Source organism: Podarcis gaigeae, assembly GCF_964106915.1.
Source record: "Podarcis gaigeae genome assembly, chromosome: 13".
Taxonomy (NCBI): domain Eukaryota; kingdom Metazoa; phylum Chordata; class Lepidosauria; order Squamata; family Lacertidae; genus Podarcis; species Podarcis gaigeae.
In genome coordinates, this window is record NC_139689.1 from 31,013,365 (window position 1) to 31,151,263 (window position 137,899).

The window sequence follows — 137,899 nt, forward strand, 5'->3', positions numbered from 1 at the left end:
AATAATAATTATTATTATTCTTGGGGAAAGATTCCCATCCTAGAATGTACAAATGAGCTTTATGCATTTCATGATAAGCGCATACCTGATTCATTTGTGGCATGCTAAAATTGGTAGGTGTTTGCCATAAACGGAAATGACTAAAGGCTGGCTTTAGTATGATTTGAGCGATAAAAGCAATTTGGGATCCTTATGTTCTGTCCCAGCTAGTGCTCCTCCTCTGAGTTTCTTAACATAAAATTAAATTAAATGAGACATTGCAAAAGAACCGTGGCTACTGACAAAGTTAGCAGGCCTGGGTCTCTTCTTTAGCAAGGGCCAAACTAGATGCAACTCGAATTGCATTAATTGAATTTACATGCATTTCTTATTAAATAAATAACAGTGTGGTGGTGGGTGAAACCGAGCAGCCTCGGGACGGGAGGTGGAGGAGGAGAGGGAGTTCGCATCTTTCTGCCGCTGCCCCAATCCCAATAAAAACCCCTCTCCAGAGCAGGGATGGGATTAACTCATTGCTCATTTAAAGCAAGCTTGCACCATCGGCACTTTCTAAAACAAGACAGGGAATCCATTGAGCACATGGATTGATAATATGGACAGATTAGCTACATACTAACAAATTGCATGTCGACGCAAAATAAGAATGGATAAATATGAAGAAATCTGGAACAAATATTTAAGCAGTAAGGCGGATAGTGGTGAGAAGTAGGGGAAGGAGAGAGAGGTGGGAAAATTTTGTTTAAAAAGGTGTAGTCATAGGTATATCAGTGTATTCAAATCTGAATTGTCAAATTGTGTTGTGTTATTATTGTTATTATGGTTTTTGTTGTATGTGTTTTTTGCAGTTGTTGTTTGTATCAAAAATGATTAAATAAATTTTTTAAAAAACAAGACAGGGATTGGAACACAGTGGCCCTTCAAAATTTGTACATTCAGAAGCAATACATGAACCAAAACACAGCCAGTTACAGATAGGTAGCCGTGTTGGTCTGCCATAGTCAAAACAAAACAAAAAAAAGAAATTCCTTCCAGTAGCACTTTAAAGACCAACTAAGTCAGTTCTTGGTATGAGCTTTCGTGTGCATGCACACTTCTTCAGATACACTGAAACAGAAGTTTCCAGACCCTTCTATATAGTGAGAAGGTGGGGAGGGGTATTACTCAGAAGGCTGGTGGGAATGGGTGATTGGCAGATAGCTGTGATGAGCCTGTTGACGACTCTTAACGACTGCAATAGGTCTTACAGGAAGAAGCAAGGGGTGAAAAGGTGAAAAATGGCTTTGTCATGTATAATGAGATAAGAATCCAAGGTCTTTGTTCAGGCCAGGTTTCTCCATGGTTTTAAGTTTGGTGATAAGTTGTAATTCAGCAGCTTCTCTTTCCAGTCTATTTCTGAAATTCCTTTGTAGTAAAACAGCTACTTTGAGATCTTGTATAGAATGTCCTGGGAGATTGAAGTGTTCTCCTACTGGTTTCTCTGTCTTGTGATTCCTGATGTCCGATTTACGGAGGTTGTACAAAAATGCATGTGACAGGGTAAAGTGTTCACAGCAGTACATAAATTAGTGTGAGGTCTATAGTCTTAGAGACATCTGCACACCTCCCCTGTTTATGTACCCATTCCAGCCGTCTTCCCCAACCTAATATGAATTTAACAGTGACACAAAGATTTCAGGCTCAAAAGGCAAGAGACGTTCAGAGCGATGCATAACTCACTTGTGCTTCATGTCTTCAACGTTCAGGTGATTGTTGTCAATCTTGATAATTATGCTGTTGTTCTCCACCGTTGTACATACAATCTGGGGTGGGATGGGAGAAAGAAATGGAATCTGTTAATTTCTCCTGATCTATACAAAGACCAAAGAATGAAGCCCAGAGCTGAATGATGAAAAAGCTGGTTTGGGTAGATGGCTTTCTTTGCCTACAACACAAAAACTACAATGCACACACTGGCCTGGTTCACACAACGGGGTAAGCCCAACAATGGCTCACCGGGATAGCAAGAAGGGGTGGGCTCCCCCAGAGCAGCTAACAACCATTTTGTTCCTCCCCAGTCCTTTTTGCTCTCATGCCATACTGGGCTAAGCCATGGTTTGGCTTAGCCTTCAATCTGGACCAGTATTCATGGTTAAGAACTGTCCTCACCAACCACAAGCTATAGCTAAGAATAAATCTTTGGGGCAGCAAGTTGATTAGGTTGCCTTTTTAAGCCAAGGCTACCTCATTTCCGCTTTCTGAAACAACACAAGAACCCAAGCACAGCCGTCCTTCAAAATTCGCAGCTCTCTGAACTTTACAGTGCAGTTTTCCAGCCAAGTGATGGGTCTTAAAATGCATACACTGGGGTGAAGTGTCCACAGAAATGCATATATTGCTAGAAACAACATACTGAAAAGCATTGTTTTCAGAGAAATTGCTTTACAAAAATGTGTGTATTTGACAGAATAACACACACAAACGTGTATATTGGGAGAAATTCACATTAAAATGCTGCTCGGTTTTCACAAGGGCGTCTTATGTATTTATTTAAATCACAGACCAATATGGAAATGTGAAGAACTGAGATTAAGACTGGGAAAATGAGCAACAGAGAGAAACTGAATTGGACAGAACTTTGGCCATCCCTGGTGAGGATGGAGCTTAGCCACAAGTCCCTGTTTGTACCACATTCTAAGTCAGGCATAGGCAAACTCCAGCCTTCCGGATGTTTGGGACTACAATTCTCATCATCCCTAGCTAACAGGACCAGTGGTCAGGGATGATGGGAATTGTAGTCCCAAACATCTGGAAGGCTGGAGTTTGCATATGTCTGTGCTAAGACAATCCTTGGCTTAGCTCAGCACAGCACCACAAATGACTGTGGAGAAGCAAAGAGGCTCCAAGTCCCTCTCTAGGCATCCACACATCCACATGACCCCAGCAAGCCATCGTTGGGCTTATCATGTCATGTAAACCAGGCCACCAGGAATGCTTTGAGTGTTCCTGAGAGATGACATTCCTACCTGGTTTTGAAGCTCCTCAATCTGCTGGTAATAGTGGCTGTAGTCCTTCAGTTCACCAGCCAACCTGTTCTTGGCATGGAAATCACTGATCTTGGACTGAAGCTCAGCATTTTCAGCCTCCAGGCATTGCACTTGGTCTATATAACTGGCCAAGCGGTCATTGAGGTCCTGCATGACCGCCTTTCCGTCAGTAGAAGAAAAGACAACGCCGCAAGCTTCGGGATCACCGCCCGTCCCGCCAACTCCATTGCCAGCTCCATCGGACCTGACTTCAGCTATCCCATCCCCATATCCAAATGGAGGATAACCGCCATGGTTACCACTGGGGCAGCTACCTGTACTCATTCTCCTCCTATGGCCACCCCTGATAAATGCACCACTACAACCGCTGCTCAGAAAGTTGCGTTGGCCAATTCCATAGTCACAGGTGGAACGACCTTCAAAGTGGGAGGAATTGCCTCTGGCACTACCGAGCCCACAAGAGGTGTGATAGCTGGAAGAGACAGAGGGAAACGTGGACCTCCCATTCGAGCCAACACTTGCGCTATTTCTTCCCACGATTACTGGACTGTGCATGGAGCTGCTTCTCATAGCGAGAGCGACTTGGAGATCCAACCCAAAGCAGAAGCCAACGCTCAAAGTTTGACACTCAGTCAGAGTGTGTCGCGGTTATCCTGCAGGTCTCGATTTATACCTTTTGCTAAGGGTGTCACCACTGGGAAGGAGTGTTGATTTTTCTTCTCGCAGGTTTGCTGCTGGCTTCTCCTTCGTCCCACTGGCAATTTGCCTCCAGATACCCCACCAAATAGGCAGCTTCTTCACACATCAACTGCTCGTTTTAAACAAGGTTACCACACCAGATGTTATTAAAGTTGTACAGAATCATCAAAAGTTTGCCTTGTTTTTCTTAAGGAGAGGAAACTGCAGTTCCTTGAAGCAACTGGGGGGGAAACCCTTTTGTTGTCCATATTATGAGATGGAATAGATGCTGGCCAGACTTTTCTCTACCTTGGGGGTACTGCTGGATCCATTGCTAGCACTAATAATAATAATTAATAATAATAATAATAATAATAATAATAATAATAATAATAATAATAATAATAAAATTTATTACTTATACCCCGCCCATCTGGCCGGGCCTCCCCAGCTACTCTGGGCAGGTCCCAACAGAATATTAAAAACACGATAAAACATCAAGCATTAAAAACTTCCCTAAACAGAGCTGCCTTCAGATATTTTCTGAAAGTCAGGTAGTTGAGGCTCTTTCAGAGTGCTTTCCATCAGCTTCAGCTTGTGGCACAGCTGTGCACCTATTTGGTCAGGGACAACTTATGTTGTCTATGCTCTGCTTAACCTCTAGGCTAGATTACTGCAGTGTGTTATACATGGGGCTACGTTTAAAGATGTTTCAGAAACTTCAGCTAGTGCAAAATTCAGCAGCCAGGTTGCTCACCAGGACAAGATGGTTTGAGCAGATAACACCAATCTTGGCCCAACTGCACTGGCTGCCAATCAGTTTCTGGGCCCAATTCAAATGGCTGGTTTTGACCTATAAAGCCTTAAATGGCTCAGGATCACAATACCTCAAGGACCCATCTCTCCCCATATGAACCATTCTGGACCCTGTGATCATAATCAGAGACACTTTTGGTGTGCCCTGTCAACGGAAGGTCCAGAGGGTGGGAACATGAGAACAGGGCCTTTTCTGCAGTGGCTCCCCACTTGTGGAATGCTCTCCCCAGAGAGGCTTGCCTTCATTACTTATCTTTAGGTGCCATGCAAAAACATGCCTCTTCTTCCAGGGCTTTGGCCAATTAAACAATATATGACCTATTAAACTGGGGGAGGTGTATTGTTTTGTTTATTATTGTGTATTTTTATTATTTTTCTATAGTAAACTACCTTGTGATTCTCAAGTGAAAGGCAGTATAGAAGATAAATAAGTAAAGGCACTTCCCCCAACCTTGCTCAGGCCAAAACCTTAAAATGTCTTGCTTTACCATTAAGGATTGGAAAGTACATTAATTTCAGTTTCTCATTTTCCCAATCTCAAGTTCAGTTCTCCACATTTGCATGCCAATTTGTAACACAATTATTTAAGCCCTCGTGAAAATTCATCAGGATTTTAGTGCAAATTTCTCCCAATAAGCATGTTTTTGCAAAGCAGTTTTTGCCCAATGCAATGCACCTATGCATATTATTGTCACTGATACAGTGGTACCTCGGGTTACATACGCTTCAGCTTACATATGCTTCAGGTTACAGACTCCGCTAACCCAGAATAATGCTTCAGGTTAAGAACTTTGCTTCAGGATGAGAATAGAAATCGTGCTCCGGTGGCACGGCAGCAGCAGGAGGCCCCATTAGCTAAAGTGGTGCTTCAGGTTAAGAACAGTTTCAGGTTAAGTACGGGCCTCCGGAACGAACTAAGTACTTAACCTGAGGTACCACTGTATATGCATTTTGCCACAGTGTGTCTATTTTCATACGCATCACTCAGCTGAGGGATTCGCTGCAAAATTCAGAGAAGCGTGAATTTCAAAGGATGGCTATGTTTCAGTTTGTGTATTGTTCCAGAAAGTGTGGAACTGGTGAGTTGGTCTTCAGATGCAAACTGAATTACATTTCTCCCACACCCCTATGCACCCTGGGGATTGCACCCTGATTATGTGATGAGACGGACAAAAGGGGAAACAGCAATATTCTCCAATGGGATTGTGGGTGGGGAGGGAGAGACAGTTCTGGGAACAGACTCAACTCTGTGAGAGGGGGAATGTTGCACTGCTCAAGGCCACACACCAGTTCTTCAGTTCTCCTTGCAATTCTTGTTCCTTATTTCATGCTATCTTGAAATACAAATGAGAGAGCCCAGTTCTTCCCCCATCTCCTTGCCTTGCCCTACTAAACAACTCAACTTCCCCAACAGGAAAACAGCATCCCAGCTTCTCCCTAAATGCAAGTCAGCAAAGACTCAAAGACCCAGCTCAAAAGCCCCTCTGGGCAAGGAGGCAGACCTATTACTTTAATTGCAGCTTATGCAGAATGCTTGTTTTCTTTAAAAAAAAATAAGATCATATTATTCATCATGGGATTTTACTCACACTTTTCCGTCAGGACACTTGTACAACTTTTATTTCAAGGTAGGGATGGGGGGGGGAGTTCGCTTTTAAAGGCAAACCTGACAATTCCACACTTTCTGAAGCATTATGTGAACCAAAACACAGCCATCCTTTGAAATTCCTACTTCTCTGAATTTTGCAATGCAGTTCTCCAGCGAAGTAATGTGTACAAATGTGCATGTACAGTACTAGGGTAAAGAGGGCATAAAAATGCATATATATTTGTGAAAATATCATTAAAAAAATTTTACATTAGGGCAGGCATAGCCAAACTTGGCCCTCCATATGTTTTGGGACTACAACTCCCATCATCCCTAGCTAACAGGACCAGTGGTCAGGGATGATGGAGATTGTAGTCCCAAAACATCTGGAAGGCCTGCATTGGGGGAAATTGTTTGCAAAAATGTGTACCTTGGGCTAAATTGCACAGAAAAATGTGTTCATTCGGAGAAATTTGCACTAAAATGCTGGTGAATGTTCATGGGGATTTTGTTTTAGAAAAATCATAAATGGTTGCAGAAATGTGGAGGACTGAATTTAAGACTGGAAAAATGAGAAACCAAGAGAACTGAAATTGACAGATCCCTCCCTCCTTACTGAAGGAGGCCTGTGACTTCCAGAAACATCCAGTTGGCCACTATGGCACACAAGACCAAAAGCTCTGATGGACTTTGAGACCATCCTTTCCCACATTGTGGCAAACGCATCTCCAGCTTGAGATCATATGCTGCAGAGTATAGAAAGAGCAGGCGCAGGGAAATTATCCAACAAATAAGATGGCTTCGTTTGCTGATCACATCGTCTTCACTGGCTTCACTGCCTCAGGAACCACGAGTCACTTTCCTTATCCTTGTCACAAAAGTCTGATCTTTGGAGGAAGTGTGTTTGTGGTACAAGACCACCCAATCCACTGTCGTTGGACAACCTGAACCGACCAGTATGTGACTGGATCACACCTGAAAACACCGACCATCTGGCACTGTCCTTTGTCTCTCTCCCACCCACCCCTTTTTACATTCTCATATTCCCACTTTCCTCCTGTTCATTCACACATTCTTCTGGGGTGCTTAAGAATTCAAAATTGCGTGAATCACTTGGCTGTCACAATCGGAATATGTTACACAAATTGTGTGGTTTGCACCCTTGATTCTGGGTGCAAGGTTTTGACAGTCCCTGGTGCAGAATTTGGACAAGGAAGCACATTCTCCTGCATCACCATCAATGAAGCTATGCTGTTTCCATATGTGGGGCCACCTCAACTAATAGCTAGAAGAAGAAGAGTTTGGATTTGATATCCCGCTTTATCACTACCCGAAGGAATCTCAAAGCGGCTAACATTCTCCTTTCCCTTCCTCCCCCACAACAAACACCCTGTGAGGTGAGTGGGGCTGAGAGACTTCAGAGAAGTGTGACTGGCCCAAGGTCACCCAGCAGCTGCATGTGGAGGAGCAGAGACGCAAACGCGGTTCACCAGATTATGAGACTACCACTCTTAACCACTACACCACACCGGCTCCCACACTTGCTAGATGATACATTTGTCCTGGAGAGGACAACCAGCTACCCAATGCCCTTGATTTGGGAGAGAGAGAGAGAGAGAGAGAGAGAGAGAGAGAGAGAAGAAAAAGCAGCCCAGTCATAAGATATGGACCTCATCTCAGGTGCTCTGAAGCCCAAGAATTGCACTCTCTGCTAAGATCTCCCCCACCTTTCTTTGCCAAGCTGAGGTGGCAGTCATGGTAGGGGGGGAAATAAGGTTTAGCTATTGTTCCATATATATATATATATAATCACAATCAGCAAGCCCAGCAAAATACCCCAGTTGCAAGTGTGAACATCTCCACGTTGTATGTTCATCTCATAGCTAATTCTGCACTTATTGGCAACCAAGCTGCTTCCTCCAGGAAGCACACAATAAGAGTGGTGGTTATCTGATGTAAGAGAACTTGTGGTGACCCCGGGAGTGCATCACACAGCGCTGGGTTGTAATCCTTTAAGAGTATCAGACATTCTTAGTACAAATACCTGCATCCTCCAACTGGCATTCCTCCAACCCAAGCAGTCACGGCAGACTCGCCCTACTGTTATATAATCTCCATGACAGAATAGAAAAGTCTCGTGTTAGCAGAGGGGCGGTAAAGTGGAGGTTCTTTAAAGGAATGCAGGGCTGAGATATGAGAGGATTCCACAGTTTACAAATGTCTGTTTATAGCAAGGGTGGGTAACTTCAGACCTGGGGGTCAATGGCAGCCTTCTAGGCCTGATCCCAGGCTGCACACCCTTCTCCAGCCCTGCTTCACCACACCCTGCTTTAGATCTTTCCCCTGCCTGGCCTATGTCCTTCAGCTGTCCTAAGGCCTCTTGCATGGAGAGATTCAAGTGTAGAAACCTCTGGCTTCCATGTGGTGGCTGGCCCATGGCCCACTGTACAGAGATAAGGGCTGTATACACATGATACCTTCAAAGTGCATTTTCCCCCTTAAAGAATTCTGGCCACTGTCGTAGGTTTTTGATTCCTGGGAACTGTAACTCTGTGAGCGGTAAACTACAATGCCTAGAATTACTGAGGGGGGAATGCACCTTGAATGTGCTTTAAAGATATGGTGCATATCCCTCAACTGTCCCAGTAAAACCTGGACATCTTGGATTGTTTTTTTCCTCACAAGAGCATGGCGGCCATTTTGGGCACCATGATCTCGCACGATTTTGTGCCCCTGAAATAAGTGCTTTTCTTCAGGGCTGCTATCTTTGCACGGTCCTCCCCAAATGCCCGTTTTTGGGCACCATGCCAAAAATGCTTTTTCTGGGGCTGTGGTCTCATGCAGATCATGTGACTTTCATAGGAGTGGGGTCCTGGAAGATGGCGTCCATGTTTTTCGTCACAGCTTGTTGGAGGGTATGGTAGTGTGTACGCAGCCAATAATTAAATGAGTTGCTCTGCCTACTGCTTGCCTCTGGCCATTGCCATCCCTGGGCAGACAGCCCCTTGAAGACTGTCTCTGACACAATGTGGACCCTGGAGAAGGTTCTCCGTTCTTGGTGTATAAGTATCATAAATGGATATGATGGAGATGTGGCAACAACAAAAATGGGCATATGTTGACTTCAGAGGGAAAAACAAGAAATCTGGTTACCTGGTATTTCAAGAGATCATTTTTGATGAGCTCTTGCTCAAACGTAACTTGGAAGCTAGCAAGATGCTTCTCTTAGGGATACTGAGAGTTGGTTCACAAGACAGTATTTATCACATGGTAGGGTGAGGGCTCTTCCAGACTATTCATAAACTAGTCATTGCTCAGTTATTGTGGAAAATCGAGTATCTTTCATTCGAGTAGCGGTGTTGGCACATTTTGCAAAGATAATCTGAGAGATCACATGACTAAGACAGAGTTTGAACTGTCAATCTGGAAGCCCCTTCTAATCAAATCATTGTTGTGCACATGCTGGACTAGATGTCTGAGATCTAGCCAGGCTCTTCTGGAGAATAAATTGAAGGATTTCCTTGGAAGAAAAGGAACATCTCAATCTGAGTGCCTGATACTTGTATGAGAAGAAGCACTCATGGGAGCTTGGAAAATTCATAAGCTTCTCAGTGAGGAATGAGACAATTAGTCACTATCTCTTAGAAATTCTGAAGTCTGCCTGATCTGTTTTGGGAGGTCTATCCTGCTTCCAACTGGAAGCCGAACCAGCTAATGTAGAGGTAGTGTGTTGTTGTAGCACACCTACGCTCAGGGACAGACATACACAAGCCTGCGCAGTCATACACACATGCTTCCATTAACACACAAACACGCTTATTTATACACATTCAAAAACACACACTTGACTTTGTATCCTTTGAGACAGCAATAATTTTAGTCCAAGTGATGAATGGTAAGAATATGGTGACTTAATGTGACTGCTGCCTGCATATGTTGTCTAAGAATGTAAGAAGAGCATTGCTGGATCAGACCAAAGGCTATCTCAGGTGTGGAGAACCTTCCCCCCTGATGTTGCTGAACTACAAATCCCAAAAGCCCCAGCCAACAAGGCCAATGGGTAGGGATGATGGGAGTTGTAGTTCAGCAACATCTGAATGACCACAAGTTCACCACACCTTACCTATCTAGTTCAGTATTCTGCTCTTGCAGTGATCAACCAGATGTCTCTGGGAAGCCCACAAGGAGGACATGAGCACAGTAGCCTCTCCCCACTCTTTCCCCCAACACTGTATTCAGCAGCACCCTGCCTCCCATAGTGGAAATAACATATACCCATCATGACTAATAGCTAGGCATGGTCTTATCTTCCATGAATTTGTCTAATCCCCATATAAATTCATCCAAGCTGGAGGCCATCAGTAACATTCTGTGGTGGCAACTTCTGAAGCTTTTATGAACTGTGTGAAGAACGTGCTTTTGTGTGTCCTGAATCTCCCACCAGACAGCAATTTCCACATTAGCTGTGCTAGTCTCTTCCCATAATGATTTCGTTGTTTCCCCTACCATTCAGCTTCACCTTTCACTGTCATGAGGAAGAGAGAAAACCTCCCCATCCACTTTCTCCACTCCATGGATAATTTAATACAGTGGTACCTCGGGTTAAGTACTTAATTTGTTCCGGAGGTCCGTACTTAACCTGAAACTGTTCTTAACCTGAAGCACCACTTTAGCTAATGGGGCCTCCTGCTGCTGCCGCGCCACTGGAGCACGATTTCTGTTCTCATCCTGAAGCAAAGTTTTTAACCTGAAGCACTTTTTCTGGGTTAGCGGAGTCTGTAATCTGAAGCGTATGTAACCTGAGGTACCACTGTATATTGGCGGGGAGGGCTCAGCATTCTCCATATGATTTTTTAAAACGTTTGGATAAAAAAAACAAAAACAATTTTGTACGCAGAGGCCTTGGGTGGCATCAAGAGAAAAGCAAGGGGTTTATTTATTTTGGGGGGCTTGTTTTGTTTTCAGTGGTCAGCAGGTTGCCAACCACGGCACTGATGCATGATGGGTGAGAAACAAGAGTCTGGGCAAATGGCATGCTGCAAAATAATGGGGAAGTAGCATGGGAGACAGTGAAGTAGGGCATCTGATCAACTTTGAAGGATACCGCTGGGCAGATGGATCAACAACAGCTTGGATGAACTACTTCTTGCAGGTAGCATGTGCTTTGCCCATTCTCTGGCAGTTTTCTAGAAAAGATAAGAAAAAGATTGAATTACTATGGCAAAAAAAAGCATCAATGGTGCTGTCCATTACCATTTCATTCAACAGAAAACTTTTTAAGTTCATGTACACATAATACATTTTAGATGACTGCATCATTCAGCAAATCAGAGATCCATTACTATCCAGTTGTAGGTATTGTAAAATAGTTCATAGCATGCTGATCTTTGACCAGGTGGATTACCCATGTGGTCCTTGCTATGCCCCCATCACCACTATCTCTAAGGCACACATAACTATCTCAGAAAATAAAATAACTGCACAGATTTGCAGTGAGCTCAAGATGTAGTTGTGCGAGTTCGAATAATTTTCTTCTCCTACTCCCTTATTCTCAAAGACAGTTCTGCTCTATAAAGCCCAGAAACTCAAAAACTCTCGAAACAATGATTGGCCCATTTAGAGATAATGTCTTTTTATAGCTCTGAATGCAAATGGGAAAAAATGCATATGGTAACTAGATTTTAGAACTAGACATTATCCAGTGGACCAGGAATTGTATGTCAGCTCCTAGGTTTCTATAACTGCATATGTGAGACTGGGACTCCAGGGCCCCCTTCACCAGCTTTGTGCCTGAATTTGCTTATCTTCCTCTTTCCTTCCCATCCATTTTTCCTTCCTTGACATACTTTTTTAATTGCAAGCCCATAGGCAGGGCTTAAGACATTTTACTTGCCGTAAATAATAATACATACTCAAGACATCATAGCTCTGCTCTTCGGCCTGTTCTTACACCACCATTTGCTTGAGCCTCAGTCAGAATTTCAACTCAGTCCAGCCTTGATTCAAGAATCAATGGCCTTCCAGATGTTGTTGGACTCCAACCCCCATTGGCCCTCAGCGTGGCCAATAATCAACATCTGGAGGGCCACAGGTTCCCCACTCCTGATTTAGGTGCTCTTGGAGGACCTGGTTCTACCCCAGGCACCGCCTTTGTCCCAGCACATGACACAGGGACCAAATGCTGCGGAGTTCCCCCACCCCACCCCCATTTCCTTATAGGTGTTGGGGATGCAAAGGCTAGAACAGAGTGGGGAACATCTCTTACCTTATGCGTTCCATTCCTGTGATCTAGTGGTGTAAATGGCCCCCGTGGCAGGCATGACCTGCAGAATGGGTCACGTAAGTGTGGGGTGTCCGGACTTCGCCAGATCTTCCACCTGATGTGCTGCTGGCTCTAGCTGCTCCTCCCCCTCCACCACTGCAGAGAAAGAAGAAGAGTCTTGATCAGCGAGGCTACAAATCAATTCTGACAAAATACAGCAGCAGGGAGGCCCCAGCCCCATGCATTGGCCATCAGCTGCTGTTCTATCTAAGCTGAATATTTCCTTATAAGCTGGAGAACATTGTGTGGGTATAAGAATTATTATTATTATTATTATTATTATTATTATTATTATTATTTAGTCACAGAATTGTAGAATCGGAAGGGACCCTGAGAGTCATCTAGTCCAACCTCCTGCAATGCCAGAATCATCACTAAAGCATCCATGAAAGTTCTCAACATCCACTTCTCAACATCTGATGGGAGATCTGATGCTTAGGGCACAGCTTATTTGTCTTTTTTTATTAACTTGCTTACATGTATTTCCCATCTTTTCCCCCATTGTGGAATCCAAGGCAGTATGCATGTATCTCCTCAAGGGTCCCCCATCCAGGCATTGACCGGACTCAGACCTGCTTAGCTTTAGCAAGGAGGTGGCAAAGTGTGCCTTAAGACCACAGGCGACACAGTCCTGAAACTATTATGTAAGTCAACTTCCTGGAAACCTCATGCAAAGCACTCTGAGTTTGTCAAGGGGACAGCAGGCTATCTATGAAACAAAGAAGATATTAAATCTAGCATCTGAAGAGTATCCTGGAGAAGGGGCACACTCATGTCCTAAAATGAACTGTGCATCATATGGACTTGAGTGCAGCTTATTATCTCCCATTACTTGGATACATGATGCTAAATCCTATATTTGAGAAGAAGGCAGCAACCCTAATCGATACCACGCTGTGCGGTGGAAAACGAGGTCCCCTTTTCACTGTGCGGCATGAAAGCATAGCAAACTGTCCATTGAAAAAGAGTGTGATCCTTTAATCCCTTCCTCCAAAGGCAGCATGGCAGCTGGACTTAGTCATGTTCCCTCTTCCTCACAGCTGAGCTGTAATCTGAAAATAACTGGGCAGTGCAGGGGGAGGATTTCTCCCCATGCTAGTCATCTTATTATAGATTAAGCTCAGCAGTGGGGGAAAGGAAGCCAAGGAAAGTGGGAAAGGCCTGGGGAGAGATTGATGGGCCAAAAGAGGAGGACCTGTGAACTGTTCCACACCTAGTATGATCCTTCTCATAGAGGTGACATAGATGCCCTGAAACTAATCAGGTTATATTGGCTTCACTATTATCAAATAATGGAGGTTTACAAGCAGGATAGGAAAATTGGTTTCCAGGTGGAGAAGTCAAAATTGGAAACAGAATTGCTAGAATCCAATACTAAGAATTTGTCAAAAATGTATAACTTGCTGTTGAAATGGAATACGCAAGATGAAATGGTTAAATCAGCTATGATTAAGTGGGCGCAAGATATTGGTCATAACATCATGTTTGTGGACTGGGAAAGGTTGTGGACCACCGGTATGAAATTTACGGCATGTAATGCCTTGAGAGAGAATATTATGAAAATGATATATAGGTGGTACATGACCCCAGTCAAGCTTGCAAAAATTTACCACTTACCAGATAATAAATGTTGGAAATGTAAAGAAAATGAAGGTACATTCTTTCACCTCTGGTGGACATGCCCAAGGATCAAGGCTTTCTGGGAAATGATATATAATGAAATGAAAAAGGTATTTAAGTATACCTTCTTGAAGAAACCAGAGGCCTTTCTCCTGGGTATGGTTAGCCACGTGGTGTTAAAGAAGTATAGAACTTTGTTTTTGTATGCCACAATAGCAGCAAGGATCCTTATTGCAAAGTATTGGAAGACACCAGATCTACCCACTTTGGAAGAATGGCAGATGAAAATGACAGACTATATGGGACTGGCGGAGATGACGGGCAGAATCCGCGACCAGGAGAAGGAGACAGTGGAAGAAGATTGGAAGAAATTTAAAGACTATCTTAATAAATACTATAAGATTAATGAATGCTAGATAGACAGGGGTTTAAAAATAATGTGGTTTTCAGAGACCTTGACTAAGAAAAGGAATGGAATTAGTAAAAAACTCCTGGGAAATAAGGGAATGGATTTGCTGATTGGATAATGAAATTAGAATACAAAACGGGGAGGTATGAGGAAGTCGGGGAAAATAGGTTGAGAAAATAAGATTTGAAATTATACCTGTTGTTTTGTCTTTGTTTGTTTGTTTTGTTTTTATTGTTGTTGTCTGTATTGGTATTTGTATGTTTGTATTGGAAATTTTAAATAAATATCATTTTTTTAAAAAAAGAAACTAATCAGGTTATAAGTAGCCAGGATTAACCCTTAACTCTTTGTTAAGTGCTTGCTGTTCCTTCAATGAGTTTAGGGAAGTGCTTTTGCCTTCACACACACAAAAAACCAGTGAGTTGGGTTTGCCTTAAGAAGGATGGCTCACCCAAGATTACCCAAGCTGCTTCAGAGCAGAGCGAGAATTTGACTCTTGAGTTCCCACATCCAAAAGAACTAGTTGCTATAATAAAAATAGTATACTTAGCATTTTGTGTGTGAGAGAGAGAGCACACATTTCTATACAAATTACTGAGTATACCTGAAGGAGCATCTCCACCCCCATCTTTCAGCCCGGACACTGAGGTCCAGCTCTGAGGGCCTTCTAGCAGTTCCCTCACTGCGAGAAGTGAAGTTACAGGGAATCAGGCAGAGGTAGTGGCGCCCGCCCTGTGGAACGCCCTCCCATCAGATGTCAAGGAAATAAACAACTATCTGACTTTTAGAAGACATCTGGAAGCTGCCCTGTTTAGAGAAGTTTTTAAAGTTTTTAAAGTTTTATCGTGTTTTTAGCCTTCTGTTGGGAGCTGCCCAGAGTGGCTGGGTAAAAATAATAAACTGTTGCTGTTGTTGTTGTTGTTGTTACTTGACTGAAGAATTGCACTGCAAAATCAGCCAAGTGCAAATTTCGAAAAATGCCTGTGTTTCAGTTTTGAGAAGTATGAATTGGGTAGGTTTGCCTTTAAGCGCACACTGGCCTGAATTACTCCCCCATCCTTTAAAAAGTCCCTTTTGGAAAAGTGCATTTGTTAAGCTGCGTTAATCAGCTTCAACTGCACAAAACCGCATTTCCAGTAGGCACTTGAATCCCACCAGCAAAACATTGACAGTCTGGAGGTGACTGACTTCTCTGCATGCTACTTACACTATATCATGCTGCCCGCCCTCCAGCAAGCAGCGGTACGTGGCAATCTCCTGCTCCAGCCGGCTTTTGACATCGAGGAGCTCTGTGTATTCATGGTTCTGACACTCCATTTCCGAGCGCAGCTCTGCCAGCTGCTGCTCCAGGCAGGAGATGCGCTCCTGAAGCTCGCCCAAGTGGTTGTTGTAGCGGTGCTCCGTTTCAGCCAGAGAGGCTTCCAGGGTGTCCCTCTGGGAAACAAAACAGAACCCACCATTTCTCTTTTATAACAGGAGTACAGTTGTGGAAGATAAGCATAACCATTGTGTTAATTAATACAAAATAAAAAGGTTTTAATTTCTCTCAGCAAGGTTGTTGTGAGGATTAAATGAGGGCGTAACTGTGTACACCATTTTCAGCTCATTGGGGCGAAAGATATAAGTGGAATGAATGTTGCTTTTAGGCCCCATCTGCACTATACATTTAAAGCAATATCATACCTAAGAATTATGGGAAATGTAGTTTGTTGTGGGTGCTGAGAGTTGCTAAGAGACCCCTAGACCCCTCACAGTTAGCCACAGTGCTTTAACTATCAACCCCTCTTCACAGGGGAGGGGAACTATGGGAGGGGAATGGGGAGGGGTGGTCTCCTAACAATTCTCAGAACTCACAACAAACTACAGCTCCCAGAATCCTTTGGGGGAAGCCATGGCTGTTTAAAGTGGAATCATAGTGCTTTAAATGTATGGCATGAATGGGGCCATAGTAGGCAAAAGGGAGGGAGGGGGGAGGGAGGGCTAGCATCAGACTAGCATCAGAAATATTCCCTTGCAAGTTGTTCTTTTTCTTTCATTTGATTTACACTGTAAGTAAAAATCCATAAGTGAGCTGGGCTGTGAACATGGTTTTCCCCAGGCATGGGAAACTGGCTGCCAACCTGTCAATCACCTGATGTCACAGCTGATCACTGGGGCTGCAAAGCCACATGCACTGCATGTCCCGACGATTAGCATAGTGTTGGGGCTACACTTCCTTGCACAGAGCGATGCAAGCGTGCATCAGGTTGCCCTGTTCAGTCTCAGCCACTAAAGCACAATGGTAAGGAAAGGGGTGGAGGAAGGTCAGGTGAAGCTGGATTAAATTCCTTCTCCAGGAATTCTGAACCTAGAGTCTAGAGCAGCCTTTCTCAACCTGTGGGTCCCCAGATGTTGTTGAACTACAACTCCCATCACCTCTAGCTAGCAAGGCCAGAGCTCAGGGATGATGGGAGTTGTAGTCCAACAACATCTGGGGACCCACAGGTTGAGAACCGCTGGTCTAGAGTAAAACCCAAGAGGGGAGAGCAGGGATGAGCACACCAGCTCCCCATAATCATTGTTCTCATTGCCCTTCTCCAGTCGTGGCTTGTGCCAGTTCATTGCATGAAGGCATGCTGCTGCCTGCTGTAGTTTATTGCTCTCTGCCACCCCAACAGCATGCAGCTCCAATGATGCCAAGGGAAACTCTTGCTCTCTCTTTTACCAGGCTGCACTGGGCATCATAGTCAATCTCCAGGGCCTGCAGTTGGCGTCTCAGTTCCGTGACCTTGTTGTTGCTTTCTTCGATCTCCTGGCTGCTGGTGCAGACATCACGATTCACCTCCTCGATCTGTAATGTGTGGAATTAGGGAAAGGATGAAGCTCAGCTTTGCACACAAAAGGTGATCCCTGACATCTCAAAGCCTGAAGTCTCAGAAGAGCCATTGTCAGTCAGGCTAGACAGCGCTAAGCTAGACAAGACAGATGGTCTGACTAAGTGTACAGCAGCTTCCTATGTTTCTCACTGAGGGTATTTCTGGGGCTTCCTTCTAAATATGTGACAATGTAAAGGGGAAAGTACCCATGAAAGTGTCCCAATGAATGGGATCCTTTTTGGCAGCATCGATGGCAGATGCAGAGGTCCTGATGCAGGTTGGGCCCAGAGTAAGGAGAGGTTTTACAACACCCTAAGCCCCACCCCTGAATTAGACTCCTGATCTGGACAGAGATTCCCATGCTGGCTATTTGTCCAAAAAGCACCTTCCCTTAAGAGTAGACCTGCTTGACCAACATGATATGGTGGAGCAGTCTATAGAGGATGCATAATATCTCTAGTAATGTAAGAGATCATGAAAGGAGAGTGCCTCTGAGCATATTCAGAGTATTTCCCCCCAAATGTGTAACTAAGCAAGCAGCCTATATGCAACTAGAAATAGGTGTAAATAGTTTCTCCATGTCTAGGGGTTGACACCTAAGCAGGCTTGAAATATTTGGAATTAACCACTGACTGTATCCATTGCACTTTTCAATTCTTCTTGAATTCTTTTACAGTCCCCGTTGTACCTCTGCTTTATGTATTATGGACTTGGAGGTGTACAGCTTACCTTGGATCCATACCATGCTTCGACCTCCTTGCGGTTGCCGTCTATCATTGCCTCATACTTGCACCTCATCTCTTCCAGGATCTTCCTCAGATCTGGTCCAGGGCAAGCATTGACTTCCACATTGACATCGCCGGTTGACTGGTTCTTCAGGCAGGTGACTTCCTGCAAAAAAAAGATTGCAAGCCAAATGAAACCTCTGCCCACCCCCATGGCAGATTCTCACCTCCCATTTTCTACTATCCATTCTACCCCCAATGAACTCTCTAATGAGAACTGCCATGAAGTCAATGAAGGCTCAAAGCAGGAGATCTCTCTCAAGGAGGCAAGGTGGATCCTCTCTGGACCAACAATGAATGGCAGTGCCATTCTGGGGCTGTGCCACTTCAAAATGCATGTGACTGAATACCCCTTAATATAAAGAGGCTCCTGCATTGTAGTGATATGTTAACTATGCAAGTGAAAGGAAGAGTCCCTAGGCTAGAGGTGGTCAGGCTGTGGCCCTCCAGTTTCCATTGGACTCCAACTCCCATCAGCCCCTGTCAGCATGTCCTGATAGCTGGGGATGATAGGAGTTGTAGTCTAACAACCACTGAAGGGTCATAGCTTGCCCAGTCCTGCTCTGGGCAGTTTTGCTAGTGACTGATGCTCTGCCACTTAATAGATCAAAGTTTCTTCAGTGGCTGTAAATGCACTCAGCTACCCACATCTTAGATCCAATCTACTCATTTTATAAAGCTGTGCCATGTTCAAAAATGCCCTTGGGATCAAGAAAGCATCATTCCACATGTTCCATTTTGACTTCATTAAAGGAGAAGACGGTGTCCCTCACCTCCTCATGATTCTTCTTCAGGCAACACAGCTCATCCTGCAAGTTCTCACACTGCACTTCCAGGTCAGACCTGCAGGCAGTCAGCTGATCCAGGATTTGATGCAGGCCATTGATGTCAGCCTCCACATTCTGACGGAGGCAGCATTCCGTCTCATACCTAAGCCGCAAAGAGCAGGGCATGAGAATTCCATTATTCGTTGCAGGATTGTTATTTTGGTTGGTTGTTTGGTTGTTAATTGGCAGGGAAGGCCAATTGTGATCATCCCTCTTACAGCCTAGATCTTCAGGAGGGCTACTAGCTCTGATAGGCTTTCCCACATTGTGGGAAACGCATCTCCAACTTGAGATTGTATGCCACGGAGTATAGAAAGAGGAAACGCAGGGAAATATCCAACAAACAAGATGATTTTGTTTGCTGATCACATTGTCAAGACTTGGCTTTGCTGCCCCAGGAAAAGTGTCACAGTCCCCCTCAGGTGTCTTATAGCTGGAATGAGAAACTGTGGACTTCCACAAGTTGATGGACTCCAACTCCCTTCAGTCCTAGCTAGCATAGCTAATAATGAGAGGTGAGGGGATCTGTAGCCCAGAAACTTCTGAAGGGCCAAAGGCTCCCCACCCTAGAGCAGAATTGGCCTTCAGTTCTGCAGAACTCCGTGTATTCCCACAGAATAGACACTTCCAATCCCTGATGGCTGGAAGGACAAACACCCCCATCTTCAGACAGTCCCAACAGCAGATAACCTGAGCCACTGAGAATATTCCCTCACTCGAACAATGGGACCTCATCTAATGCACACAGATTTGTTCCATATGCCCAATTGTTTACTGAGAAGTACTCACTTGGTTCTGAAGTCATCAGCAGTCAGCTTGCTGTTATCAATGCACAGCAGGAGTTTGTTGTTCTCCACACTTGTACAAATGAGCTGGGTACAGAAAAAGTTAACAAGAGACCAGTTAACACCCCTGCATGTGAAGATCTAGTATTAAGATTCAGAGTGCATCAATCCACGCTAGATGTTTATCAGCCTTACTCTATCTTCATGCCAGTCTTCAGCCAGTGTGTGCAACTGGTCCATAATAGTTCCATATCTACACACAGGTGAACCACAAGTCAGCAAGCCACCATGATCACAAGTGGGTAGAAATTAATACCTTGCAGCCATTTTATCTTCAGGAGTTGTGTCAGCACTGGATTCTCCCCTCTCCAGCCTTGCACATGTTAAGCATTCCCAGCACTCCACAACCCTCCCTTCTGCTTCCTTTTGGGCTGGGGTGCCAAGAAGCATGGAGACCACTTAAATTCCTACTTGTAGAAGCCATTTCTACATAGTATGCCATTTACGTGCATGCATGGCAGTAGCAGACAACATGGTGAGGCAGCAGTGCACACTTGACCTCCCAACAGATGAGTTACTGCTGATTGACAGGAAGGGGAGGGAAAGGAGAGACACGGTGGGGAGGTCACTGCGATGGAAGCACATCTACAAAGCCAATCCACACTCCTGACAGTGCATTTGTGTCATGCCAACCTCCCTGGCACATCATCCCACCTCCACTCCTTCCAAATAAGCAGCAGCGACTCCACTTTCAGGAGGACAGGTACGCACTGATGCTCCACCACACAGTCTGCTACTGCACTGTGGGCCTAGCAAAACGCCATCCATGCAACCACAAACCACCCAAACTATACACAGGCTCCCACGCAGTTGGAATGATAGCAGTAGAAATTGCAGTGGAACATCATAGGTGGTACACCAATATGAAATGAAGATAATCATCTTGTAGGATTTTTTTTTTTAAAGTCTTGCTGATCACAGTTCTAGTTTTGTACAGTTCACATCACACATCTGAACAAACCTTTCAACATTGAAAAATAGCAATACTGAGTTTTAAGGAAACAGAGTATCTACTGAATGAGTTTGGGAATTCCAAGAACAAGCTTAAGAGAATTTCAGTCCTTCGTCTTTCATGAATTGACTTCACACCACAGCCATTTCAGATCTGAGCTTAAGCCAAGGCCTGCTGTCTGTAGTCAGTTCAAAGGAAAGCGTGCAAGAATGACTAAAAGTTGGCTGTCAACTGGCACCCTACCTGGTTCTTATAATCTTCAATTTGCTGGTGGTAATGGCTGTAGTCCTTGGGTTCGCAGAGCGGGCCTTGCTTGGCATAAAATTCCCGGATCCGACACTCGAGCTCAGCATTCTCCTCCTCCAAGCACCGGACTTTGTCCAGGTAACTAGCTAGACGGTCGTTGAGGTTCTGCATGGTCATTTTCCCATCAAGGTTAGAGAACATGCCTCCGCAGAAAGGTTCGCTGACCATTCCGCCAACTACTGCAGGACCACCCATGCCACCAACCATGCCAGCAGGAACTCCTCCAACCACGCCACCCATGGCACCAACCATACCGGGATGGGGGCCTCCAACCACACCACCCATGCCACCAACCATGCCAGCAGGAACACCTCCAACCACGCCACCCATGCCACCAACCATGCCAGCATGCCCACCACCAGCGCCACCAACTGCACCGCTCCTTGCAGCAACGCTCCCAGCATGGGAGCCGGCACTTCCCCCAAGATGTCCGCCACCAACAAAGGCCCCGCTGCAACTTCCGCTTGAGAACTGGCTTCTTCCTGCTCCGTAGGCACAAGTGGAGCCTCCTCCGACATGGCTCCGGCCAGAGAAGTTGGCTCTCCCGTTGCCTAGCCCGCAGGAAGTGTACCGTCCAGAGGAGACCGAGGAGACCCCCACCCTCCCTCCACCAAGGTTGCAGCTGCCGCTGCTGCTTCTTCCAGCTGTTAAGACGGTGTGCCTTGCGCTACAGCTCATTGTGATGGTGATGGAGGATCTCTAGTGCTAAGCAGGAAGCAAGAGGCACTGCTGGATGTAAAGTAAGACTGCTAGGCTCCGGGCCCCACCAGGTCTCTATTTATACTTTCTGCAGAGGGTGTCGCCAGTACTGGTTGAGCGCCTTTCTTGCTTTGTGTGTGAGGTGGTTTCCCCCCCCCCCTTCTTCTAAACTCGTAGCATTGGATACTGTAATTATCTGTGCCACAGATCTCCCAAAGGCAAAGATATAATGGGATCTGAAGAAGATGCTGCGCGTGTCAGCAGCTCTCTGGGAGGGGGGGGGGAACCCAACGAGAAGCAAAATGTTGTGTTGTTTGTGAGACACACTTGGCAAACAGATTGTGGCACAGCAGTGCATAATAGCCTCTTTTGCCTACAGGATGAAACACGGCTTTCCTGAGCCAGCCTAATTTTGTTCCACAGCTGGAATGCAATCTCGTCAATTTAAGGATGAGACAAAACAACTCAGTTTTCGAACTTTGATTGATTGAGTGTTGAAAAGCGCCTCCTTTTCGCCGACAACGTTGACACTTCTTGAGAAATAGCTGCCTGACTTGATCTTGTTTGAAACGGATTTCGTTTGCCCTCAGTGATGTCATCAAGTTGACAAATTTGATTGACTGTGTGGTATTGGTGGTGTCGCTCTCTTCATTCCATGATCCCTGATTGGCTGGTCTCACCTATATCACAGAAGCATTGTCCTCATTCTCAGCCTCCCTGATTTGCCCCAGTAACTTAATTCTGTAGTCAGATACGATTTGCATTTATCACATCGTTGCATCATTGTATTCATCAAAGGACTTCTGCTTTGCTGAGGGGGTCACTCTTACGACCCATTTAGGAAGGAGAAAGAAGCTGAGACTGGGAGGGGGTAGGTATTACCAAAGCTCCTGTAGCTAAGAAGGAACAATGTCACTGAATGGGGAGAAAGGGGAGTAACACATTTCTGTTTTCCTCCGAAAAATCAAAATCTAAGGATATTCCACACACAACTCTAGTAGAATCGAAACATGACCCATTTTAAGCGTGAAAACAGTTATGTTTCCCAATTCAATATATAGCTGAAAATTATCGCTCAAATGCTGAATGAATATTCACAAACAATCAAAGATTGAATGTGAATTTTTTACTCAAAATTTAAGCCAGTGTGGTGGCTTGGTTAAAGCAGCCTTCCCTAAGCTGATGCCCTCCAGGTTTTTTGGACTGTAACATCCATCATCCCTGACCATTATCCATGCTGCTTAGGGCTGCTGGGAGATTTAGTCCAAAACCTCTAAAGATCACTAGTTTGGCTAACGCTGCTCTAACCACTCAACAACCCTGTCTTAAATTTAGTGTAATAGCTCTGAAGTAAGTTTGGCCATATAACAATACAGAGGCTCTACATTTTACAGCCTGAAATTTAATATTGTTGCCTGCTATTTCAAATGGGTGCAGAGGTGGGATCATTGCCTTTTGGCAAATACAAATGTCAGTGGAATTTTGAACAATCTGATGACTTTTCAGTATATATTAAGCATCAGTATGTGCAGCAAATAATTTTGTGAAGCAAATTCATTTTGCTGGGTTGTGGGGGGTGGAATAATAAGTTACTATGGCATTACCCAGTGTCCTCTCAAAGAAGCCTTCCACCCCAACTTGAGTGGGACTGCATTATTTCCCATTTCAGTCCCAACCTTAGCTTTAGCCTTGCTGCTTCGCTGCGTTTTTTGGTTCTCCATTTTCTCACTCGACAAAATAATTCCCCAGTCAACATTTTTCTTGTGGTACTTCTCAAGAAGGGTGTTGCCTGTCCAACGATGTTTGACTTCAGAAGTGTCTCTTATTTATTTGCTTGCTGGATTTGGGGCTAGCTAATTACTCTGGTTATTAAATCTCATTCTCTCTACTGGCATAATAGCCCAAAGGGGCTGCTGATTATACATCTTCTGAGTCCTTTGTGGTACTGACAAATGTTTGCTCTTAATGAAATTAGAGTTTCTGCCATACGGACTTAAGTTTACCGCCCGCTTTCTGCACTTCAGCCCAACACCACTAAGAGTTTAAATAGTGAAAGTTGAGGGCTCTACCAGTCTCAGCACCCTCCTAACACTGCTGAGATGAGCTGCCCATTCACCCAAAAGGCAAAAGTCAAGGAATAAACAGCTACAGTGGTACCTTTGGTTAAGTACTTAATTCGTTCCAGAGGTTCATTCTTAACCTGAAACTGTTCTTAACCTGAGGTACCACTTTAGCTAATGGAGCCTCCAGCTGCCGCTGCCGCTGCCGCCGCCGCCGCCGCACAATTTATGTTCTCATCCTGAAGCAAAGTTCTTAACCCGAGGTACTATTTCTGGGTTAGCAGAGTCTGTAACCTGAAGCATCTGTAACCTGAAGTGTCTGTAACCTGAGGTACCACTGTATTCTGTTCACTTAGAAATATTTTAGAGTAGGAGGAAATTAGGGTTCACTGGCGTGGCCCTTATTTTGAGAACTATGTGAAATTATACATCTGGTTTCCCATAGTCCAATGGTACCAGAGCCTTCTAAGCTGCACTGGCCATTTTAAAGATTTGGGGGGGGGGTTGGCATTCTGGTAACATTTTCAGTAGAAATAAAACCTAATTTTTGAACAATCCTGTGTTGAGAGATGCTTTTTCTTAGGAAGACGTTTTGGTCTTTTCTCACTTTTTAATGAAGCTAGACAAATATGAACGGGGACAGATTTGATTCAGCCAACAATAACAACAACAACACCCAGGAACTTGCTGTATTGTGCAAGAGAAATTGTCAGAGAAAATGTCCAGTCATTACTTTTTCATTATTTGTTTTAAGTAACAATAGAAAACCACTACAATATTGCCAAGGTACAGTAAAGACAGTATTTACACTCATGTTGAAAACACTGTTGAAAGACTCTCCAGCTGGAAAAGGAACAGGAATGCCTAGCAAATAGCTTGTTGCTTGGAATTGCAGGTGGGGAGAATCAGCAGGGGTTTTTAAAGCAGATTTTCCATCTGCACAAATTCTCTGCCAGACTTTTTGAAAAGCCAGATTAACACAAAGCGTATTTTGCTCCTTGCTTACACCTTCTGCCAGTGGCGGCTTGTCCTATGCTTAGAAAACATTGGTTCAAGAGGTTTTCCTGTTTCCCCATGCTTTCTAGGCAGGGATCCAAGCCGTTTGCCCCATCGCTGTCTGGGGAAGGAAAACCCTCTTTACTGCTTAATCAGAGCAAATGAAAACTAAATGGACCTTTGCTCTGATTCAGTGGTAACGAATGGGTTTTTCCCAAGGGGAAGAGATGGGGCAAAGAGAAGTGTGGACAAGCCCTCTGTTTATTAGAACTGAGTTCACACCATTGTTTCAGGTGCAACCAACCAGTTTGTTAACCTTTCTTCATTAGGACAACAGTGTCTGTTGGAAACCCCCAAAGCAAGCACACAGGTACTGCCCGGGCAGATGGTTTTAGCTGGTTGACTCATCTGAGGCTAAAGCTACTGTAAACTGAGTTAATTACCTCAAGCCTTGCTCATAGAAATGGCCCAGAAGCCTGGGGTTTATTTCCAAGTAATGATAAACTTCCATCCCAAATCCCTTTTAATGTACTCCTACCTAGTCAGTCTATCTCCCTACGCTTCCCCCCAGCCAGTGCAGAAGGAAATTAAAACTTAAATGCCAGCTTCAAAGGAACTGGGTGCCTCAGCGAGAAACCCTCAGGTCACATCCTCAACCAGCTGAAACTCTTAACTTCATGGCAATTCCTGGTTTGCAACATGTTCCCGACTATGGAGGGGACATTTTGGTTGATGAGATTCTCAGAATGTGGCGTTTGCCTTGGCACAACGGGGAAATGGACAATTGCCAGGGGAAGAACAGCTTTCTCCTGGTTATGCTCCTCCCAGCTCTCCCATAGCTGCTTGGCGCCATATGTCCGAGTGAACCCCGCCGCACCTCTAAACCACCACAGATAAGCCTCCACTTGCTCTCATTTGGAAGAAGCTCGACGTTTTCTTTTCAAAGATTTTTTTTTTCAATGCAAAATTACAACAAAAATTACAAACATTGAATCCAAAATAAAGCAGTACAAACAGGGGGGGGGGGGACAAAAGAGAAAAAAGAACAAAAAAAAACCCACATCTACAAATAAAACCATATCATCTTTCTAATCATTACGTACATATACACATACTGACTTCCTTCTTTGTTCTAAGACCTCGAAATTTTTACTCTTTCTAAATTGTTGTGTCTAATGTAGATTACATCTATCTTTAAACTTTTTGCACCATTTTTCTCTTTCTTTAACCCTGCAAAGCTTCATTTGTTACATACCGATATACTTATTAAAAGAATGGGGGTGTGCTAAAGAGTATATGAAAAAACGTTGTCCTGGAGTAAGTAGCTCAACGTTTTCATGGAGGAGAGGGCTTTCAGTGGCTACTAGCCATAAAGGCCATGCCCTGTTTCTACAGTTGGAGGCAGCAACACTTCTGAAAACCAATTTCTGGAAACCTAGGAGAGAGAGAGTGCTCTTGTGCTTAAATCCTGGTTTCAGGTTTCCCACAGGCATCTGGTTGGCTACTGTGAGAACAGGATGCTGGACTAGATAGGCCACTGGCCTGATCTAATGTTCTCTTTGGTTCTTCAGCTTTCAGCACCCTGACCTTCTGCTCTCTGGGAGCCTCCGTGCAGTGGTGCAGGAAGAGGGGTGCGGTGGCCCCAGGTGTCATCACTGAGGGGAGTGACAAAATGGCAAAAAATATGTGTTTTTAAAATATATACAGTGGTACCTCGGGTTAAGAACTTAATTCGTTCTGGAGGTCCATTCTTAACCTGAAACTGTTCTTAACCTGAGGTACCACTTTAGCTAATGGGGCCTCCCGCTGCCGCCACGCAATTTCTGTTCTCATCCTTTGGAACAAGAAGGGGACAAACTGAAATTGCAGAGTTTTGAGAAACTAAAAGATAAGGTGCGAGACTGGCTTCATTATTATCAAATAATGGAGGTTTACAAGATGGACAGGAAAATTGGCTTCCAGGTGGAAAAATCAAAATTGGAAACAGAACTGTTAGAATCCAATACTAAAAATTTGTCAGAAATGTATAACTTGCTGTTGAAATGGAATACACAGGATGAAACGGTGAAATCAGCCATGATTAAGTGGGCACAAGATATTGGTCATAACATTATGTTTGCTGACTGGGAAAAGTTGTGGACCACTGGGATGAAATTTACGGCATGTAATGCCTTAAGAGAGAATATTATGAAAATGATTTATAGGTGGTACATGACCCCAGTCAAGCTTGCAAAAATTTATCACTTGCCTGACAACAAATGTTGGAAATGTAAAGAGACTGAAGGTACTTTCTTTCACCTTTGGTGGACGTGCCCAAAGATCAAGGCGTTCTGGGAAATGATATATAATGAACTGAAAAAGGTATTTAAATATACCTTTCTGAAGAAACCAGAGGCCTTCCTCTTGGGCATTGTTGGCCAATTGGTGCCAAAGAAGGATAGAACTTTTTTTATGTATGCTACAACAGCAGCAAGAATACTCATCGCAAAGTATTGGAAGACACAAGATCTACCCACCTTGGAAGAATGGCAGATGAAGGTGATAGACTATATGGGACTGGCAGAGATGACTGGCAGAATCCGAGACCAGGGGAGAGAGACAGCGGAAGAAGATTGGAAGAAATTCAAGGACTACCTTAAGAAATATTGCAAAATTAATGAATGTTAGAATGACGTTGGTTTAGAAATTAAGTGGTTTCCAGCTGTAATGGATAAGTAAAAGAAAAGAGAGACTTAAAATTAATTGAAAAATAAGGGAAAGGATTTGCTGAATTAATAAATTAGAAATTGGAATACAGAAAGGGGAGGTACGAGGAAGTCGGGGAAGTAAGTTATAAGAAAATAAGGGACTGAAATTATACGTGTTTTTATTTTTATTTTTGTTTTTATTATTGTATTGTTTAGTTTTGTTTTTATAAAATGTTGGAAACTTTAATAAAAATCTTTTTTTAAAAAAGCAATTTCTGTTCTCATCCTGAGGTAAAGTTCTTAACCCGATTTACTATTTCTGGGTTAGCATAGTCTGTAACCTGAAGTGTCTGTAACCCGAGGTACCACTGTATTAAAAAATGGGCTCACGACACTTTTTTTGAAAAAATAACTCCGGCACCCCCTGCACCCCCCCTTCCCTTCCTACACCACTGGTAGCTCGGTGAGGCAGGGGGCATTGGGTGCCACACTGCGGGGACTGTAGCATGCCCAAGCCACATGTCTCTCCTGAGGGGGAGGCTCAGGTGGACTGCCTGCAAGCTCCAGGCTGCTTTTTCTAGCAGCGCAGGGCTTGTGTCTGGCTGCAGGACGCGCACAGGTACTCGTGCGAATAGCTAAGCCGCTGCCTCCGTGGTGCTCAACTTAAACCCAGAGCCTTTCCGTGTTCATGACTCTTATTTAAGACTGGTGTAAGACTGAAAATTTTCTCAAGGGGAGTAGTAGGAAAAAGAGAAGTGTACATCAGAGTGGCAGAGAATGGTTTACAAAAAAGCACAAGACACTTCCAGACAACTTGCTGAGCATTGAACCCGATCCGTTTGCAGGGAGTTTGGATGACGTTGACTGTTTATTGAACATTTGTTCTGATTTGTTTGTGGGGAAGTTAGATGCCATTGCGTCAAACAAGTCCCATCCCCCACTTTCCAGTGCATTTCCTGTCACTTTCCTTGCTGCAAGAAGACTGATCTTTGGGAGAAGAGGGTTCCTTGTGCAAGCGCTCACAATTAACTTTCATGGTGCAGCCTGAATTTGCCAGTACAGTGGTACCTCGGATTAATTTGTTCTGGAGGTCTGTACTTAACCTGAAACTGTTCTTAACCTGGACTTCCGGAGGCGGCGCCTCCGACAATGGCGGATTCTCCCTGATTCAGGGGGAGACAGCTCTACAGAAACCGGGTCTCACCGCTGCAGTGAAGCGGGGACCCTTTCAAAAATCGCAGACGGAAGAAGCCTGCGACCGTGGGACTCGGCGGGCACCGTTTGCGCCCCTCTGTTTGGCAAAGGAGCTCTACAAAGGGCTCTGGAGTGAGACGGGGGTTGGCGTGGTGCTGAGAGTCAATCACTACTTCTGTGTTTTTTTTTTTTAATAAATTTTTATTAGGAGTTTTTACAAAATAAAGTACAAAGATAAACAACCTTTCTTTTATCTCAACAGAGTTTTCATGACTTCTTTGGACTTCCTCACATCTCCCGCTGCCATTTTCATCATCATAAATTTTTCCCAGCAATTTATCATCTAATTTGCAAATTTTATAACCACTTATTTAAATATAATCCTCTGTAAATTAATTTCTCTTAATCTCACTTTACATCCCATTTCGATCCGATTTTGTGGTGGCCAATTATTTATGATCAAACATCCTACTTAACTTTCCACCAAATCACAATATTTTTGTAAATAAGTCTTAAATTTCCTCCAATCTTCTTCAACCCTCTCTTCTCCCAGGTCTCGAATTCTGCCAGTCATCTCAGCCAGTTGCATATAGTCCATCAGCTGCATCTGCCATTCTTCCAGAGTGGGTAGATCTTGAGTTTTCCACTTCTTGGCAATAAGTATCCTTGCTGCTGCTGTTGCGTACAAAAAGAATGTTCGATCCTTCTTTGGCACCATCTGGCCGATAATGCCCAGGAGGAAGGCCTCTGGTTTCTTAAGGAAGGTATACTTAAATACCTTTTTCAGCTCATTATATATCATTTCCCAGAAGACCTTCACCCTGGGACAAGTCCACCAGAGGTGAAAGAATGTTCCTTCATTTTCCTTACATTTCCAACATTTGTTGTCTGGCACATGGCATATTTTGGCTAGTTTAACTGGGGTCATGTACCACCTATATATCATTTTCATTACATTTTCCTTCAGAGCATTACATGCCGTGAAGTTCATCCCCGTGGTCCACAACCTTTCCCAATCCTCAAACATAATATTATGCCCAATATCCTGTGCCCACTTTATCATGGCCGACTTAACCATTTCATCTTGTGTATTCCATTTCAACAGCAAGTTATACATTCTTAAAAGTACTTTAGTCTTAGGTTCTAACAATTCTGTTTCCAACTTCGATTTCTCCACCTGGAATCCTAGCTTTTTATCCTTTTTAAAAATTTCTTGAATCTGAGCGTAATGTAACCAGTCTCGCACTTTGTCTTTCATTTTTTCCAAACTCTGCAATTTCCAATTGTTGCCCTCTTTCTCTATTATTTCCCAATATTTCGGCCATTTGGCCTCCATATTGGGTCTTTTTCGGGCCTTAGCCTCCAGAGGTGATAGCCATCTTGGAGTTTTATTTTCCAATAGGTCTTTGTATTTTGTCCAGACATTAAACACTGCTTTCCTGACAATATGGTTCTTAAAGGCCTTATTGATCTTAACTTTGTCATACCATAAGTATGCATGCCAGCCAAATGCATTGTTAAAACCTTCTAAATCTAACACATCAGTGTCCTCTAGAAGTAGCCAGTCTTTTAGCCAGCAGAAAGCTGCGGCTTCGTAGTACAACCTTAAGTCTGGCAGGGCAAAGCCCCCTCTTTCTTTCGCATCAGTTAATATCTTAAACTTAATTCTGGGCTTTTTGCCCTGCCAGACAAATTTAGAAATATCTCTCTGCCACTTCCTGAAGCACTCCGTCTTATCCACAATTTGCAATGTTTGAAACAAAAACAACATCTTAGGCAATACATTCATCTTAATAGCAGCAATTCGGCCTAACAAAGAAAGCTTCAATTTTGACCAACTGTCCAAGTCTCTCTTAATTTCAGACCAACATTTTTCATAATTATCCTTAAATAGACTCAGATTTTTTGCTGTTATGTTTACCCCTAGGTACTTTACTTTTTTAACCACAGTTAGTTCTGTTTCTCTCTGAAACCGTTCTGACTCTGCATCTGTCAAGTTTTTTCCCAACACCTTAGTTTTCTGTTTGTTTAGTTTAAAGCCCGCTACCTGACCAAAATCCTGAATCAATTGTAACACTCTTTTTGTACTAGATTCTGGCTCTTGCAGTGTCAAAACAAGGTCATCTGCAAAAGCTTTGAGTTTATATTGTTTCACTCCGATCTGAATCCCTTGCACCAACCGGTCCCCTCTAATCAAGTTCAAGAGCACCTCCAGGACAGAAATAAACAGCAAGGGGGAAATCGGGCAGCCTTGTCGTGTCCCTTTTTCAATCTTAAACTCTTCTGTAACCACATTGTTGACTATCAGTTTTGCCTTTTGTTCTGAATAAATCGCGTCAATCCCATTTTCAAAACCCCGCCCCACTCCCATTTCTTTTAAATTCCCCTTCATAAATTTCCAAGAAATGTTATCGAAGGCCTTCTCCGCGTCTATAAAAATTAGAACTGCTTTAGTGTTAATATTTGTTTGCAAAAGTTCCAAAATGTCAATAATGTTCCTTGTATTAGCAAATAAATGTCTTCCTGGGAGAAAGCCTGCCTGGTCTTTATGAATTATCTCATTTAAAACTCTTTTGAGTCTTCCTGCCAAAACGTCAGCAAATATTTTGTAATCCACATTTAAAAGGGAAATGGGACGGTAGTTCTTAAGTTGTGTCTTTTCAGTTTCTGATTTTGGTATCAATGTGATGAAAGCTTCCTTCCACGATTCAGGCGCCTTCTTTCCCTCCATAATTTCATTGCTGACCTCCATCAGTGGTTGAATCAAATAGTCACTTAATGTCTTATAGTACTTGGAGGTCAAGCCATCTGGCCCTGGAGACTTGCCCAACTTCATATTCTGAATGGCCTGTTCTATCTCTAGTCGTGTTATTTTACTATTCAGGAGTGATCTATTTTCTTGTGATAGTTTTTTAAGTCCATTTTTCTCCAAAAATTTTGCAATCTCTTCCTCCTTTTGTGGCCCTTGAGTGTATAATTTCTTAAAATATTTCTGGAAACATTTTCTAATTTCCACCGGGTTCTGAATATTCCTTCCTTCTATTTCCAAATTTGTTACTATGTTCAGCTTTTGTCTCTTCTTCAACTGCCAAGCCAGCAGTTTCCCACATTTATTAGCCGATTCAAATGTTTTTTGTTTCATTGATTTAATCTTCCATTCTATTTCCTGATTTATCAGTTTGGAATATTGTGCCTGATGAAGTTTAATTTCTCTCAAAATCGGCTGTGACTTCGGGTTTACTCTTAGTTTCTTCTCTAACTCTTTAATTTTCCCCAAAATCTTGTCCTTTTTCTCATTTTGTAGTCTTTTCTTTATGGCGTTCTGTTGTATCAAGAACCCTCTCATCACAGCTTTGCTTGCGTCCCAGATTGTTCTTTTTTCCACAGCAGTGTTCAAATTTATCTCAAAATAGTCCTTTATTGTTTTTTCGGCCTTCTTGATAATCTCCTGATCTCTAAACAAGTTGTCATTCATCTTCCATCTAAAGGAGCCGGTTGGTAATAATGTCATGTCCATTTTCAACGCGTTATGATCGGAGCAGGTCTTTGGGCAGATTTCCACTTTCTTCACCTTAGGAGCCAGACCTCTAGAAATCCATATTTGGTCAATTCTTGTCCAAGTCAGTTGGGCTTCAGAGAAAAATGTTCCTTCTTTCCCTAAGGGGTTCTTTGTCCTCCATATATCAATCCAGTCCATGTTGTCTGTCATTTCAAAAAAGGTCTTTGGTAGTCTGCCTTCTTTAGTAACCTTTTGGCTTTGTGACCTATCCATGTTTGTAGAAACGATCCCATTCATATCTCCCATCATAATGATGTTATCATAGTCCAGATAATCCAGCATAATCTCATGCAACTTCTTGTAGAATTCTGATTTCCCTTCATTTGGAGCGTAGATTCCTAATATCAAAATTTTCTCTCCTTGGTGCTGTATTTCAATTGCCAAAATTCTTCCATGTTCATCTTTAAATAAAAATTTTGGTGAGAGGCTCTCCTTTGCATATATCACCACTCCTCTCTTCTTAACTGAGTCCGAAGATATAAATTCTTGGCCTAACCTTTTATTTACCAATATTTTTCTGTGGAGCCTAGTCACATGTGTTTCTTGTAAACAAGTAATGTCTAGTTGCTCCTTTTTTAATATGTGAAAGATTTTCTTCCTTTTTTCCGGACTGTTACAGCCATTTATATTCCAACTTAAAAGTTGCAGAGACATCCTGGATAGATCTGTTTAGTTTCCTTGGGATGGTATTTTGTTCTGTGGGTCTTCAGGGTTCTGAGGTACAGGCACCTGTGGTGGTTCAGGCCCTGAGGGTAGTTCAAGTCCTTTATGAAGGTCCTCTCCGTAGGCAGTCAAAAACTTATCCCTATCTTCCAAAGTTCTAATTTTAATCTTCTTCCCTCTAAAGGTAAAAGATAGTCCTTGGGGAAAGTCCCACCTAAAGATGATTGAGTTACTTCTCAGCAGTTTTACTAAGTCCAAATATTCAGATCTAAGATCCAACAGCTGTTTAGGAATGTCCTTAAAAATCTCAATTCTTTTGTCCGAAATGTTCAAGGAGCTTCCGTAGTGCAGGCCCAAAATCTTGTCCCTTTCCTCCTTTGATCTCAACGTAATCAAACAGTCTCTGGGCCTTTCTCTCTTTGTAAGTCTTCCAAGTCTGAAGGCTGACACAATTTTAAAGTCTTCCTCCTCTAGACCCCAGAACTTGGCGAATTCTTTGGTCAGAAACTCAGCTAGATTACCTTCTTCCACTTCTGGTATCGATCTTATCCTTAAATTAATCTCCCTGTTCCGAAGTTCCAACATGGAGAGATAGGTCTGGTGTTCCCCAACCTGCTTACTGAGCGGCCTTACTTCTTTTTCCAACTCTCCCACTCTTTGGCTGGTCTCTTCGGCCAGTTTCTGATTTTCACCTGCAGCCTCCTTCAGTTGTCCGATTGCTTGTGCATTCTGTGCAACTTGCCCAGATAATTTGTTTAAAGTTTCTGTATTAAGGTCAATTTTCGCAGTTTGTTGATCAACTTTCCTCTCCAAAGACTCCAATTTCTCAAGAATTCTCTCTAATACAGAACCAGATCCTCCTGAGGCCATCTCTTCTAGTTGTAAATCCACAGTTTCTTCCTCCCCTGCCTGTGACAGGGAGGTAACTTTTTCCTCCGAGGGCAAAGTGGGCACAGATGATCTGCGTGCTTGTGAGGCTGCAGTTACGGTTGTCAGAGTTGTTTGTCTGGTTCTTAATCCCTTTCTTTTTGCGCCACTCATTCCAAAGTTATCTAGCAGTCAAGGTCAAGCTGAGTTATTCCCATGGGAAAGCTACGGCCCAGGTGGTAGCAATCAAACAGAGGGCCGGGAAATAGAAAGTAAAACAATGTTTTTGTTGTAAATCCTCAATCCTCTAGGGGGAGCATAAAATGTCCTAGGAAGAAGAGTCCATTCCACATACGAAATCTGAACCAATACTTAGGGATCTTCACAAAAGTAGTTTTAGCAGAGTTGGTTTTAAGTTTGCCACAATATTTCAAGTTGTGCTTACTGGAGTTCCAAAATGCAAGAACGTAACCATTCTGAACTCCCTCAGACTGTCTCAAAGTTTAAATAGAATGTATCCAAATTTGCAGTCTGACAGTTCTACTGCTCAGGCAGTTCTGACACCTGGGCTTCTTAAACAGAATTGTAATCCACAAAGAAAGGAGTATATAAGTCCTAATAAAAGTCCAAAAATCAATTGCTTACAGTCTTTAAAGGGAAAAGTAATTTCTGCGGGTGCTCAATCTGAGCTGTCAAAAGTTCTCTCTATGCCTCCACTCCTCCTGCTCTTTGCTTTAAAAGTCAATGGCTGCGGAGGACGGACTTCCTTTTCCTCGTCTCTCCGCTTTCAGCTTATTTTCAATATTTTTAGTCCCGAAATTTAATAAGGTCCTCAATTACTCACGGGTTGTTGCGTTTTAGAATCTTGTGTTGAAGGAAGAAAGGTCGGCGCTCACCGGCAACGGCAGCGCGGCTTCGCTCCGCTGAATGCGCATAGACCCACAGCGCCGCTACCCCCTCTGCGATCCGGAGCCCCTTACGGGGTTCCCTCAACGTTTCGGGGGTAGCTCCTGGCGCCCGCCGGGTCCCGAGACCGCAGGCTTCCGCTGCCTGCGGTTTTCCAGAATGGGTCTCCGCTTCGCCGTAGCGGACGACCCTTTTCCAGCGTAGCTTCCCTCTCCCGGTTAGGAAAGGGCAGCCATTACCGTTCGCGCCGCCTCCGGAAGTTCCCAATCACTACTTCTGTGGAGTGAAGCTGCACAGCCAAAGTCGGAGAGCGCTGTCCTTTTTCCTATGCTAATTCGGATTTCAAACAACAACCCGTGAGTAGGACAATTGAAACTTGTAGATCAAAATTATACCTTTGAATTAGAGCCGAGACGGGAAGGTGTAAAAATAGGAAGTCCGCCTTCTGTTCTTTGTAGAAAGATCAAAGCAAAGACTTTATAAGCTAAAAGCCGTAAATTGACAGCCTGGAATTTCCTGCTCTTTTAACTACCAAATCCCCCCCCCCCCAGACAGCAGGAGGATAGGGGCAAAACAAATCGTGACTTTGCAAATCCTGCAGAGAGTAATTTAAGAAAATAAGTCTTCACTGTTCCTAACCTGGGGACAGAATGAAAGGAAAGAAATTGTCAGTGGTGCCTATAACAGGAATATAAGAAAACTGACAGATAGAGTTGGAAGGAAAATAAGTCCTATGCTGCCTTCTGCCTGTTTGCTTTAGATTGAAAGGAAACAAAATATCTGAAAATCAAAAGTAACTTTTATTTTCCCTTGCTGGATACACTGTAAAAATGGAGGCTAAAAAGTAACTACCCCTCCTAGAGGAGATCTACCAGTGCTTTTGTTTTATTTTACAAAGAGAACATAGCAGCTGAGAAAATCAGACCGTGGGACCAGCTTTCTGACCTTGACAGAATGATGAGAGAGGAAGTTTTATCTGCCCTGGACAAAATATATGATGTGCTGCAACAGATGGATGAGAAAGTGTCTCTTATGAATCAAGAGACGGCATACATTTTAGCTGCAGTTAACAAGGAGGTGCCAATGGAACGTACAGTTACAGAAACTGCACAACAATCTACCCAGGATATTGACTTAGGGCAAGTGCATGAGGTTATGAATGTATCTCATAAGACACAGAGTCTCCAAGTTTTACAGGATCAGAAGCTGCAACATTGGGAGATGGAATTCGTAGGACACTGGTTAAATTGTGGACCTAAGAGAGTTATTATCTTGGGTGTGAAACAAGTGGAAGATTATCTTTGGAATGACTACCCTTTGGATTACAAACTAAACATTGGGGAGCGCAACACTGGGGAATGGGACAATTGGATAAAAGGAGATGAAGAATTTTACTACATAGAGTCCTCCAGAGACTGGCTCCCCAAAGAGAAAGAGAAGAAAATGCGAAAGAATACAACAGGGAACAAGGATTTATGTAACTACAAACAGAAACAAGAAAACTCGCAGAGGGGGCTTGGAAGTGACTTGAGGGCCTCAGATATTAGAACACCGGATTGACAAGGGTTAAAGACTTAAGGACTGATATTATCCGGAACCAGGAAAAGGGACGCTGGAGAAACTTAAAATGAGAAATGTTTTTGTAATAAATCTTTATTTATGGAATTAGTGTAATTCTAATGAAATATTAAGAGATGCTGGAAAGGAAGTAATTGGCTTTAGTAATGGTTTAAATCTAAGAACTTTAAAGATTTGAGGATAAGATAAATAAGGGTAAGACAAGTGGTATGAATTTGCTGAATTAATTTTAAAATGGAATACAAGGAGGGAGGTGAGAGGAAGTCAGGAAAATAAGTAAAAGAATGCTGATAATTTGAAAGGAGAGATTTTTTATTTTTTATTTTTCTTATTCTTTTGTTTTTTGTGTGGAATTTTTGATTTTTGATTGTTGTAATTTTTCTTTTTTTGTCTTTGATGTTTACTTTTTGTTATCTTTGTGGTCTTTTTTTCTTGAGAAAACCTAATAAATATTATTATTAAAAAAAATGAAACTGTTCTTAACCTGAAGCACTATTTCTGGGTTATCAGAGTCTGTAACCTGAAGTGTATGTACCCCGAGGTACCACTGTATATGACTGAATCCCACTCAGAAATTGTGGCAATGCCCTAAGAAGTCTTTCTTTGTTTCATCACAATTTCTCTCCTCCTCCCCACTTCCACTTCATTTTAGAGCACTTTTATTATCCTTTTTGAAAAAAATAGTTTTATTATTTACATGAAATTTCCAAAAAAAAAACATACAACATATTTTCTCATCTTATTCAGTGTTTTGGACTTCCATCAACCACATCTGAAGATTTTTCAATCTCACTTTTATTACCCTTGTGTGTTACGTTTTTGAGCATCGCCGCTTCAACACAATGGCAATCATTGTAACTTAAGCAAGGAATAACACAAATACTCCTCTTCTGTTCCTTCCGCAAAGAATAAAAAGCAGTATTTCTTATCTTTCTACATGCTTAAAAGGAGATGTGGAATTTATGACACACAAGCCCTTCTCAGACTCTTGTTTTCTGACTTGATGAGAGATTAACGTTAATTACTGCTTTGCTAAATAACAGAGTCCAGGAAAAGAGGTGTGTAATTTTTTGGAAGAATTATCTTCCTAAAGCTCATTGCCCATGGTTTCCTGCTGAATCAGGAATTTTTAGTTCAGCACTAACATAGATTTTCTGATAATTGATTTTCTAGATAAACGAGGGAAACAAAAATGCTGTCACAAGCACTGTTAGTAATACTCAACAGTAAATCCACCAAAAGCAATGAACTTAACTCCATTGATTTTAATGGATCTCCTCTGAGTATGACTGAGGGATTGTCCATATTTCCAGCTGCCCCATGCCTAGAAAGTGCAGGTCTGAGAGGTTTTCAACTTGTCCAGTGCTTTCTAGGCACAAGTCCAAGCAGTTTTGACTTTGCTCAGATGCTTCACTCCAGAAAACCTGCTCTTCAGTGCTAAATCGGAACAAACAACAATCCACACAAAACCTGATTGCTGATTGCTCTGATTCTATGCTAAACCATGGTTTTCCCCGGGTACAGCTGTGAGGCAAATGGAAGTGTGGATGGACCCTTAGTTGTCTATCACCTGTTTGCCTTCAAACCCTTGAACATGGGGTGGGAAAACTGTGGCTTTCCAGATGTTGTTGGACTCCAGATCCCATGAGCCCCAGCCAGCAACATCTGGAAGGCCACAGGTTCCCCATCCCTGTTCAAAAGAGCCAGCTCACTCGCTTCAGTTGTTCTTCAGTTCTAATAGTTATAGCTTGTCTTGTTGTGGACTTAATGCCTTCAGAACCACGGCAGACAAGAAGTAGCAGAGCTTTGCCCTGGTGAGCCTTCCTAAGTAATCAAAACAACTTCTCAAGCCATCTCAAACAGAAGGTATTAACTTGCAACGTTGATGCTTTTTGCAGCTTAAGGGCAGGTTAATGAATAGAAAGGGGGAAAGAGTGGGGTAACGTTTATTCGCGTGTAGCTTTCCTTTGCAAAAACAAATACAAACTGACTTGCAGCTAAGTTCTAAAACAAACATGTATGTTAGTGGTTGTGCTGGACTGTGCTCATGCCATGAGAAAAGAAAATTGCAGTGTATGTGTGCCAAGTGGCAGCCATTCATCCGGAGATTCCTGGGTTGAACCCAACCATTAAGCACATAATTTGCTCTGGATGAGCTCTGGGTGCACTACTGGAATTATAGTATTGCTAATGACACTTTTTCCTAGGTAGAGGGCAAGGTGTAACAGTTCAGCTGGTAGTCAGGCAGTCAACTGCAGGTGTAAAGGCTCCGTAGCAGGTAGGCCAGTCCAGATTCCTGTTGGAAACTGTGGAGAACCACTGTGAGTAACTGAGGAGAAAATACTGAGCTGGTTGAGCCAGTGGTCTGACTCAGTATGAGGTAGCTTCCTATGGGCAGCAGTGCCAATGGAGCAGGACAGCAGAGCTGGCTTAACACATTTTGGAGTGACGTTCATAAGGAGTTAAGAATTGTTCTTCTGGATCAGGCCAATAACCCAACAGCATCCTGTTCTCACAGTGGCCAACTAGATACCTGTGGGAAGCCTACAAGGAGGACTCAAGCAAAAGAGCACAATGTGTAATAATCCCCATTACCATACAAAGGGAGGGAATAGCATTTAAAGCATGGGTAGGCAAACTAAGGCCCAGGGGCCGGATCCAGCCCAATCACCTTCTAAATCCGGCCCACAGACAGTCCGTGTCAGCGTGTTTTTACATGAGTAGGATATGTCCTTTTATTTAAAATGCATCTCTGGGTTATTTGTGGGGCATAGGAATTCATTCATTTCCCCCCAAAAAATATAGTCCAGTCCCCAACAAGGTCTGAGGGACAGTGCTGCTGAAAAAGTTTGCTGAAAAAGCCCCCTGCTGAAAAAGTTTGCTGACCCCTGATTTAAAGTAAGTGAAGTGACATTTGTAGAGAGGGATGCTGTCAGACAAGTACTTCAAAATACCACTGTCTATTGGTCCACAACTGAGGTATTTAGGGACATAAAAATACATTCAAACCTAGAGGGGGGGACTGTGAGGCATCAGGGAAACGGCTTCCTCTCCCCCCCCCCTTTGGCCGTGCATCAGCAGAACAAAGCAATTAGAGTTCCTTACCAGTTAAGAGTGTTTACTGATCAGAGAAAAAGAACAAAGCAGCCATTCTCGGAGTGAAGATGCTCCCAATTAAGTTTTCCTCCTACTTCCCCCCCCCCCGAGTCCTCCCTGTCACTTCCCCTTCTTGCAACCTGATCTCACAACCACTGAGCCTTCTGCGTAGCAACCTTATCAGCTCCCCTTGCCCTTGGAGAGAGAGGCTGGACACTTTCCAGCGAAGGGGAGTCAGTTATCTCTCTCTCTTCCTGTTCTCCTTCTCCTAGGTGTTCCCCACTCAGCTCTGCCCAGCTGTGGTTTTCCGAACCATGTCCCTCTGCAAACCAAGTCTCTAAATCTATATAGTGGTACCTCGTGTTGCGTAACCTCCAGGTTACGGAATCTTCGGGTTACGACTGCGGCAACCCAGAAGTGTTTATTTCCGGGTTTCGCCGTCCACGCATGCGCAGAGGCACTCTGCACGCCGTGCGCATGTACAGAAGTGTTCTGCATGCGTGCACAGAAGCACTCTATCGTGCTGCACACATGCGCAGAAGCGGCACCTCTAGTTACCCTGAAACGAATTAAATCTGCAACCAGAGGTACCACTGTACTGATCCACTGTTCCTGGGCAGCTGCAGGATCCTGGTTAGCAGCAGGAAGAGGGGGAGGTTTCCACCATTCCTCATCAGAGCTGTAATCCTCAGTCTGGTCTCTGACAGGGACACATTTAAACGGGGAAAGATCCAGGACAACTGTGAGATGGGAAGAGTTTCTCTCCTACATCGATGGGGGACAAGCCAGTGTAGATCCACATTTTGTTCTGGTGTGGACAAGCCACTGGTTGTCCGTCATGGATCTGTTTCAGCTTATGTTCTTGGTTAAGCCTAGTTGCCGTAGCAACTGCAGCACTTTACCCTTTCATCCTGGCCACCTGCCTCCTTTGAAGCAGTTTCCACCCTCAAGTTGTGGTGCAATGCAAAAACAAAACAAAATGCTGAGTCGCAGGGCTTGTTTTGCCATGGGTGAAAATGTTCAGGAAGCGCCACTTCATTCCTGTTTCAGCTCTGCACTTAATCTGATCTTTTAGAACATCCCAGATGTAGCATGGCAACATCCTTAGATTTTCCAGATCACATCACTGCCCCAGAGAAGCAGAGGCTTGCAGCTTCCAGCCCCTCCTATCCTTCACTGGAACCGCCTCAATACCCCCTAATTGTACACAATTTTTGTGTCACTATCGTCCCTTGTCCCATGGATAGCTGATGCACTGGTGACAGAGGAAACACCCTCTAATTGTTTTGCAGTTCTTGTCCAGCTGGCTTTCTAATCTCAAGCTCACCCACTCAGAAAATGTGTTAGGAGGAGGATTTCAGTCTCTGATAAACAGAGTTTCTGGCTCCAAAGACACCAGTAGCTTTTAACCTGATCCTCATGGTTCAGAGAGCAGAGAGGCCTTGTTGGCAAGCCTAATAGGACTGAATGGGAGACCCCATAAGATCTCAAGATACTGTGTGCAAAAGAATGATTGCCTAAAGCTCACCCTTACTGGTTCTGGTATTCAAAAAAATCAGAGGTGCTCAAACTAGGGAGGGATGAACTTGCCAGCCTCTACCCCATGTTCTCACAGGCACTAGTTGTACCCACTCTGCCCCCAGCATTGAGCAAGAAGGCCTTCAGTTGTGTGCCCTTAGGAGCCTCCTTCTGTCATGGCTGTGGACCACCTCTCCTCTGGTAACCGCAGTTCTGAGAAGGAGGGGGAGGAGGGGGAGGAGGACCCACCCCCGGGTCTTTCCTGTTTGGGACTGTTATCCCTGGAGCCTGCCTCCCCTTCCCTGAGACTGAAGGAAACACTGCTAGCAGATGTTGATGGTTAGTCTACAGACTCCTCAGAGGATCAAGCAATCCCACAGCTGGAAAGTCCATTACCCCAAAAGGAGCTAAGAGGAGGGGCCCTTTAAATAGTCAGGAGGCTATTGACTCACTGGGTGGGGCCTCCAATGAACGACTCCCTTGCGCTGCTATAAAACTCAGCCAGGTCTTTGTTGGCCTCAGCTCTTGGAGAGCTATCTGTGGTGCTGAACCCAGACCTTCATCTCCCTCCAAGGGGCTAACCTTTGCCTTGCTCCTCTGCCTGGACAATCAGCAATGTCTGATCTCTCCTTGTTTGGCTGATCACTCTCCTGTGGACTGTGACTGATCAACATGGGACAGTTGGGGGCGTGCCTGGTGTGTTCACCTCCTGCTCAGTTTGAGCTCCATGAATTCTTTTTGAAGGCCTGAAGGGGGCTGCTCTATCACTGTTAACTGCCCCACAGCATCAGAATGAAGTCAGCTGAGTCAGGGCGGTTTTACTTGGTGACATTTCACTCAATAATTGTTCCCTTTTTATGAGGTCTTGTTAATGCCATGATTGGTGTGAAGTGTATAACAGAACATGACCTTAAGAGAGATCTTTTAATGGTTTTTTCCGCAGGCTGGAGGGTGCTACGTATGAGATGCGAAGGCTATGGGCTTTTCCACAATGGTTGCAATTAATAGATTCCATTTTACTGGCCTTGGGCTTGTTCTCTGCTGTTCTTCAGTTTTATCAAGGACATAAGACTGAAAAGATTTACCTTGTTTAGTGTTTCTTTTCCCGACTGTCAAAAACTGCCTTCCATTTTTTGGCACCACTGATGTTGTCTTTGGGCTGCCTTTGTTCCCCCATTGCTATTTCCCTTTATGGTTCTTTTCCTTCATTATACTCAACCTCATCTTCCTTCACTGCTGCTGTACTAGTTACAGATAGGTAGCCGTGTTGGTCTGCCATAGTCAAAACAAAAAAAATTCCTTCCAGTAGCACCTTAAAGACCAACTAAGTCAGTTCTTGGTATGAGCTTTCGTGTGCATGCGAAAGGAATTTTTTTTGTTTTGCTGCTGTACTGACTGTGACAACCCATGTGATTTGGTTGATGATGTTACAGAGTGGATGGCAACTAAGGTCAAGGGAAGTGAGGAAGGAGGAGGAGGAGGAGGAGGAGGAGGAGGAAAATTGTACCAAGAAGCAATAGGCAGGGGAATAAGCAATGCATTGAAACAATGTGAATTTGAAGGGCAACTCAAGTTGAATAATTTCACTTTTTTGTTAAAAATGAAGTGCCGGTTCTCATATATTTATAGAAGTATTGTGGGTGCCAGCCCAAAAGTTCCAGTACTCCATACTAAGGAGTCCTGTCACAAAAAATCCCTGACTTCCCCATTTTTTGGTGGATTTTTTCCTGCCCCTGGAGAAATTCAGTGGAAATGGTCAGCACAGTTTCTCTGCCCACCAGCATGTTTTGAGAGGCCATTTTTGCTGGCCTCTCTAAAAGATCCTGCTTCTGCTACCCATCTCTTGCTTCCTGCACCATGGAGGCCTCCAGCTCTGCCATTTTGCTGTCCTCTACTGCTCTTTTCCCAGTTAACTTCAGTAATGTGAGCTATGTGTTGTGGGGAAAGTTCTGTCTCCACCACCTCATTCCTTGTTCCTTCCTTTGATGTCCAGGCTTACCTGCCTGCATTGTTCATATCGAGGGCACTGTTTCACCTGCAGCAAAGCAATCATCATCACCTTAATCAGCATTTCTAATCAAGCTCCTCTGCAGTACTCCAGCCCTTCAAAGCATTGCTTAGTACAAATGCTGGTTAACCACAGGGTTTTGATATTCTCGTTTTTATGCCCTTGCACTTTCACCTGACCACCACAATGTTGCACACACAAGCAAGTAGCTCACTTTCATCAAAAGGCTCAGTCAGTTGATTTGGCTCAGCAAGCTGCCATTCAAAAGTCCTTAGCTTGATGTTGGCAATACTTGTGCGGTTGAATTTGAGGAATGTTGATTGTGAAGCTTGGGATTCTGATTCTGGCAAGACTCCCATGGTGGTGAAGTGAGGTGTGGCAAGACAAGTCATCACAGCAAAAAAAGAAAAAACATGCACTCAACAGCCAATGGAAGCATCCAGTTATGCCAACCCAAAGTGGGAGGAAACTGTCACATGAATCATCCCAGCCTATCAGGAATCTAAGCAGGCAATGCTAATATTTCCCTGCTGTTCTCACCTCCACCAACAGGGGGTCAGTGCTAACGTGCAGTCACTGTATTGTAGAGGAGACCCTGGTTCAAATCCTGCTACACAAAAAAAGTGCTCAAGGCCAACCACCAGGCAGCACAGCCAATCCATGATTAGTGGTTTGTCAGCGGGGGGTCTATTGTGCTATTTTACGGGATTGTGCTATTTTAGGCATTGTATGTATTTTACGTTATTTTATTTGATGTTTTAATGTGTTGTAAACCACTTTGAGATTTTTTCCCCCTTAATAATGTAAAGTGGAATAGAAATGAAAATAATAACCATCATCATCTTTATCTATTTGATGTCGTTGTAAGCAGACCTGTTGTTTGTGCAAAGGGCAGTATATAAATATTCTAAATAAGTAATTAAACATGGAAATGGGGAGGGGTGTAGGGGAAGATTACTGGTCCTCCGTAGCCATTCTTCGTCACCTAAAGCTGCCCAACCCTGGTTACAGTTGGAGAGGTTCCATGGCTGAAGTAAAGTAGTACATAACATGAAGTGTGGTGCTCATTAGGACTGGTAGGGTGGAATTCAGGGAGGTTGACAGTAGGGGGAGCCAGAGCAAGCTGCTAGCCAGTGAGGCAGAGCCAACTAATCTTGTTTTTGTCCCCAACCTCCACCCTTCTGGCCCTTCTGCTTGCTATTTCTGCCTGTTTGCCTATCCTCTCTGAGCCTGCAAGCAGTGACAAGGGTTGTGTCATCCATTCCAGGCAGTTCTACATATTGGGGTAGGAGGGAGAGCAAAGGAATGGGTAGTTGGTAGAGAATCAAGGAGGGGGTAGTCCCACTGGGGGTATCTTGCTTAGATGGGACCCCACAAAATCCAGAGGTGGTTCTGTGTTGCCTTCCTGTTCACCATAAGTTTGAGTTTTTGAGAGGTTCTTTAACAAAACCCAGTAGTTCCAGAAGGAGGTGGGAGGAGACAGAATGAAAGGGTAAGCCGATAACTGAGAATGTGGCTGGAGGATATCCATTAAGCTCCCTTTGAGGACTGGAATCTCTTTCTGGGGATGAAAGGGTAGATAGAAAAAGATGTAGAGGAAAAAGATTCCAAGCCGAAAAGCCCAAGTCTCAAATGTTATTACAAGAAAATTCTTGGAATGTAACTGCAAGGTGAGCTGGGAGCTAAAAAGCTGAAGTAACGCCTTTGTTTTCTGGGAAATAGCCTGGCTAAATTCCATATCTGCAGCCCTATAAACCTGTGTAAAAATGCCAGATTTCTCTAGAGGAACCAACCTAAGCTGAGGGACTCTCTGCTGGGTTTTCTACCTGCTCCTTTCAGCAATACACACAGGTTCTGCTATCCAAATGCTCAGTATATGAAAATTCACTTATCCAAACACAAGCAATTAGTACTCAAACCTCGCTATACACACTGCAGATTCAGATACCCAAACATCTAGACCTGCATGTAGTACTGTAAACAGATTATCAGCCTTAAACAAACCTTATTTTTGTGTGTGTTTAGCTGGCCTGCGGCTTTCATTTCATCAAAAACCATGATGAGAGGGAGAGGGGAGGGAGAGGGAGAGATTGCACAAATATGAGAGCATTTTCCCGCTTACTTTTTTGCCTTCTGCAAGGTTTCAGAGGGGTTTCCTGGGTTTCCCCAGGTTTTTTCATCATCTGCGGTTCAAAATTCCTTGGTTGGGAATGCATTAAAAAAATTCCAATAGGAACCAATGGAAATCATCAAGTTGTTATACAAACATTCACCTAACAAACAATTTCCTGAGAAATTGTGTTTGGATAGCAGGACCTGTGTGTAAATTGCTTCAAATAAAGACAGATCTTTGCACCCCCAAAATAATTATTGAAGTCTGGGTTTTTTCCCACAATAAAAAAAACAGTGGTTCTTTCCCAATTTTATCCTTTCTCATGGAATCGCACAATGATTACATTTTTGAGAACCCTAAATATACAACCATGAAACGATCTCATGTTTTATAGGAAATAATGCTTTATTAGCTATTAGCAAGCAAGGCAGTTGACTGTAAAGGTCACCCAACAGTGTGCTTTTTCTTCCTTATGCAAGGGTTTCATGTAGCTTCACACACATACATAACAGTAAATTATTATTTTTTTGTTGTTAATTTGGAAAACTTGCTGATAACTATTTTTTTAATAAAAAAGGAAGGCATACTGCAGAACGCATGAAGATTCTGTGATGTTAAACTCTCTCAGTTGTATCCACAGAACTATAGACTTGGGGCACTATTGATGGCAGGTTCTTTTCAATAGCTGGACTGTTTGACCTGCTCACGAGTAGAGACGACCTTTCCATCTTCAACCTCCTCGACAATCATGCGGACTTGACGTGAGGTCTTCGTCACTGCAAGAGAAGAATTGGAGAGAGGGTTTGTTTCCTCTTCAGATGTTTCATAACTTCACCAGATAACTCCAACTCAAAAACAGAATGATCAGAAGTTGAGAGGACCTGAGAAGCTTATATAGGGTCCTCAGCCAACTGGGAGGCTGAACTGGGAGCCAATCAGGCCTTGAGGGAAGGAACAAGGAATGCTGGAAGGTTTCTGTTGCTTTCTGGGCCTGTGAGCAGAATGGTTAATGTTTCTGCTTCCACATACAGAAGACCCCAGGAAGTTGCTCCTGATATTATTTCATAACTTGTCTCACACACCACTTGATTGTAAAAAAACCACAACAACCTCAAAGCAGTTTGCAAAATATATGTAGTTGAGAGACAAAAGTAGGATGTCTTACAGGGATGGGAAACCTGTGGGTCACCCCCAAATGTTGCTGAACTCCTGTCAGCCTTGACCATTGGCCATCCTGACTAGTGCTGATGGGAGTTGGAGTCCAACAACATCTGGACGAGCACCTACTCCCCGTCTGTGCCCTGTCAGAATAGCAGAGATGAGTACCTCATCTACTTTCCTCTTATCTACTTGGAATTGTTGGGGAAAACAGGAATTGTGTGGGCTGGGGTGTTATTAATAGCACAGTCCTAGGCATGTTTGCTCAAAGTTCAGTGAGTTTAGCGTGACTATGGCTGCACACACATTATACCTTTGAAGCACGTTTTCTCCTCAAATAATTCTGGGCACTGTGGTTGCTAGGGATTGCAATTCAATGGGGGTAAACTAAAGTGCCCAGACCTTTTTGAAGGGGAAAATGATTTTCAAATGTGCTTTATAATGTGTGCACAGCTTTACTCCCAGTAAGTGCATTTAGGAAAGCATCATAATGTTTTTCTGAACAGCCTGAAATCTGCTCAGGATTCTGGCCAAGGGTGATAGTAACACTGCAATCCAAGATGGTGATGTTGGTGAACAGCATTCTTTGATGTGCAGAGATATCTTCATCCTGACCCACTTAGCAGTGGCAGCAGCTAACATCACACAAGATGAAGGGTCTCAGTGTTCAGATTATCTCCTTACCATCTCCTTACCATTTGTGGTGGTCCTTCAGCTACTGTATTTAGAAGGCTACTGGGTTTGACTAAAAATGGGACAAGTCAGGGCCTCTTGAAAGGCTCTCCTATATTTCCCTCATAATCTGAGAATTGAACTTTTTTTAGTTGGCATGCATTCTTACCATCTCTTCCAGACACAGCTGCGTTGTACTGGGAACTAATGCTGTAAGAAAAGTAGGAAAGAAACATGGTCAAGTTAGAAATGCAGACTGCTTTTCTAGAATACATTATGAAATGCCAATGTGATAATGGGGGGGGGGAGAAATCCTAAAAATGCCTCTTAAATATGGAAACAGGGCTGCATACCAATTACAGTGTTGTTCGTTGATTAGATAATCAAATAATGAATGGGTCTATTAATGCCAGCACCACCAAAATCTGGATAAAATTGCCTTTTAAGATATTGAAGGAACCTCCCTGTTTTGCTCCATGTGAGCTGTTTTAGAACTCCCTTCTTGCCATCCCAGCCCCTCTTTTACGTACTGGGCCTCCTCTCCCTCCAACAGGCGGCGATAGGTGGCGATCTCCTGTTCCAGGCGGGTCTTGACATCGAGAAGGATCTTGTATTCGTGGTTCTGGCGCTCCATGTCACACCTCAGCTCAGCCAGCTGCTCCTCCATGCTGCTGATCATAACCTGGATCTGGGCGAGCTGGGAGCCATAGCGAGACTCTGTATCTGCCAGGGTGGCTTCCAGTGCTGCTTTCTGGGGGAAGAGAATTGAGAGGAGGGTCACATTCATTGCTTTGAGAACTTCGGAAGATTATCAGGTATATAACAATGACAGTAGTGGGCTGCACGCTGGTTTTGTTATGTACTGAAGTTCTCACCCTGGGCCAGCAGGGGGATACTGTAGATAGTTATGCAAATAAGGGATCAAAAGTTACGTTCAGTGATTGGATAGTTTTAGAAAATTGTTACAGCTATGTTGTAATGGAGCTCTATATAGGCAGGCTGGCTGAACCCTTCAGTTCAGTTCTGTTCTGGCCTGTGAATAAACAAGAGCTGTTTGAAGAATCACTGTGTCGTCTGATATGTTCACCCACAACTTAACAGGTTTCATGAAATATTTCAAGGAGGGATGGAGGGAAATTGATTTTGGTTTGCAAACCAAAACACAACTATCTTTCAAAATTTGCATTTTTCTAGATTTTGTGGTGCAGCTTCCTAATCAAATAATATGCATATATTAGAGGAAATTTCCATAAAATTCATTATGTTGAGGGATGTTGCTTGCAAAAAAAAAGGTGTCTATATAAAAATGTGTTTATCAGGAAGAATTCAGACAAAATTCTAAAACCCCTGCACATTACTACTGAGATGTGGAGAACTGGATTTAAGATTGGAAAAATGAGAAAGTGACAGAAACCAACATTGTCAGATTTGTCAAATCAGGTATAGCATCTAAAGTCCTTAGGTAAATGCAGATGTCCAATCAGCAAATAGCTTTGGGTTATGGATGGCCCAGCATCCTGTTCTCACAGTGGCCAAGTATATGCGGGAAGCCTGAAAGCAGTCCACAAATGCTTATGCCGTGATAAAAATTAGTCTTTAAGGTGCCACAAGACTACAAGACTCTAGGTTGTTTTTGCTGCACTAGAGTTACCGCTCTGGAAATTATTACACAGCTTTGTTGTTGCATTCATATTTCACCCAAGAAGCTTAAAAGAGTTTCTCTCACTCACTCACACAGGCACACATTTCATCCCCATAAAAGCTCTACCGGGTACAGTAGGATGAGAGATAGTGACTGGTCCTAGGTCACCTGGTGAACTTCATGACCGCATGGGGAGTTGATCCTGGGTCTCCCTGGTCCTAGTCTGACAAACTAGCCATGAAACCACTTTTTAATCATCCCATATTAAATTTTTGCAGAGCCTCTAGGCTATGAGACAAGAGCAGCAGGACGACTCGCTCCATCGCTTCTCAGTGCCACGCCTCTGACTTTCTCACCCAAGGAACGCAAAGATTGCAGTCTGATACAGCGTAGTGTATATAGGCTGCACACTTTGCCGGAAGTAAGTCCTACTTAATTCAACGAGCTCAATAGACATATAAGATTGCACCGTTTGTCACCACCAACCTATCCCATTGAGTTCAATGGGATTGAAGCACAGTTCACTTTTGAGCCCTGTGTGTCTCTGTTCTCTTTACTACCTTTTTTTTTTCTTGAGCTATTGAGGAGCAGCCAAAAGCAAAGTTGCACTCTGTGTAAGGACACACTAATGATATTATCCAAAAGAGGGGAAGTGGGCATTGTTACACAATGGGCAGAAACACACCGCAAATCACTCAAATGAAAAGGTCCGACTTCTTGGACTTTGTCACCAAGATAGAGCCAAGGGGACTTTCAGAGACTCATCATCCTCCCCAGTTCCACGTGCCCCCTTACCGTGCTGAGTTGAGTCTGCAGCTCTATCTCCAAGCTTTGGACGCTCCGCCTAAGTTCTGTGATCTCCGACTTGCCGCTCTGCAGCTGCTCCGTGTGGATGGCAACTTCGCGGTTCAGCTCTTCGGTCTGCAAGCAAAAGGAGAACACATGTTGCTTACATGAAACTCAGAGTACCGAGTATCCATTTGAGAACCTGTGGCACTCTTATTTTCCCTCCAGAAAGCTCCTTCATCCTGAGAGGAAGTCCCACCTTGCTGAAGAACCACTGCTCAGCATCCTTGCGGTTCTTCTCTGCCAGGTGCTCGTACTGCTCACGCATCTCCGTCAGGATCTTGGTCAGGTCCACTCCAGGAGCAGCGTCCATTTCCACCGAGATCTCACCACCCATCTGGCTTCGGAGGACGGCCATTTCCTGGAAAGAGAGGGAAACGTGGAAAGTTTATTTGCTTTGTTTTTGTTTTGTTTTTTGTCCTCTACTCTGGGTTAAGGAGGGAACTGCACCCAGATGAAGGTGATGGATGGTTGGTGAAGGACCCTGTGTGAGATGCAGGGAAGGGAAGTTCTCCCAGGGTGGGAGGTTGGGAGAAGAAAAGGAAAGTCCCAGGTGACAGCTGAGAGGGTTCACCTTTTTCTGTATGGGACAAGAGTTAAGATCTACCTGTGAGAGAGGACTCTGCATTCTATTTTTACTTTCTTTTTTAAAAAATTGTTTACATCAGTTTGTTTTTTATTGTAATGTATTCTGAACATTCTTAATAAAAATCTTATAAAAAACAAAGAATGTTTATTTGCTTATCCATTCCAGCTCTGACGTGGGAGTCCAAAACCACATAGAAAAGGGCCTTATGGCAGATTAGCCTACTTGTCCAGGTTGTCCATCTCTTCCAATACACCTGGAAGCAGCTCTCCTGGGTTTAGCAGGGGACCTTTTGAATGCAAAGCATATACTCCACCACTGAATAGAGCCATGCTCCTTTAAGACAGGCTCTGTCTTGGTGGCTAGCAAGCAGGCTTTGACCAGCTGCTCAACGGCTATGAATTAGACTTTCTGCATACCGTCACAAGCCACCCTAAATGCGGGTTTGTCTCAAAGGCTAGATCTTGAGCATGGCAGTACAGGCAACCACTGGTTGGCTATAGGACTGAAGCCAGCAAGCGCAGGATGCTTTACTTGCTACTGGCCATGCGATACAGGTTGATGGCAGCTTTGCCTCTCACCTCTTCATGGTTCTTCTTGAGATAAGCCAGCTCCTCCTTCAGGTTCTCAATCTGCATCTCCAGGTCTGCCCTGGACAGGGTCAGCTCATCCAAGACTCTGCGCAGCCCATTGATGTCAGCCTCCACATTCATGCGCATAGCTTGCTCTGTCTCAAACCTGGAAGCAGAAAAAAGGACAGATTAAATCAAGAGATCCCCTTTTCATCTTTTTTGTTTTGTTTCGTTCCACATAGTTTGGCTCAAAAATATGTCAAAAAACTGGGGTCCTAGGCACAGATAATGGCATGGGGGGAAAGCTGTGTGCTGCCCATGCCCCTGTGGGAGGCGTGCTCTGTAGGGAGCATTTCCCGCCCACAGTAGCATGGGGGGAGCAGCTGCCCACATTGCCAACCCCCAGCAACATCCCTTAAAAAAGCTCAGCAACTTTGGGCCATCTCCCCTCATTTTCTTTAAATTTAGTCCCCCAATTTAGTCTTATACATGGAAAAATACGGTATTTGCTTTTTCAGACTAGTTGTTCATGACAGGTTAAGTTTCCTGATATATGAGATGTCAGATTATCCAACCTCGTTTGTTGGCTTCCTAATCCAGCCTGCTAATTACACCTTGCTTGTGTTCTGGACCAAACTTTGTGTTTCTAAACCTAATTTTTCTTTCCTTGCTCCAACTTGTTTAGTGGCTTTTAGATCTGCCTTGGAAGCTGTCGGCCTATTTGAATCCTAGCGCCAGTGCTTAATATGGCTGAAGCAACTTCATCAGTCCAGGGAGCCGTAGATTGGAGACCGTTCTCCAAATGTAATGTTTGTTCCACCTGCTCATGGTTCATACATGGTCTGTGGAAGCACAACTTACTTGGTTCTGAAGTCATCGGCTGCCAGGCGGGCATTGTCAATCTGCAGGACGATGCCAGCATTGTCAACAGTGGCAGCTAATATCTGGAGAAAGAACAAGTAGTCTTAAAGAGAAGTCTTAAAGAGATTTGTCTGAATTATGTACTTTCTTAAGTATACAGCAGGCATTAAGTGATGCCTAGGGTGGAAGTTCATGGCACCAAGGTAACTTGCATCAGGTCAGCCTGGATAACTCAGTTGGCTGGAGTGGGGTGCTGATAATGTCAAGGTTGCAGGTTCTATCTGCATATGGGACAGATGCATATTCCTGTATTGCAGGGGGTTGGACTGGATGAACCTCAGGGTCCCGTCCAACTCTACAATTCCATGATTCTATGATCTAGCCAACAGGCTTACTCTACCCATCACTGCCACTATTGGGTTGACCATATTAATAGCAATCCCTACTAATCCCTGTGGAACACACTCCCATCAGATGTCAAGGAAATAAACGACTATCTGACTTTTAGAAGACATCTGAAGGCAACACTGTTTAAGGAAGTTTTTAATGTTTGACGTTTTATCATTTTACTGCATTATTATTATTATTATTATTATTATTATTATTATTCTGTTGGGAGCTACCCAGAGTGGCTGGGGAAACCCAGCCAGATGGGTAAGGTGTAAATTATTATTATTATTATTATTATTATTATTATTATTATTATTATTATTATTATCATTATCATTATCATCATCATCATCACCCAAATGGATTATGATAAACATGAGGAAACTGAAAACAGCCTTTGCCAACCTGCTGCTTGCCCACTGTTTTGAACTACAACTGCCATCAGCCCTAGATAGCAGAGTCATGATGTCTGGAAATTGCCAGATTGGCAAAGTCTGCTGCCAAGCAAGGAAGGGACTTGTTCTCTGATGTTGTTATCCATTGGCTGCTCCTCATTAGGTGCCATTTTCAAGGAAGGACATCAATAGATCAAGCAATGGATAGAGATTTCTGGTGATCTATGAGAAAACTCAGAAGTCTCACGCAAGGCATAGATAGATGATGATAGATGATAGATAGATAGATGATAGATAGATAGATGATAGATAGATAGATATAGATAGATAGATAGATAGATAGATAGATAGATAGATAGATATAGATAGATAGATAGATAGATAGATAGATAGATGATAGATGATAGACAGACAGACACACAAAAACATTTTCACAATGTCCTTCAAATCGAATAATTACATTGATTGCTGAGTTGACTTCCCACCCTCAGTTGACTTCTCCACAGTGTTTTTCCTCAAACCTTTTCTACAGAATTATATCTTTTCTGCTGCATTACATCTTTTTTCCAAAAAAGTTCCTCCTCTATTGCAGTTGTTTAGGTGAGGCATCTTTCAAACTCAGGCTGCATTCAGATACTCATTTACACAAAGGTAAGTGCCACTGAACTCAATGGGATGTACTTCTGAGTAGAAACGTGTAGGGTTGTGCTGTCAGTTCCTCATCTGTAAAATGCAGGGTGGGCAGATAGAAAGGGGGCAGGATACTCGTGCAGAAGAGTGGGTCTCAGCTGGTGTAGCTGGCATGGCAGCACAGAGCTGCTGAAGTTCCACACATCATCCATTTTATTGCATTTATTGCATCTTTTTTTTCCTCCAAGGAACTCAAGGTAGCTCACATGGTTCCCCTCTTCACTTAACCCCCACAACATCCCTGTGAGGTAGATTTGGCTGAAAGGCAGTGACTGCTCCAAGCTTCATTACCAAGTGGGGATTGGAAACCTGGTCTCCCAGGTCCTGGCCCAAGCCAGCGTGCCACCCTGGTTCCCCACTCTCATCAATATACCTGAAGGAGCGTCTCCACCCCCATCGTTCTGCCCGGATGCTGAGGTCCAGCGCCGAGGGCCTTCTGGTGGTTCCCTCATTGCGAGAAGCAAAGCTACAGGGAACCAGGCAGAGGGCCTTCTCAGTAGTGGCGCCCGCCCTGTGGAACGCCCTCCCATCAGATGTCAAAGAGATAAACAACCACCTGACATTTAGAAGACATCTGAAAGCAGCCCTGTTCAGGGAAGTTTGTAATCTGTGATATTTTAGTGTATTTTTGGTCTTTGTGGAAGCCGCCCAGAGTGGCTGGGGAAACCCAGCCAGATTGGCGGGGTACAAATATTATTGTTGTTGTTGTTGTTGTTGTTGTTGTTGTTGTTGTTGTTGTTGTTGTTGTTGTTATCATTATCATCATCATCACATTAAAGGTGCAGGATCAGCCTGCCTCCTTTTGCACCTGGCCCCCTGGTGAAATGCAGCTTACTTGACAGGGTTGTTGTGGAACGTGGAACTGAGCAGGCTTGCATTTGTTTTATTTGCCAGTTTGCTCTTCAAAGAGCTCTCCTAATCTCTCGTTTCGGTCCAGTGAAAAACCGTTGCTCCTGCGCCTTCTCATCACCCTGTCACTGCGACGCTAGACAAAAGGGTGAGCTGCGTCAGAAAGCTCTCCTCTCTTTGCCCCGGGGTGCTTCCAGCCCCTCCATTATCTGAGCGGCTTGGCAGAGGGAGCGCATACTTAGAACGCAAGTCATATCCGCTGCGCATCCACAAGCCCAGGGTCCTGTCAGCACAGACATCACTCATGGCCCTTGTATTCCTTTTGGGTGCACCTGAAGTGGAGCCACTGGTGCCCTGCAGCCATGCGCTCTAGCTGATAGCTTTCTCTTCATCTTGCGGTTGTCATCCTCCTAGGGATTAGCTCAACTGGAAATTAATCCAGTTCCGTCCCTCCATTAGTCCACAGCCTTCACTCTTAAAATAATTAGAGACCAAGGGTTTTAGGTCCACACCAGAGATGTAAAGCACACCCAACTTGCCCCAAGGAATCCTGGGAATTGTTAAGGGAACTAGGAATCATGGAGAAACTACAGTTCCCAGAATTCTTTGGGGAAAGCCATGTGCTTTAAATGGATGTTGCGTGTACTTTACATGTCAGGTGTGCACCTGTCTCACAGTCGGTTTTTCTAAAGGAGCTGAGCAGCACTTCAAGTACCTAATGGGTTGTTACATAGATGAGGGTGAAGAAGAAGAAGAAGAAGAAGAAGAAGAAGAAGAAGAAGAAGAAGAAGAAGAAGAAGAAGAAGAAGTTGTTGTTATCTGCTTCTTTAAAAGGAAGAACTAGATCTAATGGTTTTAAGCCACAAGAGCATAGATCTCAGTTGACCATTAGGAGAAACCTCTTGAAGTTACAAGCAGTTAGACTATGGTACTGTTTACCTAGGGCAGGGATAGCCAACACTGTGTCCTCTGGACATTGCTGGACTCCAGCTCCCATCAACTCTCCCACCCAGCCAGCATGGCCCTTGGTCAGGATGATGGGAGTTGGAGTCCAACCACATCTGAAAGGTCACCTCATTGGTGCCCTGGACTTAGGGGTGGGTAGGCTTGAAGCAGAGTTTGGAGGACAACCATCTGTTGGGGATGCTCTAACTGGATTTCCTGCATCAGGGAGGGGGTTGGACTAGATGGCCTACAAGACCTCTTCCAGCTCGGTCGTTCTGTGAACTTTCATTTCCCTGAAGGTTATATGGGGTTGTTGTTTTAATCAGAATCTTAATCAAAAGGATTAGATATGATGTCTTCTGGAGGAAACCTCTCAGCTGTTGGTTCATTTGACTTGACTCTACAAATGTCTCACTGGTGAACCAGAAATCAGGATGCCCTTCTTGCCCCTCCCCATGATGAGCAGGAAAATGGGGAAGGGCCGTAGCTCAGTGGGTAGAGCATCTGCTTTGCATGCAGAAGGTCCCAGGTTCAATCACCAGCATCTCCAGGTAGGGCTGTGAAAGACTCCCTACCAAATCCCGTAGAGTGTTACTGCCAGTCAGTGAAGACAATAGTGAGCTAGATGGCCCAATGGTCTGACTTGGTATAAGGCATCTTCCTACATTCCTCTGTGCCCTACATTTAGAAGGCTTATACCACTATCTAACTTAGGTAACATATCTCAGTTGCACGACATAGCTTAAGTTCAGGAGATCCACACCTCTGAGTAAGAATCCATTTGTACCCCTAAGATTATTTAAGCATGCAATAATTTTTAAAAATGTAGTGTGTAAATGAGAGCAGGATATATATGGAAACATGAGCATTATTTGGGGCAGACAACAGGATAAGGATTTGTTGTAGCTTCCTAAGAAGCATCCGGTTGATAACACACTTGGCCACAGAATGTGTGGGAAACCCTAAAATGTGAGCACTCTAGAGATCTGAACCCACCCTTCCCACAGCAAGCACCAAACTCTCCATCACACCCCAGTTTCATACAGGAATCACAGGTAGCTGTTCTTATGTGCAAGGTGAATGGTCGCAGCTGCATTGTCACAAGTCATTCTGGGCTCTGCAACAGCTACACATACATACGGGCTTAAGCCAGAAACCAGTGAAAAGGGTTCAAATGCCTTAATAGCCATGCTTAGGTTTGCAATCTGGCAGCCTGGGAAGCCCTTATTGCTGGGCTCAAGGATCCCTTGAGCATCCACTCTTTTTTCAACTACCTTACTCTTCTTTTCTTAACTGTTTTTACGCCACTGCATTCCTCTAGACGACCCAACTCTACAATTCAATGGTTCCAAAGGCTCTCTGCTTTGCCATTTACCTTACTCCGCAGATCCTCGATGGTCCTGAAGTATGGGCTGTAGTCACGCTCTGGACCTGGTCCCTGCTTCATGTGCCACTCCTTGATCTTGACCTCCAGCTCGGTGTTGGCTTCCTCCAGCGCCCGCACCTTGTCCAGGTAGTTAGCCAGGCGGTCGTTCAGGTTCTGCATGGTTTCCTTCTCGCCTCCACCCAGAAGGACATCGCTGCCGCCAGCGACAAAGCTTCCACCATAGCCTCCACCAAACCCACCACCAAAGCTGCTGCTGCAGAAGCTGCCTCCATAGCCACCCCCAAGGGCACTGCCTATCCCATAGCCACCCCCAAGGGCACTGCCTACCCCAGAGACATAGCGAGAGGAAGAGATGGAGACACCACCAGCTCCGCCATGGATGCTCGGGGCTCTGTATCCGCCACCCAGATGGACAGAGGAAAGCCGGGAGGAACCCCCTCCAAAAGAAGACCCCTTCATTGAGGAGGAAGAGGTGTATTGCCTGTAGGTGGTGGCCATGGCTGGCAGGAAATGGAGACAACCAAGAGAAATGTTCTGACTACGTTCTAAAAGGCTGGAGAGAGCTAGCTGCTCCTTGTCTGTATTCTCCTCTTATATCTGAGACGGAGGCGTTGCCACAAGGAGTGGCGTGGATGGGTGGGGGTTGCTCTCCTCTCTTTTCCATTCCCTGAAGGTTTCATCACCCCAGGCATCCAAGCCAACTTCCCAAACTATCCTTTTCCTCCCTGTGTTTATTCATGCCTATGTCACATTCCAGAGGGCGGGCTTTTCTTTTTATTGAACCGTTCCTTCTTTTGTTTCCGAAAAGAAATTGTCAGCTGTTACTCAGCCAAGGTGGCTCTTCCACCCAAGGCTATATCTTTTTTTTAAAGGGTTTCTGTACCAGGAAGGCTATGGAATGCAAGTAAGAAATAATAAAGTATTTAGAGACTCCGCCCTGATGTCTTTCTGAAAAGTCAGGGCATTCTGCCTTTCTCGTGTTTTTCTTGGCTCCCTCTACTGAGTCTTTCCTAAGCACCCATATCCTTCAGCACCTTCTGGAATGTGGAGTGTGTGGACTCTGTCTCTAAAGCAGGGTTCAGCCAAAGACTCTTAAGAGCATATAACCAATGACCAAGTGGAAGGATAGGTCTGCTGGCAAGACTTCGCTTAGCCAGGAACTGAAAATCTCAGGGCCAGACAGCAAACAAAGCTTAGCTTCCATCACAGTGTCCTTGTTGCAGAGGATTAGTTACATGCAGGCATCAACAGGGGACACCCCAGGAACCTTTACTGCAGGGTTTTCCAGACTTGGGTCTCCAGTTGTTTTTGGACCACAACTCCCATCATCCCTAGCTAACAAGACCAGTGGTCAGGGATGATGGGAATTGTAGTCCAAAAACAGCTGGAGACCCAAATTTGGGAAACACTGCTCTAGTGGATCATCAACATCATTTCTAACCCACCTTTTCTTTCCCAAGGAGCTCACGGTACTTGGTTCTCCCCCCAGTGGCGTACCATGGGTTGTCAGCACCCAGGGCAAGGCAAGTAATTTGCGCCCCCTAACCCGTGGATTTTAGCACTCAAGTCTCTTCCACTAGTGCGAGCGCCCCCCCAGATGTTGTGCCCGGTGCGGCCGGGCCCCCCCTGCACCCCCCACGCTACGCCACTGTCTCCCCTTCCTCATATAAGACACACACACCCAACAATCCTGCAAAGTTAGGGCTCCCAGATGTGTTTGTCATTTGAAGGGGGTATAGAAAAGAATGGCTGGGAGGGTAAGGGTTAAGTACCCTCCCATCTGCCCTCTCTTTCTTGCAAATTGCGCCCCTGTAGGAATAGCAGAATCTGCCAGTAGTGATTCTCTTGGTTTCTCATTTGTCCAGTCTTAAATTTTTGCAGCAAGTATATTGTTGTTGTTTAGTCGTTTAGTCGTGTCCGACTCTTCGTGACCCCATGGGCCAGAGCACGCCAGGCACTCCTGTCTTCCACTGCCTCCCGCAGTTTGGTCAGACTCATGCTGGTAGCTTCGGGAACACTGTCCAACCATCTCGTCCTCTGTCTTCCCTTTTTCCTTGTGCCCTCCATCTTTCCCAACATCAGGGTCTTTTCCAGGGAGTCTTCTCTTCTCATGAGGGGGCCAAAGTATTGGAGCCTCAGCTTCAGGATCTGTCCTTCCAGTGAGAACTCAGGGCTGATTTCCTTCAGAATGGAGAGGTTTGATCTTCTTGCAGTCCATGGGACTCTCAAGAGTCTCCTCCAGCACCATAATTCAAAAGCATCAATGCTTCGGAGATCAGCCTTCTTTATGGTCCAGCTCTCACTTCCATACATCACTACTGGGAAATGCAGCAAGTATATATCTTAGTGCAAATTTCATATGCAGTTTTGACTAATCTACATGTTTTTATGCACACTTTCCCCCAATAGCTGCATATTTGTGAACATAGGTTGGAGAACTACACCACAGACTTTGGATAAGTGCAAATTTTGAAAGATGGCTGTTTAGGTTCTTATATTAGTTCAGAAAGTGCCTATTTGATAAATTCAGTTTTAAATGTGAACTGCGTCAAACTTCTGCCCCCGCCATTTAGCTCTGGAGAGGTGACACCCTGCGACCTTCTAAATATTGCTGGACTACAACTTCCATCATCCCTGACCATTGGCCATGCTGGCTTTGGGGGGTAGACTCCAACAACATCTGGAGAGCACAGGTTGCCCATCCCTGTTTAGCGCTGTCTGAGTTGTGGAACTCTGCATAAATCAATCCCCCATTGGTTCTCCAGATGCCACAGCACCCAACATTACTTTGGCCCAGATCAATACAGTGGTACCTTGGGTTACAGGTACTTCAGGTTACAGACACTTCAGATTATAGACTCGGCTAACCCAGAAATAGTACCTCAGGTTAAGAACTTTACCTCAGAATGAGAACAGAAATCATGCAGCGGTAGCAGGAGGCCCCATTAGCTAAAGTGGTACCTCAGGTTAAGAACCATTTCAGGTTAAGAATGGACCTCCGGAATGAATTAAGTTCCTAACCTGAGATACCACTGTAAATAGATCTCAGCCCCAGTGAGCTTACAAACCAAAAGCTAGGAGCATGGGGAGAACAGAGAGAAATTAAATTGCACTTGTCTTATGTTTCTCCCTCCCTCCCTCCCTCCCTCCCTCCCTCCCTCCCTCCCTCCCTGCCTCCCTTTCTTTCTTTCTTTCTTTCTTTCTTTCTTTCTTTCTTTCTTTCTTTCTGTGATACCAATATATTCATGAGAGCCATTTCACACACTGCACAGCAGTAGGCCTACATTTGCAACCAAGTATCCCCTAGACCAGAGGTTTTAAACCTTTTTGAGTCCACAGCTCCCTTGACCAACTATCTTCTTTCTGAGGCACCCCTGTGGGGTTCAGGGGCCCAGTTATGTCACCACTTGCCTTCAGAGCCAGCAGCCCCTCACCCCTTTTTGAATACCCTCCCTTGTAGAGGGTGTTCCCTCATCTTCCTCTCCACTCCCCTCTCCTTGGGAGTCCTCTGGGCAGCCACTGCTGCCATCCCTGGTCTCTGAGCTGCCCCACCCCCTGCCCCAAAGAGAGTTTCCTCATCCTGCCACCCCACAGGGGCCTGGGCAGAGGATGCCTCTAGCCTTAGTGGCCCATGTTTTGTTAGCCCCAAAATGGAAAACAAGTGAGTTCCCAACTTAAACTGATAGAATACGCGCAGCTTGCGGATCTAACATATAGAATAAGAGAACAAGAAGAACATACATTTAAAGAAGATTGGGAAATGTTTATTGAGAGGGGGGGTCAGGAATGCTTTCCAAGGACACTGAGTCTGTCAGCTGTCTCTCCCCTGGTGCTTCTTCTTCTTCTTCCTGTTGTTCCTCCCCCAATATTTCCCAGCTTCTCCCCTCTGCAGCCTCTGAACTATGTCCTTCTGCAATCCACTGTTCTAAATCTATATGGTCCTCCTGTTCTCAGGAAGGTTCAGGAGAAGGGGGAGGGGGAGGCAGCCCCCACCATTCCTCCTCAGTCCAGCCCCTGACAATAAGTGAACTGCAGTGGCTATGATCTCACACACACAAATCTCAAGTCTGGGGCTACCCAGTGAATATGAATGATGTAGCAAGCTGCTGCTTGTTGTGCAAATCCACTGCTGAATTAGCCGCATCCAGTTATGTCATTCCACTGGAATGGCCAATTGCATGTACACACAATGAAAGTACACATCATACCGTTGGATTGCTATGACTCTAACCGTGCTCCACCTTAAGCATCTATTTGCCAGCTCAGAGCTCTGCAAGAAGGTAAAGGGGGAAAACAGGGATGGGCGGATCAGTCTATTTCAGATCCGGGTCAGTTTCACATGCAATTCATTCATAAATCTGTTCTGTCCTGTTTACACAGTAATCTATGTATTTGGGGGGGGGGGTTAAGAATGCACATGAACATTCATGTTCAAACTCTAAATACATATTTTGTACTAAAAATACATTTAGCAGATATTTCATGTATGCTTTTATAAATATATATTTATCCTTGAATATGCAGATTGGTGACTTTTCCTTTTTAAAAAATATTCTAATTTTCATTTAAAAAAAATCACAAAACAATATTATTATCCATTTAAAACATTTTAAGCTGTGGACTTAAGCTGTGGATCTAAGGCTGTGTGGAGATAAACTTTCGTACCAAAGCATGTTTTAAGAAGAGCGTGGAATGTATAAGAGCTTTAGAATGACGCAGTTAAAAATGCCGTCACCATATTGGGAAGTTCTGTCGGAGGTTTTGAGTCTGGGAGGAGAAAGAGAGAAATAGAGCTGTTTATATATTGTGGGTGAAACTCCTCAGAGGGACTTAAGAGCGACAGTTTTGCGAGATCAGTGATGGAAAGAGTGATGTTATCTATGAAGGTGATGATATATGGAAACCATCTCGATTGAGGATTGGAAGAACGGAAAATTCACACAGGATTATTATTGGTGTTTATCGGCTTAAGGAGATTATCAGAAGAGATCATAAAGAAAAAAGAGAAAATATATGAACAAGATGTGATGTGGAAACAGCAAGATAAGACTAGATAGAATTATGAACTCTGTTTGGACTGATTTGGATTGACTTGGACATTAACGCAGTAGCAAGAAGATGATCAGAATCCCCCTTCGGATCTTGAAATTTGGGTCCCCCCAACAAAATTTAAAATTCGGCTTTGTAATTCGGAATTTATGTGATGTGATTTGATTTGATTTAATTGGCCGGTTAATAAAAAATATTTTTTTTAAAAAAATAATAATTTTCATTTTTAAAAAATCACAAAACAATATTATTATCCATTTAAAACATTTTCAATTTCTAGACATCTGGGATTACTTAGATCCCCAGACTCCCCCCACTGTATCTAATTACATTTTTCTAATCCATTTTATCTTCTTCTTTTTTTACCTTAAATCATATTACAAGTGTTATAACAATCCTGCTAACATTTTTAAATATCTACAGTGGTCTTTAGGGTATTCTGTATTTTTTTCCCCACTTTTGGCTATTTTTTTTTTTATTATCTTGGTGTTTGGTGCCTTTTCCAAGCTGCAAACTGCATTGCAAAATTCAGCAAAAGGCAGAATAATCCGTGAAGTCCTTATTCAAAGAAACCAAAAGAGTGCAGGCCTAGTGATCGCAGCAACCCTTGCAGAAGGCATTGCACCAATGAGGCTTTCTCGTCCTGTCTCTCTTTGGTCTGCCCTCTTCATTTTTCTGTGTGTTCTTCGAGACCAGGAGGAAGGGGAACAGGTCACAGCAGGAGGAAGAGTTTCCCTGGCTTCTTCAGCAGCCTGACTGATTGCTGCCTCTTGGCGCCCTCCACTCCAGCCTCCACTTCCGTCTCTGAGCCTGGACTGCTCTCTGCCACAGCCTCTTCCTGCTCACTAAACCCTGTTACCTCTTCAGCTTCTGACACCTCCTCCTGCCCGTTTGCTCCATCTTTTCCCTCTGGCCATTTATAGTCACCCTACCACCAAACCGCTGACTCTGAGCCTTCTTTCCCTGGGGGTTCCCTTGGGGTTCCCCAGCTATTGCCTCCCACTCCTCTGCCAATCCATGACAACCACTGATTAAGACCTTATTTTGTGCTGTCTCGAGGCGAGTGGTGTGGGAAGCTGCCTTATTGTTGAATTTTCCAACTTTCAAGTTCCCAAAATGAGCAGGTGCTAAAAAGTTGTAACAAAAGTCGCCCTGTTTAGGGAAATTTTTAATGTTTCAAGTTTTGTTCTGTTTTTTAATGCTCTGTTGAAAGCCGCCCTGCAGCCAATCAGAGACCGTGCTTCGGTTTCCAAACATTTTGGAAGTCGAACGGACTTCTGGAACAGATTTCGTTTGACTGTATTGGGGAGATGGGTTGAACCTAGCCTTCTCCCCCAATTGCTAGATTTTGATGTGCAGGGGCTATTTCCTTAAATTGGTGGGTTGTACCATCCTATGAGCTCCACCTTGTATGCCGTCTTAAGTGGTACAACACAGAAGCAGAAAGAACGATGCCCTGAGTGAAAAGCAGCCCTGAGACTCAGGTGCTCATTGTATTTCCATCAGACTGTTGGTGCGGCACTAGATTGCCTACAGCAAATGATTAATTTAAGCTCAAATAGGTGATGCATTTGGCTCAGCACGCCCTGTCAGCTTAACTGTGAATTTCTCATGGATCCATTTCCTGTCTCAGCAAATCCCTTGAGAGTCCAGGAAGGGGGTGAGACATAGAAGAGGAAACCAGGGGATGTTTTAAAACAGGTGGGGAGCCTTTAGCCTGTGGACCAGACTTGGCCCACAAGGCTTTTTCATTTGACCTCCAGTGGTACCTCGGGTTACAGACGCTTCAGGTTACAGACTCCGCTAACCCAGAAATAGTACCTTGGGTTAAGAACTTTACCTCAGGATGAGAACAGAAATTGTGCGGTGGCAGCAGGAGGCCCCATTAGCTAAAGTGGTACCTCAGATTAAGAACAGTTTCTGGTTAAGAACAGACCTCTGGAACGAATTAAGTTCTTAACTCGAGGTACCACTGTATTTGGTGCCGGTACATAACAGGCAAGGTAGGGCTTCAAAAGAACAATGGAGGGCTTAAAGTGATTTTAAAGCAATTTATGGAGGTTTGAAGAGTCATGGACTGGCCGGATGCAGAAGAATGGTGCGAGGCACCAGGCAGGGAAGACTGTTAACCCCAGGGTCGTGTGTTGGGTGAAAGATTTCTGCATTGTAGGGGGTTGGACTAGATGACCCCGAAGGTCCCTTCCAACTCTACAACTCTATGATTCTAAAACATTGTGGCTGCACAATGAAAAGGACATCTGGAGGGGCCCTAAGTCATGGCATTCTTTGCAGTCTTCCAGATACTGCACTAGAAGTCCTATTTCATCCCCCACGATTTGATCACACACACACACACACACACACACACACACACACACTATGGGCAGTGCAAGGTGTGTCAGAAACAGCATTCCTTTAAATGTCCTGCCAACTGTTTTACTGTCTTCAAAGGCAGGTCCTAACAATTCCATCCCAGCAACTGCAGTGAACATGTTTTGCGAACAGGCTGCCTCAAAGGGAGACGAAAGACAACAGCCCTGCGAGACGTGGAAAGGCTTCTGCTTGTAAAAACCTCCCCCAACATCTGGGCAAGGGCACCTCAGAGAGCCTAGAGGCTTCCTTCAAAATGACGCAGAGAAATGATGGAACTCAGCAAGCCTTTACAATATTTTGTTGGCTCCTTTTGGACAAATAATTGTGAGGATCATCTGCTCAGCACCATAATTAACCTTAAGCTGAGTTTTTGGGGGTTGTTTTTTTAAATTCAGAATTGGTGGTTTGAAACCTTATAAAACTCACTTCCAAAAAGTTAATTGCTGCACGGTAAGTGAGCGAGGTTGAAATGAGATCATGTTCTTAGTTTAATCCCCAACAGAAATCACTTTTAACTGCCATGGCTACGCTCCTGGGATTCTGCTTTCAGCAAGTGTATGCAGAAAGGAGCTTGGGATCTAGTGGAAGATTGCGAGGTGATTTGCTGGAGATCAACACAAGTTTCCAAGTTCCAATGCTTTAACAGAAGCAACAACAGAAATCTACATCCCTCCAAAAAAATTAATAATTGGGGAATCAGGAGTAAATTCACATGGGAAAGGATTTGTGTGCAAGCTTCATTTAAGATTATAAGAAGATCCGTGCTGGATCAGGCCAGGGGCCCATCTAGACCATGGAACGCGGGTGGTGCTGTGTACTAAACCACTGAGCCTCTTGGGCTTGCTGATCAGAAGGATGGCAGTCCTGGCCAGGCCTCCGCCTATTCCACAAAAGGTTTACAAAGTTCAGTTATTGCAAAAGTTATCTTATGTCCTTTAGAGGAGAAATTGTGAGTTGCAGAATTTTAAATACCCGTCATCATCCTTGACTTCACTCAATTTTGTTTAAGCCACTTCCGCCTTAAGGAGGAGGTGGGGTTGCGGGCTTCACGGCCCCTCCACGCGCACGGTGGGTGGAGGCCAGCCCCACACGATTGGAGGGATTCCCAGCCACGTGACCCCCTGGCTGGCCAATCGGCTGGCTCGGGGGCGTGGCCTGCCCTATAAAGGCAGGACGCAGCCGGGGATCTCCCTCTTTGCCGCCCACCAGATGTTCCTGTTTTTCCCACCCTGCCGCCCTAAAAGTTTTTCATTCCTTGACCTTGCTCTGGACCTCGGTTGGTCGCCGTTGTGGGGCCTGGTAGGAATTGTTCCACTTGGCAAATTGGCACCAGTCACTTGGTTTTCGCCTACCTCATCGTCACAACTTTCTGGGTATTCTTTGGCATTGGTATTGTTCTGTAGATGGAAGAGGGGAGGTAGCGCCATCACCTGCCCCACATATTGAAGGGTAGTCCGTTAAAGGATTCTGGGGGGTGTGGCCCTGTCCGAAGCCTGGGGAGGTTAGGGCCTAAGGCACGCCCCCTAGCTGTGACCCCGGGGGAGTTCCTAGTTGATGTGCATCAGCAGGACTCCCCTACTGGTGGTTAACCCTTCCCGGTCTTCAAGCAGATGGGCTGGAGTTGGATATAGTCGGTTAGGACCAATGCCTAAGCCAATACAGCTCATCACCTGTAACCAATAAAGTTGTGGCCTTTTTTAGCCCATTAACCTTAATAAAAGTGTCATGTGTCTTTATTTCCTCCTGGGAGGGTCAGGAACTCACCACGCGATAAGACTCTTCCATTTTCTTCTAGTTGTGAGGGTGGGGGGTGAGGAGGGGCCTCACAAGTAGAGTAGCCTAGGGCCTCTCTTCATCTAAATCCTGCTCTGCCCATAGTCACCTTTGACTGAACTTTTTAACCCATCTAGACCAGCATCCTGTTCTCACAGTGGCCAACCAGAGGATTGTGGGAAACCTGCCAGCAGGATTTGAGCACCAAAGCATTCTCCCCTCCTGTGGCTTCCAGCAGCTGGTCTTCAAAACCAACTATGGGGGCTGAGCATAGCCCTTATGGCTTGAAGCAATCATTGATAGCTTTATCCTCCATTAATTTATACAATCCTCCTTTAAAGCCTTCTGAGTTGGTGCCCAGCACTGCCTCCTATGAAAGTGAGCTCCATAGTTTTTATTATTATTATTACTGAAAGGCCAGCAACTGCAGCAGAGGAAAACTTCAGGCTTTTTCCGCAGACAGCACGAGGGCATGCTTTTGACCAAGTAACTAGAGCAGAGTTTCATTTAAGCCCTGAACCAAGTCTGTACAAGCAAGGCTTTTAACATGGCATCTGCAGAGAGCAGGCAAAGGGGCCATCTATCAGGAGAACAGACTGTATCTAAACATACCAGTTTGAGTGTACAGTGGTACCGCAGGTTAAGAACTTAATTACCGTATTTTTCGCTCTATAACACGCACCTGACCATAACACGCACATCGTTTTTAGAGGAGGAAAACAAGGGAAAAAACATTCTGAATGAAACAGTGGATGTATCATTTTTGTGCTTCATGCTGTGGCCACAGACATGTGATCTGATGGTGAATTTGGGCTGACCCAATGCAAATATCCTGAGAATCCCTGTGCATCCATGGTTTGTAACCTTGTTTTTGCACCATTGCAGCCCCAGGCAACAGTGGGTGCGTGATTTTTGGGGGGCAGGCTGTAGCCATCGACATGCTATGTGCTCTGATGGTGAATTTGGGCTGACCCAATGCAAAGACCCTGAGGATCCATGTGGATCCATGGTTTGTAACCACGTTTTTGCACCATTGCAGCCCCAGGCAACAGTGGGTATGTGATTTGGGGGGGGCAGGCTGTAGCCATGGACATGCTATGTGATCTGATGGTGAATTTGGGGTGACCCAATGCCAAAATCCTGAGAATTCCTGTGGATCCATGGTTTGTAACCACATTTTTGCACCATTGCAGCCCCAGGCAACAGTGGGTGCGTGATTTTTGGGGGGCAGGCTGTAGCCATGGACATGCTATGTGATCTGATGGTGAATTTGGGGTGACCCAATGCAAAGACCCTGAGGATCCATGTGGATCCATGGTTTGTAACCACGTTTTTGCACCATTGCAGCCCCAGGCAACAGTGGGTATGTGATTTGGGGGGGGGCAGGCTGTAGCCATGGACATGCTATGTGATCTGATGGTGAATTTGGGGTGACCCAATGCAAAGATCCTGAGGATCCATGTGGATCCATGGTTTGTAACCACATTTTTGCACCATTGCAGCCCCAGGCAACAGTGGGTGCGTGATTTTGGGGGGGCAGGCTGTAGCCATGGACATGCTATGTGCTCTGATGGTGAATTTGGGCTGACCCAATGCAAAGATCCTGAGGATCCATGTGGATCCATGGTTTGTAACCACGTTTTTGCACCATTGCAGCCCCAGGCAACAGTGGGTATGTGATTTGGGGGGGGGGCAGGCTGTAGCCATGGACATGCTATGTGATCTGATGGTGAATTTGGGCTGACCCAATGCCAAAATCCTGAGAATTCCTGTGGATCCATGCTTTTTAACCACATTTTTGCACCATTGCAGCCCCAGGCAACAGTGGGTGCGTGATTTTTTTGGTGCAGGCTGTAGCCATGGACATGCTATGTGATCTGATGGTGAATTTGGGGTGACCCAATGCAAAGATCCTGAGGATCCATGCTTTGTAACCACATTTTAAGTGGGGAGCGAAGGAAAAACAAAGAAGGGACATTAGAGGGGTGTGCAGAGAAGCAGCTGGCTAAGAATGCAGGAGAGGGATTTAACGGGAGGGAGGAAAGAAAGGCAAAAGTTTCCCCCCACCCAAGCCAGCCATATCTCTCTCTCTCTCTCTCTCTCTCCCCCCCCTCTCTCTCCCCTCCCCCTCCCCCCTCTCTCTCTCCCTTCCCCCCTCTCTCTCCCTCTCCCCCAGCAGCACCGGAGCTTGCCTGGAGGGGAGGGGTTTTCCCTGCTCTTTGTTCCGTTTCAGCAAACACAGCAACGAAACAGAGGAGGGTGGGCAGTAAGACCCTGAGGCAGAATGCAGGAAAGCAGCCGCTTCCTCTTTTCAGGTTTCGCTTCTCCGTGCAGCGTGCAGCGCCAAGATTTGATTTTTGCATGATTTTTCGGCTCCAGGGACCACACATTCGCTCTATAACACGCACAGACATTTCCCCTTCCTTTTTAGAAGAAAAAATCTGCGTGTTATAGAAGGAAAAATACGGTAGTTCTGGAGGTCCATTTTTAACCTGAAACTGTTCTTAACCTGAGACACCGCTAATGGGGCCTCCTGCTGCTGCCAGAGCACGATTTCTGTTCTCATCCTGAAGCAAAGTTCTTAACCCGAGGTACTATTTCTGGGTTAGCAGAGTCTGTAACCTGAAGCGTCTGTAACCTGAAGCGTCTGTAACCCGAGGTACCACTGTAGACTAAAGGGGGACAGTGATGTGTGGATAAAAGCAATATCTGGTGTCTACCACAACATCCAGCAGCAGTGATCATGTTAGAATGTTGGCTACCTTCTTACAGTTGCAGAAAGGCCTACGGGCTTACTATGGGATGCTGGGGAATTCGGACGAAAACAGAAATGAGATCAAAATTGTGAATGCTTGCTTATTTTTCCTGTGTAGAAGAAGGGAATCAATCCAGCAAATGTGATCGCTATTTGCTGCTGCTGTTGCTTCCAGGCTGCATCCACAAGGCAGTTTATTCTGTTTTGGGGACTTTCCCCTAACTCTTAAGTTCTGCATTATATTTGAGCCTCCTCTGAACTATAGTGCAAGTTTGGTGCTCATTCGCATGTTATTTGCTTCCAGGGTGAGAGGAGGGGAACAGTTTGCAAATAATGTGAAGATGAGTGCTAAACTTGTGCTAAATATTCCACTATAGTTCCAGAAGTAGCTTTTGCATCATGCCACATCTCAGATACTTGTATAATGTGGAAATTAACAGTTAGGGGAATATTGTGAAAATGGATGTGACTCTTCAATTCTGTTTCTGATTATGAGGCCTCTTGGCAGATCATGCTAGCACATTATTGGAGCTCATTGGTGTAGGAGTCTGGAGCACTGGTGACGACTTGGGGGGCAGAGTTCCCACAAAATGTTCAATGAAGGGGCCAGGGGCTCCTCAAAATCCTCCAGTGGCCACATATGCAGGCCATGGGGCGTCCGCAAGACTCGTCAGCATGCCTCACAGTGTGCGCAAGTGATGTCAGCACATTGCAAGCACATCGCAGAGCATGCATGTATGGTGTGATGATGCCACACGGCCCCAGGCCCTCTCAAATGTGTGGGCAAAGGGGCATGTGTGGTCTGGAGGCCTGGTCTAAGTGCATTTTCCAGCCGTGGGTTGTGAAACGTTGGCCCTCCAGATGCTGCTGAACCACATTTCCCAACAACCACAGCCAGTATGGCCAATGATCAGGGATGATGGGAGTTGTATTCCTGGAAAGGCAAAGATTCCCCAGCCATTTTAAGTCCATTGATTTCCGTTAGAGAGAAGGCCTGTAGTTTAGTGGTGAAACAACTCCTTTGCACACAGAAGGTCTCTGGTTCAGATAGGGCTGGGAACAGCCCCTTCCAAAAACCCTTGAAATTTGATGATAGTTTCCTAACCTGTTACCCTCCAGATTTTTTGGGGACTGCAACTGCCATCATCTTCAGCTAGTAAGGCCAATGGATGGGGATGATGGGAATTGTAGTCCAAAACATTGGAAGGACACCAAGCTGGGAGAGGTTAGTAAGACAATATAGAGCAAGGCAAACCAATGACTTATCAGACCATTAGTTTATCTAGCTCAGTATTGTCCTACTGTGCTCCTAGGCTATTGAGAGGCAGCTTAAGATGTTTTCACAAGGACCTCTCCCACACTGCATATTCGGGCACTGAGAGCATCATGGGAAACAATGTTTTGGAAGGTTTGGTCCTTCTGAATGAGATGCACTTTGATACTGCAATATTGAGACTCAAACGATCAAGTCTAATCACACATATCTATATCTATCTATCTATCTATCTATCTATCTATCTATCTATCATCTATCTATATCTATCTATCCTTCTATCTTTCTATCTATGAAATTATTTTGAAAATGCATGTCTTCTTTCCATCTAGGAACACTGAAGGTTGCAGGGTTAAGAGCAATGAAGCCATTCTCTTGAACTGACCACAGAAAACTCCTGATTTGCTGGAATGAACACACTTTATTAGAGCCTTGGGTATGCAGCCATACAAGAACTCAAATTGCGGCTGGAAAGAAGAAAAGCAGGAAATGGAAAATCAGAACAGTATCTCAAATGAGAATGAAAGGCTGATGTGTTCAAGGTGCAGACTTAACGGCCGGACACATGGACCTGTTCACGAGATGAGATCACTTTTCCGTCTTGGACCTCCTCGACGATTGTGCGGACTTGGCGGGTGGTTGAGGGTCCTACAAGGAGACAGAAGGGGAAGAAACATTATTTGCAGGAAAGTGATTCAGCCTCCACCATTTGCTGACCCGCCTCTCTGTGTCCTACACATCAGCCAAAGCTCACTGTTAGAAGGAACTGGATTTTAACATCTCCCATGGAACCTCAGAATGCGTGTCTTTACCAAACCATGAAAATACAGAGCAAGCTTTGCAGGACTGGTATTTAAAGGGCTTCTTGTGCTTTGATCAACGTAGAACGTTTCTTCAACCTTTACAGACCTGGAGCCAATCTTTAACTCCGACCAGCCACTTTCTATTTGTAACTTGGGGCCTACTTTTATTTCATACTGTATGTGTCTTTCTTGTTTTCCTTTTCCCTCTCTCCTACACACACACACACTATCCCCTCTTCCTCCTTCCATCTTTCTCCTCTCCAGCTTGCCCCTTCTTTAAAAAAAAAAATGAAACAAAGAAAATAAATAGTGACAGCGACCCCCTTAAGACTTAACTGGCATGGCCTGCTTAAGAAGAACTTTACTGAGTCACACTAGAGGTCTGTCTAACGCAGCATCCTATATCTACAGGGCTGAACCAGATACCTCTGGGAAGCCCACAACAGCCAGCAACTGATATTCAGAGACATACCGCCTTTGACACTGAAGGCGATAAAGCTCTGATGCCAAACAACCATTGATAGCCTTCTCCTCCATGACTTTGTATATTCCCCTTTTAAAGTTGTTTAGGTTGGTGGCCAACACTACATCTTTCCATGCCTTAACTATGGGCTGTGTGAAGGACTACATGTTTTCTTTTCTATTCTGCTTCTCCTACCATTCCTCTTAAAAAGGAAAGGACCATAGTTCAGCGGCAGAACTTCTGCTTTGCATTCAGAAGGTCAGAAGGCCAAGCCCCAGCATCTTCAAGTAGGGCTGGGATAGAGCCCAGTCTGAGTCTTTGGAGAGCTGCTGCCATTCAATGTAGACAATACTGAACTAGATGGACTAATGGTCTGACTCAACCTAAGGCAGCTTCCTATGTTCCTATAGGACAACCCAAAGCATGATCCAGGTTGAGTTACAACCCGGTTGTTGACTATGACTCATTTGTTGAAGGCCAGTGCCTTAATCCAATTAGTTTCCTGTGTTATCAAGTAACTACATGCATCGACTAATACAGATGACGTAGACGGCTTTGTTGAAACATGGCACCCTTTTATGAAATACTTCACTTATAATCCCAAAGAATGGCAACTGCCGAAATCACAGACTGGACTTTGGCAAACTTAACTAGATCGATCCCTACTGGATGGTAAAAATATAGACGCAGCTACCATCTTGAATGGCTAGGCCTACAGTATTTGTTGACAGCATACTGATGAATGTATCATCACCATATCCTGTCTGTCTGCATGCTTCAATATTCTCAGCTTTTATAAAACAAAGAGAACTTCTGAAAAGCAAAAGGAAGAGCAATGGTCCGACAGATCCTTACCGCTAGAAATCGCCGACGAATACTGGGAAGAAATGCTGCAAGGGAAGAAAGACAAGACTGGATTAGAGAAACATGAAGAGTTCGTTTTCAGCTGCAGTGCAGCAGGTGCAGAAATGGTAATCAAATGCGCTAAAAGGAAAGGCACAACAACACAACCTTGTGACCAGTTAATTTCGTGATCAGATTGCTTTAAAATAAAGGAAGCCCAGAGGAAGCCCTGGAACATTTCCATTTGTTACATTTTCTCCTCTGGCCCTCTTTACACATTACAGCAAACACAGCTACGAGTGTTTGTGTGGAAAAGTGCACCTGTGTCGATTCATACAGATCAGCTGCTGTGTACACAGAGTGTATCCTAGTTGGGTGACACATGTGAATAACTGTATGAGTGTGCAAGCACAACTCTTTGCATTCACAAGTATGCAGGTTGTACACTCATTGGATGTACCGTAATGTGTGAAAGACCCTTATAACATTCTGCAACAGGCCAATGGGGGCGGAGGACTGGATATAGGACTTCTGTGCCAATGTCACCCTTAGAAATGTACCAAGTTCTCAAGCCAACACAAGACGTTGCTCAAGGGTAGCATGATGTGTTGACACTATTGCACCAAGAGCACCCACAACAGCTGGACTTAGTGTGCCAATTGCACATGGTGTGCTTAACATACATCAGAAATAATGGGATGGGAGGACAGGCCTGGAACTGCCAGCAATCCTAAAAAATTACTTGGCAACTGAAAAACATCCTCTGTCATGGACTGGTTGGGCACAGAGGAACCAGCTGGTGGGAGGAACCAGCTGGGGAACCACCAGGGGAAGAAGGCTCAGAGCCTGGGGAGTGGTGGTGGGACATTGTTGAGTGGTCAGAGGAAAAAGACTGGGAAGAGGAGGGGTTGGAAACTGAAGAGGTAACAGGGCTTAGTGAGCTGGGAGAGTCTGTGATAGAGAGAAGTCCACAATCAGAGGCAGAAAGTAAAGCAGGAGAATGGGATGAGGAAGGCCAAGAGGCAGAAATGAGTCTGGCTGGTGCAGAGGCATGGTTGTCTTCTCCTGCTGCGACAAGCTTCCGTCCCCACTGGTCTCCCAGAACCAGAAGAGGTGTGAAGAGGGCAGAAGAAAGGTTGGCTGCACTTAGGCACAGTCTCCGATTGCTTGGGGAAAACCCTGGAGAGGAGTGGGCTGTGACAAGGTGGGGACTTTCAGTCTCGGCAACTGATCCATGGGGCAAGACCTACCAGGGATGAGCTGCTGTGTTCATTAGGCTGACACTCCACCAAGTCTGTGCAGATCATGTTCTTGCTAACAAAGAGTTAGCTCCAACTTGCACAGTGTGATTTACTGCCAGCTCCTGACATCCTCCTATTTCAGCCTATTGACTCCTTATCCAACATTAGAAAACATCCCCCCTCTTTATACATACTGGGCTTCCTCTCCCTCCAGCAGGCGGCGATAGGTGGCGATCTCCTGTTCCAGGCGGGTCTTGGTATCAAGGAGGATCTTGTATTCGTGGTTCTGGCGCTCCATGTCGCACCTCAGCTCAGCCAGCTGCTCCTCCACGCTGGTGATCATAACCTGGATCTGGGCGAGCTGGGCTCCGTAGCGGGACTCCGTCTCTGCCAAGCTGCCTTCCAGTGCTGCTTTCTGGGGGAAGAGAATTGAGAGAGAGGAAATCAGAGTCAGCTTCTGAGGGAAGCTGCACAGCAACCTTTCATGTTAGAGTCCTCCAGCGGTGGCTGGTAGGGCAGAAGGAAGGGAGCCCAACAGTAGGTGGCACCAATGAGCCAAAGACAGACACAGCCACCCTCTGACTGGTCAGAAGCAAGAAGGCAGGCAGGTGGCAGCTCGTTGAGAACAGACTGAGGTTGGTGGGGCAGCACCCCATTCACCCTAATAGACCTTCACTGGATTCCTCCCAGTAACTGGGAATCCTGTGCAATCAGATTCCCGAATCAAAGGGAAACACAGGGGCTCTCAGTCAATGCATATTAAGAACATAAGAAGAGTCTTTCTGAGTCAGGCCAGTGGTCCATCTAGTCCAGAATCCTGTTCTTCCAGTGACCAACTAGATGCCTGGGGGAAGCCTACAAGCAAAATCTGAATGCAACAGCACTCTCGCTACTTGAGACTCCCAGCAGCTAGCATTCTGAATGTGTGTCAGGATGTTGTCAGCGACTCCCGGCTGGTTGCCCAGGAAAGCATAAAGACAAGGAAAAGTTTCTTACTGTCCCTTTTTATTTCAATCTCTACAGAGAGAGGCTATAGAACCCAGGCTCTTGGATAATGGCGTTGTCCCAAATGATTCTCCACCCCCATCCCCGTCTCTCCCACTTCCTCGTTCATGACTTCGACGGGTGCTGCTACATGCCCTCTGTCTTTGAACTCTTTGCTCTCCTACTTTTAAGGTCCGCCGGGTTCTGGGAGATAAAGGGTCTGGAATGCTTTCTAATGATGACATGTCAGCCAGGCGTTGTTCTGGCTCTCCCACGATTTCCCAGCTTTCCCCTCATCTGCCTCTGAGCTGCAACTTCCTTCAAACCCCTGTTGCAAATCTATACTGTCTTCCTCTTCCTCCTCCCTGGAAAGGTCAGTCTCTGACACTGTGGAGGTAGCCTACAGCCATCATGACTTGTAGCCATTGATAGCTCCATGAATTTGTCTAACCCTCGTTTACGCCCTCCAAGCTGATGGCCATTACAACACCTTCTGGAAGCAAATTCTAATATTTGCTTCCTCAGAGAAGGTAGAAAGTCATTCTAGGAATTCCCAGCAAGTCAGTCTGGTGGTGGGGTGCGACATTGTGCGACTGTTTCCCTGATTAAAGGGCAGGGAGAAGATTGCCTGAACGCCGTACCGTGCTAAGCTGGGACTGCAGCTCTATTTCCAGGCCTTGGAGGGTTCGTCTCAGTTCTGTGATTTCCGACTTGCCGTTGTGCAGCTGCTCCGTGTTCATGGCAACTTCGCGGTTCAGCTCTTCGGTCTACAAGGAAATGGGGAGACAGCACAATAGTGACCCTAGTGATCAAAACACCCAGCATTCTTTTCTTGTTTCTTCCCTCCGCCCCCCAAGAAAGTGCATTCACCCCAAAGGAAGACCCACCTTGCTGAAGAACCACTGCTCAGCATCCTTCCGGTTCTGCTCTGCCATTGTCTCGTACTGCTCACGCATCTCTGCCAGGATCTTGGTCAGATCCACCCCAGGAGCAGCATCCATTTCCACGGAGATCTCACCACGGATCTGGCTTCGGAGGACAGTCATTTCCTGGAATAGAGGCACATGGAGCGAGGTTATTTGTAATTAAGATTCTATCATGTTGTTGGTTTTATTGTACACCACTATTATTATTGTTTTTTAAGTGTTGTCAATTTAGAAATATTCCTATAAACAAATCAGATGCAACTTCTTTGGGGGAAATTCCACCGATCTGAAAAATATAGGTTGTGTTTAAAAAGAGATTGGCCTTTGTTCAGCACTTAGATTGCAAACCCTAATGCAAGTGTCTTTCATAATGTGCTTCTGTTTCATGTAATGATTTTCCTACATGCATCTGAAAGCATGAGGCTAATGTTGTCAAGGGTCAGCTATCCCAGATCAGTACCATATTTTTCTGTTTATAACAAGATCCCATGTATAAGATGACCCCTGTTTTTTGGGACTCCAAATAAAGAAATCCCCCATATGCACCATCTGTGTATAAGGCGACCACGAATTTTAAACGTGAAAAAACAGGGGGAAATGTAGTCTTAAACACGGAAAAATACGGTAGTTACCACACTTGCCAGTAAACTAATTGAAGATGTACTAGAGAATGACTGGTAAGGGAATCAGCGGGTGCCTACAGTCATTTGATCCTAACAGCCTAATTCTCACACAATGAATTATTTTGAGCCGTGGCCCCCAGAATTTTGTTCTTCTGCACGTTGCTCTGGATACAATGAGTTTAGATTGGAGGCCAACCATTGCTGCAATCTGGCTTTGTAGAGACTGGTTTTTATCTCATTATTGTTGCAATCGATTGTAGACATTGCTGCTACTCCGTTTTAAGGGGGGGTGCAGTGTGGTTTTGATTTGGATGGCTATTATTATTATTATTATTATTATTATTATTATTATTATTATTTCTTTTCAGCCAGAGCTTGCCAGAGCTCAGTTCTGGCACCTCTCAGGTGGGCACCATTGCCATCCTAAGAGAACAAGGCAGACGTTCATGGTGAACTCTGGCACCTCTTTTTCTAGAAAAATAGCACTGATTATTAATATTTTAGTAGTAGTAGTAGTAGTAGTAGTAGTAGTAGTAGTAGTAGTAGTAGTATGTGTTTATGAGATCTTGTACATCGTTTTCAAGGGCCAATTCTGCCCTAAAAGGCACACCGGAGCAGATCTAGGCTAGATTCTCACAGCTGTACTTGACATGCAGAACTCAGCCTCTTCGCTTTTCCAATGGACTTTTAAGGGCTGGTTCATTCATGCATCTTCAACACTTGATGGCTACAGTATCTAACAGTGACTTACACATGTGAGTGGGCCTTTACAGACAGAACAGTCAGAACCTCTTTAAACGCAATGCTTTCCAATGGAGTCCATTCCTAGACTTGACATCTGTGATCAAAGGTATGTTCATGGGTAAATAGGGCCCAGGTTTATGGTCACACAGGTGGCGCTGTGGGTTAAAACCTCAGCGCCTAGGGCTTGCCGATCGAAAGGTCGGCGGTTCGAATCCCCGCGGGTGGCGCTGTGGGTTAAAGCCTCAGCGCCTAGGGCTTGCCGATCGAAAGGTCGGCGGTTCGAATCCCCGCAGCGGGGTGCGCTCCCGTTGCTCGGTCCCAGCGCCTGCCAACCTAGCAGTTCGAAAGCACCCTCGGGTGCAAGTAGATAAATAGGGACCGCTTTCTAGCGGGAAGGTAAACGGCGTTTCCGTGTGCAGCTCTGGCTCACCAGAGCAGCAATGTCACACTGGCCACGTGACCCGGAAGTGTCTTCGGACAGCGCTGGCCCCTGGCCTCTTGAGTGAGATGGGCGCACAACCCCAGAGTCTGGCAAGACTGGCCCGTACGGGCAGGGGTACCTTTACCTTTACCTTATGGTCACATGAATTGTTTGGTAAGTATCTAGATCACAGCCCAAAAGGTCTGTTTCCTGCCCATTTTTCCAATGATATTTCAAAGACATTTCATTGTGGCACAGCCTGTTGCGCTGGGCCATTCAGAAGATGCTTGTAGCATGTGCAACCACATTGGACAAAAAGAACGTGCGTTGGGTTCATCAGACATAAACCAGTTGAATGCTGGTGTCCTCCCCCTCTCCTTTAAAAATGTGCACCCCTCTGTGACGTTGCCCATTGGGCATTCTTACCTCCTCATGGTTCTTGTGCAGATAAGCCAATTCCTCCTTTAGATTTTCCAGCTGCATTTCCAGATCAGATCTGGACAGTGTGAGATCATCCAAGACTCTGCGCAGACCATTGATGTCAGACTCAACACTCATGCGCAAGGCCTGCTCTGTCTCAAACCTGCATCCACAAAGGATTGAAAGAAAGAAGGAAGGGGAAAGGGGTAAGAGGTTGTCCCAGGAAATGTTTGTCACACAGCTCCCAGCCATGGTGCTGGCTGTGAAACCAACCCAACCACTGGGTTGTGTGTGTGTTTTTAACAATTAAACCTACTTGGTTCTGAAGTCATCAGCGGTCAACTTCGCATTGTCAATCTGCAGGAGGATGCTGGCATTCTGAACACTGGCAGCAAGAATCTGCAAGGGAAGCAGGGAATGGGTGGTTTGAAATGGTAAAAATTCTGGGCAAGCTTTATTTTATTTTTAGGGAACCCTCAAAGGGCATTTTATTCAGGACCTAGCCTTGTGCTACGTGAAAGCTCTGGGACGTTCTTTCTAATTTACTTAACAGAAAGCCATTTCAAGGGCTGGAAATCGTAGAGGAATCACAGAATTGCAGAGTTGGAAGGGACTCTGAGGACCATCTGGTCCAACCCCCTGCAATGCAGAAATATTCAGCTGTCCCATTGAGGGATCGAACCTGCAACCTTGGTGTTATCAGCACTGCTCTAACGAGCTGAGCTCTCCAGGAGAAGCATGGCATGCACCAAATAATAATAATAATAATAATAATAATAATAATAATAATTATTATTATTATTATTATTATTATTATTATTATTATTTAAAAAGTGACATCTTCATCCTTCAGCGTTCCAGATGCATTTTTATTAGGGCTTGTGCCGGGGAACATCCCAGTAGATAGTGCCCCGTATTAATTAGTGGGGACACCATTTAGAGTACAGGGTCTAACCTACAGCTGTCCAGAATCTGTCGGGAGTCCCCCATATTTGCCCTGGCCACTGGCATTGCTGGCTGGGGCTGATAGGAATTAGAGTCCCACAACATCTGGAGAAGAACAGGTTAGTCACCCTCTGGATTAGACTTGAGGAACAAAATATGTCATGGGCTGACCCCAGTTTTAAGGGATCCAAGTGGGCAAAATAAATTAACTTCCCGCACTAGGGAAATCCTAGTTAATTTTACTACAGAAGAGGCTTTGGTTTGGCTGATGGCATTCCTCCACAGCCTCCATAGCCCAACAGTTAATCATTATACCTCCCAACTAGGAGGTTGTGTTGGACCTTGGGCTACTTCACATAGGTCCTTGGTCCTGTGTAGGGGGAAAGTGTACATCTTCGGACAGGGTGTACACTAGGAGCATCCCAGACCCTGAGATCTCAGGGCCCAAACCTTAGACTTAGGGGCATCCCCTGGTGATGTCACAGAGGTGGGCCCTGGCCATTCTTCCGCTACACTCACTCCCACCTCTGAGCCCTGGAGATGGAAGTTAATTGGAAGAGGGAGCCTCTGCAATAATCTGCAGTTGGCTCCTGCCAGGCTGAAGCTTGCAGGCTGTATGCACAGTCTTCTCAATAAATGAAAATGAAAATGAAATTAAGGCACAAAAGAAAGTAGTATACCACTAGTAGTACCACAATAGTAGTGCAGTAGTGGCGATAATGGTATTTCTGGACGATAACTGGGCTAGTTGCAGCTACACAGCCAAGAGTCCTGTGGTGGCATTTAACTAAAGAAAGCTATGTAAGAAAGGAGGGGAATACCCAATGGCTATGAAATGTAAGAGACAGGGGTAATTCAATGGCATTTCTACGCAAGGACAAATCGTCGGCAAGATAAGATCTGTGACGCATTCACAGCACTAGCAAGCACTGTCTTAAAAATCTTTGCTTTACAAATTTAACAGCTATAGTGGGAAAGAAACACACAGTTCTGATTAAGTCTAAATTCAAGGGGGGGACATCAAATGTGCTGATCAGTGTTAGCTCAGCAGGTTCATGCTGGAACTTCCCTTTAATATTATTCTCTGATTGTGGTTAATATTATTCTGACATCATCAGCTAAGTGTTCTTGGATTTTAAAAATCCTTTGCCTAATGCCTGCTTACATGTTAGACAGACTAAAAGAATTGGATTTGAGGTCTCTGGGTGCTAAGCATATTTTTTTAAAAAAGGGGGGTTCTCCCCAAACCTTTCAGACTTTCCTCATGGGCTTGTTAAGAGCCAGTTTGCTACGGTTTTCCATCCTAGAATTGTAGAGCTGGGAGGCACCCTGGGGATCATCTAAACCAACCCCCTGCAATGCAGGAATCTGCAGCTGTCCCATAAGGGACTCAAACCCTCAACCTTGGCATTATCAGCACTACACTCTAACCAACTGAGCTATCCAGGCTAAGAAGCCCCCTTAGGGTCACGTCGCCAAACCTTGCTCCGCAGATCCTCAATGGTCTTGAAATATGGGCTGTAGTCACGGTCTGGACCAGGTGCTTGCTTCTTGTACCACTCCTTGATCTTAAACTCCAGCTCGGTGTTGGCTTCCTCCAGCGCCCGCACCTTGTCCAGGTAGTTAGCCAGGCGGTCGTTCAGGTTCTGCATGGTCTCCTTCTCGCCCCCGGCCAGAAGGCCTTCGCCACCACCAGCAACAAAGCTTCCACCAATACCTCCACCATAGCCTCCACCAAACCCACCACCAAACCCACCACCAAGGCCGCTGCTGCTGCAGAAGCTGCCCCCATAGCCACCACCAAGGGCACTGCCTACCCCAGAGACATAGCGAGAGGAAGAGATGGAGACGCCACCAGCTCCGCCATGGATGCTCGGGGCTCTGTATCCTCCACCCATATGGACGGAGGAAAGCCGGGAGGATCCCCCAGCAAAAGAAGGCCCCTTCATGGAGGAGGAAGAGGTGTATTGCCTGTAGGTGGTGGTCATGGCTGCCAGGAAATGGAGACACTCAAGCCCAGAGAGATGTTCTTGCTGCTTTCTAAAAGGCCGAGGGAACTAACGGCTCTCTAATGCCCCGTGCTCCTTTTATCTCCAAGGTTGGAGGGGGGCGTTGCTTTGGAAAAGCCCTTCTTCTCTCTGCTTTGCATTCCCCAGAGCTTTCGTCATCACAGACATCAAAAGCCAACATCCACGCTCATCGTTTGTCTCCCCAGGTCTATTCATGCGTGTGTCACATTCCAGCAGATACACCTTGCCTTACAAAGGGCGGTTTTGTGTTTCCCCTTCTGTTCCCAGGTAGTGTGATTCAGAAAACAGGAGGACTATTGCTCAAGGGTATGGTGTAAGATTGCCACCTCTCTCTTTTTTTTCCTGAACGAACAGCGTGCCCAGGTAGAAACAATGAGCCCTTGAGAGCTGGAAATCTCAGGGAGAGGGGGGAAATCATTACAAAACAAAGGGATATTCATACAGGAGTCCAAGCGCCAAATGCCTTGCACATCTGTTTCTGGCAGGAGACGCAAACCTGAAAGTTCTGGCCAGGGGCTGCTTCAGGGAGCACAAGAAATGAAGGAAAAGTCCTACAGAGAAGATTGCAGGTTCACATTTCATGGATGTGCAGTGGGAGATTTGTCAGTCGATACCCGTGGGAGCTTTGATCCCAGCACCAGAAGGGAACTCTCACCAATATCACAGATTGTGATGTCCTTTGATTGAACAAAGATGCAGGGAAAGGAAACTACATCCATAGAGTTTCTGATTGTTTAGCAGTTCTTACGTCTTAAAGAAAGAAATGAAAGAAGGGAAGGCCTGGGACTATTGTTCAAGTTCATGGGAGCTTCAAAATGCCACATGTTCCAAGTTATTCCAATCATGATCACACCGGGCTCTCATTTCTGGTGCAACTGAGTCACAGTTAGAAAGTCAGGCAGTTCACAGCCTTGTTCACCTCCTTCTGACAACTGCAGGGTGCCACAGTGACAGCAAGAGCTAAGCCTGCTGTGCCCTTGTGCAAGGAGACACACACACACCTAACTGGAGAAAGTCGCACCCACTAATCGCACTCACTTCCTAATTGCACTGCAATGAATTTGTACCCATGAAGATTTTCAGGACAAAGAGTGCATTTCAAGGGCATAAAAAGGTTTTGGGGAGAGCTGGGGAGTATAAAGTTGTTGCTTTTTCTCCAGTCTGCAGTTGGGGAGTATAAAGTTGTTGCTTTTTCTCCAGTCTGCAACTTTTGTGCTCTTCCTGAGGCTGTGTACACACTACACCTTTAAAGCACATTCGAAGCACATCTCCCTCTCCAAAGATTTCTAGGCACTGTAATTTGTTATGAGCTGGTCAGAACTGTAGGGTGAACTCCTATGCCCCACTGAAATGGGGAATGCCTAAATGTACTGAAGGCTTTAACATAAGGAAATTCCACTGGAGTATACAAAGTGGTCCCTGAACTCCTTGATAAGTTGATAATTAACTGTTGTAGTTTTCTGTTAGCTAAACCATGAGTGTTTAACCTTAGATCAGGTGACAAAGGTATTTGGTTGCAAATCTCCATTTTGAAAGCCCTGCGGCATTTTGTGGCAAAAGTGGCTGTTTGTCACTACAGTTTCATCCCACACTGATATATACCAGAGGTGGGGAACCTGCAGACCTCCAGACTTGTGCTCCCTCCAAAACATCAAAGGCAAAAAGCAGAATACCATCTTCCAGGGTGCCATCTTCCCATTTTTTCTTGCAAAAACATGGTGGCCATTTTGGGTGCCATGATCTCTCATAATTCCGCACTGCAAAAAAAGTCATTTTTCCGGGGGAGTCGTGGCGCAGAATCACACAAGATCACAGTGCCCAAAATAGCCACTGTTCTCTCATAAGGAAAATAACCCAGATTTCACGGTATTTCTGGGACAGTTGAGGGGTCTGCATCAGGCGCAACCTACACAGCAAATAGCCAAGGAGTGTGGTGGGAATTGTAACAACATCTGGAGGGCTAACAGTTTCCCCTAACCCAACCTATGTGGAAGTTCTTTAGATCAGTGTTTCTCAACTGGGGGGGCATATGGCCCCCTGGGGGCCCCCAGGATATTCCAAGGCAGCCACAGGTGAAATTATATAATTTGTATAATTATTACAAATATTTAAAAAATGTTCGATTTATAAACAAAATACGAAATAGCTACCTTTCTATTGGTAGGAGGAGGGGGCACAGGAAGGAAACAAGGTGGGACCATGGTCGGAAAAAGGTTGAGAAACACTGCTTTATATTCCTGCCAAATTTACTTCCAAATATATGTGCTTGAGCAAGATGGCAGCAGTGAATCTGCTTTATGCAGCCAGGAACCAAAACAAGCAAACAAACAAACCCTTATATTAATAATTTAGTGATGTATGGAAGTGAGAGCTGGACCATAAAGAAGGCTGATCATCGAAGAATTGATGCTTTGAATTCTGGTGCTGGAGGAGACTCTTGAGAGTCCCATGGACTGCAAGAAGATCAAACCTATCCATTCTTAAGGAAATCAGCCCTGAATGCTCACTGGAAGGACAGATCCTGAAGCTGAGGCTCCAATACTTTGGCCACCTCATGAGAAGAGAAGACTCCCTGGAAAAGACCCTGATGTTGGGAAAGATGGAGGGCACAAGGAGAAGGGGACGCCAGAGGACGAGATGGCTGGATAGTGTTGTCGAAGCTACTAACATGAGTCTGACCAAACTGTGGGAGGCAGTGGAAGACAGGAGTGCCTGGCGTGCTCTGGTCCATGGGGTCACGAAGAGTCGGACACGACTAAATGACTAAACAACAACAAAATATTAATAATTAGGATGGTCAGGTGGAAAAGAGGAGAGGTCCCTTGCAACTTTAGTAGAGTCATGAAAGAGGGGTTTTCAAGCAGGGATGGTTTGTCACGCAAGTCACGGCTGCTGGCAAGCTACACACTTGCTGAAACTCCCTGTTCTGCTCAAGAAGGAAAAGCGAAGGAGCCCTTTCTTGCGTCTGCTCACCCAGAAGGAGTTTTTGGGGTTTCGTGCTCAGAGAGGAAGCCAGGAGAAAAAGGAAGCAGGAACCTGGCTGAGCCAAAAGAAGCTCATCTTATCACCACCCTCTTCCTCCTCACACTTCAGGGAGTGTCCCCAAACAGAGGGGTCCCATTTAACTCTCATGGTTAACAGCCTATCCTTTGTGAAAATGTGTCACTGGGGGCTGGTGAACCTTTTCCAGTCAGCAAGCCAGATCCTGACTTCCTCCAAATTCCCCATGGTTCCTTTTGACAGATAGGCATCCTGCACCTTTGAAATAAAACCATGCGGGCAAAAGCTCTGGGATTTACAGGCCCTCTGCTTTTTGCAGAGAGAGGCATCTTCACCTGCCCTGCACCTGACAGCATGGATGACATCAGGCATAGGGCAGTTGAGTGTGGCTAGAGAGGAAACAGCCTGGTGGGCCAAATCAAGACCCCTCCTGGGCCTACGTCCATCGCCACACCTTCTGGCAGTGAATTCTGAAGGCAAATGCCGCTTGGAATGCAGACCTATGGACTTTACTGCATCCCCTAAAGGTAAAGGTAAAGGGACCCCTGACCATTAGGTCCTATTGTGGCCGACTCTGGGGTTGCAGCGCTCATCTCGCTATATTGGCCGGGGGAGCCGGCGTACAGCTTCCGGGTCATGTAGCCAGCATGCCTAAGCCGCTTCTGGCAAACCAGAGCAGCGCACGGAGACACCGTTTACCTTCCCGCCGGAGCGGTACCTATTTATCTACTTGCACTTTGACATGTTTTTGAACTGCTAGGTTGGCAGGAGCAGGGACCGAGCAACGGGAGCTCACCCTGTTGCGGGGATTCAAACCACCAACCTTCTGATCGGCAAGTCCTAGGCTCTGTGGTTTAACCCACAGCACCACCCGCATCCCTACTGCATCCCCTACACACACAAATCTGAAATAACGACCCCTGTCTCTGAGGGAGGGCTATTTCCCTGGATACCTGCCTGCCTTCCACCCTCCAGTCCAGACAGCATTTGCATCAGAGCCAGAGAGCACTGGCAGTCATTGCCACATCATGCGCAAGGGGACTGCGTGCCAAATGCACGTTGTCACACTGTGACTGGCGCATTCTGTTTCTTCGCTCCTGCGTTTCCCACGCGTTGCCAGCTTTGGCTCTTAACCAAGCTCTAATTATTTCTTTTTTTCCTCTCCTTTTCTTTTCACAGCCCTTCAGAAAGGTGGAAACAATTCTGTGTACTCTGGGATCAATAAAACTTGCCCTGGCTTGACTCCTGGCATCCTATTCACCTTGGCGCCTTTTCTTAAGGAATTACGTGGCTTCTGTTGGGTGAATAGCCTCAGGGCAGCATTGCCAACCATGACTTATACTTTTGGTTTGTGGTGTCTCTCTCTCTTTCATTATGGTTTTATTATTTTTATTTTTACTAGGTAACTGTGCCAGGATTTCTTCTGGCAAGAGCCATCAGTAGATGGATTTTTTAAAAAATAATAATTAGCACTTTATAAATTGCACATTTATTCTGTGTTTTGTTTTATGTTTTGTCCCTAATCTTTGTTTTATGTATTCTTTTCTACTACATGTTACTTTAGCTGCCTTGTGGGCCCCAGGCTGAAAAGGCTGGATATATACCGTATTTTTCTGCTGGCTCCTCTGACCAAGTATGCCAACCTATTTGCTAACCCCCTCCCGACACACTTGGCCAACTAAGGGGGAGGCCCTTTCCTCAGTCCTGCCACCGTGAGAACGTGGGACGGGGCCTTCTTGGTGGCTGCTCCCAGACTTCGGAACTCCCTCCCTAGAAAAGCTAGACAGGCTCCCTCTTTGTTGTCCTTGAAGACCTTCTTGCATTTGCAGGGGAGAATCAGCAAGCATGATGGCAGTGCTTAACTCTTTTCCCATCCAAGGCCGACACTACCATTAGGCAGAGTGAGGCAGTGACCTCGGGCAGCTGATTTGGTGTCACAAAAGGGCAGCAAATTCTGGTTTGTTTCTTATCATGGTGGGGTTTGTTTTTTTACTGCCAAGGAGAGGAGTTTGGGGGTTTTCTGCCTCAGGTGCCGAAACAAAATGCCCAGCCTTAGAAAGGTAGGGATCAACCTTATTCTGAGTCTGACCATTGGTTCACCAAGGCTAGTATCACGTATATTTACTGGCAGCAGCTCTCCAGGGTTTCAGGCTGGGCCTCTCCTTCCCCTACCTGAAGATGTCAGAGATTGGTCCTAGGATCTTCTTTGCGCAAATTATTTACTATCTTCATTGAGGGGAGAGAAGGCAAGGGTACAGTTTGGGCTGGATCTACACACATCAAAAAAAGGTTGTAAATCTCATGATGGGAAATCATGTTGCCGAAGGATCGAATTCTACAGCGCCCTCTGGTGTCACAGTGTTGTAATGCATTTAAAACACTTTAAAAGAAAAAAAAATCTAATGTAGCTGAGCCCTTGGTTTTCTACCTCAGGCCAGCAAAATATCTTAGGGTAGCCCTGCTCATCAAGTCTTCCCTACAAACACCTTCATTTTCCTTCCGAATTCACCCTCCAACAGGTTCCAAGGATCCAGACAACCTGTTTCCTGAGCATTCAATAGATCTCCCTGTTTGCAGGGAGGCTAGACAGCATTGCCTCGAGCAAATCTCACTCCACACTTCACAATCTGTTTTTCCGTCACCGTCCTTGTTGCAAAATATCTGGTCTTTTGCGAGAAGCGGATGTGTTGCACAAGACATCCCAAGCAGCTGTGGTTCAGCAACCTGAATTTGGGGGCATGCAATTGAATCACACGAAGTCAGCAAAATCAGGGGAGAAAAAGACAGAGGTGAGGAATTTGGGAGGGTGGAATTAGTGGGTTTAGTAATTGCTTAAGCACCCCCTTTCACCTGCTACTCCACCCCAGCAAATGTACCCTCCCACCTCTGCAGTCAAGTTAACTGGTGGCATAGGCACAAACCCCTTAGGGTTGAGGTGTCTTCAGCCCTCTCAATATTGTTGAGCGAGGGGCTCAGCCTCCTGCAATATTGAGGGGGCGGAAGAGGCTGAGCACCAAGCCAAAAGCAGTGCAGCATCAGTGGCAGGCTCCTCCTGAACATAAGAGAGGTGGAACTGTGGCCACTGAAGCTGCACAGCACTGGGCTAGGCACTCAGCCTCCTCCAGATGATGCATACATGATGAATGCCATGTTTGTGGTGTCACTACTGTGTGACGTGCACACGCCGCCGCATGCAAACCGTGGCACTAGCTCCCCCCCTCCAAATGGTGGACACCTGTTTTTAGAAAACCAGATCATTGATATACTGTTAGCTTCCTTCCCCACTTCACACAGGATTCCCTTATACCAGGGACGTCCAACAGGTAGACGTGATCTACTGGTAGATCACTGGACATCTGGGGTAGATCACTGGTAGATCACTGGCTCCCCCCAAAGACACTGCTCAACAACTTTGGCTCCCCTAAAAAGCTCAACAGTTGGCTCCCCTAAAAAAGCTCAACAGTTTAGCCCTACACCCCCCCAAAAAGGTGCTTTCCTCCTCCCTAAAAAGCTCCTGAACCCCAAAAAAGGGGGTAGATCACTGCCACTTTTTAACTCTGTGAGTAGATCACAGTTTCTTGGGAGTTGGCCACCCCTGCCTTATGCAAATATATGGTGCAACCCATTTGGAATACCATGTGCAGTTCTGGTTGGCTCACCTTGAAAACAATAGGAAAGGGCAACCAGAAGATGATCGTGGAGAGACTTCCCTAGGAGGAAAGCTTGCAGCATTTGGGAACCTTCAGCTTAGAGGAAAGGAAAACGAGAGGCAACTTAATAAAGAGGTGTTCAACATGTGGCATGGAGAAAGTGACCAGAGGAATGTTTTTCTCCATTTCTCATAACATCAGAATTCACAGACATCCAATTACGCTGAACACTGGAAGATTCAGAACAGACAGGTGTCAAAAAATGCTATTTATGTATGCCACTACTGCGGCCTGCGTTTTGTTAGCCCAAAAATGGAAAATGAGCGAGGTCCCAACCAAAGAAGAATGGCAACTTAAGCTGACAGAATATGCACAGCTTGCGGACCTAACGTATAAAATAAGAAAACAAGAAGGACATACGTTTAAAGAAGACTGGAAAAATGTTTATTGAATATATGGGGAGGGATTGTGTACACTTGAAAACGTTGGCAGCGTTAAGATAAATTCAACAGTGTGAATAAGTTTTGATGGCTATAATAAAGAAATATTGGTTTGTTTTATATAAAATATACAGGGATTTATGATATGCAAAATGAACCATGGAAGGAGAAGAAAGGAAATCACTGATATTTTAAGGACGTTTTAATGAGCATTCAAAATTGTAAAACAGAAAATTCAGTGCTTTTTTCTGGGGGTATGTATACCCCTAAACATTTGGTGAATCTAAGTTTGGCCTCATTGAGGGACAGTATTTCAATATGAGTAGGTAATGAGAGTACCCCTAAACATTTTTTTAGAAAAAAAGCCCTGAGAAAATTATATCACTGGACTTCCAGTGATGCTGAACACTGGAAGATTCAGAACAGACAAAAGAAAATCCTTATTCATGCAAAGCATAGTTAAAACTATGGAATTTGCTTCTGCAGGAGGCCCTTGGATGGTATTAAAGAAGATTGGACAAAGTCATGGGAGGCAAGGCTACCAGTGACTACTAGCCATGGTGGCTGGGCTCTGCCTCCACAGTCACTGTCAGCAATGCTTCTGAAGACCAGTTTCTGGACATCGCGGGAGGGGACATCCTCCTGGACAGGTTTCTGGGTGGCCATTATTAAAACAGGCTGCAGGATTAGATGGGCCATTGGCCTGATCCAGTAGGCTCCTTCTACATACGTATTACGTTTTCCAGGAGCAAAGAATGATGAGGCTCAAACATACCTTTAGGAATCGTGGAGAAGAAGGAGTTGTGATGGGTTCGTCTTGCCACATAAGGATGAGAAATGGTGACCCTACTCCAATATCAATGAATCATTAGAGTGACAGGAACTTTGCTGTTGCTTCACTCAAGTTGCAAAAGATCAAGATGGATGGTTTGGCCTGTTTCTCCTGTGCTCCTGACATGTGCTCTTTCATTAGTCTGTTCTGTTCTGTTCCAGCATCAATCTGCATTTTGGAGGAGGAGGAGTAGGGGAAAATCTATTACTATTTTTAATTGTCCACCGATTATGCATGTGTTCGTTTTACCCTGAAATGTGCACCTTCTTATGCATTTCGCCCAAAAATACTTATGCAGATTGCCGGACATTTTTGAACCGAGAACTATATCGCAAAATCTAGAGAAGGGAGAAAGCCGAAGAATAAAGTATATTTGTTTATAAGGCCAGGAAATGTTGATCATGTCAGTTTATTTTTTTTAAAAAAAAAAGAAATTAAAAGGTTTGGAGAAGTGGCAGGTTTCAAAATAAACCCAGATAAAACCGAAATGTTGGTCAAAAACATAGATGAGCAGTCAAAAACATTTTTAGAAAGGATGTCTGGTTTAAAAATAGGCAAAAAAGTTACTTATTTGGGAATTTGGCTGACAGTAAGAAATCTTAACTTATTTGAAAATAATAATATTAAATTGTAGAAAGAGGTTAAGAAAGAGTTGGAGATGTGGGGGAGAATGAAACTCTCCCTGTTAGGTAGAATTTCAGCCATTAAAATGAATATACACCCCAGGATGTTGTTTATATTCCAATCAATCTCAACTGTAAATAATTTAAGCTGCTTCAAAGAATAGAAAAAAGGTATCTCTAAATTTATCTGGCGGGGGGGGGGGGGAGCCAAGAATTAAAAATAAAATCATGACACATACAAAAGAAATAAGAGGCTTTGCCCTGCCAGATCTGCACTTGTATTATGATATAGCTTGTTTTGTGTTGGTTAAAAGAATGGATTGTATTGGACAATGCAGACATTTTAGATTTAGAAGGTCACGATTCAAAATTCGGCTGGCATGGATGTCTTTGGTATGGAAAGGCTAAAATCTATAAGAGTTTTATGAACCACATTCTTAGGAAGAATCCATATAGAGTCTGGGAGAAATATAAAAATCTGCTGGAAAGAAATATACCTTTATGGCTATCTCCCATTGAAGCAATTACAATGGGATATACGACATGTTTAAATTAGATAGAAAGAATGGATTGCTGGACCAAAGCTCACAATTTGAAAAAGAACTCTTACAAAATAAGGATAAACTTCAGTTTAAAATGTGTAATTTTTTATTAGAATGGGAAACAAAAGACGAGTTAGTTAAAGCTTCAATGACACACTGGGCAATAGATATAGGTTGGGAAAGATTGAGGGCACAAGGAGAAGGGGACGACAGAGGACGAGATGGCTGGACAGTGTTCTCGAAGATACCAACATGAGTTTAACCAAACTTCGGGAGGCACTGGAAGACAGGAGTGCCTGGCATGCTCTGGTCCATGGGGTCACGAAGAGTCGGACACGACTAAACGACTAAACAACAACAAATAGATCTTAACATCCTAAACGACTAAACAACAACAAATAGATCTTAACATCTGGGAGAAACTTTGCAAAAAAGAAATCTGAAATTTACTGCATGTTACTCATTGAAAGAGAATTATTTGAAAATGATTCATAGATGGTACCTAACTCTAAGTAGGTTGGCTATCTGGTTATCACAGAATCAGATATGTGATGGAAGTGTAAAGAAGCGGAAGGAACCTTTTTCACATGTGGTGGACATGTAAAAATGTAGAAGTATATTGGGAAATGATTTATAATGAATTGGGGGGAAATGTTTAAAATTAAACAGGTAAAGGACCCCTGACAGTTAAGTCCAGTCGTGAACAACTCTGGGGTTGAGGCGCTTAACTTTCCCCAAAAAAACAGAGTCCTTTTTGTTGGGAATAATCCAGACAGAAATTCCTAGGTGTCAAAAAAGGTTGTTTTTGTATGCAACAACTGCAGCCTGTGTTTCGTTAGCCCAAAAATGGAAAATGAGTGAGGTCCCAACTAAAGAGGACAGGCAACTTAAGTTGACAGGATCTGCAGAACTTGCAGATTTAACACATAGTATAAGAGAGCAAGAAGAACATATATTTAAAGAAGAGTGGAAAACATTTATTGAATATATGGAAAATAACTATACGGTGGTACCTCAGGTTAAGTACTTAATTCGTTCCGGAGGTTCGTTCTTAACCTGAAACTGTTCTTAACCTGAAGCACCAATTTAGCAAATGAGGTCTCCTGCTGCTGCCATGCTGCCAGAGCACAATTTCTGTTCTCATCCTGAAGCAAAGTTCTTAACCTAAGGTACTATTTCTGCATTAGTGGAGTCTGTAACCTGAAGCGTATGTAACCTGAAGCGAGGTACCACTGTATAGCTGAAAACACTGGCAGCTTTAAGATAAATTCAACAGAGTAAATAATTTTTGATGGATGTAAAAGTGGGGAACTGAATTGAATGGTTATAGTAAAATATGCAGGAATGTATGATATGTAAAATGAACCATGGAAGGAGAAGAAGGGAAGTCATTGGATATTATAAAGTTAGTAAGATGTTTATTTTGAAATGTAAAATTGAAAACTTATTTAAAATTATTTTAAAAAATAAAAATAAAAGAAGATTAGACAAATTAATGGATGATAAGGTTATCCATGGCTAGCAGCCATGATGACTATGTTCTATGTTCTCAGTGTCAGGATGGCAGACCCTCCAAGTGCCCCTAGTTACCAGGGACAGTCCCGGATTTACAGAAGCAACCCCAGGTTCTGATCTGATCCTGGAATGTCCTGCTTTGACTTAGGACGTCTCTATTTTCATTGGAGAAATGTTGGAGGGTATGGAGTCATGCAACCCCCAAGCCAATGAGATTAGTAACTCTACAACCTTTGGAAGACATCTGAAGGCAGCCCTGTATAGGAAAGTTTCTTTTTTTAAATGTTCGATGTTTTGTTGTGTTTTTATATATGTTGGAAGCCACCCAGAGTGGCTGGAGCAATCCAGTCAGATAGGCGGGTATAAATAAAATCATCATTCTTATATTATATATTATTGTGGAATAAAAAGGTAAAGGGACCCCTGACCATTCGGTCCAGTCATGGCCGACTCTAGGGTTGCGGCGCTCATCTCGCTTTATTGGCCAAGGGAGCCGGTGTACAGCTTCCAGGTCATGTGGCCAGCATGACTAAGCCGCTTCTGGCGAACCAGAACAGTGCACGGAAACGCTGTTTATCTTCCCGCCGGAGCAGTACCCATTTATCTACTTGCACTTTGACATGCTTTTGAACTGCTAGGTTGGCAGGAGCAGGGACTGAGCAATGGGAGCTCACCCCGTTGCGGGGATTCGAACCGTCGACCTTCTGATCGGCAAGTCCTAGGCTCTGTGGTTTAACCCATAGTGCCACCCGCATCCCTTTATTGTGGAATAGGACGTTCCTATTTTCATCCGAGAAATGTTGAAGGGTGTGGAATGCCAGCATGTCTCTGAATACCACTTGCTGGGAACAGCGGCGTAGCTAGCCGCTCGGGGGCCAGATGCGGCCCACACGTCCTGCAGCCTGGGGCAGGGCGAGCCACGCATGGGGGTGGGGCGAGCCAAGGCAGGGCGCGCTGCGTGGAACCTCCCCACCGCCTTCCCCTCAGCTGTAGGGCGGCTGAGGGAGAGGCGGTGGGCAGACGCAATCCCCAGGCTGTCGTTTCCGGCAGCGCGGAACCTACAGGCGCCCAAGCCACCACATCACTCCCAAAAGAGACGCGTGGCTCAGGAGCGCTGCAGGCCCCGCTGTAAGTGCCGGCCCCCACGGTGTGGCGCCCACTGCCAGCCGCGTTTCATTACGTTTGTTGACTGAACTAAAAAGTTTCATGTGCCCAGTTTTGTAAACATTATTTTTTAAAACTCATGTTTTTGTCACTCCTCTCAGTGATGACACTCGGGGCAGTCCACACCCTCGCACCCCCTTCCTCCGCCACTGGCTTGGGAGAAGAAGAGTTTGGATTTGATATCTCTCTTTATCCCTACCCAAAGGAGTCTCAAAGCAGCTAACATTCTCCTTTCCCTTCCTCCCCCACAACAAACACTCTGTGAGGTGAGTGGGGCTGAGAGACTTCAGAGAAGTGTGACTGGCCCAAGGTCACCCAGCAGCTGCATGTGGAGGAGCGGAGACGCGAACCCGGTTCACCAGATTATGAGACTACCGCTCTTAACCACTACACCACACTGGCTCCCTGGCTGCGGCCCTCAAGATTTATTTGTGCGCTTCATCTGGTCATCTGGTAAGCCACTCTGCGAACAGAACACTGGACTCCATGGGCCTTTGGCCTGATTCAGCTGGGCTCCTCTTACACTCTCAAGCTGCAGTGTGCAGTTTCCTCGTTTGAGTCATTTTGCATTATGTACTCAGCAGCCTCCTTGGTTTCACAAGCTCTGTCTGCTGCTGCTCCCAACGAAGTTTCCCAGTTTTGACTGGCTCTGCGTTGGTAATCTGTCTGTCTCTAGCTTTGCATATTTCGCTCTGCCTTTCTGAACCCGCAAACCTCGGCGTTCCGTTCTGCCATCGGGTGCTGAACCCCACCCTGCTAGACAATGCACATCTGCCCCAGAGGGTTTCTGTGGTCCAGAAGAGAATGCGCATTGCAAAGCTGGCCTTCTCCCAGAACTGCATGGTATGTGTCTCACGAAAAGGGGGCACATAATCACATGCGGCACACTTCATCCCTCCTTTGTGTCAGATTTCACTGAAGCACGGCTCGGTTGCATCAGTCACACGCCAGCACGGTGTGTGTTCCATTCCCAAAGAAGGAGACAGCCGTCTTCGCTCTGCTTTGTGTGAAGTATCTGTCAGAAAGTTCCACCTGCAATCAGTCCCTGTGACCTGACGGATGGGTGGCCTGGAGCACCTCCAGAGGAGAAACTGAGGCGGGCGGCCCTTGAAATGAGCGAGGCGTGGCTGTTCCCAAGACGGAAAAGCACAAGCTTTTTCCCAAGCAATCCCTCCCGTAGCCACTGAAAGTACACTGCTTGGAAAGGTGGAGAGAACAAGGGCTAATCTTTTCTCAAAGGAAGGCTTTCTACCGGTGGAAACAAGCTTTGCAAATTTGTTGTTTTCAAAAACAAAAATATACCGTATTTTTCGCTCTATAAGACCACCAGACCACAAGACACACCTAGTTTTTGGAGGAGGAAAAGAAGAAAAAATATATTCTGAATCTCAGAAGCCAGAACAGCAAGAGGGATCGCTGCGCAGTGAAAGCAGCAATCCCTCTTACTGTTCTGGCTTCTGGGATAGCTGCGCAGCCTGCATTTGCTCCATAAGACGCACACACATTTCCCCTTACTTTTTAGGAGGGAAAAAGTGAGTCTTATAGAGCAAAAAATACGGTACTTTTATTTTGGGGAAGGGCTCTGGTCTTCTTTCCAACTACTCCCGAGGGTTTCTCAGCCCATTCTCCCATCCAAGGCAGACCTCCTCAGGCATGCTGCGGTCCTGTGCTCCACTTTATGCTACGGATGAGATTGAGCTGGTACCCGTCATCGCCTGTCAAAGCAAAAGAAGCAGGCAGGAAGCTCAAGCCGTGCCAGTTGTCTGTCTGCCTACTCACCTGTATGTGAGGTGCATCTTCCAAAAGTGTATCAAAGGTGCCCTCACCTGGCGGCAGAGAAGCTGTGCATGAACGTTTCCACATAAGTGAAATCACACGATCTCGGGCACCTGCTGAAACCGTGGAAAGACCACACACAATTAAGTGTTTTGAAGTCACTTTGAAGTCAATAAGATCTAATCATCCTACAAGGTTGCAATTACTGGAGCAATTAACATCCCTGACAATTTTCTTGACATACATATGCTGGTTCAGAGTGTGTTCTTAATATGCATCCTGGGACTGTAGGTTCAGATCATTTCCTGGGCGCTACCTATCAATATCTCTAAATATGACTTGACATGCCCTTATTCTGAAAAGTGTTTGCCATTTGTTGTCCCTAAATATAGGGGTGCTTGAATAATTTCTTTGTCAGTTCCAGTTGATCTGATCCACACGCCACCTACTAATGTGTGGATTGACCCACAAGATCACGCACTTCTCCAAATTTGTAATGCAGCTTTTAAAAATTGTAACAAAATGAATACTAACGGATATATAAAGACGCTTGTCTGAAACCCTCAAGAGTGTCTGCAAGTAAGGATGTACTAGACAGTTCCAAACTAGATGGGCCAATGCTCTCAGTAGAGAGTGTCCCTTTCTGTGCCCATTTTACAGATGGGAAAGCTACGAGAGTGCGAGAGAATGCAAGTGACTGAAGACCAGTTCCATGGCTGATCACGAATTTGATTTCTAGCCTGCCACATGATCAGATCCAGGGAGCTGCGCGTTTAACCGCATTTGTTTCTTCTCTGCTGATTTCCAAAGTCTTTGGCAAATATTGCTGAGGGTATATGATGCAGCCATCTCACTGAGGCTGAGCAGATTTGGGTCTGGTCAGTGTCTGGATGTGGGAACGCCACCAGAGGACCTCATGTACACAGCCTTGAGTACTACGTTGGAAGAAAAGTGCAGATAATTTAACAAATCAATAATAAATGCCCCGCCCAGCTTCTTAGGCAACACTTGCCATCTTGGTTCTTACAAAATACAGGATGGGGCGGGGTGTAGGGTTAGGGGCCAAATTTCTTTTTCATCAGGTGCTGAAATGACTTCAAAGCAACCCATTACAATCTATTGGCACACACACACACACACACACACACACACACACACAAACGAGTTTGCAAATCTGTCTGTGCTTTGCTATCCAGAGCTTAAAAACATGACCTTTTTTCTACCCTTTCACACAGGCATTTGGAGAGGATCCCTAACGAGAGAGAGAGAGAGAGAGAGAGAGAGAGAGAGAGAGAGAGAGAGATGGGGAGGAGCAGAAACGCAGGGCAAACTGTGCCCTGTATTGAATCAATATGGGATGTACCATTTTACATTGAAATATGGGACAATCCCATATTATACAGTACAGGTGGCAATCCTACTTACAGGCATTATGGTGACAAGGAAAGCCCTAGCATCCAAAATAGAAGCCAGGCCTGAATGCCAGTGAACTAGAGTGGAACAGACTCTGCATATACTGGATCGGATACAGGGACGTCCTACTATACCCTCTAGTATTTCTCCAATGAAAATAGGGGCCTCCTCAGGAAAAGTGGGACATTCCAGGATCAGATCAGAAACCGGCACGGCTTCTGTAAATCTGGGACTGTCCCTGGAAAATAGGGACACTTGGAGGGCCTGAGGTGGCTATGCTTTTGCTTCCATGGTTGGAGATGGTAAACGCTGGCTGGTGCTGATGAGAGTCCATGAACATCTGGAGGGCACCAGGTTGGGGAAGGCTGATCCATAGGTTACACTGCCACTGTAACTATGCCGGCACTCTGAGCATTGTTGCATCTGTGTCAATCAATGGGACAGGGGGGAAAACAGAGATCTTTTTCAGCTTGGGGGCAGCATTCCCATCTGGGCAATCTCCCAGGGGCCACATGCTTGTGGCGGCCAGGGCCAGAGGCAAATGTGGGCAGAGGAACGGATGCAAATTCCACCTTTGTGGCCGTCGGCCAGTTTCCGCACACATTCAGACACCCCTCTCAGTCCTCTATCCAGGCAAACGAGAAGCTTTACCAAGGATGCATTCCATCCTGGTCAAGAAAAAGGAGGGCATACAGGCCAACGGGTGAGAGATATGGCCTGAGGAGAGGGGTGCAGCTTAGGGAGAATCCCAAAACAGCCAGGGAGCTGCAATTGGCCTCTGGGTCTGCGATTTCCCATCCCTGCTATGCATGGATGCTATGTCCTGTCGCTAGGATTCTAGCCGCTTGCTGTGCCTAAAAGTACCGTATTTTTCCTTGTAAAAGACAAAATATTTTCCTTAAAATAATAGGCAAAAATGGTGGGTCATCTTATACATGGATAGCAGGGGGGGCAGGTGATTGATTGCAGCAGCGATTGGGCGTGTGATTGATTGCTGCTGCAAGGCCTGCTGGCGATTGGCTGTGGCTGCAGCAATTGGGCGGTCAATCTACAGCAGTGGCGAGGCTTGTGTACAATCGGCTGCGGTTGCATCAAGTGGGCAGGTGGGGTTTTGGCAGTGAGCATGTAGACAATTGGTGGCCGTGGCATGGTACGCAATTTGCAGTGGTGGACAGGTTATAGAGCGATTGGTGGTGGTGACCCCCCAAAAAAGGGGGGGAAACCTCAACAACTCTGTGCAATCTCCCCTTAAAAGAAGCTCAACAACTTTGGGCAAATTCCCCCCCCCTAATTTTTTTTTGTTGTTGTTGTGGTCATCTTATACATGGGAGCATGTTATACATGAAAAAATAAGGTATTTGCTTTAGTGTGCCAGCTAAGAGTTTACCTGCTGTTTATCCGCCTTGCTATGTATCTCTGTTTGCTTTCCACATTTTGCCCTGTCTTCTGCTATCCTTGACGGGAACGTAGATACGAGCCCATGCATACAGTACCAGTCCCTGCCCAGAGGTGGCGCCAAGCTGCTGCTGCACGGTGCAGAAAAGGCAGCCAGAACAGGGTCACGTGACCCACACCCTCCCAGGCATTCGGGATTAACCGGCGTAAGAAGGCGAAGCCAACGCCTGAGGAGTGCTTCCTAAGCGCCGCGATTCTGAATGAATATTATTTCTTTAGTTCATATAGAGACGGAAAGCATGTGGTCATAACACCTAGCTACTCTCCTCTCCAGCAACATCCCTGCCATTAGGCAGAGTGAGGGGGTGACCTCAGGCAGAAGGTGCAGGGCAGTGGGGAGTTATTAGAAGGCCGGGTGCTGCATGCCACGTGGCCCCCCAGCACCCCTTCAGCTAGCCCCTTTCCCTCAAGTTCAACAGAAGATGCTAGCCCATCAACGTTGTCAAAATAAGAGTTGTCGGTCAACATAGGGGCCAACTCCAAGGGGCCAAAGGGGCTTCAGGCCCCCCAATAAATTATTTGAGGGGGCCAAGCCCCGCCCCTCCAAGTTTATGGGCATTGCCATTCAAATGGTGTGTGTGCACCACGTCATGTGATCAATTATGTGGGGTGCAGCTTGCTTACCTGCCCCCCCTCCCCAATTCAAGTTGGCATCCGTGTCGGTCACTCTGGTCAAGTTCTGTGCAGTAGTACCTCCGGTTACATACACTTCAGGTTACATACGCTTCAGGTTACACACTCCGCTAACCCAGAAATAGTGCTTCAGGTTAAGAACTTTGCTTCAGGATAAGAACAGAAATCGGGCTCCAGCGGCACAGCAGCAGCAGGAGGCCCCATTAGCTAAAATGGTGCTTCAGGTTAAGAACAGTTTCAGGTTAAGAACGGACCTCCAGAGGGTGTTAAAGAAGGACCGAACATTCTTTATGTATGCAACAACAGCAGCAAGGATACTTGTCGCCAAGCACTGGAAAACCCAAGATTTGCCCACACTGGAAGAATGGCAGATGCAACTGATAGACTATATGGAGCTAGCAGAAATGACTGGCAGAATCCGAGACCTGGGAGAAGAGGCTATGGAGGAGGACTGGAAGAAATTTAAGGATTATTTACAAAAATATTGTAAATTGTATGAATGTTAAGAAAGATGTAAGATTATTAACAATATGGCACCTTTAAGCTAGTTAAAAGGAATATGAAGATAAATGAAAATATGAGAAAAGATAAATTTTGGATAAATATTATGCTAAAATTAAGCTTTTAAGGTTTGGGCAAAACTATCTAAAATTAGGGACACAATATTGGAATATTAGAATATAAGAATTGAAACAAGGTGATAAATTGCTGGGTAAAGCTCGAAAAACTTGGAACGCAGGAACGAGAGATGTGAGGAAGTCCAAGGAAGTGAAGAAAATATGGCTATTGTAAAATTATATGTCATTTTGTTTGTTTTTGCTATTGTATTGAGAAAATCTTTAATAAATATTTATATAAAGGAAAAAAAAGAACGGACCTCCAGAACGAATTAAGTACTTGACCCGAGGTACCACTGTACATGGAATGGGAGCGGGTGGCATCTTGTCTGAGGTAGCAAAATTTCTCGCTTCTCTCCCCCTCCTTGCACTTAGTTTAGTCTTCACCACACTTGGAGGAGGAGCCTTGTGCACATTTGCAAACTAGAGAAACTGTCGTGAGCAACACACACACACACACACACAAGCCAAGCACATACTAGGTCATATCTGCAACCATGCATTTAAAGCGCATGACATGCCCCATAGAATTCTGGGAATTGTAGTTTACCCCCTCACAGAGCTGCAGTACAGTTCCGGGCACCCGTAACAAACGACAGCTCCCAGAATTCTCCCATGACTGCTTAAAGCTGCATCATAGCACTTTAAGTGGATGGGGTGACTGCAGCCTCCGAGAACTTAACCTCCCAACCCTCAACTGCAATTCCCAGGATTCCTTGGGGAGAAGGAATGGCTTGTGTGTGCCGCCATTTCACTATTATGTCTTCAATATAGTCTGGGATTAAAGACAGGTCCTGGTGAGCCTGAAAAGACTGGAAACTACTGCTTTAAAGAGTTGTATATCAAAGAGGGAACTTTGGCTGGGTGCAGCTTCTGGAGCCAGGGTGGTGTAGTGGTTAAGAGCAGTGGACTCGTAATCTGGTGAACCGGGTTCGCTTCCCCGCTCCTCCACATGCAGCTGCTGGGTGACCTTGGGCCAGTCACACTTCTCTGGTGTCTCTCAGCCCCACTCACCTCACAGAGTGTTTGTTGTGGGGGAGGAAGGGAAAGGAGATTCTTAGCCGCTCTGAGACTCCTTCGGGTAGTGATAAAGCAGGATATCAAATCCAAACTCTTCTCTTCTTCTTCTACAGGGACTCCCTCTCCAAGGCAACTGTTGAAGGGACTGCAGCCCCCTCCTCCTGTATATCAGATATGGCTATAACTGGTCAGCGTAGGCAAGGTCTGTTTCCTATAAAGGCCACAACTGCAATAAGGGGCCACTGCTCTTCCCTGCTCCAAACTAGCCATTTGCCTCCATTGACCTAGCCAGAGCAGAGGCTGACAATCCTGACACAGGAGCGGGAACATGATGTCCGGTCCATGCATAAACAGGTGGGTCTTGCTGCAAGGGAGAGTAGGGAGCAGGGCTCCCTCCCCCCCCCCCAAGATAGTGGATGACGCAACAGTTGAAAATGGAAGCAATCAAACTCTAAAAAGGCAACTCAGGCAAGCTTGAAGGTGAGCAACCTATGGCAGCACTGACAATATGGGGTCAGTCTCAGCCCTTGCACACAAGAAGAGGCCCTGCTATAATAGACCAAAGACCCATCTAGTTCAGTATCCAGTTCTCACAGTGGCTAAACAAGTAGAACCTGGAAACACAGATGGCTTCTTCTGCAGGCTGAATGTTAGCATTTGGGTCACAAAATAACATGCAGACAGCAGGTGGATAGGATTTGCTCATTCCCAGTTGACATCACTGGCATTGTCCAATAGGGACCTATGCCAATCGTTGGTCCATCTAGTTCCAGCAGTGTCTTCTGAGTAGCAACAGTTCTCTGCGTCTTTCCAAGATTTGTTAACCTGAGGTTATTTTTCACAGGAAAGGTTGAATTTGAGGAAGGAACCTGAGGAGCTGCCTTAAATCAGAGCATTATTCGAACAAGCTCAGTATAGTCTACCTTGACCAGCAGTGGCTCTCTAGGGTTTCGGGAAGTGGACGTTCTCAGCCCTAACCGGAGATGCCAGGGATTGAATGTGGGACTCTACCACGAATCTATAGCCCTTCCGCTGGTGCTCTGCTGAGGCTCCTCTAGCAAGCTGCAATGGCCCCGCTAGCTGAGGAATCACATTGCAGCATACATTTCACTTTTTGCGATGTTAGTCCCCCTTGAGCCTTGGAAAGGAAGAATGAGAAACATCTTAAGCAAATACATTTTCCCAGCAAGAAGAATATCCTACCCCACCCCATCCCCCCAAAATTAGCAGTTTTCCTTGAGGAAGGCTAGTTCATGCAACCAATGAGGAACAAGCGTGCATTTTGGGCATGCGTGCCCTAAAACAAGTTCCCAAACTTGGGTCTTTTGGACCACAACCTGCATCATTCCTAGCTAGTAGGACCACTGGTCAGGGACGATGAGAACTCTAGGCATGAAGAATATCTGTGGTCCTCCTGATGTTGTGAGACTCCAGCTCTCAGCAGCCCCAAGCCATGATAGTGACATCACTGGCATTGTCCAATAGGGACCTGCACCAATCGTGCAACCACAGCCTAATGGGGGTTGCAGTCCAGCAATACCTGAAGGGCGCTACTAGGTCCTCCATGCAGGTGATCTGAGAAGTCCCTCTGCCAGCCTTGCAAAGGATTAGGCCCAACTACCTGTGAATCATTCATTGTTCATTCCTTTGTCAGGAAGCAACATGCCCTTTTTTTTTCCTTCTCTCTTTCTCTCTGGGGAGGCGTGTATCTTTTGTTTGCCTCAGCAACTTCTTTGCTCTGGACTTCACCCAGGGCTGGGGACGCCCTGGATCAACTGTGCTGAAACTTGCAAGCGAACTAATTGCAGGGATGGGCGAGGATTTCAAAGCTTCTTCTGCATACCTTCTCACCAAGCCGCACCCGCAGCACAGCTGGACTCTCAGAAATGCGGCAGTTGCTTAACGAGTGCGCCGTACCTTTCCGCGCCTATATTTTTATTGGGCGAGGGTGAGAAACACAGCCTGGGACACAGATGCGTGAGAACCAGAAGCAAACGGGCTCTACCTCCTTCCCATGGTTCTCTCTAAGCCAGGGGTCCCCTGACTTCCTTTCTTTTTATCCCGAGAGGGGTGCAGGGAAGGAGCATTTGGGGATGGGAAATACCCGTTTCACAGAAGGGGAAAATGGCAATGCTCCGATAACTGCCCTACCTCCCAAAGAACGGGCAAAACATATATATAAACCTTAAAACAAAAAAGAGCAATAAAAAACAACCCTAAAAAAGAGCAGACAATGCTCCAAACAAACAATCCCCAAGAACTAGAACAGAAACCTAACAACACCCCCTCCATTTTTATTTTATTTTTTTATGAATAGGACGGGCAGAGAACCTTGTCTGACCTTGCCTGAAGTTACCAGAGTGTCCACAGGTGCCACTTTGGGGGCCCCCAAACCAAAGGCAAGGAAGGTTGATGAGCAGCCTATAGGCCAGATTGAGCTCTGCTTACATTTTGCCACCCCTCCCCCCAACAATGTTGTTATGAATTAATTAATTAATTAATTAATTAATCAACCAACCACTTAATGCCAAAACAGGCTTCTAAGAGTTGGGCATACCAGGTGTCACTTCTCCCCTGACAGCCATGGGAAGCAAAAGATTACCTAGATCAGGGGTAGGCAAACTAAGGCCTGGGGGCCGGATGTGGCCCAATTGCCTTCTCAATTTGGCCCGCAGACAGTCTGGGAATCGGCGTGTTTTTACATGAGTAGAATGTGTCCTTTTATTTAAAATGCATCTCTGGGTTATTTGTGGAGCATAGGAATTCATTCTTTCCCCCCCAAAAAATATAGTCCAGTCCCCCATAAGGTCTGAGGGACAGCGGACCAGCTACCTGCTGAAAAAGATTGCTGACCCATGACCTAGATCATGCTAGAGTTGCCATATTTCAAAAAGTAAAATTCCTGTTGAGCTTTTTTGGGGAACAAAAAAAAAAAGTGGAGTAGTTTCCACTACTTTTTTCATTGCATTGGCGTACATCCATTTTTCCCATGACATACCCACCCACCCCAGACACCATTTTCCCTGAAAACAAGGACATGTCAGGTTTTTCCCTGGCGTGTGGCAAGCCTACGTGGTGCACCTTCTTCCAGGTGAGAAGTAGCACTTTGTGTCTGCTTTTGACCTGGACTTGGGGCTGCTCTCTGAAGATTTTGCTTAAGAAGAAGCAGCCTAAGAGGAGTGCAAGAATGGGGCTGGGTGGGCGACAGTCTCACAGGGTGGCCTCCAGCCCCTGAGCAGTTCAGCTCAGGAATAATCCAGATCTCCAGCCAGAACTTTGGCCTTCTCTGGTCTGGTGAGGTGGAAAAGGGAGGTGAGGTCCCTGCATCTTAAGAGCCCTCCCTTAAGATGAGATTTCATTGTGCCCTGGGAAAACAAAACAAAAAAACCCTGCAGCTTCCAAAACGTTGTGTATACAAGAGACCTCTCTCCCTTTGCACTTCATCATCTGGGAGACCCAGAAGAAGACCTTTTGGAGAAAGGAACTGAATGGGAGGAAGGAGGTTAAGTTAGCTTAATGTCAAATGGTGGGGAACATTCAAGATAAGATTACTCAGCACTTCAATGGCACTCCATTGAGGTAGCCAGCAAAGGAAAGGAAGACACAGAGAATCCATTGTTTCTAAGCACAGGGAGATCTCATTCATCTAAGCCCAAAATGGTGGTGGTTTTGCCCAAGTGGTGGGACGTGCCCAGGAAAAATAAAATTGCAGGAGGAGGTCGGAAACGCAAGCCTTATGAAAGCCCCTCTTTGGGTTCCAGCAAATGCATAACAAGAGAAACCAAAGATACATGGGTCTCACTGGGCCTCTTCCCAAATCTTTTGTTGGGCCACAATGCTGAGAGATGCCAGGAGCTGTGTGACTCACACGGCAAACCTGAGAACTTGGCAACAGCCCATGGAAACTCCCTCTCGTTCTTTGGGCCTGGGCGTGTTGGAAATACCGGATTTATGTATAGGCTAAGTAGGCTGAAGCCTAGGGCCTCTAAATCTAGGGGGCCTCGCCAGCCCTCACGCTCCCCAGCAGGCAGTCTCCCCTCTCCTAAAATTACAAACCCAAGACTTCATGTGAGGGCAGGGCAACTTGGGCCTCTAAGTCCTGGGGGCCTCGCCAGCCTGCCCTCTCCCCGGTGCCACAGTCTCCCCTCTCCCAACATTGCAAACCCAAGACTTCATGTGAGGGCAGGACAACTTGGGCCCCTAAATCTAAGGGGCCTCGCCAGCCTGCCCATTCCCCAGTGCCACAGTCTCCCCTCTCCCAAAATTGTAAACCCAAGACTTCATGCAAGGGCAGGGCAACTCAGGCCCAGCAACTATTAGACTCAGGGCTAGCCAGTGGGGCCCAATTTGAAGCAGTGGGGCGCAACTTGAATTATTATTTTTTTGTAGGGCCCCAGTTCACAGCCAAAATGTGCAAAATCTTATAGATATAAATAAAATCCATCTAAATTGCCCTCGTCCATGGAGTTTTCTTGGCAGGGATACTGGAGTGGCTTGCCGGTTCCTCCTCCAGGTGGATCACGTTTGGTCAAAACTCTCCACTATGACCGGTTCATCTTGGGTGCCCTGCTCGGCATAGTTCATAGCTTCTCTGAGTTATTCAAGCCCCTTCGTCACGGCAAGGCAGTGATCCATGAAGGGGATCTATCCATTCTTAAGGAAATCAGCTCTGAGTGCTCACTGAAAGGACAGATCATGAAGCTGAGACTCCAATACTTTGGCCACCTCATGAGAAGAGAAGACTCCCTGGAAAAGACCCTGATGTTGGGAAAGATGGAGGGCACAAGGAGAAGGGGACGACAGAGGATGAGATGGTTGGACAGTGTTCCCGAAGCTACGAACATGAGTTTGACGAAACTGTGGGAGGCAGTGGAAGACAGGAGTGCCTGGCGTGCTCTGGTCCATGGGGTCACGAAGAGTCGGACACGACTAAACGACTAAACAACAACAAATTGCCCTGGTGCAGGGGCCCCCTTAGGAGCAGCCCACGGGGCCCAATTTGGCCCAATTGCTCCAATTGTCTTAAGGTCAGCCCTGATGAGACTGTGCAAGGGTTGGACTGACAAGCCCTGCACCTCCTAGGTCCCTGGTGTCACTATTCAGAGTACAGACTCAAGGACTTGTTATGGAAATAAGGGGGGGGGGCACTTATTGGAAATCAGTTTTTCCAAACAAAGCATAGTTCATCTGTCACCAGTTCACTGTCATTGTTATCCTTATGGAGGTATCATGAGGGTGAATAAGAAGATGCTGTAGAACAATCTTCACCAACCCGGTGCTGCCCCCGCCGGATTTTCCTGTCCTGCAGCTTCCATCATCCCTGACCACCGGCCATGCTGGCTGAGGCCGATGGGTTTTACAGTCCCAACAACTGTAGCTTGCCAAAAGTATAGAGAATTGCAGCACTGTGCGGTCAGTGCCCTTCACAAACTACAGTTTCCAAGATTCTCCTCTGCTACTAAAAATGCATAAGGACGCTTTGAACGTACGGAGTGGATTGCACCTAATTTAGATTGCAGAAAAGGGAGAAACTTAGCTCGGCTGTTGCAGAAGCAAGCAATGCCATCAGTGGCTTCTTGCACCTTCCTCCACCATCTTCCCACTCCAGTCTCAGCTTTCAGAGGCCCAAGCTGTCCATGTTTCCCCTGCCTTCTCTGGACACTACCAAAAGCATCGTTCCCTGAGGCAGAGACTAAGCTGGTGATTTCACAGAGCCCAGCACCCTCGGGCCTCAGCAGCATCGATCCCAACCCACTCTCATGGCTGTGGTGAAAGCAGCCAAAATCTGGGAAGCCTCCCGCCATTTTAAATTTCCCACAATGCCCCAGAGTAGCATTGCACCAGAGCATTGTGGGAATTGCATATGGCGGCAGCTTCCTAGACCAAGTGGCTGCTTCCAGGTAAATGCACAACTGCAGGACCATACTGACTAGAGAACCACCTTGGTGAGGTGCCCACAAACATGGCAATCTCCCCCCCCCAGCCTCCCCAGACCCCAGCTTCATTTCCCTGGCAAAACATGATCAGTCAACAGAGTTAGGCCACCCACAGCTCTTGCAAAAACATGCACGCTGCAGTTTGCTTCCTTATATGGTTAAAAGTATGGCTTGTTCCCTCGAAGGGTGCGGCAGGCAGCTCAGGTTATGCAAACATTCCTCCCCACCTGCTTAGCCACCTTGGCAAGGCCTGAAAGGGAAGGAACGCCCTGGGCAGAGCCCCAGAACCGTCTCCAGAGAGAGCACCCAGCTCTTCCCATTAATCAGTGACTAAGCCAGGGCGTTGGCCAACAAGAAAACAGAAGTGTCAGCTGAAAACCAGTGGCTGCCTGTTTTCAGCTAAAATGCACTGCCCTCGTTTGGGAAAGTGACCTCCTGCTCTGGCAGTTGGTGAGAAAGGCTGCCTTGGCTTGCTTTGGCTACCAAAGGCTTGCTTTGCAGTTCTGGCTTTGCCACATGAAACCTGGAGGTCACTGGGGCGGGGGGTAGCTACCATTTTCTAGCCTGTACTGCTGCATGTGAAAGCTCTCATGACTGAATTCTCTCCCGCAGACCCTCCCCCTGCAAATAGAAAGCTAGCTTGCTGGGAATGGAATGTTGGGACCTTTCTCCCTAACTTGCTAGATTTCTAGGTGCGTGGATTTATCGAATGGTTTTGTTTTGTTCTTTTGTATGGAGGAGCAATCAAGTGAGGAACACCATCTCAGTGAGAACAAGGCCTCTTTCCTGCAGCCATTCTTAACTCTCATGGCTCCTCTCTTCTCTGATGGCTGCTGAATCTCAAAACAGCATGCTGACTTGTTTTTTGTAAGTCTCATTAGAATCCGTTCTCAGTTGTGCCTGTGAAAATCTGTACCAGCGCCAAATTGTGCCTCCCTTCCGTCCCATCCCTCCAGAAGGAAGAGCTCAGATTCTGGCTTGCCTCTCCTTGTCTGCGTCTTGCAGATTGTGGTGAGGGGAGAGAGCAGCGCTGCCCCACTCGTTCTGGGTAACGTTGAAACCCTTTCAGGGGTTGCATTCCAGAATGCAGTGCAATGCAGAAACCAGAATGCAGTGCAATGCAGAAACCAGAATGCAGTGCAATGCAGAAACCAGAATGCAGTGCAATGCAGAAACCAGAATGCAGTGCAATGCTGCTAGATAGAGCTGGGACAGTTGCAGGCTCATCTGATGCAAGGTGCCATTTTGCAAAAAGAGGACTGGTTCCCACTAGCCTACAAAGGACAACTGCCAAATGCCCAGTGACCCAACGTAGATCATCCTCATAATCCATGGTCTGCCTCCGTCTGCTCTGCAGATACCTTGGCTGCATCTATTTTAATGATTTTATTTTGTTTTGTTTTGTTTTACTTCTGACCACCACACCTTGTTGCCGGAAGGGCTATAATACATCAGCCCGGCCCTGATCCCTATGTCTGGGGCCTCCTGCCTCCCATTCCAGGTGGCAGAATCGCCCTCTCCTTGGAGTAAAATTGAGAAAGAACTAAAGATGCTGCCCTGCTAAGGAGAAGAAGGGTCATAGCTCAGTGGTAGAGCACCTGTTTTGCAGGCAGGAGGTCCCAGGTCCAGCCCCCAGGATCTGGGCTTGTCCCTTGCCTGAAACCCTGAAGAGCAAGTGCCAGTCAGTGTAGATCAGTGCTCTTCAAACTAGGGTCCCCAGATGTTGTCAAACCACAACTTCCCAACCCCTGGCTATGAGCTGGCAGAAGACCATGGGAGCTGGAGACAACACCGGGAGGCCAGGGTCAAAGGACCCTGGTGCAAGGAACGCTGCACTAGAAGGGCCAATGGCCTGGCTCAGTGTAAGCCAACTTCCCACAGTCTTAAATTTATGAAATGGTCAGCCAAACCCTTTCCATATCTTGGCCTTGGCAGCTGCTGATGAGGAAGCCGCTTGAGAAAAAACTCAGAGCTTACTGGAAGCATATGCCTCCCTTTGCCAGGGTTGGGGTTGTCTCCTGCAAAGCCCTACTCAGAGGAGACCCACTGAAATTAATGGGCACAGCTCAGATAGCTCCTTTAACACCAACTGGTCCTCCTTCTCTCTCTGAGGAGAAGGGAAAGAGGAATGAGGCCAAAAGGACTTTCCAAGCTCTTTTGGCCCCTCCGGACAAACAGGCTGGAGTAAGCAAAACATGGTCGTGCAAATGACTGGACCTTTTTTTGGCCTCACACAGAGGCCTCCTCTTTGGTCCACCTTTGCTCCAGTTTGGCATGATCCAGGCAGAAACAAAGGGTGTCTGCCTTAACATGCAAGATGAGTTGAGTTCTTCGCCATTCCTGCAGGGCCTGGCTGCCAAGGAGGAAGGGAAGAAAACTTGGCTCCCACCCACACAGCATTTTTCCCCCTCAGGGGCAAATAGTGGCAGCCTGCCAGACACTCCCTTTTTGCGAGCTCTTGTGTGTGCAAACACCAGTCCCGCCCGGCGTCTGAGGAGAAATGCACGCAGCTCACCAAGAGTCCTCTGAGGAAAGCTTTGCGGCCTGTTTTTTCCTCCCACCCCGTGTTTTCCATAGATAACACTTGATGTCCCTGGTGTGAATTGGTATTGTGGGCTTTGTTAAGGAATTTTGGAAACGAAAACTAAGAGCATAATAACACGAGAAGGGCCTGCTAGATTGGGCCTAGTCCAACATCCTGTTGTCACCGTGGCCAACCAGTATAAACCCAAAAGCAGGAGCCGAGCGCAAGAACACTCTCTGCTCATGGGAATTCCAGCAACTGGAATTCAGAAGCACCCCTGCCTTAGGCCACAAATCAATCCTCGCATTGTGGGAATAATCTGCTCCAACTGCGCAGCTAGCTGATACGGACAGCAAACCAAGCTAAAATTGCAACTTTTGCTTTAACACTGCCATGGTGTTGCAAATGCAAATAGGACCATGCTTCTGTAACCAATAGAAAAGCGCATATGTGCCTTAAGTTGCTTATGCATATTCATAACATATGCTGTTCGCATGAAACTTTTGCAGACGGAGTTGAGCTTTTATGCCTTTGCATGGTGCGTAGAATCTTGGGAGTGTTAACTCTCTGTGCCTCTTTATAGCTTAAGCTTGAAATAAACTCTCTTTTTTTCTATCTTTCTACCCCTGACAGTGATTTTATTGGCTTTTGAGTCACCCCACTACACAGCAAGGGGCAGCAAGCAGGCAGGGTGGGTGAGTTGCTTTGTGTTTCCTGTGACCTACACAACTAGGGTTGCCAGGTCAGCAGCATCCCAGATACTTTAAGATTTCAGGGCCCAAACCTGAGAGCTAGGGGTAGCCCCTGGTGATGTCATGTGATGGACCCCGGAGGCTGAGAGGGGAGCAGAGGAGGGCAGACAAACAGACACACCCTCCCAAGTGTCTGTGCCATAGTTTGCAGCCGTCTCCTGCCAGGGTGAAGCTTGTGAGCCTTCCTAATAATTTTGTCGTTATGATTAAAGGCCCTATCTCTGGCCTGGAGACCCACCTGCCACTCATCCACTTCAGGTCAAGCCCAGAAGCCTGGCAACCCTCTACATGATACTGCCACTCAGTCTGCTGCTGCAATCAGCCGTCTGATTTCTGGCTCCTACGGGTTTTGGAGGGGAACAGGAAGCCAGCCTGAAGAAGCAGAGCCCGAGGTTGACCAAGAGCTTCATGTGTCCATCACAGCGAACCAGTGGGAGATTTCTATAGCATCTGAGGAGCCACTGACTCCCAGGACTTCCAGAGAGGAGGGTGACCAGATGACATACTTTGCATCTGAAAGGTTCATATGTGTTCTGGGCTGTGTTTCCCTTGCCTCCTTGCTGCAGAAATTTGGGAAGGGCCATAGCTCAGTGGAAGAGCATCTGCTTTGAATACAGAAGGTCACAGGTTCAATCCTCAGCATCTCCAGGTCGGGCAGAAAATACCCTACCTGCCTGAAACCCTGGAGAACCACTGCCAGCCACCATAAAGACAATTCTCAGCTCAATGGCCTGACTCAGTATAGGGCAGCTTTCTATGAGGCCACATCCATACCCTGCATTTAAACTGCACCTAATGCACATGGCTTCCTCCAAAGAATCCTGGGAGTTGTAGTTTGTTGGGGGCACTGTGGGCAGTAAACTCCACATCCCAGGATCCTTGCGGGCATCCTAGGGATTCTGCTTCCATGTGGACTAAATGGGGACGGCAGCAACAATCTATAGAAAAAGCTAGAAGGGCTGTGACTCAGTGGCACATCATCTGCTTTGCATGCAGAAGATCCCAATTTCAGCCCCCATGACAGTCTCGCTCTGCAGTTCTGATTTACTCAATGGCATTTCTGAATTGCAGTTTAGGCCCTCCGTCCGTTGTTTTCCTGAGCAACTGGAGGCTCCCTGGCATCTGCAAACGGCTGGCTCTGAGAGGGCGGGCAAGCAGCGCCAGGCCGGGCTCTGCAAGCACTCTTGGCGCTTTCCTAGCAATGGGTCTGATGCCAAAGCTTTGACTCAGCTGCCAATTAAAATATTGACTCAGAGATGCAGAGAGTGCCCCAGCTCTTCGTCACCCATCTCAGGTGCAAGAACCTTGTCTCCGCCGCCAGTTTAGCGAGAATGGCCACCATCACCTTCCTCCTGGCAATGGCCTCCAACCTCCTCCTTGACCTTTGTGTCCAGGATCCTCAGCAGAAAGCGGTAGAGAGCAGGGAACACCCCAGGGCTTGCAGACAAAACTGCTTTGTAACCAAATACGAAACTGGGAGAAGGTCGTGGCTCGGTGGGTGGACCGCCAGCCTTGAATGCAGAAGGCTACGGTTTCCGTCCCCAGCATCTCCAGGTAGGACTGGGAGAGAGACCTCCAGCCTGAAACCCTGGAGAGCTGCTGCCAGTCAGTGTTGACGATACTGATCTAGATAGACCAATGTTCTTTGGACTTGCTATAAAGCAGCATCCAACATTCCTATGTTCACAGCTTGGGTCAGCTCTGGGCAACATCAGGCATTTCTGAGTGCCCTTAGAGTAGCCAAAGACAACCACTGCCATGCTTACTTTGCACAAAACACTCAAGACAGACCCTCCAAGTGTCCCTATTTTCCAGGGACATCCCTGATTTAATGAAGCCGTCCCGGTTTCTGATTTGATCCCGGAATGTCCCACTTTTCCTTAGGACGTCCCTATTTTCAGTGGAGAAAAGTTGGAAGGGATGGAGTTATCTGACCCCCAAACCATCTGAAGGCAATCCTGTATTGGGAAGTTTTTAAAAAACATTTAATGTTTTATACAGTATGGAGTCAGTGGCTCATGTGCTTCTGGTTTGCACTCTTTATAAAGATTTGAGGAGTGAGGTTATTACCCCTCTGTTATTGTCCATTCCAGGTCGCTCAACCATTGCTACTGTAGCAGATGAAGATGATCAGGTGACAGCAAAAACTGCAAGGTTTTTAGCAGGGCCAATTAGAATAAGATTTGTTATTTGATTATGGATGTAAACCCCCCCCCCAAAATGTATTTTCTATAGTTAAGTTTTTACCTCTTATCTTCAGTACATTTTATTTTATTTTATTGCTATGGCTAGTGGCTGATGCAAATAAAGATTCTTCTGATTCTTTAATGTTTTATTATTATTTTTTATATGTTGCAAGCTGCCCAGAGCGGCAGCGGCAACCCAGTAAGATGTGTGGGGTATAAATAGCGAAATTATCCTTATGGAATGGGACGCCCCTATTTTCATCGGAGAAGTGTTGGAGGGTATGTCAAGACGATCGGAGGCAGCAGAAACTGGCTGTGGGTTTGAGGGAGCCCTCAGCAAAGTGCCTTCTAGTGAGCCCCTTCCCACATGGCTGAGCCTAACATGGCACCGGCAGGCAGCAAAGCGACAGCCACGCTCCAATCAGCAGCAGGCAGCCTGGCCTGGGAGCTGCCATTTTCATTTCCCACAATGCCTGCAGTGATGTGACTGTGGGGCCACCTTGGGGAATTAAAATTGTGATTCCTGGACCCAGCTGCCAGAGTCTACTAAGAGTATGGAGAAGAGGGGCACCTCATCTGTTCAGAGTGCCTTGTTGGGGGGGTGAATTAAAGTGCCTTTGCAGCTGCCTGGCCGTGGCAAGTGCTGGTACATGAGAGAGAGAGCAGAGGAGAATCCCATTTTCATTCTTCACTCCTTGCAGGCAAAGGGTGAGTCTTTCGCAGGGACCTCCTGGATCCTGCAATTGCGCAGCAAGAACTAACCAGGTCTCAGTAGGGGCTGGGCTGGTTTCAGAGGGAGGGCATGGACTTTTTAGGTGTCTGAAGCACCAATAAAGGAACTCAGGATCGGAAGTCCTGCCTGTTTTAACTTAGGTTTTTATCATTGAAAAAACAGCTGGGGGGAGTGCCCACCCAAATTGGGTCTTGCCTTCCCCCTCAGTGCTATTTGTTCCGTTGCAGAAGGCAAATCCTTGGGGGGAGAGGGTGCGATTTAGGGGAGAGGGTGCGATGCAATGCGAGTTCCCCCAACAGCTGCTTTGAAAAGGAATTATTAGACCATTGACTGGTCTTGTTTGGCTCTGAGAAAGTCTGGCTCGCTTGAGTCCCGTAGGTGTAGCTTACTAGAGGCATTCCTTGTCCTATTGCACCCCTAGATGGTGAGCTGTCCATGGTACAGCCTGGTTTCCATCGGCACATCCCCCACCCTCCTTAACATGCAGGCTGCACTGCCATCTGGTGGCCACACATAGAACAGCAGGACGACTCTATCGCGGATTCTATTTCTACTTATTTTTTTCTCCGGGAATGAGTTTTTGAACTTCTAGCTGCTTTAAGAACACTGAACGTGGAACAGACTCAGAATGGATCATCTAGCAGTGCAGTGACTTCCAACTGGGAGGGGGGTCATGTTCTTGCCTACAAAAAGCTCATGCTGCAGGAATCGTGCAACGTTTTAGAGAACTCTTCGTTGCTTCCACCACCCCCACCCAAAGAGAAACTTTTTAAACCAACCTACCCCGTTAAAAGAACAGCTGTTGCAAGCCAAGCTTGTTGCAAAGAAACTACCTTTAACCCTTGCAAGTCTGTGCAGCAGCAAAGTGCAGTGCAGACTCCATTGTTATATCCCAGTTGGTGGGCGAGGAAACTTTGGTCGACCTGATGTTGCTGAACTACAAATCCCATCATCCCTGGCCTTTGACTATTTTTCTGGCGGGAGTTATAGTTCAGGTTCCCCCTGCAGCTGCTAGAGAAACTCTCAATTACCTAGAGATTGAGCGGGTTCCTGGGATGGATTTTGCAGCTTCTACTGCCACCTGGTGGCAAGAAGAGTATATGGCCAAGGATGGTCTGAATTACATTGGGGTTTGCCTATGACGCACAGGGAGCGAGGTACTGATCTCAGATGTCTGCGGAGTATCGTAGTTCAACAACTACTCCCTGACCTACAGTAACTGAGAGCCAAGCCAGATGCCACAAGACTTTAAACCACATGACTGCCCAATTCACATATAAAGCAGTGGGGGCAGGGAGGGGAGAATCTTTCTCCCTTCCCAGTTCTGATTTTTATTCATTTATAGTTGGAGAAAAAACATAAACAGCTCCATCTTAAACTCGAAAACAACAATGTGGTATATCAATTAAAAATATAGATAAAATCAGTGACTCCGTCCAGCCCAGCATTGTTTACACTGACTGGCAGGAGTCTCTCCCAGCCTAACCTGGAAATGTCAGGAATTGAACCCGGGACATTCTGGGTGTAAAGTAGATGCCCAACAATGGACCTATAGTCTTTCCCCTGTGATGTTGATGGAAGAAAGGTAGTCACAGGAAGGTGCATTATTCCAAGTCAGACCCGTGGCCTATCGAGCTCAGTATTGTCAACACGGACTGATAGCAGGGTTTCAAGTCAGAAGCCCCTCCCATCTCCCTACCTGGAGACATCAGGAACTGAACCTCTGCAAAGACCATGTGCTCCATCATCAAGGCGCAGTCCCCAACCCCCAGATAAAAACACAGCAGTGGAATATAATGGAGGGGACAGGACCAGAGAGCTGGGAAGTCAAAAGGGCCAGAGAGTGACCCAGGAAGAAGAAGAAGAGGAGGAGGAAGACGAGGAGGAAGACGAGGAGGAGGAGGAGGAGTTTGGATTTGATATCCCGCTTTATCACTACCCTAGGGAGTCTCAAAGTGGCTAACAATCTCCTTTCCCTTCCTCCCCCACAACAAACACTCTGTGAGGTGAGTGGGGCTGAGAGACTTCAGAGAAGTGTGACTGGCCCAAGGTCACCCAGCAGCTGCATGTGGAGGAGCGGGGACGCGAACCCGGTTCACCAGATTACGAGTCCACCACTCTTAACCACTACCACACTGGCTGTGCAGGTAAAGGAGAAAATGTTACATGTTGACTTGAAGGCCCTCCCCCAAACCCCATCTCAGAAACCACAGCAAAGCAGGTCCTTCATCAGAAGTGAAAGACTCATTTTATTTGAAGACAGAAATCTGGGCATGTATATAATCAGCTCGGCAGAAAAAGTCATGCAGAATCGTGGCCCCAGACCACCCGCCACCATCACCCATCTTCTGCCAGCCCTTTCTGTGGCCAAGCCAGCCTTGTTCAGAGCTGGTGCTCCACCTCCTCCACCCGGGAAGAGACCACCTTGCCATCCACCAGCTCTTCAATGAGAGTCTTCACCCGGCGGCTCGAGCAGGGCTCTGTAAGGATGGGAAGAACAGCCAAGTTAATTTTTTCTCATTTTTTCAGCCTTAAGTCTAGTTCTGAAAGACCTACATTGGCTCCCAGTACGTTTCCGGGCACAATTCAAAGTGTTGGTGCTGAGCTTCAAAGCCCTAAATAGCTTCGGCCCAGTATATCTGAAGGAGTGTCTCCACCCCCATCGTTCAGCCCGGACACAGAGGTCCAGCTCCGAGGGTCTTCTGGTGGTTCCCTCCCTGCGAGAAGTGAAGCTACAGGAACCAGGCAGAGGGCCTTCTCAGTAGTGGCACCCACCCTGTGGAACACCCTCCCATCAGATGTCAAGGAAATAAACAACTATCTGACTTTTAGAAAACATCTGAAGGCAGCCTTGTACAGGGAGGTTTTTAATGTTTGATGTTTTATCATGTTTTAAATATTATGTTGGGAGCCACCTAGAGTGGCTGGAGAAACCCAGTCAGGTGGGCAGGGTATAAATAATGAGTTGTTGTTGTTGTTGTTGTTGTCCACATTGCCATGTCAAATTGCGGGGGAATAGTTTTATTTTCTTTTTTAAGTCCTCATGAAAACCCATCAGCATTTTAGTGTGAATTCTTCCAGCCATCTGCACATTTGTATGCAATTTTGGCTAATGCACAAATTTATTTATTTATTGCAAAGCTGATCCTCTGATCAGTGCATCGGCTTGTGCTATTTCCACTGCAGTGTGCATTTCTGTCTATGCGTCACCCTCGCAGATGCGTCTTCTGACACATTGCTTGGCTGGAGAACTGCGTTGCAAAATCCAGAGAAGTGTGTGCACTGAAGCTATTGAGAGACCTGTCCCTTTGGCTCATGTTCCAAGTCAGGCTGTCTTTAGAGTCTGGAAAGATTCCCCACCCCCACCCCCCAACACACACACACACACACACACACACAACCCCAGGACAAACTGCTTAGACAATGCCTGATGGCTTGTTGTTGTTTTTCTCTTCTCCTTTCACAGACGTGTGGCTTGACCCCCTTGCTCAAGCCGTTGTGCTGCCGTACTCCTGATCTCAGCATGTGTCCTAAACTGTGTAACTGCAAGGGGCTGGCAGAAGGAAACGGCTGCCTTTTAAGGTTGGCTGTATAACATGGTCTTCCCGCATCTTCCAGGTATGATGCTCATATGATGCTCACAGGCAAGACCAGGTTGGTAGAGATTGCACTGCCATCCTATTTGGAGTGGGGACATGCTGCCCCCTGGTGGGCAGACGGTGTTTCAAAAACACTGACTACTATGATCTGATTCATTCTGGGCTGATTTATTTATATTGTGCAGGGAAATGGGCAGCCCTAATGGGCAGCCCTAAAAGCCAAGTTTTTGTGCTTACCTGGGGTAGGCGGTGGCTCAGGCTCTGACCTAAAGGGAGCAGAAAAGAACACTGGGTCAGTTAAAAGATCCCAAAGGCTTGGAATCGCCTTAAGGCTAGTTTCCCCTAAAGATCTTTTGCACTTCTTCCAACCCTGGAGTTCCCCTGAACCTGCTGCTACCTCCCTCTTGCATGGGGGGGCTCCTGTTTCGGTGACATAAAGATCTACCCTCATCCCTGAACTTCAGAAATATAAGGGATGGTGACCAGCAGGTCCAGGGAGACGGACCCTTGTTTGTGTTCCCCACCCTCATATCCTCATACCCTTCAAGGAGGTGCCGATAGGTAGCAATCTCCTGCTCCAGCCTGTTCTTGATGTCCATCAGTCGCTTGTAGTCCTCCGCTTGGTTCTGGGCATCAGATCTGAGCTGGAACAGCTCGGCCTCCCTGGCGCTCACGAGATCACGCAGGCGCGAGATCTCTATCCCGTAGCGGGATTCGGTCTCGGCCAGGGAACCTTCCAGGGCCACTTTCTGGAAACAAAGAAGGAAGTTTGTTATGTACTGAGTTGAATAGGATCCAAAACGCAGCAGTCTGATTGGTCCTAGAACAATGCAGCAGTATGATTGGTCTGCAGGAGCCACCCAATCCGGCTCCAGATGGAAGTGAATCCACAACCTGATTGGCCTACAGGAGAATTCCGGAATTAGCCAATCACCTGCAGCCCATTCTGTAAATAATGTATATAAAGCAGATACTTTGAGGGGACATTCATTCCTCCTCACCACTATGAGCTGAATAAAGAGCATGAGATCCACTCTCGACTCTGAGTATATTTCAAAGTTGCTTTGTGAAAGTCCCAAGCAGATGGCCAGGTGCCTTGGCTGAATCCTTTTGTTATCTCAATTATATATCCTGTCTTTCCTGCAAGGCACTCAGGGCTTGAGAGCACCACAGAACTCCAACCGATCTCTGGTGTCCAAAGTTATAGGGACACATGAATGGTTGCACACTCCTATCATGCTTACAAGGGAACATATGACGGACGACTCTCCTTCTCCAAAACCAAATCACTTCCCCAAAGTTGCCTAAATTCTGTGCCAAGGCACCTTCTGGGACCCGCATACATTGTGCGAATTAAATTATGTGTTCCCTAGCCATGGGGGACAGGCTGTCAGGGACTGGGCTGAAGAGGAGGAAGAAGGGTGAGGGATCTCCTCACCCCCTTCTCCTGTAGCTTCCAGAGAGAAGGAAGGCAGTCTTGATTTACAGAAGGGTTTGGAGGGAGATAACAGCTCAGAGATAGGTGAATGGCAGAGTTAGGCAGAGTTAGGAGAACGTGGAGGGGAACCAGAGCAGCTAACTGACACGTCTCTGGACAACATAACTGACCGCCCCCCCCCAAAAAAAAACCCCACCAACCTAGAGTTCATGAAGGGGGCAAGAACAAAGAGTGAGAGACAATTGTCCCCGGATGGACACCATAGAAGCAGGTGTTGTTGCTAGAGGGGTAAGGGGGAGGAGCTCAGTGTGAGCAACTCCATTAAGGAGGAATGACTAGAATTATTTGTCTTTAGCGTGATGACTGAATAAATCATACGTAAGAACCTTCTTGTTTCCTCCCTGCCTCTTGGTACCATCAGCAGGGAGGGAGAGGATTCCTCAAGCCTGACACAGACTAAGAAATATACAGTGTGCTGGAGTTCTGTCTCTCTCTATCTCTCTCCTAACTGGGAACTCTGTTCAATGCACACATTCGCACACCCAAATTGCACATAGACAGTTGAGGCTGTGATAGCAGACTTTAGGGCCATAACTTGATTTTGCGTTAGTTAAAAAAAAAAGAGGAAGCGAAAACAGAGATTTCCAAAATCGTTGGCAAACATAAGCAACCACGGAATCCACATCACTCTGGCGATGCTTTCCGATGCGCAGCCTCTTGGCAGCATGGGGAAGTGGCTGGTACTGACCATGCTGCGGAGAGACTGCAGCTCAATCTCCAAGGCCTGAGCCAGGCGTCTGAGCTCCGTGATCTTCTGCTGAGCTGCCTGCAGAGCTTCGTGGCTGACAGCAACCTCCTGGTTGAGTGCATCCATCTGCAAGACAGAAAAAGTCCTCATTTCTGGTGCGACCTTCCCGCATCCTTTTCCAGCCGGACAGCTGGACGGATGGTGTTGTTTTTAATCAAACCAAAATTCTGCATCAATGTTAATTCAGCGTATTTTTTAAAAATGGCAGAGTAATTCAGCATTCCAAGCCAACCCATCTCCCCAACATTCCTGAGACTAAATAGACAATGCAAATTAAATGCATTTGTATGTGTTTCTTTCTCTGTATTGATGTTCTTAATTTTGCTCCCAGGGAACAATGCAGGAAACCAAATGCAGAGCGCTTAAACTTATGTTATGCACCAACCCTGTCAGCCCTTCCTTCCTTCAGCATCTGAGATTTTTCCAAACAGTGGGCACTGCCCAAACATTCTTAAGCTTCAACTCAATAAGGACCAGAAACTTTGGGAGGCGTAGGAAGGAGGGGGAAGTTATTTGAATGCTCAGCATTCAAATATGTAAATGTCAAAGCACAGAAAAGGAAGCTGGAGAAGGCTTCAGCACATGACGTTGCTACTCTTATCTTCCAGAAATGGAAACAGATCCTGAATCAGATCTGAAGGTCATGGAATCACGAGGTCTTGCCATTCCTGCCAGTAGAAGCCCACTCTGAACTTCATCCCTAAAAGCTGCACAGAAAGAAAACAAGATGTTCTTGCCAGCTAGATTTCTGGAAGGGAAAAGTATGCCATGTTGTTTTGGAACAGAACTACACTTCCTTAAGGTAAGGTAAAAGGTAAAGGGACCCCTGACCATTAGGTCCAGTCGTGGCCGACTCTGGGGTTGCGCGCTCATCTCGCTTTATTGGCCGAGGGAGCCGGCATACAGCTTCCGGGTCATGTGGCCAGCATGACTAAGCCACTTTCTGGCGAACCAGAGCAGTGCACGGAAACGCCGTTTACCTTCCTGCCGGAGCAGTACCTATTTATCTACTTGCACTTTGACATGCTTTTGAACTGCTAGGTGGGCAAGAGCAGGGACAGATCAATGGGAGCTCACCCCGTCGCGGGGATTCGAACCACCGACCTTCTGATTGGCAAGTCCTAGGCTCTGTGGTTTAAACCCACAGCACCACCCGCGTCCCAACACTTCCTTAAAAAGGATGCTAAATCCATGCCTTTCTAGTCATGGATGATAGGGGCTGTTGCTCAGCAACATCCAGAGGGCACCAGGTTGGCATAGGCTGAATATTTACGTGCAAATACATCCCATCAGCAAGCCGCCAGCTTTTGCCCCTGAGCCGTTTGACCATCTCTCCTCGCCGCGCCGCGCCTAACCTGGGACTTGTGCAACGCCTCGGCTTCCCGGCGGTTCTTCTCCGTGACGTCCTCATACTGGTCTCGGATCTCAGCCAGCACTTTCTGCAGGTCGGCGCCAGGCATGGAGTCCACTTCCACGTTGACGGTGCCCCCCAGCCTCCCCTGGAGAGAGGTCACCTCCTGTGGGGCGAGAAGAGAGGCGAGTAGGCACATCCATGGGGAACCAGCCAGAAGCCAGGAAGGGCTGTGAGTCTTGAAGGCTGCTCCCTGCAAGGCCCTTTCCACCTGGCCTAGGGGGTGAGGCCCACACTCACCAGCTCTACCAAAGAGGCCCCTGGTGAGACCAGAGGGATGTTGCCATGCCTGACAACAAAGCCTAACTAATGGATTCTTTTGCCCCATCTTTTTGTGCCTGCCAAACAGCCGTGTCTTGCTTATGATAATATTTTATTCTCTTGTTAATTATGCTGTTTAAAACGTGCAGTGACTTCACTTAGCAGTGTCGTTGTGTGTTTTTTGAAATGTTTAAGTTTTTTGTGTTAACTTTGTGTTAAATATGTACTCTGTAGTTGACCTCCTTTGTAATGTTTTATTTTGAAATCTTTAAGATAATATTCTAGTCTTCTATTAATTATGTTGTTTCGACTGTATACTCTATAGTTGACTTTCTTCGGGTTGTTTTATTGATCTTTTAATATGCTGTAAACCGCTTTGAGATTTTTCTTTAAAATATAAAGCGGTATAGTAAGTAAATAAATAAATAAATAAAAGGGCAGAGACTCGGTGGGAGCAAAGGTGAAATCTGTGTCCATTGCTTTCTCCGCTGTTGCCTCTGGCTTCAACCACCGCTGGCATGCGGCTCTCAGAATGGTTGAAAAAGCTTCCCGCTGCTCGTGTGCAGGCCCTGCTGTTCCTGAGTCCCTACGCCCACCCAGCTCTCACCTCCTTGTGGTTCCTCTTGAGGTAGGCCAGTTCCTCTTGGAGGTTGTCCACTTGCACCTGCAAGGTAGCCCGGCTGGTGTTGAGTTCCTCCAGGGCCTTGCGCAGCCCACCGAAGTCCCCCTCCACGGACTGCCGTATGGCCGCCTCTGTTTCCAACCTGAAGTGGGCAAATAGGGGCTGTGCAGCATTTTTCCAGCCAAGGCTCTGAAAAACCACATAACTGAGGGTGTGCTGGGACAATGCTTGAGGTTCTGGTTGTGCTGTCTCTTTTTAATATTTTCTTGGAAACTGCCCAGAGTGGCTGGGGAAATCCAGCCAGATGGGCGGGGTATTAATAAGTTGTTGTTGTTTGTTGTTGTTGTTGTTGTTGTTGTTGTTGTTGTTGTGAGAGCCCCTAATCTCAGGACCTCCAAGTGTCCCTATTTTCCAGGGACAGTCCCAGATTTTCAGAAACCGTCCCAGTTTCTGATTTGATCCTGGAATGTCCCGCTTTTCCTTAGGACGTCCCTATTTCCATCGGAGAAATTTTGGAGGGGATGGAGTTATGCGACCCCTGAGCCAAGGAGATTAGTAACCATACAACCTCCCTAAATCTGGAGGGGTCCTAAATCTGCTGTTCAGCCTTAACCAACAGCAACGTGGATCATCTTTCTTTTTCCCCGATGGTGACTTTTCAGCATCTTGAAGTTTTTATTAAGCTGGATAAATTGCTATAGAATAAGGAAAATTCTAAGAAGGAAAACCTCTTTTTAACTTGTGCCTCTGTGTAGCCTTTATGGCAGCAGATCCTTCCCATCTTTCAAGGCCCAGGGCTGATACATGTCATTAGCTGGGTAGTTGACCCTACGGGGATGTGGGGTAAACAGTGCAGCCAATTTGTTTCATTTTTCATTTTATTTCTACTCCCTGACTGTCAGGGAACTGCCATCGGAGCCAGAGGGAGAGGGAGGGCTCCAGAGGGATTCCGGAGAGCATCCTGGGAGGGAGAGAAGCAGCCCATCTTCTGGGGAAGGAAATCAGCGTAGCACCAGTGGAGAAGGGGGGCAGATGGGGGAATCGGTGAGGTGGCTCCATGACTTCTCGCCAGGGACCAGCGGGGAGAGCACGGGTCCTCCGCTGCCCACACCCTCCCTGCACAGAAGGCTTCCACGCAGGGAGAGTGGGCGGAGACTAGGCATCAAAGAGCTTCTTTGCTGGAAGAAGTTCAAGAAACGCCCACTGACGGATTCTGCCAGCGATTGAGACAGCCATGGGCGAGTGGCTGTCCGGACAGAAAGGGTTCACTCAGGCAACCCAGCCAGGTGTGGCGCCGATTTACGCACGAGCAACCCCTAGAACCATTACACTGACCATACTCCCTGACCTTTGGAGCTTGTAACCAGGGCTGCTGCAACCAACAGCTGTGCAAGCCTTTGGGAGACAGAGACGCAAGAGGGCATCAGAGGAGGGAGGGAAGAAAGAGGGACAGAGGCCAGTGTTGCCTGCAGCACCCCTGACCATCATTCAAGGCACCCCAGGGTGTATATGCATGATGCTGTATATGCATGATGTGTAACCAAACAATTTAACCCCTGTGTTGCAAATAATAGTCAGTAATAGCCAAGGCAACACGATGACCAAATACAATGATCCGATATCAATATACACTCTTTCTATAATATGAAATATATGAAATCACATAAACAGAAAACTTACGGATCTCTGAAAGTCACAAAATATGCACTCTTAATGGATTCTCTTGAAAACATAAACCAAATAAACATAAGTCTTATAAGTCTCTGAAAGTCTTTGAAGACTATGCAAGTCTCTGAAAGAAGCAATGTAACATATTCTTATCTGGTGAAAACAGGCTGAAAAGCTTTGTTTATGGTGTCCAACGCAGCCGAAGTAGTTCGCAAACAGACGTTGTGAACAGTGATTCCGGATATACCTACTGTTTCGTGGAATTCTTCTTCAGCACAGCAGAAGGATACAGAAATGCTTCAAAAACCCATCTACAGTGGTACCTCGGGTTACATACGCTTCAGGTTACATACGCTTCAGGTTATAGACTCCGCTAACCCAGAAATAGTACCTCAGGTTAAGAACTTTGCTTCAGGATGAGAAGAGAAATCGTGCTCCAGCGGTGTGGCAGCAGCAGGAGGCCCCATTAGCTAAAGTGGTACCACAGGTTAAGAACAGTTTCAGGTTAAGAACAGACCTCCAGAACGAATTAAGTACTTAACCTGAGGTACCACTGTATATGGTGAAGGGAAAAAAGTATAACAACAATTGCTATGGAGCAGTGGTCATAAAGTTATGTTACATTGCTTCTTTCAGAGACTTGCATAGTCTACAAAGACTTTCAGAGACTTATAAGACTTACATTTATTTGGTTTTATGTTTTCAAGAGAATCCATTAAGAGTGCATATTCTGTGGCTTTCAGAGCTTTGTAAGTTTTCTGTTTATGTGATTTCATATATTTCATATTATATAAAGAGTGTATATTGATATTGTATCATTTTATTTGGTCATCGTGTTGCCTTGGCTATTACTGTATATGCATGATGGACAGAAAGAGGCAGATAGGATGAAGAGTCCTTACTTCACTCTGAAATCATCAGCAGCGAGTTTGGCATTATCGATCTGTAAGAGCAGCCCAGCGTTGTTCAAGGTCTCCTGCTGGATCTGCAGAGGGATAAAAGAGGTCGGTTAGTCTCCATAATGCTATCTTAGATCTTGGTATGGGGATCTTCAGGCCACCAAAGAACCAAGCCTGGATACTGACCATGCACAAGTCAGTTTCCACCACCCGGACAGACTTTTGTTAGTGCAAGAATAAGCCCATCAGTAAGCAAAATCGTTTTGTTTTGCAACTGAAAACCTTGCACATCCCTGGAGATGCCAGGGATTAAATCTAGGAACTCCTCCATGCAAAACAGATGTTCTTGCCCTTTGGAAGAAGAAGAAATGGCAATCATCCTGGTACCTTAGACTTCAGGTCAGTGATGGTGTTGAAATAGCTGCTCAGATCCGGAGCCTCCGTTGATGCTCGCTTGAGGTATATCTCCCGGATGTTGTTCTCTAGCTGACTGTTAGATTCCTCAAGGGAGCGCACCTAGCATATGGCAGAGGAAATCAAACAGGGTGGTGAGGATATCAGAATAAAGGGGTTGCTGAACCCAGTGGCGTAGCGTGGGTTGTCAGCACCCGGGGCAAGGCAAGTAATTTGCGCCCCCTAACCCGTGGATTTTAGTAGGGGCAGAGAGCTGCGAGTGCGAGCGCCCCCCCCCGATGTTGCAGCCGGTGCGGCCGGCACCCCCCCTGCACCCCCCACGCTACGCCACTGGCTGAACCCCACCGAGGACAGCTGTGCTCTCCTGTGAGCTGTTTTGACTTTTCAGTCTACTCACTAGAGGGTACAGTGGTACCTCCGGGTTACATATGCTTCAGGTTACATACGCTTCAGGTTACAGACTCCGCTAACCCAGAAATAGTGCTTCAGGTTAAGAACTTTGCTTCAGGATGAGAACACAAATCGTGCTTCGGTGGGGCAGCAGCAGCGGGAGTCCCCATTAGCTCAAGTGGTGCTTCAGGTTAAGAACAGTTTCAGATTAAGTACGGACCTCCGGAACGAATTAAGTACTTAACGAAAGGTACCACTGTAGCTTGCAATAGCTTTGGGGTGTAAACAGAGAATTTCCTTCTTTACCTTCCTTTTCTCAGTTGATACTCTCAATTTTCTGTAGGTCCAGGAAGCTAATGAACACAAGTCCTTGCCCGGTTGTTTAAACTATTTCACTCAATTAACAAACATACTTCCACAAACCTAAGGAACCCTTCCAAGGATGCAAAACAACGACAACCGCCTTACTTTTTTAATGGTCTCGTTTTGCTTGCAAGCTGATCAGCACAGGACCCACCTAAGTTTGATATTAGAGGGAATGATGATAAGGTATAGTTCCTTGCCTTTTTAAAAAGATCCGTAAGTGACGGTCATGGAGAATAGTAGCAGGGAATGAATTGTGAATGTCGTGGAGGGTTATTCACAACATCTGACCCAGGGACAACAGCGGTGGTGGGGTGTTATAGAAGGTTCACGGGGACCAGGCCCTGGGCCAACAGGAGACCCATATTCTTAACTTTCATTTTTTTTAAAAAAGTAAGTCAGTTGGAGATCTCTGAAGAAAGTTAGAGCACAAAATGTGGAGGCAGCTCTAAGGCTTCAGCGTCATTAAGGACACTTAACAGTGGTTGCTAAGCTATTAGAGCAAGAGATACAGACCATCCCCACCTGGCACTCAGGGGGGACCCTCCCAGAGCAGCAGAAAAACTAGCAGAGGCTACTGCAGCTAGGCAAATGCTGGACAGAGGAAGACCCTGGGGGTGTCTGTGCTTAAGCTCTTTCCCCCATTTCCATATTATTTCGTTCACTCCCAAAATGTATTGCCGCTACAGAATAAACAGAATTTGCTGGCTTTGGTTTGTTTTACTCAAAAGTAATTCTCTTGAAATAAAAGCCAGGTGTTTCTTCCCTACTTAGGAAAAATGTCACTAATGCAATGTCCTTCACCCAGCCACTAATGGCCCACTTGTCATGACTGGGCTGTTATTAATTCATATGCAGTAACCATAAGCAAAAAGAGAAAAGAGAAAATAAATAATCAAACACCTTACAGCTGCAGAAAATTAAAATCTCTGCGGGATGTACTTTATTTTTTTTTAATAATTTTTTATTGATTTTCCAATTTTATCGACACAACAACACTAAATAATACATACAACAACAGACACACACAAAAAACATAAATCCGACTTTCTTAACCTCCTTTTCGTAAGCCTCTTTTCTCGGACTTCCCCATACCTTCCCCTTTTTGCATCCTCGCATCCTAGTTTCACAATTTTTCAGCAACTCTTTTAGCCAATTAAAGTTTAAACTTATTCTCCTTTTCAATATCACATTAAATCAAAAAGAATAAATATAGCTGTAATTATACATCTTCCTTTCCCTTCACACTTTAACACTCCTCAATTTTATAGCGATTTTTAAGATATACTTTAAACTTCTTCCAATCTTCCTCCACAGTTTCTTTCTCCTGGTCGCGGATTCTGCCGGTCATTTCTGCCAATCCCATAAAGTCGATCACTTTCGCCTGCCATTCTTCCAGCGTGGGTAGCTCTTGTGTCTTCCAATACTTTGCTAGTAGAATCCTTGCTGCCGTTGTGGCATACATAAAAAAGATCTTGTCCCTCCTTGGCACCAGTTGGCCCACCATACCCAAAAGAAATGCCTCTGGTTTCTTATGAAAAGGACATTTAAGTACTTTCTTAATTTCATTATAAATCATTTCCCAGAAAGCTTTAATCTTCTGCGGGATGTACTTTAGCACAAGGATCCTTTTTTGTTGGTCAAGGATGACTAAATGGTTTGTGTATGTGATTCGCGGAGAGTTGTGAAATCACATGTATATCTTGCTTCCTGTTCTATATTTGGATATTGATTTCACTCTCGGGAGCTGAAGGCTTCACAACAGCCTTGTGAGGTAGGCTAGGCTGAGAGTCGATAATTCAAACGCCAAAGTTTGAAACTGCACATATTCAGAGTATTATTATTATTATTGCATGTTGCGATTTATCAGGGTTGGAAGCCTTATGTATATATTCCTGTACATGTCAGGACTACGAAACATTGCAATTAAAGCAAGGGGGCTGCTGCAAATGACATTACATATTTGCATTTTGCTTTTCTACACAGGAACTCAACATTGTGTACGTTATCCTTCCACTTTTATCTTTGCAATAGGATCCTACCTACTGCTGTGATTTGTTGTTAAATTGCTTTTAATAATTATTATTTCATATTGCTGCAACCTGCCCTGAGACATTACAGTGAAGGGTGGGTAAGAAATCAATTAAGTACAGTGGTACCTCGGGTTACAGATGTTTCAGGTTACAGACTCCGCTAACCCAGAAATAGTACCTCGGGTTAAGAACTTTACCTCAGGATAAGAACAGAAATCACGTGGCAGCGAGAGGCCCCATTAGCTAAAGTGGTACCTCAGGTTAAGAACAGTTTCAGGTTAGGAACGGACTTCCAGAACAAATTAAGTTCTTAACCTGAGGTACCATTGTACAAATAACAACAGCCTTGTAAGGTAGGCTAATCTAAGCTAATATATGCACATTTAGCAGCAGCTCTTGCCAATAGTCTGGGGAGGAGGGACCACGTGGAATGCACTGGGTCCAGGAAATCCTACCCCCAAATCAAGTACAAGCTAACACAGAAATCAAGCAGTTTATGTTGTAACTGCTCTGAGACTAGAGATATATGACAATATACAAATTTAAAAATTGATAGATAGATAGATAGAACCCCAAAAGTACTTCCAGCAATGTACTGATCTCAATAAAGGAATAACATTTTGCACTAACAGTTCAGTCCTTGGCCTTTCTAACTGAATAAGTCCTATTTTCCCAAGTTTCCCAGTTATGCATTATGTTGGATTTAGAGAATGGTAGGGAGCCTAAACTTGTTATAAAGCAATTCCATTTGGCAAAATATTCCCCCCCCCCCCCCCGTTATTTATTGAAGAATCTCACAGTGTTGAACTGACTGCATTTGCAAACGTTTGACATTTCTGAAACAGTTGCTGAATGCTGAGTGTGTGAATTTGGGGTTTTCTTCCAGGGAAGATGGCAAAGCAGATCCAGCCCAAGCCAAGCTGTTTTATTGCCTGAGGCAGAACAGCAAATGATGCTTAAGTCAAGGTGCAAAGTGGCCAAGTTGTTTTAGCACCACAAGAGCTCCTCTCCCTGGGAGTGAAGCTGTAATGATCTAAATAAAATAAGTAGCAATTCCCTGCCCTTTCGTGCACCTAATGTCAGCTGCCCCGAGGCACATGTCTCACTCTGCCAATGGCAGGGCCGGCTCTGTGGTACAGCTGCCAACACAGACGGAGCAACAGGGTCCCCTTTAGAAATCAAGCCAGTTCTCAGCACCCATTTTCCCTGCTCGGAAACTCCACCTACTCACCCTTTCCAGATAGGCAGCCAGGCGGTCGTTCAGATTCTGCATGGTGCCCTTTTCGTTCATGTCAAAGATGTTCGCCTCCGCACCGCTCTGCGCGTAGCGCCAGGCCAGGCCGTTCTTTGCTGGGGTGCCCCCATAGATGCTCGATGCTGTCGGAGACCTGACTAGGCTACGCAGGCTCCCCCCTCGGGAACCCTGGATCCCTCCAGAGAAGGACTGGCTGCGGCTGGAGTAAGTAGTCATGGTTCTTTCTGTCCGCAGGAAGCAATGCAGAGTGGGAGAGTCAGCAGGGTCAGTCCTGGAGAGCTCCCTTTATATAGGCAAGCTGAGGGGCAGGGCTAACTCTTAGCCGTTCCCACATTGGATCATCTCGCTGTCCTTCACAAGAAAGGCATTTGTTTTGGAAAGGGAAATGTCCCTGTAGTCCTAGCTCCCCGAGGCAGATTTGCAATGCCAATTTGTCAATGCCAGATGGATGCCAAGATAACCAAGATGCAATGTCCCTTTCCCGTCTCCCTGCTAACAGCCCCTTACAATCCCAGAACCAGATATGAACAGTGGGTGCAAAAATCTCTGGAGTCCATGTGAAAGGAACCCTTGGCAGGTTCAGTCCTGCAAGAACAGGCTGGAGGAAGCAGCTTGTCACGCAAGAGTCCCCGACTGTCAGGTGTCTTTGGTTTGAAAGAGAACTTTCAGGTAGTGCATATCTTCATAGCTGTCAAACGTCCCTTATTTGGCGGGACAGTCCCTTATCCCAGGGCCATGTCCCGCTGCTGTCCCTTATTGATTATGTCCCTTAAATAAGCTACTGAAGGTAATGGGGCCCTTTCTATGTCCAGCTGTGCTTTGTCAACAACAAATTGTTGCTGTTTTTTTGTGTTGAATATATGCTATATGGTAATTTATAGGACCTAATAGGTATCTAAAGTCATTTGCATGCAACAAAATATGTATTTTATCAAAGTAATTGTTGATCCGTTATTTTGGCTGCTGATCCCTTATTTTCGAGCCTGCTGGTCCCTTATTTTCAAATCGGTAAGTTGACAGCTATGCATATCTTGCAACTTCCAGCTGAAATCCTGGAACTTCTCATGCCACAAATGTTCTGGGCAAAGTTTCCTGGACAGGCTGTACCCTTCTCTGGACAGCAGTGACATGGTAGGATGGAGAAACCATGACAGATTCGCACAACTGCTACTAAAGGAGACTAACTCCTTTATTATAGCATCATTTGTTATAGCACTATTATAAGCATATAGCACAGTGCAGACTAAGGAGCTAAACACTCTACTCTTGCAATTGGAGGGTGGGTATTGTGTTTGTTCATTAGTATGTCATGTATTTTTGTGTTTTTATGTTGTAAACCTTCCTGTGATCCTCAGAGGAAGAGCAGTATAGAAATTTAATAAATAATACTAATAATAATATAGTAAGGCTGTGGCACTTTGAAGACAGATCGTTTTGATGCGGTTTGGTTCCTGTTTCTAGGTTATGCAAACAAACATTCAACAATTATTCCCCCACCATTGCTCAGCTATCACTTTGGAGAGGGTTACGTAATCTAATGCCACCTGAATCAACCTGCTTGTTTTGATATTTCTCCCCCCCACACACACATCATCATGTCATAAGTGTTAGAATTTGCATATTCCATCAATGTTAATTTTGCATTTTTCTTTTATTTACCATTTCTTGTTTTTCTTTGGCCCTGTCACTCCAGTATTTAAAATTTATGCACTTCATTTTATATGTAGCTGGAAAAAACAATAAAAAGTACAGTCATACCTTGGTTCTTGAACAAATCTGTTCCAGAAATCCGTTCGACTTCCAAAAACATTGGAAAACCAAGGCACGGCTTCCGACAGGCTGCAGGAGCTTCCTGCACTCAATTAGAAGCCAATTCGGACGTTCGGCTTCCGGAAAAAAGTTTGCAAACCGGAACACTCACTTCCAGGTTTGCGGCATTCGGGAGCCAAGACGTTTGAGTCACAAGGCATGCATTCAAAAACCAAAGTATGGCTGCATTTGGGAGGGGAAACATGTTGCAGAATACATCTGCAATAAAACATTGCCGGGGGGTGCTTGGAGCCCCAATCCCTTTTTCATACAAGATCATGGAGCATATTTGAGTTTGGATTCAGAACCATAAGATTGGCACACAGCAAAGCCTTTCCTCCCACCAGCCCACCCCACCCCCCACCCCCTGCTGCACTCATGAAGTCCAGATCACAATGTTCCCCAGTCAGGGAGGGTGGCTAGGTGTAAGGAAGGAGAGAGATTTCATGACTGAGGCAGCATGTATCTTGCTTTATTAAAACCATAAAAAGTAGATAGAAAGCTCTTGCAATACGTTGATTCCCCACCCCCACTCCAAACACTGAACGTTCCAGGATTTTGCTCTCTTCAAAATTCAAATGCACGATATATATTTTTCCTGAAAGCCATTCTTGGCCCACACCCAAGTTAAGAGCTCAGTGGAAGAATGCTGAAAGTGAGGACAGATCACAAGAAAAAATGCAGACATTTCAAGATAGTAGAGCTTGGTGAATAGAGGCAGGCAGGGTATTGGAAACATCAGCACAGGTATGTGGAATTTTCCAGTGCCTGGAATGTTCCGTGGGTTTTTCCACAAAGTGGCGTTCTGAATATGGAAGAAAGAATACGGAAAAATCCCTGGCCATAGCAGTTTCGGCAACACATTCCAAAATACGGGTATGCTCACATTAGAAGCTTAAAACAGCAAGGTCATTTCCCCCACAAACTGCATTTTAAGCACTGTGTTGTTCACATCAGAAGAATGTCTTTGCCCAACACACAACACCATTTTGGTTTCCCTGCCCCTACAAACCGCCTACTACTGAAACTCCTATTCACAAAGTTGTCATCTGCACATGTGCAACAGCTGTCTCAAATTTTGCTTCACTGTTTCCTCTGCATTTGGTTTTCTAGCTGTACTGAAACTGGTTTTTTGGGGGGAGTGCGGGGGACACACCAAACAGCAGTGTTTGCCAACAAACTACAGAATCGATATGGATCGTGGCTAATGCTGGAGGCAGAATTAGTGGTAATGTGAACATACCCTACATCTTTGTAAGTGTGACACGCTAAAGACACTAGTCAAAATAAACAGCCACAACCTACACACATCAAAGTAGCCCTAAAGCAAAGCAATAGCTTTCAATGGGGCAGTTCAAGAATACATAGGAGTGCTTTCTTTTTCTTCCCTGGCATTTGTTATTTCCTCCACCATAGAAATTGAGACGGTAAGTGCTTTGGGGCAGAAAGCTGTTTGTTCCTTAGATGTTCCTTTGCAAAGCGCCATAAACGCTGATGGTTCTTTTGATGGTACTATGACACTGTCCCTATTAAATGGGTTTTCCTGCGGAAAAGGCAGGAGTAGGTCTCTGCTGATGAAGGGGAGGTGAAGATGGGACCCTCAAGCTGTACAGGTCAGGGGTTTATAGTAATTTAATTCACTGAAATTGCAAATGCTTGTATGCATTACTATGTCTTTACATTTTGTTGGTTGGTAACTGAATTCTAAAGCGTTCTCTAGTAGTTCTCATGCGATTAGGAGCACTGCTAAATTGAATAAAGTTTTGCAGTGCCTCTTCTCTACTTGAAAGAAAGAGAGCAAAGCTGCAGGAGAAGGTAAAAGTGGAAATCTCTCATAGGAGCTGCAAGGCATGGCCTAATTGAGATACAGAAGGCTGCGTGCTGAGCTCTGGAAAGGGAGGGAAATAAGTTCCTTGGACTTTAGAAGAAGAGACCGAAGGCCCATGCTTGGAAAAGCATGCAACTGTAAATATTATGTTTGAAATCATCTATAGGTTTCCGCCACTTGATGGCAGAAAGTGAGGAGGAATTAAAGAACCTTTTATTGAGGGTGAAAGAGGAGAGCGCAAAATATGGTATGAAGCTCAACATCAAAAAAACGAAGATCATGGCCACTGGTCCCATAACCTCCTGGCAAATAGAAGGGGAAGAAATGGAGGCAGTGAGAGATTTTACTTTCTTGGGCTCCATGATCACTGCAGATGGTGACAGCAGCCACGAAATTAAAAGACGCCTGCTTCTTGGGAGAAAAGCAATGACAAACCTAGACAGCATCTTAAAAAGCAGAGACATCACCTTGCCAACAAAGTTAAAGCTATGGTTTTCCCAGTAGTGATGTATGGAAGTGAGAGCTGGACCATAAAGAAGGCTGAAGAGTTGATGCTTTTGAATTATGGTGCTGGAGGAGACTCTTGAGAGTCCCATAGACTGCAAGAAGATCAAACCTCTCCATTCTGAAGGAAATCAGTCCTGAGTGCTCACTGGAAGGACAGATCCTGAAGCTGAGGCTCCAATACTTTGGCCACCTAATGAGAAGAGAAGACCCTCTGGAAAAGACCCTAATGTTGGGAAAGATGGAGGGCACAAGGAGAAGGGGATGACAGAGGACGAGATGGTTGGACAGTGTTCTCGAAGCTACGAACATGTGTTTGCCAAGGTGTGGGAAGCAGTGATAGAAATGAGTGCCTGGTGTGCTTTGGTCCATGGGGCCACGAAGAGTCGGATACAACTAAAAAACCACAACAAATAGGTTTCCACAAGTAATTTTTTTGAATGTTAATGTCTGGACATTGATTTAATTCCCAAAGAAAGGTGCCAGTCAGATATATGATTTGAGCTTCTTAGCTGTGATTAGCTGGAAAGTTATAGGGACGCGGGTGGCGCTGTGGGTTAAACCACAGAGCCTAGGACTTGCTGATCAGAAGGTCGCGGTTTGAATCCCCGTGACGAGGTGAGCTCCCGTTGCTCGGTCCCTGCTCCTGCCAACCTAGCAGTTCGAAAGCACGTCAAAGTGCAAGTAGATAAATAAGTACCGCTCTGGTGGGAAGGTAAACGGCATTTCCATGCACTGCTCTGGTTCGCCAGAAGAGGCTTAGTCATGCTGACCACATGACCCGAAAGCTGTACGCCAGCTCCCTCGGCCAATAAAGCGAGATGAGCGTCGCAACCCCAGAGTCGGTCACAACTGGACCTAATGGTCAGGGGTCCCTTTACCTTTACCTTATGTTGGAAAGTTTCAAAAAATGTAAAATTATTTTAAAGTTCTTCATGGTGTTCAAGTCAGAATCTCCTTTGTTGTAACTTGAATACATTGGTCCGAGTCCTCCCCTCCGGAGCAGGAGAAAACAAGCTTGCTCCATCATCCTCGTGACAGCTCTTCAGATATTTGAAGATGGCTATCATATCTCCTCTCTTTGAAGTAGATCAGCAAATATTTTGGACTCTCGGTTATTTAATACTGACAACTGATTCACTAGATTATAGCAGAATGAAGGGTAGCTAGGACTGGGTTTCTGTGCAGAAGGGCTGTGAGCTCTGTTGTTCTGGTGCTCAAAAACCATTCCAGGGTTTAGAACTTAATGATAAGCGTGCCACTTTTGCACCTGGTTCTGGTGGATCTCAGGGTATAGATTCCGCAAACCTGAAGTCTGCCTTTCCCTGCCATAGAGTAAAAAATAGGTAAAGGACCCTAGATGGTTAACTCCAGTCAAAGGTGACTATGGGGTTGCGGCGCTCATCTCGTTTACAGGCCGAGGGAGCTGGTGTTTGTCCACAGATAGTTTTCCGGGTCATGTGGCCAGCATGACTAAACCGCTTCTGGCACAACAGGACACCATGATGGAAACCAGAGCACACAGAAACACCGTTTACGTTCCCACTGCAGTGGTATTTATTTCTTTACTTGCACTGGTGTGCTTTTGAACTGCTAGGTTGGCAGGGGCTGGGACAGAGCAACAGGAGCTCACCCCATCGTGGGGATTTGAACTGCCAACCTTCCAATCAGCAAGCCCAAAAGGCTCAGTGTTTTAGACCACAGCGCCACCCACATCCCTGCCATAGAACACCCACCACAGCATCTCTATTCAAGCAGAGCTCTTTCATCTCCAGCTGAGAGAGGCTGCAGCAGCTATCAGCTAGCCAGTCCTACTAAAGCAGACTCTTCCCCCAAGTAAAGAGGCTTCTGAGTATTGCTGAATTGAGAACCAGTGTTAAGTCAGATGCATAACCCACCGTGCATCAAAGTGTGACTGCAAAGCCTTCATTGGAGGCACATTTTGATGCATGTCTACATCCACATTCCGGATGAATGCTCTAATAATGTTATGAATTTGGGGTGGGGGAAGAGTAGACTGTATGCAGAGATCCTTCTAACCCCTGGATCCAGCAAGTGTTAAAATATAAGCCAGGCTAGCTTCAGTGTTAAGGTAATCGCCTGGGTGATGGGCCATTAAGGGAAACAAAGTGGTTCTGTATGAGATGGCAGATGGGTGTGTGGTAGTGAGAAAAAGGCAAAGGTGAGAGTTGAGAGGGACCTAGAAGTAAAGCAGCAAGCTGGAGAGAGAGTCAGAGCAACGTTTGAGAGCCATGTTGATTTATGTTTGAATCCAAGGCTGCAACGATGGGAGAAAGAAGACCCTTTGGAGGTGCTGATGCTGTGAACCCCTCCATTGCAGGCTCAGGTTGTATATATGTGTAAATAAACCATATATCAAAAAGACCCCACAGTCTCCGCTGTGCCTCATTTCCAAAAGGAAACACAAACCCTGGGTAAATGCCTGGAATCTTGCATCGCACAGAGATTGGGGCTGAGCACTTCAATAACAATAATAATTGCATTTATATCTCACCATTTTCTCCAAGGAACTCATGGCAGCATACACAGTTCCTTTACCTCCCCATTTTATCCTCACAACAACCATGTGAGGTAGGTTCAACTCTTACAAATATGGAAAAGAGAAAGCGTTCTTTTTGTTGATGAGGATCTTGGAGGTTGTTTGTCTCAAATTAGACCCTGTGTAAGTGAGATTACCCACCAAAAGCAAGCTCACACCTCCCAACGAGTCTGTATACATACTTAAGGTGGGTATGTAAGAGGTGTGTATATTTTGGGAATGATTCGTGTTCTTGTGTAGCTGCATTGTTTTATACTTTCTGGCTGTCTCATGGTCCTATTATAAGGCAGTTGTGTTCTATGTTATAAATCAAGCACTGCTAGGAATTGTTTCTTTCCGTTTATTGTATTTCTTATCAACAAAAAAATTGTTGTGCCACAAACCAATTTTTATTCTGAAAGAGTGGCGCAGAGGAAAAAAGAAGCACCGTAATCTGACTGAATGTGAACTCCTGTACAAAGATAAGATTCACACCTGTTGCTGCTTCGCTGTTGCCTCTGGCCCCATCCAATATTGGCATTTCCCATGAGTGAATGCCCCCCTTAAGCAGGTAAAGGTTCTCTACTCTTACTGGATGGCCACAACCAACTTGGTGTGAAGTGGGCCAAGCTTTCCCTCAGCTCCAGAGAAACAAAGGGCATAGTCGGGCACAGATTGAAATCAGTGAGCTTTCTGCCACCAAGTGCAATGGAGCAAGCATTGCCAACCACAAACCCGCCCAACTTCTCAAGGCTAAGGCCATGGGATGAAATAATGTATGTTGACTTCCAGGACTGGCTTAGCCAAGTGTTGCAATCCTGAACTCATCCTTCAGACCTGACAACAATCATCTCTAGCTTATTTCTGCAAGATATTCTGCCACCACCCCTAAAAATTGTGGTGATTGCGAATGGAGGAATTTCAGAGAAGAAAATCTGGTCGGAAGGAATGTTTTGCCTGGAGGCAGTTCTGGAAAGGTGGACAAGACACAACAGGGCGAGCTGCCTTTTAAGGTCGTTCCAGGATATTCCCTCTCCAGTCTCCTTTGTAGTTTGCAAACTGTGGGGCGGGCCCTGGCAGGCCATGACGCAACATTCCAGGGAAAAATAGGATCACTCCTGACACGGGATGCGCCTCTCTCCCAGTCTCATTGGCCAAGACAGGAGAGCCATCGGGGATGCACAGATCCGCTTCTTCTTCTTGTTGCCCCAGTGTAGGGTTATTGTGCCACAGATCCTTTTACACAGCCATGGGCTGCATGAGCAAAGATTTCACAAGGACATGTGGAACAGCTTATTGGGGTGAACTCGGGGGCCCAATAAGCTATATTGGAGGAGGGGGCAAATTCAAAGTATTTGAAACAGATTGCTGTATATCACACTCACCCTTCTTTTCCTCCCTGCATTAGGTTTAATTTGAAGCCAGGCTCATCAAGGAATAGATCAAAAACCTCATTTCCAGAATACAACATATAATGATTCAGGGATGGGGAACCAAATGCTCCCCTCCAGACCTCTCTATCTGGCTCTTTCAACTCCCCGCAGGCAACACCCCTCCTCATCTACACACCTCTGCTTTGCACCCTCTCTGGGCGCTTATTTGCATGGCTGTACCCTTGACAAGCAGGGACGCGGGTGACGCTGTGGGTTAAACCACAAAGCCTAGGACTTGCCAATCAGAATGTCTGCGGTTCAAATCCCCACGACGGGGTGAGCTCCCATTGCTCGGTCCCTGCTCCTGCCAATCTAGCAGTTCAAAAGCATGTCAAAGTGCAAGTAGATAAATAGGTACTGCTCCAGCGGAAAGGTAAACGGCGTTTCCGTGTGCTGCTCTAGTTCGCCAGAAGTGGCTTAGTCATGCTGGCCACATGACCCGGAAGGTGCATGCCGGCTCCCTCGGCCAATAAAGCAAGATGAGCGCCACAACCCCAGAGTCGGTCACGACTGGACCTAATGGTCAGGGGTCCCTTTACCCTTTACCTTTACCCTTGACAAGTAGTCTAGTACCACTTTTGCTAAAGCTGCCATTCAAAGGGTGAACCCAAATTTTGTTATCGTCAGACACATTTCTTCCTGCCTGCCCTGGACATGGGAAATTTCAACCTCATGCAATGTATGCACGAGAAAGGGAACATGTTTTGCACTGGGGTTGTGTTCAGAGGGTGGTGCATGCATGCAAAAATGTGTATACCTGTACCACCCCCTTGGAACTGCCCCCACATGGCTAACCTTGCCTTGCTTACCAGTCTCTAGGAGGCTCTGTTTGAGTCCCCACAAAATCTCACGAGAGCCTCCCAGAGCCTGGTAAGCAACTCTGAAAGTTTAAAAGCTATTTCCAAGCTGGGGAAACTCGGAGCAAAGGGAGCTTTTAAGATCTCTGCCTTGTGGGCAATTAACTTGTGGGATTTCAACCAGCCAGCTTTCAAGTACGCGAGGTTGAAGTTGCACAAATTAATCACATGTAAGGTGCAATCATAATGCGTGGAGAATACCAAACATTTGGGAAGGTTGAACCTACAAGCGTGTATACGCTTGCAACACACGAGTTGATCCAATGCAAAGCATCACTTCCCCTTTTGCATAAAATAATCAGATCAGACACTGGGGATGAAAACAGGCACCAGGCATTTAAACCATGACAAACAGAAAGAGTTAATCCATTCTTAAGTTTTCACCTGCATTGACTGACTGGGCCACATTCCTCTGTGGAAAGGCTTATAGACAATCTGGTGCAAGGTCATCCAACGGAGTCTATGTTTGAGAGTCTGTTTATGTGCTCTGCACCGCACAGAAAATACAAATCAGGTTTGGGCAGGTATGTTCTGGTTCCAGCTGGGGAGTCATAGTCATAGGAAAATAACATCCAGATGTTTCTCTGCATTGCTTTACTATAGGGGTCAAGCACCTTGGAGCCCCAGGGTCAAAACCAATTCAAGGAAGATCTGGCAACTGGCGATAGAAAGCAGGTTATGCCGTTATAAGGTTCAAGTAGCTTCCAGCCTAGTAGCAGGTGAAAAAGAAGAGTGAACATCCCAGTTAAGCAGCAGGAAACATGAAAAGACCCTCCAAGTGTCCCTATTTTCCAGGGACTGTCCCAGAAAATAGAAGCCATCCCAGTTTCTGGTTTGGTTCCAGAATGTCCCAATTTTCTTATTTTCATTGGAAAAATGTTGGAGGGTAGGGCAGGATGTCCATGTTTTCATTGGAGTAATGTTGGAGGGCATGGAGTTATGCGACCCCTGAGCCAAGAAGATAAGTAACTATACTAAGAAGACATCTGAAGGCAGCCCTGTATAGGCAAGTTTTTAAATATTTAATGTTTTATTATGTTTTTAAATATGTTGGAAGCCGCCCCTGAGTGGCTGGGGCAACCCAATCAGAAGGGCTGGGAATAAATATTAGTATTAGCATTAATATTAATATTAGTATTAGTATTTAACAGGACATCCCTATTTTCATCAGAGAAATGTTGAAGCGTATGCATGAAGCTCCAGGAGCATCGTTATTATTATTATTATTATTATTATTATTATTATTATTATTACCCACCTTAACCAACAGGTGCCAGATGCTTATCACAAGAAAAATGTTAAAACGTGTTACATTCACAATAATAGGGTGAGTTCTGAAAACACCTATCTCAGGTGCCAAAGAGGTATGTCTTCAGCATTCGTCAAAAGCCGCACACTATCGTGAACACCTTGAATGCGGCCTGCAACTAACAAGCAGCCAATGCAGCTGTTTTGGAACAAGGATTATTATGAGTTCTAAAGCCAATAATCTGGCTGTTGCATTTTGGACAAGCTGAAGTTTCTGGGTCATCTTCAAGGGCAGCCCCAGGTCTGAGCACCCTACAATAATCCAGTCTGGAAGTTACCAGGACATGGAGTGTCGTGTCCCAAGTCAAGGACGATGGAGGCGAGGGAGTTGCAAGTGAAGAGGAGGAATTCACAGAGGAAAGAATGGGGTGCTTGCTGCCCCATTAACTGGTTCATTTCAGTAGTTTGGACAAACTGAACATCTGCAGTATTTTGGAAATCTGAAATATGTGCAATGTAAAAGAGAGGCCCTGGTATCACGTGATGGCAACAGCTCATGCAGAGGCAGAGAGCCAGCTCTGTGGCATTCCCCCCCCCCCCGAGTAGGGGGAGATGTCCAGTCATCAAAGCTCCCACACATGCATGCTGCAGCAGCAGGGGGGGGGACAGGAAACCGTACGTTTGGGGCCTCACATGAATTCCAGACGGTCTGGAATCTGTTCTGAAGTTACTGCTCAGAAACTCACAAAATTCACTGCCAAGCCCAGGCATTTCTGCAGTATTCATGTTGCATCATTCTCCCAGCTAATTAATTGCTGACTAAGGAGGTCTGTTATTTTATAGAGGAGCCTACACATAAAAGGTTTTTTTGTCTTTGTTTTGCTTGTCTCTCCTGAGAAACTGAGACAACAAAATCCCGAGTATCGCCTCAGCTGAGGTAGATCTGGCTTTCAAAATGTTTGACCTAAGGATAAAACTTTTATTGGCTTAATACGCACAGCACAAATCACCAAGATAACTGACTGGATTAAAAGGACGAAGGAACGGGATTAGGTGTTTCTATTTCTGAATTGCATTGAGAAGGCCTCTCTGCCATTATGGATTCATTGTCATTCAATCCATAATAATCCATAATGAATTGAAAAAAATGTTTTAAAGTACTTCTCCCCACCCCCCAAAAAAGAGTCCTTTTTGTTGGGGATAATTCAGATGGAAATTCCCAGGTGTCAAAAAAATGTTATTTATGTATGCCACTACTGCGGCCCGTGTTTTGTTAGCCCCAAAATGGAAAACGAGAGAGGACCCAACTAAATAAGAATGACAACTTAAGCTGACAGAATATGAGCAACTCGCAGAGTTAACATATACTGTAGAATAAGAGAACAAAAAGAACATCCATTTAGAGAAGATTGGAAAATGTTTATTGAATATATGGGGGGAAATTGTGTACACTTGAAAAGGTTGACAGCATTAAGATAAATTCAACAGTGTAAATAAGTTTTGATGGATGTAATAATGGAATACTGAATGGTTTATTTTATGTAAAATATGCAGGGATTTATGATATGCAAAATGAACTGTGGAAAGCGAAGAAGGGAAGTCACTGATATTTTAAGGATGTTTAAATGAGTATTCTAAATTGTAAAACAGGAAATTTAATAACATATATATATATATCTATATATATATATGAGAGAAGGCCCCTCTGCCCAACTCTGAAGAGGGATAAATCATCTGGAGTTCTGTCTGCCATAGATGATGATTAAGCTACCACAAAATGTTAGATGCTAGGGTCCAAAGACACTGAGCCAGAGCTGAAGCTCAGACAGAGCTGCCACCATTTGTTGTCCTTCTCCACAGCACTGACCCTGCTTCACTCGTCAAGTTTCTGCCTGTTGTGCAGCCCTTGTAAGGACAGGAAAAGGTAATCAATGAACTGGGTCACATTTATTTGGAGAAGTTAGCTGTTGTTTTCTTTTGTTTTATAATTTAAGACATACTAATCTAAATCTTGCGACGGGTCAATTAAAATGGGGCGCTATTCACCTCAGCCCCAATGAAAACAGGCTTGGTTTGATGT

General features: G+C 45.5%; 3 protein-coding genes and 1 long non-coding RNA gene across 4 annotated transcripts; all 4 read right to left on the reverse strand.

Annotated features, from left to right (window-relative positions):
- Positions 1-11,012: 11,012 nt before the first annotated feature.
- On the reverse strand, positions 11,013-21,760 carry LOC310829807 (keratin, type I cytoskeletal 19-like). Its single transcript, XM_083708771.1, has 8 exons — positions 20,964-21,760; positions 19,713-19,795; positions 18,870-19,026; positions 18,041-18,202; positions 17,161-17,286; positions 15,664-15,890; positions 12,371-12,523; positions 11,013-11,291 (listed from the first exon to the last, which is right to left on the reverse strand). The coding sequence occupies exons 1-7, from the start codon at positions 21,702-21,704 to the stop codon at positions 12,394-12,396; spliced, it is 1,626 nt and encodes a 541-aa protein (XP_083564897.1). The 5' UTR covers positions 21,705-21,760; the 3' UTR covers positions 11,013-11,291; positions 12,371-12,393.
- Positions 21,761-45,362: 23,602 nt separating this feature from the next.
- On the reverse strand, positions 45,363-79,888 carry LOC310830573 (uncharacterized protein). The gene is made up of 16 exons (XM_083710354.1): positions 79,081-79,888; positions 76,971-77,053; positions 76,661-76,817; positions 74,408-74,569; positions 74,162-74,287; positions 72,731-72,951; positions 71,308-71,342; positions 69,740-69,834; positions 55,952-56,551; positions 51,308-51,390; positions 50,456-50,612; positions 49,488-49,649; positions 49,238-49,363; positions 47,331-47,551; positions 46,970-47,010; positions 45,363-45,746 (listed from the first exon to the last, which is right to left on the reverse strand). Exons 1-16 carry the CDS (start codon positions 79,585-79,587, stop codon positions 45,649-45,651), a joined length of 2,874 nt encoding a protein of 957 aa, XP_083566480.1. The 5' UTR covers positions 79,588-79,888; the 3' UTR covers positions 45,363-45,648.
- Positions 79,889-86,339: 6,451 nt separating this feature from the next.
- LOC310829893 lies at positions 86,340-104,337 on the reverse strand. Its single transcript, XR_014557416.1, has 3 exons — positions 103,582-104,337; positions 87,495-87,719; positions 86,340-86,375 (listed from the first exon to the last, which is right to left on the reverse strand). It is a non-coding gene; the product is annotated as an uncharacterized lncRNA (long non-coding RNA).
- An 8,328-nt stretch (positions 104,338-112,665) lies between these two features.
- Positions 112,666-126,520, reverse strand: LOC310829834 (keratin, type I cytoskeletal 17-like). The gene is made up of 9 exons (XM_083708843.1): positions 125,578-126,520; positions 121,534-121,662; positions 121,150-121,232; positions 118,565-118,721; positions 117,641-117,802; positions 116,226-116,351; positions 114,580-114,788; positions 114,277-114,305; positions 112,666-112,920 (listed from the first exon to the last, which is right to left on the reverse strand). Exons 1-9 carry the CDS (start codon positions 125,815-125,817, stop codon positions 112,823-112,825), a joined length of 1,233 nt encoding a protein of 410 aa, XP_083564969.1. The 5' UTR covers positions 125,818-126,520; the 3' UTR covers positions 112,666-112,822.
- Positions 126,521-137,899: the final 11,379 nt, after the last annotated feature.

Coding starts and splice junctions, on each gene's coding strand:
- LOC310830573 (XM_083710354.1), bottom strand. CDS start 79,587: ATGACCACCACCTACAGGCAATACACCTCTTCCTCCTCCATGAAGGGG. Junction 47,552..49,237: donor TGCAGACTCAACTCAGCACG/GTAAGGGGGCAC, acceptor CTCTTCCCCCAG/AAAGCAGCACTGGAAGCCAC. Junction 47,011..47,330: donor TTGGAGGGAGAGGAGGCCCA/GTACGTAAAAGA, acceptor CTTTTCTTACAG/CATTAGTTCCCAGTACAACG.
- LOC310829807 (XM_083708771.1), bottom strand. CDS start 21,704: ATGAGCTGTAGCGCAAGGCACACCGTCTTAACAGCTGGAAGAAGCAGC. Junction 18,203..18,869: donor TGAAGAAGAATCATGAGGAG/GTGAGGGACACC, acceptor TTTTTTTTGCAG/GAAGTCACCTGCCTGAAGAA. Junction 17,287..18,040: donor AAGCATGGTATGGATCCAAG/GTAAGCTGTACA, acceptor CACACATTACAG/ATCGAGGAGGTGAATCGTGA.
- LOC310829834 (XM_083708843.1), bottom strand. CDS start 125,817: ATGACTACTTACTCCAGCCGCAGCCAGTCCTTCTCTGGAGGGATCCAG. Junction 121,663..125,577: donor TGGCTGCCTATCTGGAAAGG/GTGAGTAGGTGG, acceptor GCCATATGCTAG/GTGCGCTCCCTTGAGGAATC. Junction 114,789..116,225: donor TGCAGTCTCTCCGCAGCATG/GTCAGTACCAGC, acceptor CTTTGTTTCCAG/AAAGTGGCCCTGGAAGGTTC.